Source organism: Hoplias malabaricus, chromosome 11 (genome assembly GCF_029633855.1).
Source record: "Hoplias malabaricus isolate fHopMal1 chromosome 11, fHopMal1.hap1, whole genome shotgun sequence".
NCBI classification, from domain to species: Eukaryota; Metazoa; Chordata; class Actinopteri; order Characiformes; family Erythrinidae; genus Hoplias; species Hoplias malabaricus.
In genome coordinates this window covers 10,582,927-10,727,105 of record NC_089810.1, presented here as the reverse complement: position 1 = coordinate 10,727,105, position 144,179 = coordinate 10,582,927, and the positions used below count along the sequence as shown (strand labels likewise).

Below are 144,179 nucleotides of genomic sequence, written 5' to 3'. Positions count from 1 at the left end.
CTTTGCGAAAATCCGAGCCAAAAGAGCCGGCTCCCCAAAAAGAGCCGAAATTCCCATCACTAACGTTGATAGGTGGATTGGCGACTCAAAAGTGTCTGTAGGTGTGAGTGAATGTGTGAGTGTCTGTGTTGCCCTGTGAAGGACTGACGCCCCCTCCAGGTTGTATTCCCGCCTTGCACCCAGTGACTCCAGGTAGGCTCTGGACCCACCGCGACCCTGAACTGGATAAGCACTTACAGATCATGAATGAAAGTTTTGATTTAAAGAAAATATGTTTTTAAAATATACAGCAAAATGATCAAAGTGATATTGCAAAAAAAGAAAAAAAAGTGAAACAAATGAAAATAAACTTGCATCAATTTGAGTTTTTACCTAAGGTTAGTTTTCTAAATGGTTAAATGGTCTAAATTATTATTATTTATTTATTTTTGTGAAGGGTTAATTTTGAGGTAGGGTCTTATTTCAATGTATATATCAGTATTTATGGTAAAGTATTTATAATCTCTCTAACATTTTAGGTATATTCACTCAATGCATTCTCTCCAATTAAAATATTTTTAATTTAAAGCTTATATTTCCACTCAGGTTATGTTATTTCATGTCAATTCCTCTTTAAGTCTTCTGAAGTGTTAGGGCTCCATTTAAATCCTGTTCAGTCAGCTCCTGCGTAAAAGCAATTGGATCAAATTATGTCTCACTGTATCAGTTTGAGTTCAAAAGTGTTTTCTTTCACAGACACTCAAAGAATCCACAGTCAACTGACTCCAGTGGCTCAAAATTCATGATGGTTAGCCATTTGTGCACAGCTTTCTTTTATGTGCATGGCTTTTTTAAATATAAACATTTACAGAAACATTGGCTGTAATGAAGATTTTGAAAGTGACACAGGAACACACACACACACACACACACACACACACACACACACACACAAATAAACTTCACACTCTGCAGAAAGAGAACAGACCCACTTTACAGGCCCACAGGGAGGTAAACACGGGTAATGAGTGGCTTTCCTGCACAAACTGCACCAAGCTTGAGGCTTTGAAGTGTGCTTTACATGAATAATCTGCAAAAGGTCTTCACCCACACAGCACACTTCTGCACTAAGCCTCGCAAACTGCTCTCTCACTCTAAACATTCAACCGTCTCAGAAAATAAATCTTATTTTTTAAGATATATATATATTAAAGAGTGAGACAAAACATCAACAGTGCGTATCCTCAGTTCCCAAATATAAGATTAAAATTACCTCCTTGTTTCTGCACTCATTGTGTATTTTATCAGGTCAACTTACCCCACTGGGGCAATTCGTAATTCCACAATTACAATTGCTCTGGGATGAGTGGATCAGATACAGCAACGCGTCTACCTTATTGGACCACCTTGTAGATGCAGAGTCAAAGAAAATAGATCATCTGCTGCAGCACAATTTCTGTTAGTCATCTTCCAGTTCTTCATCTTTGGTCACAGAATGTGACCCACATGATCCTGCCAAATATTCAGAAATGGGGAATATATGTGTATTATGCAACTCACATTTAAATTCCTGGGAGTTTACTGTAATTTTTTGTATTAGGAGTTTTTGTCCTCAGGGACATGTCAGCAGGGGATTGGATATTTGCTGTATTCCCATAGAGGAGCTTCTCCACAGATGGATTCTGTGATTCCACACACACACACACACACACACACACACACACACACACACACAGAGGAGTGTAACTCCCAGGTGGGTAAACACAGCTACAAATCCATGGGGATTTTACACACATACACACACACACACACACAAACACACACCACTTTCTAATGTACATTCTCTATATCATTCAGTAAAGTCAATCAAATCCAACTTTTAATAATTCAAAATCTATTTATAATATTGTGACATTGACTGTGAGATTGGGAGGGGGCTGAGACTTTTTGTGGTTTGTGTGTTTGTGTGTTCAGGCTTGGTCTGTAGTGAGATATGTTGTTGTTGGTGGCTCACCTTATGGAAGAAGTGTGTCTGCTGACGTGTGCTGCCCCTGGATCTGGCTACACAGCAAGTCCAAATACAACCTGTTCACATTGGTCTTTTTGCAAATGGAACATCATTGTTAATTGTGTAAATTCTAAGGATCACTTTTTTTTTATTTTCTCTCTCTCACACACACAGATACATGTGTGTGTGTGTATACACATGGCGATGTGTTCTACCTCAGTAAGGAAAAATAGGAAACAAGAACATGCCCTGTGGTATATTATAGCCAAAAAAAAAAAAAGATAAAGGCTGTGGCCCCTCTGTTAGCAGTTCTTTGTTGTGCACTGTTTTGAACCTGCTCTTTTTTGCATGTAGTTTTTAACTGGAAACACATTTTCCCTCACAAACAGCAGAGGGAGCAAGAACACTACTTTAATTAAGGAGGTATTTTTCCAGATTTTAAAGTCTGTATAACACTTTCTTATGTTTGCAATAAGAGCACTTCTCAATAAACTGGTGGTATAGATTTCTGCTCCTAATCATATAGTCCTTTAGTCCTCTCAAAATCAATTTATTTTCTAGATAATAATCACGAAATGTCAAAAAGTAAGCAGCTTCACTGCATTCCAACATTCTTTCTCTCAGCTACGAATGTAGTCAAGTGTAGTCAAGTAGTCAAAATACATTGCCAGTAACTATTTAGTTATAAACCTAATTATGACACTGATTAGAAATGTATACTTCAAACCTGATGTCCAGAAAGACCAACATCTGTGATTTGTCCATTCTTGTCCAAGCTGTATTTACCCTACAAAAGCATCCATCCATCCATCCATTATCTGTAACCGCTAAGCATGCAGAATAGAATTTCAATGCTAAACTAAACTAAACAAATTGTCTTTTGTAAATACTTTTATAATTTAATGTCTGCAACAGACTCCATAAAAACAGTGGGACAGAGACAGTTTACCACTGGGTTACATGACCTTTGCTTTTTATTACATTCATAATGTTTAATCATTTAGGATTTTTTTTTTGCATTCTTGACTGATATAAGACTTGAGCTGCTCCATGGTTGTCATTTGCTTGATTCTTTTCTTGCACCACAGGAGAAGGATCTGGACGCAGGTTGGTCGGGTAAGCATACACACTCAAGGTGTAGGAAACTATGTTGTTGTAACGTACAGAATGAAGTCTGGTATTGTATTGCTGAAGTAATGGACTTTGTAGCAGACGATGCCATCTTGACAGCAGCAGAGGTCTCTCTAAAAATCGACTCCTCAACACGGCTTATGCTGGTGACCCATAGGGTGGTCACTGATGCAACCACCATACCATGAGAGATGTTGGCCGTAGCACTTATAGCTTTACTGTCCTTGTAGATGAACAATACTTCAGTGCAACCATGCATTGTAAAAACTATTTTTGCTTTCAAAGTCTTTGTTGTATAATGTTTTATACCTTTTATATTCACCGGCTTATAGTGTGATGCTTCAAAGCTGTGACATTAATTTTCTAGGATTTTTAACTTTTCTTTTGCCGTTGTTCCAACTGTTTGAGAGTGTGTTGCTGCATAACAAATAAAACCCAGGGTCCATGAGGCACGTGCTTTGTTTGTGTTAACTGTAAAGTCGAATTTAAAGTCTGTGCCAGTCTCAGCCTCTATGCCAAGCTGCATGCCCTTCAAACGGAGCCAGGAAGAATGTCTTCCACACAGAGCAAGGCAGAATGCCCATCATACATCACACACAGAGCCGCTGCCCAAAGAGACACTGATCAGATCCATTCCTGGATATTTTTTGCTTGTTTTGAGTCTAAGAGAGATGTCTCCATGACACTTCCAGCGCTTCTGTTCTTTTCAGCCGTGACAGCTATTTTCTGTGCTTTACATGAGTTTTGACTGCTTCCAAGGGAGATGAGGGACAAACACACACACAGGGCTGGAAAAGACAGTGACTCTTACATGCTTCTTCACTTTGTAGCAGTGTGTGGCATTTCTCACACGTCCAACAGCACACTATCAAAAAGCTCATTCATTATACAGTTTCTCTCAGAGCAAGCATGCTTCCTCAGCTCTCCCTCCGTCTGAGTGAAAAGAAATATACCTTTCATTAGTGAGGCAGCTCTGGTTAACCCCAACACTTTGTTAATGGCGTAACCTTAGCCAAAATCCAAAATGAACATGAATGTATTATCTTACCACTGGCATATGTGAGGGGCTCAAAAAGTCACGAAACCGAAGGGCACATCCAGGGATAACACGTGATCATATTAAAATTCAATTGCCATGCATCTGGCTGGGAAACATTCATAGAAATTAGATGATAAAGTTCTTCAGTAACCAGTGACAGTACGAAAAGTATATTGGACCTGTGTGCCAGGTACATGACACAGCGCTAAATATGATTAAACACATTATATGGCAGAAAGCTTGAAGATAACCAGTCTCCAAGTGTTTTTTCTAAAATCAAACATAGCAGCAAGTAGTTCACTCCTTGCTACAGTAACAGCCACTGCTTAGTAAGTGAGCATTCTATTGCACTAAGCCACATTGTTAGTTCAGATACTGATGTTGGATTATTTGTTCTGGATCAACCAAGCCACCCAAACACATCACAAGTGTAATAGATAGAGCTTTGTCTTTCCAGCACAAGTAGGTCCCCCTCTCCATCACCCAGTGCTAGCATTTAAAGGCATTTATAGTATTCTTACCATTTACCCTAAGCTTGACACTGAGCATGATGACTGTAAGTTCACGTGGAGCTGCTCCAGTGTGTTCAGTTCTACTGATCATGTGTAATTAAAGGCTCTGTATATGGTTCCAATCGAATATAGCGTTTGTAAATTCAGCAGAAGTTTCCTCATGGTTCACTGGCATTCTGATTGGTTTGCACGCTGGAGAATAATAAAGTGTTTGCTTCTTGCCCCGGTTCTCCAAATGGGAAAAGCCAACAAAATGACTTGGACTGACAACGCAATACAAAACAATGCTTCTAAAGGAGCACTAAAGGGTTGAATGTGTTTGCCCCACTTCTGAGTTGAAATATCAAGAGTCGTTCTCAGGAATCGGCAGAATTTATATATTCAAAGCAGTTTCTACTTGTCAAATCACAATATAATGATTCATTCATTTTTTATCTGTAACCGCTTAATCCAGTTCAGGGTCACGGTGGGTTCAGAGCCTACCTGGAATCATTGGGCGCAAGGCAGGAATACACCCTAGAGGGGGTGTCAGTCCTTCAAAGGGCAACACACACTCATTCTCTCACACACTCACACCTAATGACATTTTTTGAGTCACCAATCCACCTACCAACTTGTGTTTTTGGAGCGTGGGAGGAAACCGGAGCACCCGGAGGAAACCCACGCAGACACAGGGAGAACACACCAACTCCTCACAGACAGTCACCCAGAGCGGGACTTGAACCCACCACCTCCAGGTCCCTGGAGCTGTGTGACTGCGACACTTCCTGCTGCGCCACCGTGCCACCCACACAATATAATGAACAGTAAATATTTACAATTAATTTAAAAACAAAGCACTGAACAGCTCAGCCCCCTTGAAGAGCTGTTCCTAAACACAAGTATGTGTGTGAGTTACAAGCCAGTTCCATGAGGTGCTTGGCCTATAAAACTTGGTTAAAACTTGGCTTGGTTAAAACCTAGAACCTTCTAGAAATTTCCCTGCTTAAAGGCTTAATGAGTCTACCTGGCTCACAATCGGTACAGTAAGTATGAACTCTACCCAGCCTTATGATTCACTGGTTTAATGATGTGTTGATTTCATTCTGTTGTTATCAGGCTCTTCTCTACATTCCATTACTAATAATCATGTTTCTTGTTGCAAACAGGGCTCAAGTTAATCACAGGGCGTTCCACATTGAGATATTCTCACAGCCAGCTGACCTATGGGTGTATTTGATTGTGGGTGGAAAATGACAGAAAGTGATCCGAGTGAAGGATCAAACCCAAGAACATGGAGCTGTGTGGCACGCTACATGTTGCAACACCATACCATCCATGGAGTAACCAATATATTGATAATCAAATTATTTTCAGTGCCTCAACTATCAGAACTGTATTCAGTGATTTATGACCTTTAGGCCATTCCAGGGCTCAGCTGTTACAGCCCCCACATTTAAGCAGCCCCACCTCCCACTAGCAAGCACACACACACACACACCCCACTGGCATCTTCAACACACCTGTGTCTTCCTGCCTTCTTAATCCTTTAAACTAAAGCCTTATAATTCAGGTGTTAGTCTTAAGATTGCAATGAAACTGTTTCAATTATTCAGTGAATAGAAGAGAATTCAAGAGAGAATGTGTTAACACAATCATCAAAGTGATGATTCAATATATGTCCAATAGTTTGTAAGTGCCTCTTCTAATGAGTGTTTTCTTTTAATTTTAACACGCACCCATTGTTCACACCGATATTGATTTTTCATTGACAAACACGATCACATCCTCAGGAGTTTGAAGCACGCAGTTCTGCCTAATGCCAAGCATCACCTAGAGAGGTATTTAAACCCCTAACATTGGAACTGTGTTCTCTGTGGTAATGCAATTCCATCCAATACCTTTTGGAGGAGTGATCTGTGACCTACCTGATCTAGGAAATGTTAATGTAAAGCAATCACACCCTGAGCACTGTTCCAATATCTATTGTAACGGCTTTTACTACACGAAACGGAACACCAACTCATCAGTAATACATGTTAGTTGAAACTGTGGGCTTTTAGTTATATGGTGCAGTTTTATATGCTTTAATTCAGTTGTTTGTTTAAATTGTTAGATTTATGACTTAAAACTAGACACAACTATATGCTTACAGCAGTTTACCCCATCTATTCATGTTGAAGTCATAGGAAGTGTTTTTTCATTCTTTCATTCATTATGCGTAACCCTTATTCAGTTCAGGGTCGCGGTGGGTCCAGAGCCTACCTGGAATCATTGGGCGCAAGGCAGGAATACACCCTGGAGAGGGTGCCAGTCCTTCACAGGCCAACACTCACACTCACTCACACACTCACACCTATGGACACTTGAGTCGCCAATCCACCTACCAGCATGTGTTTTTGGACCGTGGGAGGAAACCGGAGCATCCAGAGGAAACCCACGTGGACACAGAGAGAACACAATACAGTCCTCACAGACAGTCACCCGGAGGAAACCTACGCAGACACAGGGAGAACACACCAACTCCTCACAGACAGTCACACAGAGGAAACCCACGCAGACACATTGAGAACACACCACACTCCTCACAGACAGTCACCCGGAGGAAACCCACGCAGACACAGGGAGAACACACCACACTTCTCACAGACAGTCACCCGGTGGAAACCCATGCAGACACAGGGAGAACACACCACACTCCTCATAGACAGTCACCCGGAGGAAACCCACGCAGACACAGGGAGAACACACCACACTTCTCACAGACAGTCACCCGGAGGAAACCCACGCAGACACAGGGAGAACACACCACACTCCTCATAGACAGTCACCCGGAGCGGGACTCGAGCGGGACTCGAACCCACAACCTCCAAGTCCCTGGAGCTGTGTGAGTGTGACACTACATGCTGCCCCATGTTTCAGTTTTTTTTTCTCTTTTTTATTTTGTGTGTGTGTGTGTGGTGGGGGGCTTCAGTAAATGACTGCATATTAAAACAGAGGTCATATGTCAATCCAAAAAATAAATTAACAAATGACTATGTGAGGTAATGTAACAATTATTTTAACTTCATTTCAATTCCTTTAATTGGCAATTTAAAGGAATACAATGGTAAGAATTGGCTCTTTTGTCTCCTGAGCACCTCCTACCTTCAGCTGAGTGTAATTCACGTTTACAGTACGGTTGTGAAATCAAGTACTCACACACATTTCTCTCTCCCTTGCTCGCTCACTCACTCACTTAAACACAATCGGCTCTCGGGGCCTCTACTAACACACACTCTACACAGACATCCCAAGTCTCCCGGAAGATCTGGGAGACTCCTGCATATTATATGCGGCTCCCTGATGCCTGCAAGTCAGATAAAATCTCCCGGAATCTAGAAAGTGTGACCAAGAGTGCACACAAATGACACAGACATTTTTTCCTGATTGTATTGGAAAGAGAGGGAGAGAGGGAAAATGCCATGCTTGCTGTGGTAGCCTACCTTGTGGTAAAGTGCTCCCCTCATGTGCATATTCATGAAGCGCATGCAAAACAGAGAGGGTTCCAGAGAGGGCCTGTTCTCTACAAAGCGTCTGTCAGCCAGCCAATCAGTTTTTAGTATGGGCGGTTCAGTGAGTGAGAGTAAAAAGTTATGCAGAGTCCTGTATCCTGTAAAAATACATTTCTGTTATCGACCATATCCTTTGGTGTGTGCGAGTTTTTTTTTTTTAAGTGGGGGTCTGGGAGTGGGGGTCCAGGTCTGGGTGTACCCACCTGAAATGAGTTTTTGCAACTTGGGATGTCTGATTTACATCTCTCTCACACACAAACACCCACACACACACCTCTCACTCACTCACCGAGTGATGTTTACATAAGTAACAAACAGCTGATGTTGAGCTGGGGGAATGTGTGTAATCAAATAAAATAATGTTGACTACAATATATCGCTCATAATAAACGCTGGACCATGTTATTACAAACATAAAGTGTAAATCTGGTGGGAATCCAGCCGGTATAACCACAGCACCTGCAAAACAGAAAAGCACTTATTAACAGAATCAATGTCTAACGCAAAAAAGTGAGCTATTCCTGTGATTCAGATGTTGCTTAGTGCAGTAAACCAGCAGAGAACCCGGCATAGCAGCCACAGAGGCTCTATTCTCCCTATTACAGCTCAGTGGAACACCACACTCATTTAGAAGCTGTAATTTTAAGGTAGAAACACTACATAGTGTTTCTTTAAGACATCACAGTTACATAAGTGGTCTGCACGGAAGACAAAGTACAAGAAAATGTAAATATTGGCCCTTTAAATGGCATACTAAATTCTACAATGTAAAGATTAATTTTCTCCCTCCATTCTTTCTCATTCAAAAGAAACGACTGTAATTTTGACACTAAGTTACTGGTTGTATTATAGGTTTAGTACTGTACATGTCCACCTCCATATGGATATCCTACTCCATGGAGCATAAACTAAACAGGGACTAAAAGGCAGTATGATTCTTATGTGAGTTGCAGTCTTATGATAATGCTAAGTAAACGATCAATTTATAAATATCTTGCTTGCTGCATTTAAGCTTAAAATGACTTAACTGTTTTGTAAATGTGAAACATGGTGATATTCCGTCAGTGTTTTGTTGGCTGTTATGTTGTTTAGCATCCATGTGCCAGCAGTTAGATCACTAATGTGTTACCAGAGTGTAGCATAAAGACTCTTTATGTGTGTCCTCACCCATAAAGATTTCCGGAAGGGTTGAATGACCCAGTATTTCAGTAAATATAGCTGATTTGTTTATGACCTAATCAGGTCACTGGCTTTGGTCCATATATAGTCATTTATGACATACAGAAGTGGTGGTTCATTTGAGATACATTTGTTGTTTGCATGTAGTTTCCTCATTGTCTCACTGTTTAGTTCCTTTGACCTCCTATTTACTGTTCCCTGTTTTTCATTTTTGTTCTCACTGCTTTGTTTAATTTTATGGCCAAATGTTTTGAACACTAGTTCATCCAACATCTCTTTTCCAGTCAGAAAAGTAGTCGCCGTTGTCATGGAGCAAATATAGAAAAATTACCTATTAATTCATCTGAAAGGCCTTTACACAAGATGATTGAATCATTACTGTGAGGAATTGATTACATTCTGTAATGTACACACTTGTGGTATAGTAATGTCGGATGATATTTCTGGGTTCCACACACCATTCTCATTCCAAACGTGCCGTAAGGAGCTCCATATCTCTAGAGAATGATGCTTAGCATTAGACGTAGGTACCTTATGCTCATGTGCAACTACTTAAATCAATGCTTTACACATTACTACAAGTAGAGAATTAAAGCAACATGAAGCATGTCTTCATGAAGACTTCACCTTCATCAGTTTTGGAACATCAACATAAAACATTTAAGCTGTTTCTGCTGGTGTCCATGGCAACATGATATCAGGTTCCCCTTTTTAAACTCCTCAAACTTTCCCACAGAATTATTTGACGTATGTGTGAAACTTACTGAAAACCACAGTGAGCTTCAAACTTATACTGACCTTTTTAAGTATTTGACACTTCTCTTAAAACTATGAGTTTATTCATTAAATGTGTCATAAAAGCCCTCCAACACTGAGCTCTGCTGCTGTATTCTCTGAAGTGTGCGGGTCCATCCAAAATCCATGGGGTGAGTTGGAGTGGCTTTTGTGATCCAGAACTCATCATCAAGCATTAGTACTTTGATTTATTCTTTCATTCATTATCTGTAACCCTTATCCAGTTTAGGGTCGCGGTGGGTCCAGAGCCTACCTGGAATCATTGGGCGCAAGGCAGGAATACACCCTGGAAGGGGGCGCCAGTCCTTCACAGGGCAACACACACGCACTCACTCCTACGGACACTTTTGAGTCGCCAATCCACCTACCAACGTGTGTTTTTGGACCGTGGGAGAACACATCAACTCCAGGCCCCTGGAGCTGTGTGACTGCGACACTACCTGCTGTACCAATGTGCCACCCTGGTTAAAACATTTCTATAAGTACCAGTTGATTTTTGAGGGCTTGTACTATTGTCGCAGTCACACAGCTCCAGGGGCCTGGAGGTTGTGGGTTCGATTCCCGCTCCGGGTGACTGTCTGTGAGGAGTTGGTGTGTTCTCCTTGTGTCCGCATGGGTTTCCTCCGGGTGCTCTGGTTTCCTCCCACAGTCCAAAAACACATGTTGGTAGGTGGATTGGCGACTCAAATGTGTCCGTACATGTGGGTGTGTGAGTGAATGTATGTGTCTGTGTTTCCCTGTGAAGGACTGGCGCCCCCTCCAGGGTGTATTCCCGCCTTGCGCCCAATGATTCCAGGTAGGCTCTGGACCCACCGCGACCCTGAACTGGATAAGCGCTTACAGATAAAAAGTACCAAAAGGTAAAATTAACCTGAAAAAAAATTCTGAGATTGTGACCAAATGGTAAAGAGCTTCATTATAATTTAAAATTACATGAAAATAATTTATAAATAGAACTTTGTGATGATTCTCATTCAAATCTATAAATATGTGCAGCAATCTGAGACTGGAGTAAACTAAAATGTTCAGTCAGAACAGGCAACAATAGCTTAAATGTGATTAACAAAAAGGGAGAGGGCAAAAGAGAAGGGAAAGGCAAGACAAAAAAGACTAGAGAGAGAGAGAGAGAGACTTATTCTGTAGAGAAGTATGCAGAGGTCTGCCTGCTGTTGAGGGCTGGCCAAGAGGAACAGTCTGTTAATATTTCATCAGCCTCCTCTCTAAAAATAAAGAGAAAAAAAATGAATTGAAGTTTGACAGAATTTGGTTTTCAGCTCAATGTCTTGTCTCTCAAGCTTCACCAAGCCCCGGTTATAGTTTCTCTCACTCGTTTTTTTTTTCTGTCACTTCAGTCCAAGTGCTTACTCCATCTCTCTCTCTCTCTCTCTCTCTCTCTCTCTCTCTCTCTCTCTCTGTGTCTCTCTCTCTCTTTCTCTCGATCCCCTTCGTTGTCTGACTCACATGTCTTCGCCAGGCTTGCTTGTGATGCAGGAAAGGTCTCCCTGGAGGCAGTTGCTAAGCAACTGGCTGCTGTTGGATTATGGGTTAAGTTAGAGGCAAAGAAATACGGCCATGCAAGATGGTTGTGTGCATTTGTGACAAAGAAACTGACAGACGGCATGATTGTGTGCATGTGTGTTATCTGTGTGTGCATATGCATGTGCACCTATATGTTTATAAGCTTGGAAACACATCACATAAGAACTGGAGCTTATTTTACAGTACACCGTAATACAAACTGAAAATCAGTTCTGAAATCAAACTTAATTAATGGATAGTTTTTGCTTCCTTGCTAGAATAAGCGCTTCTACACTTCTAATAAGGCTTAAGACTAGACATTGCTACATTGTTCTAAAGGCATTCGGTCAAGAGTCAGGCATTTACCTCGGGGGCAGCCGTGGCCTTGATGTTAGAGAAGCAAGCTTGAGGTCGGAGAGTCACCAGTTCAATTCCCAGGACCAGCAAGAGAAAAATTTATTCACAGCTGAAGTGCCCTTGAGCAAGACACCTAACCCCCAAACTGCTTACTGGCCACCAAGGTGGTTGGCAGCCCCCTGCTAAGTTTGTGTGTGTGTGTTCACTGCTCCTAGTGTTTGTGAAGAATTTCTCACTACAGAGGGGTCAAATGCAGAGAAGGAATTTCCCTAAGGGGATCAATAAAGGTGCTTCTTCTTCTCCTTCTATAACTAGATTTGGATTGCTGTAACTTATCCCAAAGGTATTAAAGGATGATTCAGCACTTCAGAAAACACTGTTCCGGTGCCCCTTTACACTGGTGCGCCTTTACATTCCTTTGGAGTCACCAATCCACCTACCAACGTGTGTTTTTGGACCGTGGGAGGAAACCGGAGCACCCGGAGGAAACCCACGCGGACACGGGGAGAACACACTACACTCCTCACAGACAGTCACCGGGAGCGGGAATCGGACCCACAACCTCAAGGTCCCTGGAGCTGTGTGACTGCGACACCACCTGCTGCACCACCATGCCGCCCAGAAACACAATTACTCTGCAGTTTTTTAATAGATTACTAAAAATCCAAAAATCAGAGAACACATTTACAATGTGAAAATTCTAATTTAAATCTGTAAATTTAAATAATTTAAAACAAAGGAAGATATCACAAGCATAAAATAAATATTCAATATTCTGCATAATATTTTTTAGAGAGTTCTTCAAGTTTAAACAAATATGGAAGCCCTTGTGGTTTTATTTTTAGTCTTGAAGGACAGGAGTGATTAAACTGACTCATAAGAGGCTTTTGCACAATATGGGTGGGACATATTCATTACAAAGAAGTTTGTTTGTTTTTTAAATTCAGAAATAATGAAAAACAGGACATTTTCACTAGAGATTTTATTAAATATGAATGAATTAATTAAAAAAGTTCATAAAAACTGTACACCACTGGCCAGGAATTCCCATATTGTTTCATCCCTACATTAGATCTGACACATGGAGATTTATTAAAAATTATGAGCTATTCCTATATAAGCTCTAGACCTGTAGTATTAGCAAAAGCATTCTCTATGGCATTCTGCCTGGCTCTGAGAGAAGGGTGTGTTTTATTCTTTAAAAGAAGCATGGCATGGTGGTGCAGCAGGTAGTGTCGCAGTCACACAGCTCCTGGAGGTTGTGGGTTTGAGTCCCGCTCCGGGTGAACTGTCTGTGAGGAGTTTGGTGTTTTCCCCCACAGGTTTCCGTGTGTTGCTCCGGGTGCTACAGTTTCCTCCCACGGTGAATTGGTGACTAAAAAAATGTCCCTAGGTGTGAATGAATGTGTGAGTGTGTGTCACCCTGTGAAGGACTGGCACCTGAGTAAGCTCCGGACCCACCACACCCCTGAACTGGATAATTGTTTACAGACAATGAAGGAATCTATGAAACTTCATGTGCATCCATTTTAATATCTTAAAGATACCTGGCATAGGACATAACATTCTATAAAACAATAGTATATGAACATTGCATACATTGACGTTGACACCATTGGGGATGGGTGGGTACATGTCCCCCATGCATTTTGGCACCGTTAAGGCACCTGTTCAAATTTAGAGCAGCTCCAATCATCAGCTTCACTGGCCTCTGAGTCACCTCGTCAGAGTTAGTAAGTAACGGGAGCACAACCAATAAAAATGACAGTTACTTGTACATAAGTTTTAGGGTAACAGAGGAGGATCTGAGACTTAGTTAACGTTAATATTAGCCGTGTTTATGTTGTGAGAGAGCACTCTAAACATGCAGCAAGTTAATGTTAGCCTCTGGCCATGTCCCTAACTGCATACTGCTGCACTGAATAGTGTGGCACGGTGGCTTAGTGGTTATCTTGGGTTCTTATCTGGGATCTTTCTTGGGTTCAAGTCCCATCTGGGTGGAGTTTCCATGTTCTCCCCGTGTCTGCGTGGGTTTCCTCTGGGGTCTCAGGTTTCCTCCCACAGTCCAAAAAAAAAAAAAAAAAAAAATGGAGGGTAGGTCAATTGGCTTCTCTAAAAAATGTCCTGGTGTGTATGTGAATGAATGTCTGTATGTGTGTGTGCCCAGATATGGATTGGCTCTCTATTCTGGGTGAAATCCTAGTGCCCGATGCAGTCCTCCAGGTGGACGGTCGTTCCTGGTCGAGAGTACGCTGTGCGCGTTTGGCTGCCGCTTCTCACCAGTGTGTGGATTGAGTGTTCTGAGCATTCTGAGCAGTGTGGATTGTAAAGTGTCCTTGGGTATCTAGAAAGGCGCTATATAAGTGTAAAGATATATATATATATATACCACCCTTAGCAGTGCTTTCTGTAGTGTAGTATGTAAAGTTCCATATTATGTTGTTTGGGACACAGCCTCTAACATTTATGTTAATCAAATGCTGTTCCACATCATTGTAAATGCAGTTATTTTACTGCTTTAGCTATCTAATATTTTGGGTATGGGGTGGGCTTTGACTGCAAATATCAAACTCACTCCTACGCCCTTGAATACATACCAGAATCTTATTAAGATGGATGATGATGATCAAATAAAGTTATATGGACTGGATTGAAAACACACACACACACCTAACTGAATGACTGCTGAAACTGACAATCCAGCTGCTGCTAATTAGTGTACGATGTTCACAACTAGTGCATATTGTTAATAATTCTGTTCCCTCCAAATATCAGTGTAGTATACTGTACTTTAATTTATTTACATCACCCTGCAATGTGAACTGTGAGGACTCAAAACTACACAGTCTCCCCTCCCTAGCATTTGTTGTTAATTGTTACTGTGCTTGTCTTATTTTTGTTGCACATGTTTGGGCTCGAGCACTTTATGTAGACTTGTGTGAGCTGTTTCATCCGGCACCTTGACCCTGGAAGAAAGCTCTTTTATTTCACGGTGTACTTTATACATTCTATATTGTTAAAATGACAGAATCCACTTATAGTTAAACTAATAATGCTTTATTTTATTTTATAAAATCATTAAGTGTTTTACATTATACCCAGAACAATCATTATGCTAGCAACAATCTATGTATGTGCATTTTATAAATAATTATAAATAAACATATCTTTTTATGTATAACTATCATATAACACCTAATAAATACACACAATTTGCTATTTACAGTCAAATACTGTACTTTTACAGTAAAACACTTCTTAAATTACAGTATGTTGATGAAGGTTGCTGTGAACTCTGAAAGATCACATCCATTCTTTACACATTACAGTAAATTACTACTACGTAATTTCCTGTTATTTCTACTGACATGTAAGAAGGAAAACTAAGAGCACTATTTCCAGTTCCAGAATAATAAAACTATACAACTTTAAGATTACAATACTATACAATTAATTTACAATACAGTATTTTACTGTGAATTTAACAAACATTATTAATACAGGATTCATAGGAAGTGTTACCAAAAGAACAACAGCAAAAGAGAGGTTTCAGACTGTGCAGCTCCCATATGGTGGGTAGTGTAGCAGCTACGCTGTGTGCCCAGAGGGAGAGTGGCAGTTTGCCCAGCGCTGGAAGCTCAGGCCCTCTTGGTATTTCCCTGTCCACTGGAAAACCAGGACATAGACCAACCACTAGAGCTCAGACACAGAAGCTATGGCATGCAAAAATAAAAATGCCCAAAATTAGTGTCTGCTTATAGATATCCACATTGTAGAGCTGGTAGAATATACCAGTTTAAAGTGTATGATTTGAAAACCAAGCATCTATTCGTGAATCATTTTTTGATCATCACTCAAAGCATCCTATTGCAGAGCATGCTGAGGCTAAATGTGAACTACTACTCATGTCCATGTGTGTGTGTCATCTGAAGCGAGTAATGTGAATGAATTTTACTGTCAGTCTTTAACTGCCTGCTGTTCTGGGAGCTTCCACGTGGAGGAAAGAAGTGTGGGAGGGAGGGACATAGAGAGAGAGAGAGAGAGAGAGAGAGAGAGAGAGAGAGAGAAATAATGGTGAAATTGGGAGAGCAACACAGAGGTGGGAGGGAGAAGGGAAAACCGAGAAAGAGAGAGTGAGAGAGAGAGTGAGAGAGAGAGAAGAGCTGAGAGCTGTACTGAGCTAGACGATAACGGAAGTGAAGAGGAAAAAGAGAGAAGCACTTTGTCAATACCTGAAAGAATTTGATGGATTTGACACTTGGGGCCAGAGCGTAACTCCTCAAATTTGCAGAAAGAAGAGAGGAGGACCAACTACAAGTACACACAGGAGCATTGCCATTGCCATGCTGGATTAAGGGAAAACATCTGGACATTTTCAGAAACATCTGGATGTTTTCAGGGTCAGCATCACTATATTGTCTTTGCATGGTTTGGCTTCAACTGAATTGTGAACAGAAAGACAGACTTTGGAGCTTCCTGGACTTCCCCCTATTCTCCTGCAGTTTCTGATGATCTAAGGCCTTCTATTTGGACCTACAACTGCTTAACTTTCTTATTTCCCTGACCTGCTGGAAGTGCCTACAGAACTGAAACAGAAAAACCCAGAGAAATAGCCTTAAGCTTTGACCACATGAGCACCTATAAATGTCTGGACCTGTAGGGTACCATGGGACATCCTTAAGTTCACAGTGAAGACAGTGATGGTAATGAAGCCAAGGCAGCGGCATCAGGACAGAGCCCAGTCTCCTGATGAAGACAACAGGAATCAGATTCACTTAGAGTGGTTTACAATAAAAGATTCATGAAGAGAGGCATGTTGGGAGAGAAGAGATTGCACTAGCCATTACCTCCCAACACCACCAATAAAAAAAAACCATAACCAGATTCCAAATGCAAACAAGTTTCCGAAGATCCTGAAATCCTCACGAAGAATCGAGCGAGTGGTTTGCAAGTTTTCAAGAAGAGACCCTTTATCCAAACCTTTATAATCTGCTCTAATCTTGGAGTTCTTGGAGTGACAAGGCAGCTACTTATGAACTATTTCCATCTTTTTAGCTAAGGAAATACCTCAAAGACTAAGTGGTGAAGAAGAAAACTTGAGTAGGTGGGAGAGGGGGCAGAGAGCCGGAGCTGGCCTTGGCAGGACGAGGGGCAAGGGGGGAAAGGGCGCAGGAGGAATGGGGCTTCAAGGGCTTCTGTGAAGGCTTAAAGGAATGGATGCAGCACCGGAATAAAAAACAAGACGGGGAGTCTCCACAGTCCCCCTGGTACAATGTGTGGTGAGTAAAATAATGGGCTTTTGAAGCGTTAAGTGCAAGAGAGCGAATGAGAGTTAATGTGTGCTTGTGTGTGTTCAACATCTCTAGTGCTGGTGGAGGGTAACCTACAGTTTTTCTGTTCTTGTTTCAAAAAAAGCAATAAAGTGGAAAAGTGTAAAATATTTAGTGTTCTTATATGTTCATTGTTCTGCACTATATAAAGATTTCTATCCACTGAGGAATTATAGCAGTAGTAGCATTTCAAAAATGACTTCCACTTTTCACCAGATATGATTTTGCCCCATTCTCTTGAACAAGAAGCTACAACCATCATAGATTATATGGCAGGCGCTTGGTTCAGACATTGACCTAATGAAGTACAAGCTGTGTTGCTGACTGTTTGAGTGCATTGCCAACACTTTACAGACAGACATCATTCATATCGCTACATGATGCCTAATAAAAGCCTTTCCATAAACTTCAAAAGTTTACACAAGCTTTCATAAAGCCTAGGTGTCAGCTGTCATAAAGACTGATTATGTCCATTTTAAGTGTCAGTTCACTACAGCGTTATAATAAGTAGCTTGCTGGAATCTGGTTTTATAAAAGTAAATAAACGTTAATGTCAGGTTTTAATAAAGGCAACAGTCACGATTTTAATCCAAAAACACTTTTTACAAAATTCCCACCCTTTGCTAGCTGTCCACTCGGTTTGCATGCTCAAAACCATTCTAATGTGTTTATGAAGCCCCAGAAAAAAAGAATCATGGCATGGTGTCTCTAAGCCCCTGTCTCTCTCTCTCTCTCTTTCTCTGCATTTTGGAGGTTTTTAGACAATTAGTAGGCCTCCAAACACTAAGAAGCATGCACTGAGATGAGGCTATTGCTCTATTCAAGCTCTATAGGTGTGTAATATTAACTTTTTTTTTGTAAAAGGAACTGACTCTAAATTCAGGATAACACTGACTGCATGAAAGTAAACATAGACCGAAAGTGCCTCAAAACTAAACAACGAGCAACAAAAGAGTTTGTGTTGATTCAAACAGTGACTAAAAACTTACAGACAAGTTCAACTTCAGCCATGTTCAAACAGTCTGTCTATACCGCTCAAACATACCATTCCAACTTAAATAACTCTTCTGAACGTAAACAGAGAAGTGTTTCCCCACAATCATACCATTAAAGTAACATGGATCTCAACATGGATTTAGTCTATTGATATTAATTTTAAAGCCTGATTCCACTTTTAAAAAATCCCTATTTTATTTTACCTGGATCTGGGAATCCATCTGGAAGGGCCATGGTTGTCTTAATATTATTCATACCAATTAAATAGAACTCAAGCACTGTGACCATGTAGACAGCTACTAGAAGACATCCCTCAAACATGTTACTTTGTGGAAAGAGTTTTAATCACTTTTCTTGCAGGGTAAATAAACTTTGACCTATTGATTTACAAACCTTTGCTCAATTAATGACCTAAAATAAATATTAATGCTTTGACTCTATTTGATAAATCACAGATGACTCACATCTATTCAATATCGTAAGTGCTTACTTACTTCTGTCATGTATGTGACATGCATGTTTATTGTTATATAATACAACCTCCAGCTGCTCTAGTCTCAATAGACCATTCCCTTAGCCATTGAAGATGAACCCTCAGCCTGTTATCAGTCTTCTTCAGTCTAACGGAACTGAATGCTTGTGTTTAAATATTAATGCCACTGAACTGGTCTTTTGGGAACAAGAATGGAGTCTTTTGCAAACACTACAATATGTTACAGGTTGACAGTAGCTGCAACCTTTGATTAATCCCAGTGGGACATAATCATTCCACATTTAAAAGTAGCCCTGTACATGCTTGGCCCTGACTGACAAAGGCAAAATGACAAAATATAGAAGATGATAATGTGTTGCTACTTTATGTTCATGGTCCACTGTACTTGCTATGAAATGCTAACCTGAGATCTATGAAATTAACCTAATGTTTTCTCTAGTCATAAACATTTACTGTGTGTTTTCTTACTACAAAATAACATCCTTCTTCTATCGCTATCGACAATCAAATCACTTTCACTAGACAGCTTTGTTAAGAATTTGACCATTTGTAGATGTGCTTTGATTGTCTCCACTAGATTAACACAAGTCTGAGTAATTAAATTAAATGTTATAAAACATTTTGCTACATTTAAAAACATAAGATTTCATCACGGAACACATTGCTGAATGAACTGGCTCTTTCCGACGGATACATATTTGCCATTTTCTACTCATGAAAATGTATGAACGGCTAAAGGTTGGGGGCAGATTTTGCAGTCACAGAATGTTTTGCATATTCATTCATATGAAATTCAACTGCTTATTATAATTTATATGAATTTGTGACATCTGGTTGGCCCAACACAGTCGTTAAAAATTACTGTACTGTTTGTTTTTGATCCCTAAGGCCCAAACAATATGAATTCAAATACATTCATTTTTAATAAATGGGAAACTAAAACTACAACAGGAAAAGTACATATTCAGACCTCAACTGCATCTAAATATGGTACTTACAGTAATGTGCAATTGTGAGATAAACATGTTAATGTGAGTGGTCCTCATTCCCCAAAAATAACATAACTATAGCTAATAGCTTGTGATGCACCAAAATGGAAATTTAGGACAGAAAACAAATCAAATACCTTCTGCCTTAAATTGTGCAGCCATCACGTTCTAATGCCAAAGTACTAGAATCAACGGTGGAACAGAACATTCAAGAAAGACGTCCTTTAGACTTCTGTTTTTGGAATAGGATGTGGTGTTTTTATAGTGGCATCAAGCATAAAGTTTGATTTCTGTTGATTTATTCTCTTAATTTTCATTCACAAAAACCCCATTTCCAGAAAACGTGGGACATTTTGTAAAATGCATTAAAAACAAGAATGTATTGTGTTAATTATATTGAAGTTTATTGAACTGACAATGGGGCGGCACAGTGGTGCAGCAGGTAGGTGTCGCAGTCACACAGCTCCAGGGCCCTGGAGGTTGAAGGTTCGATTCCCACTCCGGGTGACTGTCTGTGAGGAGTTGGGTTTCCTCTGGGTGCTCCGGTTTCCTCTCACAGTCCAAAAACACACGTTGGTAAGTGGATTGGCGACTCAAAAGTGTGAATGTGTGTCTGTGTTGCCCTGTGAAGGACTGGCGCCCCCTCCAGGGTGTATTCCCGCCTTGTGCCCAATGAGGTAGGCTCTGGACCCACTGCGACCATGAACTGGATAAGCGCTTACAGATAATGAATGAATGAATGAACTGACAATAGCTCATTGAAAAGAAATCTAATGTTTTCACTGAGCAATCTGAAAAAAGGGCAACAAATCCTTACTGCTCCTCAGGTCAGTTTCAGTTCACTCTACTGTGTAAATTCAGTTCAGTATTAACTTTTGTATGGCCACTCATTCTCTCTCTCTCTCTCTCTCTCTCTCTCTCTCTCCCTCATCCACCTGTGAACTATGTGCCGTTAATCATTACCTATGTTTGGTGTGTTCTCCCTGTGTCTGCGTGGGTTTCCTCCAGGTGATCCGGTTTCCTCCCACGGTCCAAAAACACACATTGGTAGTCTTTCTTACACTCTCTCTCTCTCTCTCTCTCTCTCTCTCTCTCTCTCATCCACCTGTGAACTATGTGCAGTTAATAATTACCTATGTTTGGTGTGTTCTCCCTGTGTCTGCATGGGTTTCCTCCAGGTGATCTGGTTTCCACCACGGTCCAAAAACAAACATTGGTAGTCTCTCCCTCTCTCTCTCTCTCTCACTCTCTCACCTGGGAACTATGTGCTGTTAATCATTACCTATTTCTCACAAGAGTCCTCAGCCCAGTAATTCAGAAGTTGCTTAGTGCGGTAAACCAGCAGGGGACCAGGCATGCACTAGAAATACTACACAGTATTCCTTTAACTGATAACAGTTTAGTATTCCCGTATCCATGTGGCTATATTCGTCAGTTTAGCATGACAGGTAATTATGCAGTGCTTTGATAACACTTAGTTAACAGTTAACAGTGAGTTATTTTTATGCATTTATTTTTTCATCCAAAGCCGAAAGAACCATTTAGATGATTTTCAGACAAATTTACGGTTACATCTCTAACATGTACAAATAGTCCTGGTTGAAAGAGGTATGTAAATGGAGCAGCAGTCAGCGGAGGCAGAGCTGATCGTAGGGACGGCTGCTTCCCCAGCCTGGCCGGATGTGACTAAAGATGGGCAGGAGCGCAAGGGGAGCTGACAGAGCAGCCGCTGCTATGTGCCCCCCAGGGGGCCCTGGCCCTTCATTGCCGTCCAAACCCATAAAGAGCCTGGGCATGTCCCAGCATCATGAGCCTCGACTCCCTCCACCATCTCAATATGAGTCATCTGACTATGCATGCTCACGTGGGCGCTCAAGAAACACAAATGCATGTGTGAGCATGTGTATGTGTGTGTATGGGGATTAAATTACATCTAAAACTTTTGATAGTCATTAGTGTAAACCTTTGTTGTTAACTGTAGATTATGTTCTGCTGTTTATAATCATACAAGCACAGCATTACATATTAACCCCTTCCCCTTCACTACTAACCTTATATGTATTTTCTTCAGATATAAATAGTATTAATAGGGCATTTGTCTCCCTTTAATGCAGTTAGAGCTTCTGCTCTTCTATAAGCTTCCAGATTTTTGACATAGCTGTCCAGTATGACACTATAGCTGCAACTGCTAATGCACATGACTGGCCAGCTACAGTGTCATTCCAGCAAGCTATTTTAAAATCCCAGCCTGGAACGTAGGAGCAATAGTTAGGTCTGATATCGACTTTGAATGATCAGTATTGGATCACAAACGCCACTACATTTAGCTTCATCAGCTCAGGAATATGCAATTGCACTGCTCCACAGTTCAATGCTGAAGTGATTACAACTCATCAGACTCATATGTAGCATTAAGCATGGTGACCTTTGGCTCACAGCATCTGTGTTTTTCTACGGAGGTGATACAAGCTGTGAGTGCAAACCAAAACTTTCCCCCCACAAATGGTGCACCTTAAAGTTCATATCAACACCATCATCACTGTAAATGCCTTTGTTTACATCCCTGCCATTAAACTGCATTTGTTTTAAAAAGAAGTGGAATTTACACTTTAAGATTAATATTTTATAAATCCTCATTAAAAAGGGTTAATAATTTTTCTCATGTATTCGATATGCCATGCAATTTTAACAAAGACTATATGAAGTCCGCAAGCAATAAAATAATAATTAAACATATATTAGCATTGTAAATATCAACCTGAAACTCTAAGGAAGCAGTCTATACCTCATCACTGCAGACCATGAAAATGACATTGTCTCTTTATCTTGCTCGGCTCCTTTTTCTTAATCATCTTTCTTTCCCTTTTTTCCTCGTTTCTCCACTGACCCATAATAATTACATTATTTCCTTCGTTATGCAATCAGCCCCAAACTATGTGGGTACCATCTTCACCATCTACGTGTGGTGGCTGTGCTTCAGTTCTCATTCATCTTTATTGCCCCCCTCTCCCTCTTCTTATTAACCGTTTAAACACAGTGTTAATCGGCAGATACACCAAACAGGCAATACGTCCACACACCAACCTTCAATCATATTCATCATATTAATAAACTGTCATTAATTTCTTTAACAGAACAATGTTGTCTGTTCTCCACTATTGTCTATTACTTGGCTAAATCTTATCATGCAAGCATTTTTATTTTAGAACCTTACCCCTCATTTTCTGCAGTGTACTTTGTCCATTTATTATGGCACAAATATCTAAATATCTAAAGCTGGGTTAGTTTATATCACATTGGCTGATACTTGGCATAGGGCTTGATTACCCAAATCTCCAAAGCATCTCATCATTTTCTATGGAGATTAAAATGTGCATGTGTGTGTGTGTGTGTGGGAGGTGGTGTGTGTGTGGGTGTGTGGGTGAGTGTGTGGGTGAGTGTGTGGGTGTGTGTGTATGTGGGTGAGTGTGTGTGTGTATGGGTGAGTGTGTGGATGTGTGTGTGTGTGTGCGTGGGTGAGTGTGTTTGTGTGTGGGTGGGTGAGTGGGTGTGTGTGTGTGTGTGTGTGGATGTTTGTGGGTGGGTAGGTGGATGTGTGTGTGTGTGGGTTGGTGTTTGGGGGTGGATGTGTGTGTGTGGGGGGGTGGATGTGTGTGGGTGGGGGGGTGGATGTGTGTGGGTGGGTGGTTGTATGGGTGGGTGTTTGTTGGTGTGTGTGTGTGTGTGGGTGGATGGGTGTGTGTGTGGATGTGTGTGTGTGGGTGGGCTGGGTGGATGTGTGGGTGTGGGTGGGCGGATGTGTGGGTGTGGGTGAGTGGGGGTGTGTTTGTGGGTGGATGGGTGTGTGTGTGGGTGTGTGGATGGGTGGATGGGTGTGTGTGTGGATGTGTGGGTGTGTGGATGGGTGGTTGTATGGGTGGGTGTTTGTTGGTGGGTGGTTGTATGGGTGGGTGTTTGTTGGTGTGTGTGTGTGTGTGTGGGTGGATGGGTGTGTGTGTGGATGTGTGTGTGTGGGTGGGCTGGGTGGATGTGTGGGTGTGTGTGTGTGGGTGTGTGGATGGGTGGATGGGTGTGTGTGTGTGGATGTGTGGGTGTGTGGATGGGTGGTTGTATGGGTGGGTGAGTGTGTGGGTGGGTGAGTGTGTGGGTGGGTGAGTGGATGTGTGTGTGTGTGTGTGTGTGTGGGTGGGTGGGTGAGTGAAAGAGAGAGAGAATGTAATTAAGCATTAGTATCAGCAGTGTGTACCTAGGCATCTGGATAGTTACTGTGACATATAACTATATTTGAGCATACAGCTATGTTAGACTGCATATTAAGTGCATATGTTTAAGGATGGTAAGCTTGTGCAGCCATGCAGATGAACTGACATAGTCCATAACATATAGAACAATGGAGAGAAACCAAGGGGTGGAGGAAGATACTGATATATGAGAGGGAAGGAAATATAGAAAAACAGAAAAAAGAGCATACCATCCTTCTCTCTGGAGAAATCACATACATATTGATGTGTCCCTGGAGATACCAGACCTCACAAAGATAAACAGCTCACACACTGCTCCAACCACAGCTCACACACAGATAACATACAGCTTTAAATAAAAGTAAAAAAAAAAAAAAAAAAAAAATCACACACAGCTAACAGAATTTCAACCACAGTTCACACAGCTCCAAGCACAACTCACACACAGCTCTAGGAAACACAGCTATCTCAAAAAGTAAATAAATGAGTAAATAATGCAGCTTGCCCACTTAATTCAAAGCACCAAACACAACATAAAGCAGAGCTTTAAAAGCTTCAAACATATGCAGCTTCAAATTGTACTTACACACCATTCTAAACACAACTCACCCACAGCTCAAAAGGCCGCTGTGCAGCCAGAGAAGACACTTAATTGTTAACATAAATAGTTAAATACCTAGCTTGTTCAATACCCTTTACTGCATTCTGAGTTTCTGAATTAGATTGTGTCTAATTCATATGATACTGCAACTAACATCAGGTAGTTTTTTACTTCTGCCTTATTTACACAGACACAGACAAACACTACAACAATAATGAACAACAAATACTAAAGGCCACAGAGGGAGCTTATAAAGGATCACAGGGTTGGAGATACTTGATATCACATGACACTTACCTCACAGGTTTGGGGCGTGGTTAAGGGACAGGACAGGGAGGAGCACACCTGACCACATGACAGGCAAAACATGGCAAATTTAACTAAACCAGCTTTATCTGAAAAAACAATCTGTCAAAGTTTGGGTGCACCAGTTTCCTCCCACAATTCAAAAACACACTTTGGTAGGTGGATTGGCTATGCAAAAGTGTCCATAGCTGTGAGTGTGTCTCCCTTCCAGGGTGTGCTCCTATGTACACCATGGCTCCAGACCCGCCGGTTACAAATAGTGGATGAATGTCCCAAAGCTGTCCCTCTCATCAGTGCCTCTGTCAAAAGAAATGTAGTTAGTGTAGAGGAGTCAACTTCCAAAGAATAATTTCTTTAAGCGTCATTGCACTGAAAACAAGATATGGAGCATTTTCCTGTTTTAATTTCCTTGTAATTTTCTATTTTCAAATCAGATTTACGGATTATTTTTAATTAGGTCTCATCTAGTTTTCATTGTGAAAAATAAGTCATCAGTGAATATATTTTGTTGTAGTTTTCATTAATTAATTTAACACTGGTGGAGTTAGCTTTAACCTTTTTCATTTTTGCTAGTGCCAAGTGTTGGCAATAGAGCTATACAGCACCACAATATTAGTTCTAGGACTATGAAATTGCATTCTACTGAAGGAGCTCTATCCGATACCTATGGAATGAGTTCAGCTGGAGAAGTAATCATCAGTGCATCTTCAGGTTCTTGTGGTACAATAATTTCATCACAGCACTGTTCCCAAATCTGACCTGTGACCCTCTATGCCCTCCACTATCAGCAGTATGAAGTATCTGAGTTGAATTCATAAGTACAGTCTGGCTAACTAATGAGCACATTCCCAGATTCAGTTTCCACTTCAATGAGCCAGCAAGGAACGCTGTTCTGTAGAGTGTGCACTAAGCATTTTTCTGAAACTCATTATTATTTAAAGATAAGAGACAATGCAAGTATGAGGAGATGAAATATGGAGTGAACAATAAATCAAAGATGTTATGCATACCCTTAATGCACTCCTGGAGGGCCTGCTTTGATGTTCTGTGAATACAGAATTTAATGTTGATCACATGCAGTTGCTTTCTCTCTCAGAACATACACATGAAATGTCAATGTTTCTGTTAACACACAAAAGAACACAATTCGACAGCTGTCTTTGTTATGGTCAGGTATGATGCTGTTTTGACTTACACTGAATGTCAAGATCTTGGACACATTCTTCTTTTGACATTTGTTGACACATTTATTGACACTGTCAACTAAGGTTTTACATTCGATGATAGAAATTTCTGTGAGGTTTTGATGGCATTCAGCCACAGCGAGCACTGACACTGAATAGTTTGCTCTGAATTTCTCATTCCAAAACATAGTAGTCAGTTTTCCATAAACCCAGAGAACACAGGTCCACTGCACCACATGCTAATTTTAGGGGATTAATCCCACTCGAGTCTGCTTTTCTGTAGAGATTTCTGTAAGCTTTTGCACCAGTGAACCTCTGCATCCACAACGGGTGAAACTTAAATTAGCTGAAATTGTTCATTAAAAAGAGTGCCTTCAAAGCATTGGACATATACTCTACGTTTTCATTACAAGCCTCATTAATCAATTAATTCCAACCCCATTACCAAGATAAAGTGACTCAAGTCTGGTTTTTTGCCTTAAAGGGAATGTCAACAATTGCAACCAAAAACACTTTTTATAAAATTCAGAAGATGTTTCCTCACCATTTGCTGCTCATCAGTCTGCGTGCTGGAAACCCGTCTAATGTGTTTGCAATGCTAGAGCAAATGAGAAATAAAAAATAGTGGCTTGATCAGGCATATTTTCTCTCTCTCTTTCTCTCACTCCCTTCATGCCACAGAAACATAAAGGTGCTCTCCAAACACTGAAAAGAATGAAAAGAGACGAGGATATTGCATAGGTTGGTAATATAGACTTATTTTTTATGTTTAAGTTTATTCAGGAACCCATTCTAAATGTGGGAGTGTGATAACTGCATGAAAGCAAAAAAAAAAAAAAAAACGTATCAACATGAGTTAGAAATGAGTTTATATGGTAATGCAAACAGTGAATAAAAACTTACAGAGAAGTTAAATTTAAGCTACATGCAAACAACATTGTTTTAATCCTCATACATACCATTCCACCTTAAAAGATGCATATCTTCTAATTATAAACAAACCAGAGAGAACTGAATTGTCCCACAACCATAACGTTACCTTTTAATGTGGCACAGATCTGATTTTTTCAGGGTTGTATGAATGGGATTTTTTCTAAATCAGGTTTGAGTCACTGTCATATATGGTCCTAAATCAGATATGTTGCTATTTTGTGGGCATGCAGTATGAAGGTTAGCAGTCAGCTTGGATTTCAGGCTAACACTACTATACCAAGACAATGCAACAGTTTGACACAAGATGAAATGCCTCTACTCGATAATAAACGATTTTATATTTTGACATAAAACACACTACGTGAGTGCAGAAACGGTTATTTTATGACCTACATTGTGCAATACATACCATGGAAGGAGACTCAGATGATCTCTTGACACAGTAATAAAAGCAATGCCATCCTAATTCTGTACAGTGGACAAGCTGTATTTTTGAATGTGAATAGTATAGATAGTAAAATCAGACCTCAGCAAAACATATGAATTTATTAATGTAATGTGAATGTATACTTAGTGACCTGCATCTGTCAGTAATGTGAACAAATATGTCCCTGAAACATTGTTTATCAATACGTTTATGCTGCCCCGTTCCAAATGAGTCCCTAAGCCCTGGGTAATGCACACTGTAAATCTTTATATAACAGATTCTACACACAAGCACTGTGCAATACATCTAATCCAAATTTAATTAATGTTCTAACATTTAGTGAATAATTCTGGTGCAGATGGCATAGTTCCATCATCCACACAGTGCACTATGTAAGAAGCACAGAGTCAGTTAAGACACAGCCTGCATGTTGCTGCCAGTGCTGGCGGATGATGACAGCACTTAGGATGTATGAAGTCTAACTGTTCACATTCACTGTGCATATGAATCGCAAATGTGATTTTTATTTTTTATTTTTTTGCCTTAAAGTGACACAGATTTGATGTTTTCAGGGCTGTGTGGGCATGTCCATTTTTTCACACAGCAAGTAAAATGACCCAAATCTGATCTGATTCTTAATGTGACACAGGTGTGTCTTTTGTGTGTCTGTGTGAACAACAAAAATCATATTGACATGAATCCATGCCATGGACATTCAGAATGATCCATTCATTCATTATCTGTAAGCGCTTATCCAGTTCAGGGTCGCGGTGGGTCCAGAGTCTACCTGGAATCATTGGGCGCAAGGCAGGAATACACCCTGGAGGGGGCGCCAGTCCTTCACAGGGCAACACAGACACACACACATTCACTCACACCTACGGACACTTTCGATTCGCCAATCCACCTACCAACGTGTGTTTGGGACATGTGGGAGGAAACCGGAGCACCTGGAGGAAAACCACACGGACACGGGGAGAACACACCACACAGACAGTCACCCGGAGGAAACCTACGCGGACACAGAGAGAACACACCACACTCCTCACAGACAGTCACCCAGAGCAGGAATCAAACCCACAACTTCTAGGTCCCTGGAGCTGTGTGACTGCGACACTACCTGCTGCACCACCGTGCTGCCAGAATGATCCAAACTTTTTTTTATATTTTGTGATAATTTAATGTGCTTAGAACATGAAAACCACATGGTAAAAGCATTTCCATTTTGTAAAAAATATTGGGAAACTGTGTGCGAAACATTTAATCCAGGTTCATGTCACACATTTATTAGAAAATAAAACTCATAGAAATTGGTACCGTCCTTTTATAAACCAGAGAAAATGACCGTTTTGCGATACAGAGCTGCACAGTAAAACCCCTTAACCTTTTACAAATGTTCCTAGTCCTATTCCTTCATGTATAATTAGGTTAAACACTGAGCATTATTTGAAAGGTGTCTTCTTTGATGTTAAGAGTATGTTTTAGTGAAATAATATGCCAACTTGCTTTCTCAAATAGCTGTTTCGATCACACCAATGAGCCTAGAATTTGAGTATTTTGAAAGGCTAGATGTATGCTTTGCAGTCTATATAGGTGGCTCCCTACAAGGAGAGCTGAAGTGTGTTTTTGAGTCAAGTTTCTAGCTCCTTCTGGCCTTCCATGACTGAGGTGACTTTGCAGGTAGACAGAACTGGGCTGCAGACTCTCCATTAGGGAACACACATGCTATTTTCAGTCTTCACTGGCTGAGAGGGCTCTGTCCCAGACTAATGGGTTTTAGTGAGGTATGCTGCACAATCCTAAACGGATCACACAGTAGCATATCAAACCTTTCAGTCTTCATTTACTGGACTAACTTGTTATTAAGACTGTCTCTCTAACAGATCATAAGTTTAAAAGTAATAAAATAAGTTTACATTATTAAAACTGCAGACTGTTTGCACCCACAAAGAGGTCATCATGAATGTTCAAGTTTGACCTATGCTAGAAGCCCTTCTGCAAGATGCCAGAGGCAGGAGCTCTGTGTATTCACAGTTCTCCCTCTGACTTAATCTCATTGCTGAGCTATTTCGATCCCATCGTTGTAAACTGATACAATCTCTGGGTGCTGTGCTTGATAATTAGTTCTCTTCAGTGTGAATGGATCTGAGGGGATTTTGTCTGGAGAGAAGTTTAACTCCAGTAATTAGTTTGATTGATTAATGTGCCAATTAGAGTCTGAGAGAGCTCTGCACAGCTCTTTGATTCATGGTGACCTGAAATGTTCTGACTGTACAACCTCAGTTCAACTGAAGAATTGTAGGGGTAAAATTACTTTTTGTAGTACATTACCTCTGAAATATTTCAAATACTCAAACTTAAAAATAGCTCTATGGCGTATATAAATGCTTAGTTTGTCATTTGCTGCTATGGAACAGTGACACAGCAGGTAGTGTCGCAGTCACACAGCTCCAGGGGCCTGGAGGTTGTGGGTTCAATTCCTGCTCTGGGTGACTGTAAGGAGTGTGGTGTGTTCTCCCTGTGTCTGTGTGGGTTTCCTCCGAGTGCTCTGGTTTCCTCCCACAGTCCAAAAACACACGTTGGTAGATGGATTGGCGACTCAAAAGTGTAGGTGTGAGTGAATGTGTGTGTGTCTGTGTTGCCCTGTGAAGGACTGGCGCCCCCTCCAGGGTGTATTCCCACCTTGCGCCCAATGATTCCAGGTAGGCTCTGGACCCACTGCGACCCTGAACTGGATAAGGGTTACAGATAATGAATGAATGAATGAATGCTATAGCAGCTTCTAATGTTAGAAAATTAGGATTAGCTCTGGATCACATAAGCTACTCTAACTCATCCCATATATAGTGAAGACTCATCACGGCAGAGAACACAGTTTCTCTACTCTTCAGTCCAGTGCTGCAGAGGTGTATTTTCCTCTAGCACAAGAATTATGTTGTTTTTTTTTATTATTAAAAAAAATTTTGTACAGTTCAGTGTTCTTTTCAAATATTTGGAGCATATTTCCTTTAATAAAAAAAATCATCTATTTCTCGCACACACACTCCCTTACACACACACACACACTTAACTCAAGGCAGATACATGGTGGTTGGTATATCTGGGCGCTCATTAAGTCAGGGCAAGGTGAGTGTTGTAATGGTATTAGTCTTTATCAGCATACTGAGGACTCAGCAAAATCCTCAGCTCAAACCCAGACATGACCTCAACTCTGTCCAGTAACTTAAATCCTCTCTATCAGGAGCAAGGGCATGAGTTAACTCAGGGGGAAACTACAGTGGAGATTGATATCATGTAGCAATAGAAATTGGAAAGGAGAGTAACATGAAACTTTTGTCATCGCAGGAATGAGTGTGAATATTTGATAAATTAGGGTGACCAGATCTGGTGAAAAAGAGGACACGTCTCTGAGGCAGGGGGGGGGGGGATGTGGACGACTACTGACGTGCAGACTAACCAATTAAATGTTTACAGAGAAGGTTATCGACCAATAACAGTAGCTCTACAGTCAGACCATCCAATCAGAAGATTTTAGGCTACTTCACCACGCCCCCTTCTCACTCAAGCGAACCAATCGGAGTAGAGGAGGGCGGGACTAGTTTGTGAACAAAACTTCTCGAAGTTCTATGTAAGCTCTAGAAAAACAAAATCCTGGACGTTTGTGAAATTCCGCCCGGACATTTTTTTAAGTCTAAAAAAGAGGACATGTCCGGGTAAAAGAGGACGTCTGGTCACCCTAGATAAATTTTCTTATTGGGCTCAACTGGTTATTTCAAGTGGTTTTACATCAGTTGTCTTATGTTAGAGTTTTGTTTTCATTATCTCAATTAAAACATCTAGTCAGCAATCATCAAAATGCAAAATCTAGCAAACCCATTCCCTGAATTCCCTGAAGATGATTGAGACTAAACACTAGATATTGAATACTGCAGGGAGGAAAACCTGAAATTTTAAGAGAGGGGATGATTTACTCATTAGGAAAATTTGGACATGGACATGGGAAACCAGTGGAGAGTAAGGGGAAACAAGCCACACAACAGTGGTCACAGCCAGACAGATATCACTGGTCTTCTCTCGTCTCTCTTAAGTCAAAATTCATGTGAATTCCCTTCCTTCTAAAATTCTACGGCTGTCATTTCGATTAGGACCACTTGTAAACCATGCTGTACTTATGAGGGGAGTGCACATTCTACTACGGCGCTTAAGCACATGCTTGTGTCATATCTCTGGCAGCGGCCAAATTTAGCTTCTGCGAACATACACTCTGCTTCTTCGAGCTCCCTTACGATATTAATGTTGCAGTGGGTGCTCATGTACTGTTGGTTAAGCCAGTAGGGCATCTCTAATGCATGCTTTGTGGATAGACTGAATTGTGTACCATCAGGCTTTCATTCAATATTAACTCCATTTTCAGAGGCCTTTTCGCTCCCTTGCTGTGTGCGACGATTTCTGAGATCTTCAAAAGCTTTCTCTGATCACTTTAGGATCTGACGGGTCATGGAGCAGTTCTCAGCTCAGCAAGATATTCATGGATTATCTCATGAACACCATGCAGTTATTCTCCACTAGAAGTGCTGATATATATAAATCATATCATCTCGTGAGATAGCATATCATCTAGTGAGATATATGGAAGTGTTTCCTGTTAAGATAGGGCCAGCATTCTGAGAGCGGATCATCCGAAACGGCTCTCTGATGTTAGGAGGCAATGGCGCAGAGCAGATAGGAGATAAACAGACTGAGAGGATATGTCACCCACGGCTAGCATGGCAGCGCCTTCTCACAATTATATTTCGGATTCAAAATTCATGAGATTCCCCCAAGGGGTGAAGAGCATACTCGTGTGGGTGGAATTACTCTAACTCACTGAGCTGACTTCATATTTCATGAACAGTTGAATGGATAGCTGGGATTGGAATGATTCAACGGCAATGTGGATGGATTAGCATAGCATCCACTAAAGTATACGCAGCATAAGCTCCCTTCTTATTTTATGCTATTTGTCGCCCTTCTATTCTAATCTGCTCTTTTAGCTGAGGTTCCTGGTCCACATTGCTGCACTAGATGTTGTGAAGATGGTGAAGTCATTTTTTTTCTCATATGATGTTATCTCTCTGACATTGGTTTTAGGCTATTGGGCTTACACACTGTGAGTCAGAGGCCTATGTCGCTCTTCTTTCTCTTTCTCTCTCTCACTCTCTCGATCTCTTGTCCTCCTGACTCACAGCACACATCGTACCCAGCATGCTTCCATTCCATCCACATGTGTTCACACATCGGAAAATGTTCATTTTCCGAGGCTGTTCGAGACCTGTTGTGTGTGTGTGTGTTTTTTTTTTTTTTGTCTCTACCCCCACTCGCCAAACATTTGGCCCATAACGTAGTGGTGTTGTAACTCCCTCTGAGGCACTCGGCCCATGTGCAAGCGTCTTTCTGACTGGGCCTAGAGCAAGGAGGTGCCGCGTGTATTTCTCCCTAATTGGGTTGGAACTAATCACGTTTCACTGCTGAATGGCTAAGCCACAGTGGAGCAGAAGCAGGGTGACAGGCGTGTCTCCATGGGTCTCCTGGGTCCTTATGCTGCAACAACAGCTGCTTACTTCCACTGTGTTTACCCCTTACCGTCTCCCACATCCAGTGAATCAAATTGCTAACACGGAGCCCTCAACCACGGGGCCCAAAGACTTCCACAAACAACATGAAAAACTCCCAAAGTCCAGCCATTGTCTCATGCTCTCCTTAAGTTCCTTAATGAAGAGACAGCTCCAAAATGACCAGCCCTATGAAGTGGCCAAGTTCACATTATAAAATATTTACTCCGACATGTATATCATTTCACATTACGGCTGAGAGAATCAGACACAAGGAATAGTCATTAGAGCTGCTTCTCTAGGAGACTGTATTCAGCACGATTCACTCCAATAGCTCCTTAATGTATCTGAATATAGGATGTTAATTTGCATGTTCAAAAGTGTCCATGCTCCAGCAATATTCTCTCATAATGTATCCCGTAAAGAAACATTTTAAAAAGAGATTTGCTGCTAAAAGAAAATGCATCCTCAAGAAGGAAGGAATTTTGTTGGAAAGCTGGTGCTGTTTAGGAAATGTTAAGAAATGCACTTGCAACATATTTCTCACTTTCTTTCACTAAACGTAATTCTGTGTCTTGATCAATTTTAATATATCAATTTCCGATCTACATTGTTCTTTCCAACACATTCCCACATTGTGTAATTATATTTTTAAGAATCCCTTCACATCAAGGTTGCCATTAAGAAGCCATGTGTTCACAGTGATACACTCTCAGAAAAAAGTTCCATACAGGTACATTGTTGTTACTAAAGGTACAAACAGTGTAAATGCAGGTTCAAAGGTACAACTGTGGTTTATAAGTTCAGCTGTGTTCCCTAAAGGTATATGATACTCTCCTCTTCGGAAGCATTCATTATAGAATTTTGTAAATATCTAAATATCAGCACGAGTTTATATAAATATAAAATTATTAAACCATTCGACACAAACATGTTTTTAGTGTATCTAGTGTGTACTTTGTTTGGCTTCAGCTTCTGGTAAAGAATTTTAAAAATTGTATTCTGTAACTATACATTGTTTTAACAAAATAAATACCCAGTTTGCATACAATAAAAATTATATAGGTCTAAAAAATTAAGCATTTGAAAGTATTTCATTGCTCTCAGATCAAATTAGTCTTCTATAATAACAATATAGCCTTTCCATTTGAGGTTCCCTGCAGGGGCATCAAGTCAAAGAGAACACAGCACAAACAAACAAGCCATCAAATTAATTAAAATACATTTCTGAGAAGATAAGTTTGTACCAAACACTTACATTTTTTATCTTTCTCTTTTTCTTTCTGTAGCAGGCGTGGCGCCCCCTGGAGGTGGGAATCAGTGATGCTCAACATGCTCCCCCATGGCCATCAGCACACGTGCAGGGCCATTACGGACGAGCCGGAGAATGACAGGGAGGAGAGAATACTAGCTATTTTGGGAATCATTGGGACCGTGTTAAACCTGTTAGTGGTCATTTTCGTCTACATTTACACAACTATCTGAAAACTGGACCATAACTGTAATGCCTGCATGGCCTGTGACCCACATATCGAAGACAAAAGTGGCTTCATTTGGAGGACGAATGAGAAAAAACAAATTGATGTGTATTTTTTTTGCCAAGAAACAAAACATCAAGCTGTGCCTGGTGACACTACCATGTCACAAAATATGTAAAATATAAGTTCTTCAGAGTATTATCTCATCCACCTTTATTTGAAAAGTGTAAATAAAACATGCCCTTGAGTTTTCAGTAACATATTATGACCTATCAGTGAATTTCCCCACCTGTTTCTGTTGTAAATACTTGACCACCAGCGCATGATAAGTCTATTATACTCATGTAACATTTGTTATCTATTTTAGATCATGTTAATTGCACCAGCTATTGAAGAGTTTTAGTGTTTTCAGCTATATCTATAATCCTTGAAGCATAAAGCACAGCAGACGATGGAGGCATGTTCTCAGGAGACAACGGCAGTGCCTACAGGACGTCCAACATTGTGCAAATCCAGTGAACTAGAGGACACTTGCTTAAAATATGCAAACAGGACAACAGTGTTCATCTGCTGTTGTTGTATCTACAAAACAAGAAGGATCAGCCTCAACATACACTTCATAACCAATGTACTTTTTACAACCAACAAACTCAAACCTGAGAAGACATGATGCTGAAATTCTAATTGTAATTTAAATCTAATCTGTGGTTTGGTATTTGGTTTGTAATCAGTCTTTGGTTCTGACAAAATGTAGCATATACAATAGATTTCTTGGTAACACTTTACTGCATGTGATCTTTCAACTGATACATTCATTCATTCATTATCTGTAACCCTTATCCAGTTCAGGGTCGCGATGGGTCCAGAGCCTACCTGGAATCATTGGGCGCAAGGCAGGAATACCTCCTGGAGGGGGCGCCAGTCCTTCACAGGGCAACACAGATACACACACACATTCACTCACACCTACGGACACTTTTTGAGTCACCAATCCACCTACTAACGTGTGTTTTTGGACTGTGGGAGGAAACCGGAGCACCCGTAGGAAACCCACGCAGACACAGGGAGAACACACCAACTCCTCACAAACAGTCACCCGGAGCGGGAATCAAACCCACAATCTCTAGGCCCCTGGAGCTGTGTGAGTGCGACACTACCTGCTGCGCCACCGTGCTGCCCCAACTGATACAACAAATATATATTAATAACTCATATATATATATATATTTTACATGCACACACACAGACAAGTTATAAAAATGACTGTCACTTTCATTCTAGAAAGTGTTATGACAGCTGATGCTTACTGGAACACTCATTATAGATATTTATTTAAACAATGATCTACAGTAAAGTGTTACCAAGTCTCTTCAAAGCACTATCTGTAGCAGTGTGGGACATATTCTGTATCTGCAAGGGGGAAAATGGGGAGAAAAATATTTTGGATGTTGTGCCGCACATGGGCTTTTATATCCGCTCTTTAAAAATAAAGGTCCATACCTGGTTCTTTGCTGTGATACATGGTTTTAGGAAAAGTTTTTAGAACTTTAACATAATGTAGATGTCCTTTAAGCTTTAGAACAATTATTTTCACTTGCATATCACTTACAGGAAATGTGATTAAAGAGCAATCCATTAGAAAGTACTTTTGGAAACCTCAATTGGTTTGGCACCCCACCAAAGAATCTTTTATAACACCTTTATATTTTAAGAGTGCATTTCTTCCAGACTGTTGAACTAGGCTGATGTTTGGCACCAACTGTATGTTTCAAAGGTAAAAGGAAAATGGACGAAAATGGAATAAAGTTAACAAACTTGATGCTTGAAGCAGTTTACTGCTTGTGTGAATATGGTGCATTTTCAGGGTCTATTTACAACGTTGCATCAGTTATGACCACAAGCAGAAGCCACACTCAGGGCCTTTGAGGCCTTCAGAGAAGGCCTAATGATTTCTGTGAACTTACAAAATACATGTGTGATTTTTATTTAATAGCTGTCATGCTTATGCTTGCTCAGTATAAAATATTAAAGCATTGTGTTATAGTATTGTTTTGTTTAGATACTGGATTTGCACCGGTGAAAGTACAGATTATGTGTAATCTAATGATGTGAAATCAACCATGATTGATTTACAATGCCAAACATGCTCAAATACTCACTCTAAGAATTCTGGGAGTTCATGATAGTTTCCTAATTTTTGCCTTTTTCCAGTCACTTTTTAGAAGACAGCTCTGCTACAAACTTCACATGAAACATACAAAATGTCTTTTACAGACTTTGAATGTCTGTAACACTTATGGTCAAGTTCTGTTGCATTTAACCCTAGAAAGCCCAGGCTTCCAAAACTACTAGAATGGCCTTAGCGGTATTTTGACTGTTTGAAATGTGCATGCTTATTTATCATTTAATACAAAATAACAATACAAGAATGCATTTCTCATGAAAAAATATTTTATAAATTTTGAAGAACAATAATCCGTCATTCATTCATTCATTATCTGTAAGCGCTTATCCAGTTCAGGGTCACGGTGGGTCCAGAGCCTACCTGGAATCATTGGGCGCAAGGCGGGAATACACCCTGGAGGGGGCGCCAGTCCTTCACAGGGCAACACAGACACACTCTCACCTATGGACACTTTTGAGTCGCCAATCCACCTACCAACTTGTGTTTTTGGACTGTGGGACAGTCCGGGTGATTGTCTGTGAGGAGTTTGGTGTGTTCTCCCAGTGTCCGCGTGGGTTTCCTCCGGGTGCTCGGGTTTCCTCCCATAGTCTGGAAACACACGTTGGTAGGTGGATTGGCGACTCAGACGTGTCCATAGGTGTGTGTGTATGTGTGAGTGTGTTCCCGCCTTGCATCCAATGCTTCCGGGTAGCCTCCGGACCCACCGTGACCCTGAAATGGATAAGAGGTTACAGACAATGAATGAATAGTTATTTATTTACTGATCAAATGCAGCATGCAGTACTCTTTCATCAAGATATACAATTACAATATATAGGTTTTATATCCAAATGTGATTTTCTGTAAATGAAAACAATTACAATATTAAAAATATTAAATTAGAAATTAAATAATATTAATATTATTATATAAATCTAAATAATAATAAATATAACATAGATGTATAGACGTGTGTATTGTGTCAAGGCTGACATCTCAAAATTTCAAGATGTTCAAAATGACTGACTCAGTTGTTCTAGACATGTGGACTGAAAAACTGTAACGCACAAAATATACACTACATTATCAGTTAAATATTACTTCAACATAAACAGCATCTGCACTTGACTTATAGAATACAGAATTTTTTTATTGGCTTCTCACATTATCTTAGCACTAGGAGCTACAAGAAAAGGTAGTATAGATGTGTTTTCCTATGTTTGATATTCATGGCGTCGTTATAATGATCAAGGCTTGACTAATGCCTGCAGATTTTGCTGAAAAGCAGATGAGATTTTCATTCTGACCTGAGCTGAAAAAATTCAGCTTTTTCAATTCTTTTTCTCACTGAAAAAGAAGATAAATAAATGAATCCAACAATTGTGCCTGTATTGAAGGAATTTAAGCCTTCCATCCACAAAGCATGTAGGTCAGCTTCTCTGCATATTTTGCTCTCTTACTGCCTTCCACTTGCAAAGAAAACACTGCACAACCAAGATGCCAAATGAAAGAATGAGAGCAGACCAAACACAATTTCCCCTCCCTTTTTCGTCTGCTTGCTTGGAAAGGAGGATGATGGGGGAGGAATGCCAGGAATGAAAGAGAGAGAGAGAGAGAGAAAGAGAGAAAGAGAGAGAGAGAGAGAGAGAGAGAGAGAGAGAGAGAGAGAGAGAGAGAGAGGGCACCAAAGGGAACAGGAGGGCCTGCAGCGAACACGATGCCATCTGCTCTCCACATAGACGGTGGCAACACACACATGCACACCTACTGACACTTACACAGTATGTCTACACCATACATATGTCAATCTACAGTATTCCCTTTTTCCTTTGTATATTCCTATTGACTATTAATAATTATAATTAATAATTTTTTGACAAAAAACAGTAAGCTCAAAAGTAATAAATTGAATTCTCCAATAAACAATGAACAATCACTGAATTAGGAAAACGTTTGCTAATAACAGGTTGGTCCACCTTTTCGAGTAATTACAGCATGTAAACATTGGGTACATCCTCTATACACGGTTTGATCCATGCCCTGCTCTAGCAGCTCCATTAGCCTTTGGATATTTTGTTGGTCACTGTTATATCCTAGTCGATGCAGGGTACATTGCATGGTCATGGCTGATTTTGGGAGCATTTACCTACTGTTGTACTGGAGAATGAGCTGCTCCACTGTGTCATAGCAATGCAGTAATACCTGTAATGACATGCAATGCTTGCTTCTTGGATCAACCACACGTGGCCAGCCTCTGTGTGACATTTGGCTGGATGTTTATTGATGGATCCTCTTGGTACACCCCTGATACTGTGGTATGAGAACAGCCCACAAGTCCAGCTGTTGCTGAAATACTGTCACCACACCTCCAGGCTCTAATATCTGTCTGTAGACAAAGATACTCAAGTCGCCTATGGTCAACACCTCATATGAGGGCCAATTATGACCTAACCACCAATTGGAGCCATTTATTATTGATCATATGCCAAAAGCCAGGTTCCTTATTCAGTGAGTGTTCCTTATTCAGTGAATGAATACAGCCCATGTCTTAACGCGTAATTACCAGGCACTTACAGTGTATCTTCACGTGTTTTATGGTGTACTTTCCCGTGTTTTAAAGTGTATTTACCCAGTGCTTACAATGTTTAGTATTATAGAAAAATACTTACTTACCAGCCCACGTTTTTATGAGTACTTCCCAGACACTTACAATGCATCTTCACGCATTTTAAAGTATATTTACCTGGTATTAACAGTGTACCTTCCCATAACCTCAGTACATCTAAAATACTTACCAGCATGCATTTTTACATGTACTTCCCCGACAATTACAGTGAATATTCTCAGCATTTTAAATGGATAATTACCTGGTACACACAGTGCACCTTCCCATAACATAGTGATTAGGATTTATATGAACCAGTACATATTAATTACTTAACAATTGGGGAGTGTAATTTAAGGTATTTATGGTATTAAAATGTATGATGGAATGAAATTCATTTTTTTAAGTTTTGCTCTCTCCTTCTTACTCAGGGAATCAACAGGAAGCAGGTTGGATTATGTAGTGTTATGACCCAGTCCAGTGTTGAGCTGTAACAAAACGATGGCTGTGTTATGATTGACATGTTGGAAATGAATAACTGTAACAGGGGTGAGAATGTGGATGAAAATATAAGGAAGGACACAACCGGAAACAAAGAAAGGACAATGGATAGAATATATTGTATATACAAACTGACCCACAGAAAGCTCTAACTTTCCTAATAGAAACAAAAAGGAAAAAAAAAAAGACAACCTCTTCCCTCACTCCCTAAGTATACACGAAAACACACACACACACACACAAATTGATTCATTGATTAATGTTGTGTAGTCGATCGGATTTCTTTTCTGTTAGTGTCCCTCACTGAGCTCCAAATCAGGAGATAAAAGAGGTCTTGGAGGCCCAGTGAAACAACAGGGAGCTGGCTGGATTATGTAGTTTCCCAGAGTTCTCTCTTTCTTACTCTGTAACTACAGTTAAAACACAGGGAGCTGGCTGGATTATGTAGTTTCACAATGCAACTCAACATACCTGCAAAAAGTGCACAAAAGGCAGTTATACCAAATATTGTAGTATCAATTTAAGCTAATTATATTCAAAAAAGAACATAAAACAATGTTGTATGAAACATCAATACCTGTAATCTCACTTCATAATTTACATTCCACCTTAAATCACCTCGTGCTCAATTCTGAGTAAGAGAAAACATCCTTTAAACACATAAAACAATGTTTTAATTGATTACAGTGTTTTATGTTGACACTTAGAACATATAATACATTTTCAGACCAAACCATACCTCTCAACATGGTGCTTTCCTAAAATAACGCAAGGTGAGGAAACTACTTTCGACATGGAAAGGCTATTGAAACACCACCCCTTTTGACAGCTTTCTCTAATAAGCTCATTTATTTATTTACTTACTTACTTTTATTGCCCATAAATCATAGTAAAAAACACTAAAATAAAACAAACAAACAAAAAACATGTAAACAAATATGACTGCTTCTGACTGATCCCAGTGGTTTACTTGTGTAATTAACCCTTAATGACTTCAAAATAAAAGTACTTAATAGCACAGTGTAACCATGTTTCATTGTCACACTTACATAGGAAATTTTCTTTACTCACACAGGAGAACAGCACTTGTCTTCTTTGTGTAATTATTGAATAAAATTATTTTTTATAAATCCCTACATGCCTCATTATATTGTGATTAAAAATAGAATTGTAACTTAATTCAGTTACACGCTGAGTACCAGGAAAATACACTGTTAAATGTTGGAAAGTACATTTTAAAATACTGGAAATTACACAGTAAGTACCAGGAAAGAACACTCTTAAATGTGGGAAGATACACTGTAAGTTGTTACCAAGAGACAGAACTGGATTGAAAGCTGAACCTTGGTGAATGCTCAGTTTATACCTTCTATATTCACCTGTGTTATAGTGTCTTCCTTTAAAACGATGTAACATGAATTTTATTTTATTAAATTGTCTTATCTTATTAAATTCCTTTGAACTGCACCAAGCACTCAGCAAAATCTGTGCACCTGGTCAAGCTATCTGTCAAGCTATTGCCTAGAATCCAGAACAGGATCTGTGTGGTTATTCATATTCAGAGCACACTAATCTGGGACATACTCCCTAACAAGCTACTTAGAGGAACAACAGACTGACTGTTTAAAAAATGAGTGAGAGTTGTCTTCTCCTAGAATATAATCTATATTATTTAAATGCTTCTAGGTGTGGATACTAGGAAACATCTTCGTGTCATAAATCGATGCAAAATAATACATGTTGTAAACTAAGTACAGCAATGTTCATCTCAAAGATTCTGATCAGAGTTTAACTGAATTCAAGCTGCCATACAGTTATAACTTAAGGCATCTGTGTGTAAAACATACAAACCCTTTTCCAGGGCGCTGATGAGGAGGCTGGGCAGTTCTGAAATCAGTTGGGGCATAATCAATAAACTACCTTCAGTCTGAACATAGATCTAAAATTCATTTTATACTTTCATTAGGAGGGTTACAGGTCACAATGCTGAAATATTCCATTTTTCCAATATTCCGTCACACGGTTAGCTTCTGCATATGCTGAAGTCTTGCTCAATCAGTGAGCATTGCCTTTTTTTTTGTTTTCGCAAAGCCCAATTTCCTGAGAAGGCCAAGGCCAGGAAAGGACACAGATAAATATTTTAAACACGAACACGTCAAGCTTGTTATTTTCAGTTAACATTCCATTTTGTCCTAGATACCCACTCCCAAAACCTCCACTCAAACTTGACCTTGTTAAAGAGATGGCTACAAAGGCTATTCCTTATTAGCCAGAGACCCCAGCCCTGGGGGACTCTTTTTTTTCTGTTTTTCTCATCAGTGTGCTTGGCCCTCTGAGGCCGACTGAGACAGACACAGCCACCCATAAACGTCCACAAATCGGCCCTCCATCACACACACACACACACTACACACACTTTACAACTTCAGCCGATGGAGTGTAGAAATCTTGTTGTGTTTACTGCACTCCTGGAGGAAGCTGCTTCTAAATTATTGATTTCTCCACTCAGTTCGATGCCCCGGTTCTAAAGGACACTTTAAGAATTTATACAGCTTCATACCATCCAGCTGTTAAATATAGCTTCCTGAATCAAAGTGTCAACAAGATAGTACGTAAATGTTAATAACCCGTCTTAATTCACAAATCAAACAATGAATAACATTTTTAAAATTATATTTCAGTGGAAAGTATTTTATACTGTGAATTCAACAGAAAAACTACAGTATCTAGGTAGAAACACTCAAGTGAGTTCTAAAGTTTAAGCCTTTTTCCTGTCAGAAGGGGCCAAGTATGAGTGAGGTATATTTAACAAGCAATATTTATGTTTAATCTAGAATGGCCAAATAATATTCATTTATAGTTGCAAAAGCAGCAACTAGCATTGTCATGGAGGAATATTTTAACGATGTATGTATCTCCATTTTAAATGTATCACCTGATGATAAATAATAACACCACAAGCAGCATTAGGCAAGAATGGCACTATATATATATATATATATATATATATACACGCCTAATGCCTCTCTAGCTCAATACTCACCCTGTGTCTCTTTCTTACACTTGGGCTGGCATCAGCTTCAACACATACACACACACAAGACACATACCTCACAGTATTCACAGTTGCATGCATATTCACATAATTCTACTTGTGTCCACCTTGCTGCACAGGAATATTTTTATTCATATCACAAACTCACACACTTGACTCACAATATTGAACAGCCCCCTAAACCCTGCCTCTGATTTGGAGGCAGTAATTCCCCTGAAGCCAAATAGATGAGCATCGTCTCTTCATGGCAGGCCTATAAAAAGCACATTGAGGAAAAAAGGGAAGGAGGTGGAAGGAGGAGGGTGAACGAGCGGAGAGTAAATAAACCATTCACTTGGAATTGAATTGGTGCACACTATGGCAAGCTATTTTAACATTAATTTGTCTAAGCAGACTTACATCACAGATATCTGTAATTCATTTATGCCTAGACGTATTACTGAATTAAATTATTTTGAAGAATGTATTGAGCAGGTGAAATGCCAGCTTATATATCTATTTACATTGCGACTAGTGGAAATTGCAAATAAAGATATCTACAATGACATTTTGACATGTCAAAATGCCTTTTAAGATATTTTAAATGGAGTCACAGGATTCTTCACTTCATGCTTCACAAATCTGGAAATATTATTAAGGATATATAATAAACAGGGGTTGGACGATGAAAGTGAAACACCTGGTTTTAGACCACAATAATTTATTAGTATGGTGTAGGGCCTCCTTTTGCGGCCAATACAGCGTCAGTTCGTCTTAGGAATGACATATACAAGTCCTGCACAGTGGTCAGAGGGATTTGAAGCCATTCTTCTTGCAGGATAGTGGCCAGGTCTCTACGTGATGCTGGTGGAGGAAAACGTTTCCTGACTCGCTCCTCCAAAACACCCCAAAGTGGCTCAATAATATTTAGATCTGGTGACTGTGCAGGCCATGGGAGATGTTCAACTTCACGTCTCAAACAATAAAAATGTAACCTCTTATCAAGTTCAGGATCATGGCAGGTCTGGAGCCTACCCATAATCACTGGGTGCAAGTCGGGAACTAAGTAACAAGTAAAATTTAAGGTATCTGAACAATCTAGCCACATAAGACATAGTATATGCACAAAAACCTTCAATCACTGAGTCTGGTTGTTTCTTTTAGTCCCATTGCCACAGATGTTTAATATCAGTCACCAAGCCTTGTAGTCTGTCTTTACAAACATTTGTGAAAAAAATGGATCATTCTAAAGAGCAGCCGCATGCAAAACTTACTTCACCAAGCACTGTGCCGAGCATCAGAAGAAGTGGTGTAAAGCGTGACATCACAGGACTGAGGAGCAGTGGAAATGTTTTCCATGGAGTTATGAATCATGCTTCTCTATCTGGAACTCTGATAGATCAGTCTGGGTGTGACAAATGCTAGGAGAATGTTACATCCTTGAGTTCATGGTGCCAATTGTGAAATTAGGTGAAGGGGAGTTAATGCTATGGGGTTGTTTAGCAGGGGTTAGTTCCAAGGAAAGGGAAACCAAGAGTTAACTTAAAAGCTGAAAGTGAAAAGAGAACTAACAACATTAAAGGCTGCAGATTTCATACCAGTGGCTTAACCAGAAATTTAACACTAAAGCACTAAACAAAGAACAGATAACTCTGGCTGCTGATTGCCTAAATAAAAGTGATGACCAATGAGAAGTGCATTCTCTGTCGCACCATGGAGTATTTGGGAATGTGCATTTGTGACGACCAGTCAGAAAGGAGAGTGTGTCTGAGCCTTGGTCCAATTTGGGTAGGCCCAGGCCCACCCGTGGCTACGCCCATTAAATACCAATGCCTTTCGGCACATAGGTCTTTATCAGGGCTAAAAGACAAATGACACCATCCCCATTTAAATATACGATGCAACAGAGAGAACAGTCACTGAGAACACACGTTTTATCCAATTGCAAACAAGACAGAGAACCAATCAATAAGAGGCTGTCACATGTTAAATGTGCACTATCCAAAAATGTAACCATTAATATAGCAGCAAATGACTCATTCTAATGTAAAGGTGTAGTGGAATTAAGACGTCATGAGCAGAGAAAGAACCCACATGCTGCTCTGTTTTGCTGCTCTCAAGGCCTTGTTTTCACCCTCAGTTCCTCCCTGTGGAAACTTGGGCCTTCCCCAACAACACTCAATTTGGGGCAACAATAATAGCGTTAGAAGCATCAATCTGAGTGTTGCTAATCAGAGTCCATTTCTACTTTAGTGTAATTGATGGTGGTGGGTAATGGTGAGTGGTCTGAGGCTGGCAGCAGTTGCTGGAAGGTGAGCAGCTGGTCTGGTGTGGAATGCAGAAGAACCCAGTAAACGCTCAATTGAACAAGTGGGTTTAGAGCCTAGACTTAAACATAGATACTGTCCCTGCTTCCCAAACACTAGCTGGAAGATTTTGTAGGAGAAGGCTTTGTAGGAGAAAGCTTCCCCAACTCCACTGGCGCATCCTAACCATAGCAGATTGCAGTAATCTATTCTTGAAACAATTAAAGCATGTACATATTTTTCTGTGTCTCGCAGGGATAAGGTATTTCTCATCTTACTGAAGTTACAAATTTATAGGAAACCTGTTTTTGTAATATTACCTATATGCTGATCAAATGATAGACACCCAGATTTTGAGCTGATGAGCTAGGAAGGACAGGGAAATCAGCAAAATGTAGCATTTAGTCTGATACCTTATTTATAGCAGGATTTGGACCTAGAAGGAAAACCTCTATTTTGCTGTTGTTTAGTAGAAGGACGTTTACACAGTCCACTATTTAATTTAGTCTTGTTTTAAGAACTCTATTATAAGAAGTGATTTAACAAAGCCTGTAGCTAGATATTTAATGGAAAATGGCCAGCCTATATTTTCTTTTTCCTATTTGGGTATCGAACATATTTAACTCACAATCGATCATATAATAAAAAGATGGAAGCTTGTTGGTTTGCTTTATTTTAAAGGATTTATCCTGGAGATTTGAACAGTTGATTAGATCTGATTGTAATCTGATGTTATAATTAAATGCATTCCATTTTAAACTCCTATTATGTAAAGCAAAGGAAAAATAGGAATGAATTTTTCTTTTTAATGCTTTGTCATTGTAATTTTTTTGTATAAATAAATATATATATAATTGGGCACAAGGCAGGGTGTGTTACATTGTGACCCTGAACTGTACAGGTGGTTACAGACAATGAACTAATAAATATATACATTAACGGAACACTATGTAATATTTACCTTAATTGCCTTGTAAATTTTACCTTAAATTTACAGTTTCAAAATCATTGTACTGCTTCACTGACCTGTAATAGGGAGAACAGAGCCTCTGTTGATGCTACTCTGGGCTCAGCACTGCAGAAACTGCACTATGTATCTTTTGGAGAAGGGTGGGTAACTTCCCAACCTCCTTCCCCTCCCTATGAGTTTCAGTAGAGTGCTGTAAAAATGAATTACTCTAGGGGGAGCCCCAGGAGCAAAAACCCAAATCTTACCTAGTGTTCCTTGGTTTACTTTTGAAAATCACTGTTTGTAACTGTGCCAAATGCACATTTCACATCGACTCTGATCTTAGCACAGGGCCATCGTCTCATCCCTGAAAAAGTAAAAAGGTTCCTCAGTACTTTTTACTACTAGTGCCCTGAGCTTCCTACTAATGTAATGAGGATACATTTGTACCCCAGTGATCACTTATTAGAAATAATGCCAATACTAGCAATGGTTTGTACAAAATTTCACTCTTAAACGTGACATGTATTTAAAAAAACACTTTTTTAAAATAAATTTCTGAGGATATTTCCTCCACATTTGCTAACATTGTTTGTGTGCTCAAAACTCATCTTATGTGTTTACGACACCACAGTGGGTAAAAAAATCCAGAGTGCCTCAGTCAGGTATGCTAGGCTTCCTTTCTTTGCTCACATCACAAAAAGCATTTTAGAGGATTTTAGAAAATGAAAAGACTGCCAAAAATTGAAAAGCATAAAGTGACATCTATTTCTGCTCCATAGGTGGGTAATATTGACATATTTGTGCTGTAGATGGAATTGACTCTAAATTTGGGATAACACTAACTGCATGGAAGTAATGTAAATTTCTACAAAACTAAACACATGGTAATAATTAAAATAGTGAATAAATGCGCACAGACACGCTAAACTTCAGCAATGTACAAATAACCATCATTTCCCATCAGACATTCAGTTACACCTTGAGCTTCTGAACATAAACAAACCCAAGAACAGCGTTTCCCCACAATCATAGACGTCCCCTTTGACCCATGTATGAATGTAAGAGCCAATATATATTTTTAGCGTTCAATAGTCTAGTAGTCAAGGTTCACTAATGTGATATATGATATAATGTTATCTACAAAGATGACAAGTTTAAATCATGTAAATGGTCAGTTGTTACACACACCTTCAAGCCTCAAATCTGACTGAAATATATGTAAATTATTATTTTCACTATAATGTTATGTTAAATGTGTGTTTTTCTTTCTGACAGTATAAAAGGATGAGCATGTATCTGCAGAACCACAGATTTTGCAAGAGCAAGCCTTCCTAATATTCCCTGAACTATATGGTAAACCCAATCCCTCATGGGACTGATTTGATTGCAGATGGGTTACAATGTCAGCAGCTGTGTGTCAGCTCATCATTTAGCCTACTTACCTGCCCCTAATATCTGTCCCAAACAAACTACGATGAACAGTTCATGAATTTATAACCAAACCACCAGATGAGGCCACTACATTCTTACATTCTTAGAAAACCACAAAGTGAAACATGAGATGAATGATTTGGTTTCAGTTAAAGCAGAGTTACAAGCAAAAGGTTGTGGTAAAAAAAACAAATCTCTGAAGAAGCCATGGCATAAGGTCTTATAAACGGTGAGGCATAGTTCAAACACAACACATAACATTTTAAAACACATTTTATGCTAAATGTCAGAAAAAAACAACATAATATATTCAAACTGAACATTCATCAACATGACTGCAAATATTTATTATGAGACAATCAACTACACAATTTCTCCATTATGCTTATATTTCAGCTGTTTGAAGAAAGTTGGGACCAGCTTGATATCATTTTTCATTATTGAAGTATATTCATCAAACATTTCCACAATTTGGTGCCACAATAGCATTCAACACGCCTTTCTGCACTGTTTGAAGTGGAACAGAACAAAAAGGCTAGTGAAAAAGATGTCAACTTCAGTTCTCTAGGTGTAAGCCTAGCTTTAAAAGTATTTAATATGGCGTTTGGTTCTAAAGTTGAGAGCATGCGCTGGTTTCACTGTTCTACCTCCTCACTGTGATATGTCTGTGGTTGAGCCACTGCTGCCATCTAGTGGTGGGACTAAAGCATTAAAAATGATTTTATGAAGTAAGCCACATAGGAGTATTATATTTGCCAGAAGAGCAACATGGAAATTAATAAAGTGAATACGTTTTCTTTAAAATGGTATATATTCAGACTAATTAAAACAAAATGGAATAGTTAAATAAAGTATGAAAATGACTGTCCCTCAAGGCTAGGCCACGTGTAGTCTGCCTCTGACTGTACATCATCTGTGTTATGGACATTAGTTCCACCACCTCAGTCTCACAGTGCATTTATTCTTGATTCTCTTGTATGTAACTGCCTCATGAGCCCTCTGTGTTTTCAAAGCAAAAATAGAAGAACAAAAAAAAATAATAAATTAGTAGCCAAGTGTGAAGCAGCCGGTATGTGGATCAGCACATCCAAGTCTGGTTATCTCCTGGAAACAGATGGTATCTTCAGGTAGGGGGTGAGAACCTACCCCAAGTGCAGGACTTCAAGTGATGGGAAAAGGGATTGTTAGTTTGTGGTTTAGGTGCTGCTTCTGCAGTAATGGAGTCACTGTACCGGACCGAGCCATCAAGTAAAGCTCTCAGTTTATAAATTAATCTGTGTACCCATGGTTATGAGCGCTGGGTAATGTCAGAAAGAGTCCCCAGGAGGAGCTGGTGGAAGTTGCCGGGGACCGAGATGACTGGACTTCTTTGCTTGCCCTGATACCACCATGACTGTGGAATGGATTAAGAGGAAAAGAAAATGATAATGATGGCCCTAGTAATGATTTTTTTTATTTATTTAAAATGAAATGGATATGGGGCGGCACGGTGGCGCAGCAGGTAGTATCGCAGTCACACAGCTCCAGGGACCTGGAGGTTCTGGGTTCGATTCCTGCTCCGGGTGACTGTCTGTGAGGAGTGTGGTGTGTTCTCCCTGTGTCCGTGTGGGTTTCCTCCGGGTGCTCCGGTTTCCTCCCACAGTCCAAAAACACACGTTGGTAGGTGGATTGGCGACTCAAAAGTGTCAGTAGGTGTGAGTGAATGTGTGAGTGTGTGTGTTGCCCTGTGAAGGACTGGCGCCTCCTCCAGGGTGTATTCCCGCCTTGCGCCCAATGATTCCAGGTAGGCTCTGGACCCACCGCGACCCTGAATTGGAAAAGCGCTTACAGATAATGGATGGATGGATGGATATTCTTTTAAATATATTATTGCTGTTTTCCCCCATCTCTGCTTGGGCTAGGGTTTCAAAACTGGGGCATTCACTGATTTTTTTATTTGAGAATTTTAAGAAATAAACATTAATTGTACATAAATATATTTGAAAGTTTCAGGTGGCGTTTGGACATGTGTCTTGTAAATGTTTGCACGGAAGTTTTACACAAATGTATGTTTAAAAAGGTTTTCAGAGAAGGGAGGAAATGTCCAGGCAAAAATGCTTACGTTCAGTTTTTCTTTTGTTTTTTGTTTTTTAAGTCTGAGCACAGTTCCTGAATGCAGAATTCACATTTCCTTTCTTTAATTTCATGCTCAATACTTTGCTCCAAAATATATGCAAAGTTTGTTCTAAAGGTTTGTATCTTGTCCTAAAGGAAGTGAATGGGCACAGTCACTTCAGAAGCTTTATTCCGTGGTTAGTGAACTATTTGTGTGTGTTTGTTTTGCATTCTTGTCTTGCTGGGAGATCTATCCTTGACCCAACCTTAATCTTTTGGCAGAGACATGTTGTACAATCTCATTTGGTATTTTAGTTGATGTATTCGAACATAATTTATAGGGACAACAGAATCAAAACAATCACATATTCTCTATGGTAAAGTATGGGGGGCAATGTATGATCACTTTGATTCTATTTCTGTCTAATCTCAACATAGACATGTTGAGGAGTAGGACTAAACCCAAACTTCTCCCCGCAGCCCGATATATACCCTGTGAACTCGCATCACTTCCACCCAGTCTCCACCCCTGTTTTAAGGGAAAAATATTTCATTTCAAGAAATTTGGGAGCATTTCTATTGGTCCATTCTTTATGAAATTTTCACACAATGTAAAGCTCAGCTGCTGTGTTCAAATGATGTCATAAGCTAAAAATGCACAAAATGTAGATACATTTAATAGGAAAGTGACTAAATGTGGAACCTTTAATTTGTGTTTTGTTTGGATTAGATTAAGGAACATGGGGTTGTGTGACAGTGACATTACCCGTTGCTCGCCTGTGCGGCACTTTACTCCCTAAATATCTATATTTTTTCAAGAAATATGAAAAATGTATTTTATTCATAGAACAAGCCCTGTACAAGCTACTATGGTCTGCTTAAGTATGTGGAGACAAGACAAGTTTATAGTAGCACTTGGATTCAGCAGTACACATAAATTGCTCACAAATATAACAAACTTGATCAAATACTTCTGTTCATTACATGTTTTTATTATAAATGTCTCCCTTTTTTACTCATTAGAGAAGACTTGATATTTGTTTGTGAGAATACATGGACCACTATTTTCGGAATTGGCATTAAAACCATGCAAATATATGTAAAATATTACATGCAAAACACTTATAAACCATAGAAAAAAAAACATATAATAGGGCCAGTGAAAGCACTGTATTTCTTGCAATTGGTCACAAAAAACCCTCTATGCTGTAAAATGAAGGTTCCTGGACTTAATGAAAACAATTTTTTAAAATAGCAATTTTGTTCCTGCAGTAACAGATCTAAATATTTGTAGAATGATATCTAAAGCACCCCTCTAGACATTGATTTAACCCCTAAAAACCAGCAATGCCTAAAATTAACTGCTAATTTTGCTCAAGACATATATCCTAGCATATAGAAAATATCACATGTTAACATAAGGGCATTTAACAAAGTAAAATACAAAATTTTGACTGGAAGCAATTTTAAAGTGTCAGTACAGGGGGTCCTCGACTTACGACGTTGATCCGTTCCTACGTCGCGTCGTAAACCGATTTTCGGAACATACGTACATACTGTACGTAAATAACATACTGTAAGCACTTATCCTATCCTATCACCTATCCTCTTCGGTCCCGAGCCGTGTAACCGTGTTTTCTTCCGCCGCGCACACCAAACACGAAGTTCGCGTTACGACGTTTACGACGCAAAACCACTTAAGTCGAAACAAGGATTATACAGTAAATGGGAGATGTGTCGTAACTACGAAACATCGTAACTCGGGACTGACGTAACCCGAGGACCTCCTGTATATGTATCTGTGTAAAAGGAGTTATTGCCGTGCTTTTATAATCATGAGCAAATGTAGAGAAAAGGAAGAATCATTGCTAAATCATTGATCAGCAAACTAACAAAAGCAAGAACAAAATGGTAAAGTTTTTAAAATGGTCGAATGAACAAATATTAATAAACTATTTTATTTAGATCATTATTTTTATTATTTATTTATTTTTGTGGTGTGTATTTTTCTGTTTCGATGAGGCGAGTGTATGTTACAGCAAAAATACAAAACATAAGCCTTAGTAGTCAAAATAAAAGCAAGGGCAAAGTGAAAGTGCAGTACAGTGATGTGGTACTGGTGGTGTTTTTGGGATTTTTACACATGTCAGTGTCACTGCTATATTCAGGGAGGTCACCCATCCAAAAATATCCAAACAACAGCAGCTCTGTGGTCAGAAACAGATGAAAAGCTAGAGGAGGAAAAACACAGACTGCATCAACAGATGGATTACTTTATCTAACTCCATTCCAGCTTGTCAGATATAAATTATACTTGCCAAAAAATTCCTAGAGATATTCAGAGGTTTAAAACTTTAAAAAAAATTTTAGAGTTTGAAAGATTTAAAAACGATGGATTTCTTCCATTGTACACATAAAATTCACCAAAGAATCTAAGAGAGAGGACAAGGCTATATGCTCTTGTAACACAGGCGCACTATGACCACTCCTTCCTGTGTTATGCAATAAGATGGGAAGTGAGTTGCATACTGAAGTTACTGTAAGGTTGCATAGAAAAAGAGGACCTGAAAATGATACAAACTTGTAACCAAGGTAACAGGTCACTGCGAAGTCTGACCAAACTCTCCAAAACATCAAGTTTAAACAAAACAAAACAAAACAAATCAAAAAATTAATTAATGAATTCAAGCAAAAATAAAAATCTTCGTAATCTGCAAAATGAACTGGTGACCTCACATGAAGCGACTAACACTCATGGTCCTACGTCCTAATCCTAACGCATGCTGTATGTCATAGGCTTGTTCTAATTCCTTAATTAATTTTTTTTTTTCAGGAAAGCTGACTGAGCAATAGGAAGTTAGAAGTCTGGTTAGCAGCACATGCAAATTGATAGATAGACCAAACAGGGTTGTTATTTTTACCAAAGCTGTTGCAAATGTTAGCTGGGTTATTCTGCTGAAGTTTGTCCATTGTGGCCAAGACAGGGCAAGAGGGGTATTGAGGCCTCAGTATTGTTCCCTGCCATAATGCCTAATCCTAGGGGGTTATAGCCCACTGGTAATTTCTTTGTATTGAGCATGGTGACTTATATCTGAATGTCCCATTCTATTCTATACTTGAAGACTGTACAAACATTTAAACTCTTCAAATAAAAAATAGTCTATTCACAGTAGCAAAACTTATAAGAAGTGTCTAAAAAATAGCAAAACAGATGTTTCCCCATTAAAGTAAAATTGTTTTGTATTAACTAATGTTTCATATACACTGTGTCGTATCTTTTTGATGGTTTATTGTTTGTCTACCTGACTTGAAAGGGAAAGATATGGATATTTTAAAATATGTACCTTTTATAAAGGAACTATTAGCTCTGAAAGATAATTAGATAAAATACTTGTCAGTGTATTCCTCCTGTTTTAAAGATGAACACACCATCGCAGAAAACAGAACCACCCTCAGAAAACGAAAATAAAAGCCACATTTTACTGAGAATTGACATGCGGGGCATCATTCAGTGGAGAAGGCAGTTGATGCATTACCCAGCCCCCTTCCCCTCCTGAACCGGCCTGGCTTAGCATCCCACCTGTGTGTGAACACAAACACGAACACACACACACACACACAAACACACACACACACACACACACACACACTCACTCAGACAGGGGCACAGGTTCCCACAGCATTCACGTGCACGGCAACACCAGTCTTTCCTATCAGCTCCTGGGAACAAGGATGCCTTTCAGCTGCTCATCCAGCTGCACATGCTCCACACACACTGGCTCACTGTTAGGGACAGGGACAGGGAAATGGTGATAGAAAAAGGCCTAAAAAAGAGGAAAGGTGGATTGAAAGAGAGGAGAAAGCAAAGGTCTGTGAGATCCAGGAGAGAAAGCAATAACACAGCAAGTAGAGGCAGGCCACAGTTGCTCAACATTGTTAAAGTAGGCCCTGAGGCTCAGTTCCTCTGCTGCAGTCCTCAAGGCTCGTGGTCAAAAAAAGACAGAGTTTGGTTAAAAGTCAGATTCACATAATTTTCTCCTTTAGCTCAAATGTGTTCAGTCAGCCAAGACATGCCTTGTGGTGTCTGAAGCTTTTTTTTTTTGTAGTAAGTAAAAGTCTATATATGCTAATTAGCATTGTGCAAGTCACCTGCCCAAACATCACTGCCGTTTTCTCAAACCACACTGAGTTAAGTAACTTTTAGTAGACATGCTCATGTGGTTTTTGACACTGCAGGCCATGCTCATATTTACAAAGTGGTCAGAAGTACCTAGCATAGCTGGAATCAATAGTACCTATGTTTAAAGTTAATTTTTGTATGTATTTTTGTCCATATTTAGAGATATCAGTATCTTCTACAATTTCAGAAAACACAAAGTCTTTTAGAGCTTGGCAACTTGGCACAAGTGTGAGGCATTTTGATGCTAAACTTTGACAGTTGGCTTCCGTTACTGATTAGCTTTGTATCTGGAACATCAGACACCAAACATGACTTCAATGACTGACACCTTTCATTATTAAATGCAATGGTTTTATATATTAAATCGTGACCACTTAAAGAACCATGAAGATGCTTAAAATAGTATTACAAAGTTCAGTCTTAGAAGTTTTTCATTAGGAGATATTGAGACCTGGGCTCTGAGTTTACCAAACCATTTTTCTGAAAACAGAAACAGATATTTTTTTAGCGTTTATTTAGCATTGAGCTGTTTTCTCACAGTAAATCTGAAGTGAGAGTATAGCTTGGTATTTTATCCCTTAAAGCTCCTGAAAAATAAAATCTAATGAGGACAGATTAGGTAGTCAACCAAGTCTTGCATGGCTGTTATGAGTTCCGTTTTCTGTGTGTGGGGGGTAATGTTTTTGTAATTTTTCCCCTTCCATATGAAAGTTTATGCTGTTCAGGGTCCAGATCCTACCCAGAATCACTGGGCGCAAGGCAGGAACACACATTGGAGGGGAGACAGTCCTTCACAGGGTAACACACACCCACACATTCACTCACACATCTACCTATGGACGCTTTTGTGTCGCCAATCCACCTACCAACATGTGTTTTTGGACTGTGGGAGGAAACCGGAGCACCCGGAGGAAACCCACGCAGACACAGGGAGAACACACCACACTCCTCACAGAAAGTCACCCGGAGGAAACCCACGCAGACACAGGGAGAACACACCACACTCCTCACAGACTGTCACCCGGAGGAAACCCACGCGGACACAGGGAGAACACACCACACTCCTCACAGACTATCAGTCACCTGGAGGAAACCCACGCAGACACAGGGAGAACACACCACACTCCTCACAAACAGTCACCTGGTGGAAACCCACGCAGACACAGGGAGAACACACCACACTACTCACAGACAGTCACCCGGAGAAAACCCACGCAGACACAGGGAGAACACACCACACTCCTCACAGACAGTCACCCGGAGGAAACCCACACAGATACAGGGAGAACACACCACACTCCTCACAGACAGTCACCTGGAGCGGGACTCGAACCCACAACCTCCAGGTCCCTGGAGTTGTGTGTTTGCGACACCTACCTGCTGCACCACATTTGTTAAGGTGAATTGTGCGTTGACACTCCTCTCTTGATAGACCTCTGTGCAGAACTAATCCTGATCCTGAAAATAAATGTATACAATTGTACAAGTGATCAGCAAACAGTTGAACCCATGTCTGTATTGGGACTGTAAACGTGAACAAGTGTCTCTCGCCCTTGTAATGCACTTCTGATTGTGTTTTTCAATGATGTTTAATTTGTATTGCTCACTCTCACGCTGCATTTCACAACAGCCCGCTCTCTCGTCCGCTCCCTTTGTCTGTCATAGTCATGCCCTCCCTTTTTCACACACATACACACAAACACCCTACCACACACACTCACACACACAAACACACACACACACACACACACACACAAATGACAGTTCCCCTATCTCTCAGAGCCAGTGTCTCTGTTTCTAATAGGGACTTGTTTGTCTTGACTGCTTTTAGCTCTGACGCTTCCCTTCCAAACACTTTTGGCATTTACTTTTTTTCACTTTTTGTAGCCGGTCACTTTTTTTGAGTGGGAGTTCTTCTTCTGTTTCTTGGTCTCTTCTCGTGGTGGTTAGGTTTGTTTTTGCGCTGCTTGTTTACTCAATCAGGTGGAGGTGTGGTGGTAGAGTGAGAAACACAGAGCGAGGGAGAGAGTGAGAGAGAAAGAGAGCGTGTGTGTGTGTGTGTGTGTGTGTGTGTGTGTGTGTGTGTGTGTGTGTGTGTGTGTGTGACTGAGAGAGAGAAAAAGAGAGAGGCTCAGCTGTCGCTCTACAGCACTCTTCTAGGCTGTTTTTGGCAGCTAACACAGCAGATCCTCTCAGGCAGAGAGAGAGAGAGGCTGCCTCTGCTCTGGGCGCCTCTTTTGTGAGGCATAGAGTACTGTTAGATACCCGCTCTACACCTAAACTCCTCCAGCCAGTGGAGCACCTATGGGAAAGTAGGGCTACAGGACTTCCTCACAGATGCCCCTACGGATCCAACGGGTCAGCGGAGGGAGTCAGAAAGAGGACCGGGCTTACACCATGATGCGGAAAGAGACTAAGAGGTACAAACATTGTCATAAGGGACTTCATAATGCACTCTTGTAAATATATGAAATTGGGCATCTCTGTATCTCTGTATCTCTGTATACATAGTCTGCTGTGAACTTATACATGCCATTTATTCTGTTGGTTATTCTCTTTAGCATATTGGAAAGAGTAGTAAACTTTGCCATAACTTTTCCACAAGAGACATTTTTCTTTACTCCACAACATGTAAAAGCCAGCAAATATTGAAGGACATGGATTGAATTTGACTTGTACAAAATGTCGTTCAGACCAAGGGCACCAAAACCTCTGCATGACACCTACACCAGCACTGATGACACTGCTCTTACAATCATACTAGCTTTAAGAGAGATTGTCTATAACTGCGTACAACAAGCACATGTTTCCGCGTGTTCATGATGTCCGTTAGGGCTTGTGCGAATTTGTCAGTGCAGAGCAATGCATAAAAAAACGAAAGAAAAAAATGACGCACGATAATTGTGGTTACCTGACAAGGCTGTGGTTTCCCTTCATGTTCTTTAGAATTTTCTGCTTGGGTTTCAATTGCCTGCACGCAAGGCAGCATAGCAGAAGGCTTTTTAGACTGGTAATGAGACACGAATCACAAGAGTTAAACGCTTTGAAAAAGCTCTGGACTGTTGTTTTGGGAGAGTGTTGTACTTTTTATTGGCATGGAGGACACGTGTTAAGGTTCTTTTTTATGATTTGAATCATCAGCTTTACTGTCTTTTGATCTCATTGAGGGGATTTCTCGTCGCTCTTTCTGACCTTAATATTTTTTGCTGCTGTCGTCGGCTGTGGAGGAAAGAACGACCTAAAGAGGGCAAAAGAGAGTGAGAGAGGTGATACAGACAAAATGTCATTTCGTGAGGACCTTCACAAAGCAAGGAAAAAAGCCTCTCGCTACATCTCAAGTCGCACACATTCTACTCTCGAGCGGAACACCACCAGCACATCCTTCTGCCAGTGAGTGATGTACATTTGTTTCAGGGGCCCAACTAATTTTCTTAGAAATTCCACCTAGGGAGCAGTGGGAGAGGGGAGCGAGGCAATTAATAATAATAGTTAGTTATGAGATGAGGTTTGTGGGTCTTGTGTCTTATTTATGCTGATCTCTGAGGTGATATCTGATTGCTGGGAAATGACAGGCAGCAGTGCTGCTATGAGCTGATAGCATCAGCTTCAGCCCCAGAGACAAGGCTGACAGCAGCTTTTAAGAAGAACTGTCACACTGGGTGCAACATTTAGAGTTATATCTAGAAATGAGTATATACCTCTTGTAAATACATCATTAGAATTATGCTACATCAATGTTAACAGTTTGTATATTATTCATAAACTAAGTATGACATGTGAAACATATGAGCTCAATGCCATGTGTCAGGTAGAGGATTGTAAACCTCCCTAGGTTTCCACAGCATTCTCCAGAATGATGGAGCCCAGACTTCTGGGACTGGAGTTTGCATTCCAGAGCAAATCACCCAACATCAGTACCAGACGTTAGTGATGAATACCATCAAGTAGGGTTCCAATATCAAACGTAAAGCCCTAGCCCCATGCAAATATTCTGTTCAGCTGTTCACATTGACTTCTAATGACACATTTATGAACTTAACGAACTTATGGAATCATTCTTTCAAAAGAAACCTTTTTTCCTTATATTTTGTTAAAAGAACATTTTCATTCATTTAAAAATGTCCCTCATTTACAGCCTTAGCAGAACTTTGTTGTCATCCAATAGTTTAAACACATGTATTCTTACACTTTGTAATACATTTATCCAGAGATAGTGGAAGGACTCTGAGGAATCTTATTGCTTTTTATTTTCTTCTGTAAAGAAGCATTAAGTGAAAATGTCTTTAGAGTCGATGACTAGGGAAATACATAATGACGTGATGTAATATTTAAATACTGTGTATAACACACAATAATACTATTCCTAAAAGTGACATCACTGAGAGCAGGAGATTGGAATGCATTTAGGAGATGGGAACTTCAGGTAGATAATTCTTTTAAAGTATCATCTATTAAAAGGCTCTTTTATTGGTGAGAAGTCTATATTTTATAAAATATTGCAGTGTTATAGGTTTACAAACATTTATCATTAAAAGAACACTGAAATTTCGATATATATTTTAAAATCAATAATTTTGATTATATAATCAAGTTCAGTTTGATATAGTGTTTTTTATGATGTGGTATTTGTTTTAAACTAATAACATTGAAATATTATAGTATATAGACTGCTTTTCTCACATTTAAAAGAACCTTTGAATGGGTGATACTTTAAAAGAATGATCTAAATGAAATGTGAGTGTGGAGAACCCTTTTATTGTTTAATGCCACATGATTACCATAAAAAGATTTTTCCTAGGATTCCTCATTCAGGACTAGAACTTTCATGGGTATGTGAGCAGAGGGTGTTCACACATTGGCTGTGTCCTATGTTTAGACCTTTTTTTCACAGATAAGACTTCTCTGCTTCTTGCTTTCCTGTGCTTTGGGTCCTTTTTCGTACATAAACAAACATTTTGATATTCCAGTTTGTCCAGTTTTAATAACAAGGTTGCTGCGCTTAATCCTGGTATTTGTAGTGTTGCTGAGGGTCATCGTTGTTGCTGTAAGCAGACTGTTTTGGAGGTCCCTAAAAGTTTTGCTTGTTGGGTATCATCAGTCATGACAAATCACTGTATGAGAAACTTAAATAGTTACCAGTGAATGGTCAGTTCTACAGATCCATTCATACTAATATCCACATGATATACACAGCTGCTGGCATTTCAGAGTAAATCACACACACAAAACAATTCACAATATTAGAATATTTACATATGAAACACAAAATGGGTTATGTGTGACGGGACTGAGTGTTCCGGGGCAAAAACAAGGCAGTCAAACAATTCTGGCATCAATTAATCAATTAACAAGAGAAAGACAGGAATTTGCATGTCTCTTCTGTTTGTGCATTTGTGTGGCCATGTATTTAATTCTATGTAGGGACCCAATGTTCCCACAGTGAGAGAAAGCATGGACGTTTTGGCATGGTGGGGACTTCTAGCTGGTCTCTATGATACAGGAAAACCTGTTTCATAACAAATCAACCATGAAAATGTATGATCCAAAAGAAGTCATGCTGAGGTTTAGACTTAAACTTAAACCTTCCTAAACTTAATGGATAATTCAAATGAAATTGCAGTTTTTGTTAGGATTTAGCAAAACTGATTCTGCAAAACTGAGAGTTGTTTGATATGAAGTGGTTCCTTGTATTTAAGGCATTTACCAATGTTAATTTCCTCACTTCTGTGCTGACAGGAACCAGTGGTCACAATGTATACAACACAAACACGGCCTTTTTAATTTACGCACCCTGACCCTGGACATGTCCAATACGAGGGTGAATTAATGTTTCAGGCAACAAGAAAAATGCTTAAACTTTTTATACAATAGGTCTAAACTCAGATGTCACATTCCTATCACTAGTATCATGAATTTAGTTTTCCCTCCTCTTTAGAACAGAGCATTTTTACAACAAATAACTCAATGCAAATGAGTTTGTTTACATCTTAACTATTGAATAATGCAGCAATTTAAAAGTTCTGTGGAATTCCCCTTCAACGTTAGGATTGAAATTTTCCTTCAAAGAAAGGAATACAAAATATTGTGTGTGTGTGTGTGTGTGTGTGTGTGTGTATTTGTGTAAAGGAAGAGGAGGGTCAATGGGGGATCTAACTGGAGAAGGAGCCAGGAACTGGGAGTAAAATACTGGCTACTGTGGCAGTGAGGGGAAGGGGAACGGAGGGGGGATTTCCAAAGAAAATGGAGAAGTTGTTTTCTGAATGACCTGAATAGAGCAGGGGTGCCGGAGGAGAGGAAGAGAAAGTGAGTGAGAACGAATAGCTCCTGTTTAAACCAGGAACACAAACATACTCCAATAAGTAAATCATTTCCATAATTGATACTGAAATATATATAAACTACAATATAGTGTCAGATAATTAAGCTCATTGCATGACTCCAAATGATTTTAAATGACTACTTACAACACATTAAGAAGATTGAACAAAAACTAGACAAATCAAATTGACCAATATTAGGGTTATTGATGAGATGTAAACTGACTTCACTCGACAAGACATCGTTTTTTCTTTTGCAGAGCAATGCACCGCACACCCATAGATACAAACACATGCAGAGACACAGACACACACATCCAGTCTCAAAAAGTAATGGCATTCCCTGTTCATACCCATCCATAACTTACACTGTGAAAGAGATACTGAATAATCCTACAGCATTTACATTTGCATGAGCATATTTACTAACACATTTACATTTTCAGCTTTCCTTTTTCTCTGACTTTACCTCCTCTAATGTGAGCTGTGTTTTATGCAATGCAGTATGTTGATGCAAATAAGGGACAGAGAGATGTGAGAGAGTATTTGCATATCATTCAATTCATTCATTTGCTGATAGAGAAGGAGACAAGGAGAACAGGTGAGAGAGAGAGGGACAGAGTAGTGGAGTGTGTGTGTGTGTGTGGGGGGGGGGGGGGGTCTGGTGGGAGAGATTAAAATACAGGGAGATGGAGAAAGGGAGTGGGATGTAGAGAAAGATGGAGAGTGAGAGTATAGTGTATGCCCTGTATTTTGTACACACACACACACACACACACATACATATATGAAAGAGAGAGAGTGAGCAAAATTGTGGACACCAGGTGACCTGGCTTTTTTTCTAATATGATGGTTTTCAATAGTGGGTGTTTGTCCCTATATTGCTGGAGGAGCAGCATCTATTTTATTTATTTATTTATTTTTTTTTTGGAAGGCTTAAACCAGTTATAAGAACATTGTTTAGGTCAGGTACTGCCGCTGGATGATTCGTTCTGAATCATAAAATCAATGCGACTCATGCCAAATAATTGGATTGTACTTAATTACTCCAGATCATACCTGTTCCAATGCTTCAGCTCAACTTTTGGGATGTGAGAGTGCTTTGGTCTAAACTGTGAGTACAGGAGAATTGAAAATGCATACGTTCTACTGGACAGCATAGACAGAGAGAGAGGCAGACAGAGTGAGAGAGAGAGACAGAGACTGAGAGAGAAGGGTTGGTCATTCTAAGAACTTGTCACCACTTCTCTGAAGACACAGCAAGTGTTTCCTGTTCATGTCATCACTTTGGCCATGTTCACACACACACACGCACGCACACACACTGCTCAGACTTTCAGAGCAGATTTATCAGTCTGAATAAACACAGGTTTCAACGTGTTTTACTGTTATAGTTTCAGAGCAACTTGGTACTTCTCTGGAAAAACTAAATTGAAAAACCTTATTTCCAAAGATCTGAAGACCATTCCAATAAAACTCTCTTGAATGACGTGAGAGAGAGAGAGAGAGAGAGAGAGAGAGAGAGAGAGAGAGAATCTGCTGGTTCTTTTTCCTGTGACATTGGTAGCATTGTCCTGTGACATTCATTTCTAACAAGCGTTAAACAGAGAAGTGAACTGTGTGCTGTGCAGACATCAGGCAGGTAATGGGACATGAACAGCAACAACAAACAGAGCGGTGCTGTGGCCAAAACAGAGGATACAATCAAACACGAGACCCTCCCCAGCCCATAAACATCAACACACATGCTATACCGGTACACTCTCTGGAACATGCACACACACGTTTACAGATTACGCCTTAAACACCTAGCCTGTTTCACTCCTGTTCAGTTAAGTCGACTTTATCTTCCCATGCTCTGCCCACAAAATTTCTTTGTGGCACATGTTAATTTGGACAAGATTTATAGGCAACATTTTACAATAGGGGTACATTACTTCATGATACTTAAGACAGTAATAAGCATTATTAAATGGTTAGGTGATGTCACAGTTAATCCTTAAGTAATGACAATAAACAAGAACTAGCATTAACTAGCATTCTTTATAGGATTTTATAAAATCAATAAATAATGCTATTTTTTGTTTCTATCTTGCGTAATGATCAACGGTGATGTTACGTAATCATTTAGTAATGCTAATTACTGTCTTCTTTACTTAATACTGTCTTAAGTACTGTTCATTAACTTTTACCCTACTGTAAAATGTTACTGATTTACTTAACACTCACAAATATCTCATTAATCTCATATCTCATTCGATCAAATTCCTACATTTATGTGTGTGTTTTATCAACATTAACCAGCTGGTTGTACAGCTTAGTGGATAACACTGCTATCTCCATTGCACCCAATGTTTGATTCCTGACTCAAGCACACTAAAGTTAAAGCATCCTCGGGCAAGACTCCTAACCCCTCGGCTACATGGCTAAAATTGCACGGTGTGCTGAATAAGCATCTGCCAAATGCCATAAACGTAAATATAAATTAATAGACATTAAAGAATGGTTCACACACCTCACAGTCATTCACTATTTTTTCCAAACAATCATTTATTGATTTAAATGAAGGAAAACCTCTGCCATATCTGCAGTAAGAATGGTAATTGGAATTAAGTTGAAGAAAACCTAGTGCACTCATCAAAGTGTGGATGGTTTTGTTTTTATTTCTTTCCTGAAGATAAAAAAAATGTGAAAGATCACATTTAAAGTTGAAAATTAAAAAGCTAAACTCATCTGATTTTGTCCTGCTGAGCATGCTTTCATACCATGCTTTAATTTTTCTGAGGCCATTTCTGCCTGCTCTGATTTTAGCAGAGGTGTTGGTCAGCAGGATGACTTTAAACCACATGCTGAAATTATTTTACACGTTATATGCAGAGGACTACCTTCCACAGCAATAACTGCTATTATGTTGCATGGCCAAGGTAAAGAATGAGTTTTGTCTTTTAGGAATGTGAGATTTTGATGTGAAAATGGCTTGTTTCAACTCTATTTGTATCTTAAAAAGAAAAACATATACTTTCCAATAATCGTGTGCCATGTTCACATATGTTGCTGTGAAAAACCTAAAATTATTATTCAAAGACATCCTGCAAAAAAATAATAATAATAATAATAAATAAATAAAAAGCATCACTGTTTAGTGATGAGGAGGATTCTTTGACTTCAAAGTGTTAAGGTTGCATCTTTGCCAATGTTTCTGAGTCTTGAAATTTTTGGAATTGCCTAAGACTTGTTTGCAAGTACAAGTGCTTCCCATTCAATTAGAATATGAAGAAAAAGTTAATTTATTGCAGTAATTCAGTTCAAAAAGTCACCGCGACCCTGAAATGGAAAAGCGGAAAATGATGATGATGATGAGTTCAAAAAGTGAAACTCATGTATTTTATCGATTCATTACAAACAAAGCGATCTATTTTAAGTGTTTATTTCTTTTAATGTTTCTGATTATAGCTTACAACTAGTGAAAACCCAAAAGTCATTATCTCAGAAAATTAGAATACAATAAAAGGTATATAGTAAACCAAGTATTGGTACTTTTGGCAGTGTGGACAGGTGCCAAATCCTGCTGGAAAATGTAATCCGCATCTCCATAAAGGTTGTCAGCAGAGGGAAGCATGAAGTGCTCTAATATTTCCTGGTAGACAGCTATGCTGACTTTGGATTTGATATAACACAGTGGACCAACACCAGCAGATGACATGGCTCCCCAAACCTTCACTGATTGTGGAAACTTCACACTAGACCTCAAGCAGCTTGGATTATGTGCCTCTCCACTCATCCTCCAGACTCTGGGACCTTGGTTTTCAAATGAAATGCCAAATTTACTTTAATCTGAAAACAAGACTTTGGACCACTAAGCAACAGTCCCGTCCTCTTTCTCATTGGCCCAGGGAAGATGCTTCTGGCAGCGTCTCTGGGTCATGAGTGGCTTGACAAAAGGAATGCGACATTTTTGGGCCATGTCTTGGATGTGTCTGTGTGTGGTGGCTCTTGAAGCACTGACTCCAGCAGCAGTCCACTCTGTGAATCTCACCCAAATTTTGAATAGCCTTTTCTTGACAATCCTTTCATGGCTGTGGTTTTCCCTGTTGCTTTTGCATCTCTTTCTACCACACTTTTCCCTTCCACTCAACTTTCCATTAATATGTTTGGATACAGTAGGAGGGTGTCAATGACTGCCTTCTGGACATCTGTCGAGTCAGCAGTCTTCTCCCATGACTGTGTTGTCTAGTGAACCAGACTAAGGAACCATTTTAAAGGCTGAGGAAACCTTTGCAGGTTTTTTTTGTTGACTATTTTAATTTTCTGAGATAATGACTTTTGGGTTTTCATTGGCTATAAGTCATAATCATCAACATTAAAAGAAATAAAAACATGCAATAAATCACTATGTTTGAAATGCATCTATATAATATATGAGATTCACTTTTAGAATTTAATTACTGATTAACAGTGATAAATGAACATTTTGAAGATATTCTAATTTATTGAGATGCACCTGTACATTCTTTGGCCTATGCCTTAGACAGACAGAACATGGAATAATTTACATATTTATCTTATATCACTTCTGTATCATCAGTTAAAAGTTGATAAATCATGTGCAAAACTGTTTAATCCTGAGTTTATCCATTGATCTATGTTTCTGGAGCTGTTCTGATCACAACGGTGTGGATTCAGTTTAAAAAACTGGTTAAAAAATGAGAAGTGGAGGAATCAGATTTGACTTTACTTGACAGAAGCCTTACGTGGTATAACTTTGCGATTTCGTTTAGATTTTTCAATTCTGTTGAGTCATTTCCCTTTTTATTTTCTTAATTAAAACTAAAATATAAAAAAAGCCTTACATAAAAAACATTAAAAAGCCTTAATTGTGCAAAAACATGCAAACACAACGATAGAAACTGAACACTGAAGGGCATGTTAACTCTCCTGGAACATACTCAGGTCATACAAAATGTCAGACTCAGGAAGGGACTAACACAGGGAGGAAAGTAACCCGGTAACCCTGGCTTATTAAAGCTCCCAGGTGGAGCAATGACTAGGGTGGAACCTGTGAGGGATACAGGAGGAAACAGAAACCAAATTCTTAATGTTGAATGGAAATAAAGTGAGACATGGACAGAGTATGACAGAGCTTTCTACCTTTGATGTCACTCCTGAGGTCTAGAAACAAATCTGCCTTGAGAACATGACTAGAGCGGATGCCAGGAGACTGAACAGGAAACTGGAAATCAGGCTGGACGATATACTGGACACAGAACAGGGGATTGCGTGGTAGACTGGGTAGCTATAGGGTCTGAGACAAGGACCAGAACATTTAACAGAGACGTAAACACAGAGTGTGATTGGAATCAGGACAGGGACCATCACAAATGTATGTATTCAAGGAGTTGGTGCTGGAGCAGCCTCACTGGGAGCAGGTGTTGGATTGGCCTTACTGGAAGCCAGACCCCTAAGACCCCTGTTATAATTTTGGCTGCTATAGAGTAGATCTCCTGAGGTTGATTGAACCGCCTCGCTGTATCCTCAAATGCATCTGATATTATGTCACACTAAGCAGGCAAGGAGGTTGGATACATGTGTGAGGGTGGTTTATTATAAACAGATCAGAACAACCAAGAGAAATATCAGAAGAATAAACAATACCTAGGAAACAGAACACTTCAGCTTTAAAATTTAAACTAACTAGAAAACAGGAAGTATAACTTTAATGTTAAGATAAAAACACAACACAGAACCCCACCATAGCTCTCACAGATCATACAGAGAACATACAAAATGTCAGACTGTGTAAGACACTAAAGCACAGAGCTTTTAAACAAGCGGAAATAGACAAGGAACACCTGAGAGCAACTGGTAACTGCCATAGGTGAAGCAAATGGCTAGAAGTAGACAGGAGTAGACAGAAACTGAAACAAAAACACAGACAGGGAAGCATGTGGAATGTGGAAGCAAGACAGGGTCAGAACATAACAGGTTTCACTGTTTCTGCTAATGTATAAAAGACATTATGGGGTGGTTTTCCAGACAAGGATTAAGCCTAGTCCTGAACTACACAGCATTTTGTATTGTGATTTTCCACTGAAAGGAGAATATAGTCTAGACTCCAGGACTAAGCTTAAATTCCCGGTCTGGGAAACCAGCCCAATATATTATAATATATATTTGCTGACTTTATCAGTTAGCTGAGGGATTGTTTGGAAACTGGGCAGCATGGGGGCACAGCAGGTATTGTCACAGTCACACAGCTCCAGGGTCCTAGAGGTTGTGGGTTCAAGTCCCGCTCCGGGTGACTGTCTGTGAGGCGTTTGGTGTGTTCTCCCTGTGTCTGCGTGGGTTTCCTCTGGGTAACTGTCTGTGAGGAGTGTGGTGTGTTCTCCCTGTGTCTGCGTGGGTTTCCTCCGTGTGCTCCGGTTTCCTCCCACAGTCCAAAAACATGCTGGTAGGTGGATTGGCGACTCAAAAGTGTCCATAGGTGTAAGTGTGTGTCACCCTATGAAGGATTGGTGCCCTTTCCAGGGTTTTTTCCTTCTTGTTCCTCCCTGTCATTCTGGGTAGGCTCTGCACCCACCGTGACCCTGAACTGGATAAGCGGTTACAGACAACGAATGGATGAATAGTTTGGAAAATAGTTTGAAAAAAAAACAGACTCTACATTTGTCATTAATAGAACTCTGTGTTAAAATGAACATTCATGCTTGTCATCACATCTTTTGTGTATCTAAAGCATTTAAAAATGGCTCAGACTTTACCTTTGCTCTCTCTGCCTTTAATGTTAGCTTCAGTGTTAGCAGTAGCATTTGCTCATCTGAATGGATAGCTTATGTAACTCAGTCCTTCTCCTTATCAGATACCTTTCACTTGTCTTTAGTTATCTTAGTGAATAAAATGGAGAAGTACATGAAACATTTTGGACACAAAGCCTTTAACTTCAGAGTTCAAATGAGGGCCACATTCAATTCCTCGCTCTCATAATTGCAATGTCCTGCAATACATTCTCTATGCGCTCTCTATTGTTCTCTCTCTTTCTCTCTCTCTCTCTCTCTTTTCGTCACACACACACACACACACACACTGTACCCATTTAAGAGTTTGACTTTCCTCACTATTTTCTTTTTCTTTGCTTTCCACATTTCTCTTTCTTACTTTTTCTCTTTTCCCTCTCTACCTCATTCTCTTTTCTCTTTCTACCACTACCTATCTCTCTTTCTCTCTTATGCTCTCTCTTTCTCACGCTGTCTGTCATACGTGCACACATACACACATGACCTCACTGAGAGCTCAGAGCAGAGATCAGAAAGCCAACCCACAATTATCTGATAGATGAGGTCTGTAATGTTCCATTTGTGCAATCAGGTTTTTTAGCCCTCTGCCTTAACTCAAACATCACATGCACACTAACATATGTGCCATGTGCTTTATACATCTTTCTGTCCCCAAACCCCTGACTCAGTAGTAATAGTTCATCACATGAATAAATAAATGCCTATTTTCCACTCATCCCAAAGGTAGCCGAGGTGTGCTTGTTTTCTGTCCATATGTACATTTCAGTATGAATGAGACCTTATTATGTTCTTAAATGTAGCAAGTGTTACCATCTTCTGTTGCTCTGATATCTTTCCTGTGAAAAAAAAGCATGTAGGTGTTTCCTTTTGATTTCCTTTTGATTTCGATGTCAGTAAGATCTCACACTGGGCTCAGATTTGCAGGAAAAAAAAACTGTGTGTAGTTCTGCACCTGAACTAAAGACAGGAACTGTCTTTGATGCTCTTGATAGGTCTTAGGTCAGAAGTGTCTTGTGTCTCCTTATTTGTACTGTTACTCACTCTTAAGGTTTCTGAGCAATTAACAAGTACATTGTGGGAAATAAAATTTCCTTCTGGGTGAAGTTTGCTCCCATAGGAAAAAAAAACATATTTCTGTAGGGTTACGAGACCCTCCTGAGAAAAAGAGCCCTGGAATCTTACATGTCTCCGCTTGAATTTTAGTGCAAAGTCTCACACATGGGCTCAGATTTACTAAGATAATACTGTCCTACAACCTTATTATTTCTGTTCTATGCTACAGACTTGCTCAGCTTTGATACTGGGAATAACAACTGTTCTGAGTAACTAGTCAAAAGTGTCTGCTTTTTGTCTGATGCTATTTCTACTCTGAAATTTAAGAGAATAGAGGGAGTCATAAACAAGAATGTTTTGGGCAATAAATTTCAACATTTATATTTGGTTTCAAGTGGAAAGAAAATCAAGAAAAAAATAAGGGCTGTAATTGAACTGACACTGTGCTGGAAGGACAAAAAGAGAGCTTTATTTGAGGTTTCAAAGTGTCACACTGCGCTCACATTTACTGATAACACTCATGCAACTGAGATATTAGTCACAACCTATCTGAAGCTTGTGACGCTTCTTTAGTTTTCGATTGGAGCTGTGTAGCTATTGTTGCTACCTAGTAATGGAAATTTTTTGCTGTATTGCAGCAAGGTTAGCTGTGAGGTTGTTCAAACTGAATGTCTGAATCATTACAATACTCACCTCAAACCACATTGCGTGGTTTCTGACACTGTAGGACAAACTGCATCTATAAAACAGGCAATGATATAGGACAAATTTAAGACAGATGGTTCTACAGTTTTAGGTAAATAAATACCTTCCATGTACCTTCATTAGCTTTCATAGATACAGTGTTTAATGCAGGATCTGAAACCACAGAAACAAGTCAATTTCAGTCACATTTTGAGACAAATACATAGTGCAGATTTGTAATGCATAAGAACACTGTCAGCGAATGATGATCATCTCTTTTTTTTCCTTTTTAATGTTTATTCCATTTCTAAGAGATATTTTGTGAAGTAGCACTGCAGTTTTATTTTAAATGTTGGTTGCTATGGATACCTTTTATCTGTTTGTCAGATGACAATGATAAGTATGTTAAACCTGAATGTCCATCAGCTTTTTTCATTACCGCTATTTAATCTCTGAATATTTTTCTGACTTAGTGACTAAGATTTTCTCCTTTAAATCCTTTGAGAAAGATGTAATATTTTGTCTTTTTCTCTCTCCCTCTCTCTCAGTAGAAAGTCTCGTCAAGAAGGGGGCAGTATGATGAAGAATAGACGGGCAGTTCAAAGGAGAATGACCTGTCCAAGTCCTCAGGAGATCAGCTGGGCACTGCAGAGTCCCTCCGCTCCATCCGTCACTCGTTCGGCCAGTCTGGACGAGCTCATCCAGCGCTGCCTACACTGCTTCGGTCTGTCTGACACACGCAGTGTAACCTTTTCTTTCTCTCACTTTCTCTCTCTCTCTCTCTCTCTCTCTCTCTCTTGAAGAGTGTTTTATCCAGAACATTCAGACTAGTTAGTGTGGGGTAGCTATCACATAGAGAAACATTATGAATGCCAGGTTTTTTAAAAAAAATGTGATATAATTATGTATTATATGGTATTAAATTCATATTTTGGGACACAGGGTGTTACAACTAAGTCTTGGCCGGTTTAAAATTGAGCGTTTGATCTTTATTGACGCCTCAGCTCATTTTAAATGAGCACAATTGGTTAGTTTGTGTGGACAAAATGGCCTTCCATCTCTCCCAGTCACTTAGCATGATGCTACATCTGTTAGCTAGCATCACAACAGTAGTGAGTTAGAGTTCTGCAAGTGCATCAAGCAATTGTGTGTTTGCTTCAGCTTAAAAAGTCGCCATGACACGGTTCATATTCATCTAGTAGCAAGCATGTGTATTTCCTCACCCACAATGCTTAGTAGTAACTTCTGACTGGGTAGACCCTCCTACCAAAGAGTCTGTTGCCCCTTTGACAATTAGCATTGGTCATGATGAACTTAGGTTCATGTCATCATTTTGTTTAAAGCTTTTCTATTAGGATCATGCAAATTCTGTTAGCACAATTGAAGTGCACCCTAAAGAAACTGAATTCATGAATTATAAGCAGTGTTGACTGTTGGACACTTGTCTGTGAACTTTTGTTCCATTGTGGGTATTTAGGTACTGTGACAGAGAGAAAATGAAAGAAGTGTGTGTGTGTGTGTGTGTGTGTGTGTGTGTGTTTGTGTGTGTGTTGTTGTTGTTGTTGTTGTGTTAGAAATTTTCTTGCCTAATTTTGTGTTCAGACCCTGTCTCTGGCCTCCTCCGCACCATTAGCTTGTGGGTCTGTCTTATGCCAGCCAGATTATGTAAGCTTATAGAAAGGATGGATGAGATGGAGGAATGTAGTGTGTGTGTGTGTGTGTGTGTGTGTGTGTGTGTGTGTGTGTGTTTGAGAAAGAAAGAAAGAAAGAAAGAAAAGAAGAAACAAAAGAAAGAGAGAAAACTCTTTTTGTTTACTGCTTTTCAGGCCCTGGGAGTTTATTTGTCCTTTTAATGACACAAAGCCTGCTTGTGTTTGTGTGGCCTTCTCTCTCTCTCTCTCTCTCTCTCTCTCTCTCTCTCTCTCTCTGTCTGTCTCTGTCTCTCTCTCTCTCTCTCTCTCTCTCTCTCTCTCTCTCTCTCTCTCTCACACACATCTACATCGCTCTTTCACAGATGCTCTCGCTCTCTGTATATTTCAGTTTCTTTTTCTCACTGTCTTGCTGTCTGTCTCTGTCTCTTTTTCCATTCATTTGTAAACCCAGGTAATTGTATTTTCTCTATATTTTTCTGTGTCTGTGTTTTCAGACTCCGAAGGGAAGTTGATCAGAGGGACTCAGATGGTCAGTATGACCCTGATGATGCACAACTGGATTGTTCCATCACATGTCTTCGCCCATAAGCTGCTTTCTCTATATCCTCCACTCACTTTATTATTCTGCACCAGATGTAATGTAATGTGAATGACTGGATTAGAAAATAGTGGTTAAGGACATTGTGCAAATGTTGTTACTTAATTATCTGATTATTGTGTGCACTGATTATAATGTAATGTGATTATCAAAGGTGGGTAAAGTAGTGTGACCCTGTTTTCGATTAAATAGAATAATGAGATGTTAGTATTGAAATAACAACAAAGGTATTTGTAAACATAACCGAGCTAAACACACAAACAGACAAATAAATAAATAACACTACAATGACAACTATAATATAAATTAATTATATTCAAAAAGGAATGAGAAATTAAGTCAAATACATATGTACTACATCAAACCCAAAACGTTAATAATGTATTTTTAACATAATATGGCTTATTAACCACCTGCTACATTGTAAATGAAGCTAGTTGCTGCAATGCAAGACATTCCTCCACTGAATTTACCATATGGTGTAAGAGCTGCAAAGATTTTAGAATGGCAAAACGTGCCCAGAGGCTTCAGATAAAAGCTCAGGATTCAGACAGAGCTACTAACATCATCACATGGTCCATAATCCCCATAACAACCAAGCCTTGTTTTGGCCCAGGATCTTTGTAAGCGTATGTGTGTTGGCAATGGTGTTTAGCTTTCAGCCTAAAGAATTACTCATCCTTAACTTGGATTCACCTATAAGGACTGCCCTGTGGATAAGAGGGCACAGAGAAGGCCACAAATCTGTCACTTTATCAGGTCAGTCCAGAGATATCATTTTGAATGACTTGGTAGGTTTGGGCAACTTTTACAGTGAAGATTTAAAACAGCTGTTGTTTACATTGTGTCAGATTTGCATAATGAACAGACAAATAGAAATCCTTCAAAATGATTTAGAATATATCATTGCTATGCTGACTTCTGTTTAACGTTAAGCTACTGTTTTGAAGATACATTGTTGTGTTCCCACAATGAAGATTTGCTCTGTTTTCTCTCAGGCACTGGATAGCTCAGTTTCCCCTGGTGTTCGAGACTGACCCTCTGCTGGAGGAGGTCATGGGTGATCTTTGGGCACTGGTTAGAGTAGAGAAGGACTCCCACTGCCACTTAATCGACACACCTTATCTGTGAGTTAAAGACATGCCTTTACAGGTCATTTCCTGCACTGTGTAAGTGTATGGGTATGCAGTCCTTAAGGAAGTGACGGGTTGTTTTGGTCTGGGATCTCACAGTCCCACGTTAAATGAGTCAAATGCCAACAGGGAGTTCCCTCTCTGCGCTCAGCATGACCTAAGTTTAGCATTTTTGAACATGGTATATTATTTGCAGTGTATATAATTGGTAGGCAATTTTAGCACATTCCTGGAGTCAAGTGTCCTGAGATCCAGACTGTTATCACAGTAACATAATGAAGGTGTAGTAGATCAAATCTTCACCCAGCATTAACTACAAAAATAAAGCTGTACGTGTTGAAACATGGAATGAGCTTCAGAGTTCTGAATCACATGCACATGTTCTGGCAGTTCTTGAAATGGTAAAAGACTTAAAAGCACGTTTGTTTATTTTATTATTAATATTATGTAAATACTTATTTGTACATTGAATATTTTAGAATGTTTCAACTTAACATTTCTACCTCTGTCAAGTTAATAATTTTTTGCTATAAAGCAGTTTGACATTCGTTTTCCTCATAAGTTTTATTATTATTATTATTATTATTATTATTATTATTATTATTATTATTATTGTATTTGTGAAAATATATATGTATACATATAATTTGAGAATAAAACCCAGGCAGGAATTATTGGTTTGTCAGTGAAATTTCATGAGCAAAAAGCGAATTTATTTCAATGGACTTTGCAGTTCTGCTTAGGTTCATGTTGCAGATGCCTAAAGTGAATACATTTTCGCAATAAAACCAGAAATTCAACTTACTGGGTGTAAATTGCCTGCAACCTCCTTGCTACCCCAGCAAGTGGAGGATGTTTGTTTTAGGTGTTATTTACGTACTACATAATGAGGACTTTGTGTTTAATTAATGGATATTTCTTAGATAAAGATAGTGTTAGATGGAGATTCTGCACGCAAGAGAAAGTTGTACGCCCAAGGGGCAGTAGTGGTGAATTCTGGTGAATAATTGAATTCACTAATTATAAGGGGTGGTTGTAAACCCCTGAATAGTGTATAGTGATCTAAAAAAAAGTCTACACACCCCTGTTAATATTCCTGGTGTTTGTAAATATATTTAACATAGTAGTCAGTACACACATGCCGTTAATTCAAATGACTTTGTTTAAACACATGTTTAATTCAGCTCTTCTAGCAGAATTTTCCTGACATGTATCTTACAGCAAAAGCCATGGTCCATAAAGAGCTAATAACGTATCTGTGGGATCTCATTGTTGTTAGGTGTCAGGAGAATGGTACAAATAAATGTCAAATAAACCAAAAGAACACCATACCCACAGTGTAGCTTTGTATACTGGGATTATGCTGTGGGGCTTTAATGAATGTGGAGGGAGTTATCAACCGACTTAAATAACAATGTTGTTTCCACTGGTTTTGTTCTCATATGTTATTTGTCTTTCTACCTTTAATTTGTGGAAGCAGCAATGCTCAAGTGAACGTGTCCCAGGCTCCATCACCGTTGGTGAAGAAGAGGAAGGTATCTCTGCTCTTCGACCACATGGAGGCAGATGAGATGGCTGAACACCTCAGTTATCTGGAGTTCAAAAACTTCTGCAGCATTTCAGTGAGTCAGCTGACCTCAAACACCTGCCACACCCGCTCACACACCTCACATCTTACACATCTCATGCAGACACAGTCTGCTGCCACAGGCCACTCAGTAAACAAGAATTTCTTCATGGATCTAACATTATCAGCTCTCTCATCAGTTACTCACCGTTTAAATCCAGTTACTGATATATAATAATATGTCTGTGTACACACCATACCTGACTAGTCAAAAGTTTGCACTCACTAGGATAGGTGTATGTTTCTGTTAACTGTTGTGGCATTGAGAGGCATAAGGAATGATTATGAAATGCTTGAAAATATGTAAAAGATTTTTTAAAAATATTTTAAATAAAGTTTTTCATTAAAAACATGTAAGTTGTTTTCAGCTACTAGTAAGATGTAAACATGTATAGACTAAAAACCCCTTAAACGTTTTGAAACAGACCATCTGAAGTAGAAGATACAATAATAGACACAGATTAAATAGTTGCCCTGTTTCCTCTTGAAGTTGTAAAAGTAATAACACATGCTTTTCTATTAGTAGGTGTGAGCAAACATTTGACTGATTCTTTATATAGCAGATTTGCTGAGACAAGGGTAAATTGAAAGTAACATTGTCCTGGTCTGGGTTAGTCTCCTCTGGTAGGGAAATGACTGTGACATTTCAGCCGGTAATGAACTCGGGAGCTGTGTGTGGTATAATATAAGCTGATTTACTGATTGTAAGGTGAGTCTGTTTTTGCCATGTTAGTTCCTGGACTACCGCAGTTATGTGGTTCATGGATCAGTGAGGAATAACCCAGCTCTGGAGCGCTCAGTCATGCTCTGCAATGGAGTGTCCCAGTGGGTACAGCTCATGATTCTCAACAGACACACTCCACAGCAGAGAGCCGAGGTTTTCACCAAATTCATACAAGTAGCACAGGTAAATCACCCCTGCGCACATACACAAACACACACACACACACACACACACACACACACACTGCTGCTGTATTGTCTATATTAATCTTTACTTGTGAGTGCCTTTGGGATTTTGAAAAGTGCTATATAAATGTAATATATTATAATTGTTACACACACACACACACACACACACACACACACACACATTTTCTTTCTTGTTTGCTTTTTTTCTTGGAAATATACAGAAACAAACACACATATATACCCACAGTGTTCTATAACATAACTATGACAAAGTGTTGAAAGGTTTTTCAAACATGTTTACACCAGAAGAATAAATTGTGACATATTTCATCAAGGCCCCGAGGCCGTAGATTCTTTCCTGGACTAATTTCACAGTCATGTCAGATGTTCTGAAAATGACGCATGGATTATATTATCATTTTTGCAATGAATAATTTCTGATATTTTGGAAATGAGTCGTGAATCATTTCTACCTCAGAAGCTAACGCCCATTAGATCAACACACACCTGTGGATTGGTGCTGAGTGTTGTTGCCTGAGGTACAGGAAGTGATGTGATGTCATCGTGTAAACTCAGTGCCTTTGAGCATTGGCTGTGCCTTTTTTTTCGTCACTGCAGCAGCTTTAGCATGCAAACTTGAGAACACATATAGGAAATGAGCTGATCTGTCTTGTGATATGAGCAGTTACTAAGGATTTAACTCTGTCATTGGCAGCTTTTGTTCCTGTGTTAGGAAATGCCCTGGTAGGACACTTACATAACTTTCCTAACTATTTCAAGAGCAGACTTTACAAGAAACAAGAGGGCAGTGCTGCCTGGTAGCATAGCCCACATTTACACAATCTTAGAAAATTAAATCTATAGAAAATACCTAATATTTCTTTGTATGTGTTTGCAATGCAATGAACTTAAAGGTATCTGTTAGTAAAAGAAAACACTTCTTTAGATAAATCTCTGCAGTTTTCTTGAAATGGGTTGAACAGTCTTATATTCTTGGATGCTTTATATATAAAGATATATTTTTCACTCTTACAGAGTAAACAGAGAATGAATGCACATACTGTGACTTGAAGAGTGACAGAAATATGGAACTGTAACTTCTGAGCTGTTGTCTTTCTCACATCTTCCCCTTTTTTCTGGCCCTGTGTGCCTGTGTGTGTGTGTATATGTGTGTGTAAGCAGAAGTTGAGAGCTCTGCAAAACTTCAACACATTAATGGCGGTGATTGGAGGCCTCTGTCATAGCTCTATCTCCAGGCTAAAAGACACAGCCAGCCTGCTCTCCTCTGACATCACCAAGGTTAGTGTAACTTACAAAAATACATAATATCTCCCAATACTGGAGCTCCCCAGACAAACACGCACACACACAGAGCTTCTGCCTAGCCAGACTAGAATTGTCACGTCAGTCAGCCATTCATTTGTACTTCCTATTTACTGTTCTTTATTCACTGGAATTATTTATTAGGGATGTTTGATTATTCTATATTCTTTGTTTTTAGGCGGTAAATGAAGGTCTCACAAAGATTATTGTTGCCTTATTGTTATAACCATGTCATTATGGTGTATCCAAATATAAAATAAATTTATAAACAAATAAAAAAAATAAACAATTCAAAATCATGGGCTTTTAGGGCTTCATTTTTTCCCCCTTTTTTAAAAGTACTGAGAGATGATTCCTAGTGCTGGATGTCTCCTCTCTGCAGAGCTTGAGTGAGCTGACCGAGCTGCTGTCCTCCTACAGTAACTATTCTAACTACAGACGCATCTACAGTGAGAGTACTGGATTCAAAGTTCCCATCCTGGGCGTCCACCTCAAAGACCTTATCTCCCTGAATGAGGCTCTGCCAGACTACCTGGAGGATGACAAAATCAACCTGGGCAAGCTGCAGCATATCTACAGCAACATCAGTGACCTGCTGGCCATCCACAAGTGCAAACCGCCCTTCGAGGCCAACAAAGACCTGCTGCACCTGCTGACAGTGAGAAATTCTCAAAGTCTCTCCGCTTTGCTTTAGGGCTGTAAACGTAAAGCTGTTGGTTAACAACGTATGAAACACAGAATAGTGATTTCATAAAGAGAAACATCTGCAGTTAATAACTAAAATACACATAGCTACTTTCATCAAAACCAATAGCCCATTTGTGTATTTAATAAGATAAATATTCTGTTACTGCAGGCCTTAACAATGTGCTTATAAGTGGATATTTCAACCAGTGAGCTGTGTCCTCTGCTTCTATATAATGTGTAATGGCTCTTTGTGAGGGTCAAAAGAGGAGCAAGTTAGACAGGGCTGTTTCACTTGAAACGTCTCTTCGTGGAACTATTTGTGTCAAGTCACGCTCTGAGTGCCTGTGTTGTTATAAATACATCTCTTGTTTGATGCAGTTATACACAAAATATTAATAGAAAAACATGAACATTTCTATGTGTGTACACTTGACTGCTGTGTTGACACAACAACATTAGCACTTACTTTGAACATGCATTAGTATTTCACAACTATGTTTATGCGGTTATTGATAACCTTTTTCTTTCCTTGCTGCACTGGTCTGCAGCTCCGCTCTGTTTTATTTATACATGTCAGATTCTTAGATTGATGTGCTTTAGGGAAAAGGCTTTATGCTGCTTTATTTAGAACAAGCTGAGTAAGACTGCTTTATTAACTGGGCAGATTACTACATATTGTTTGTCTGTACACTACCACGATTTAATCTCATCAGCTAATTACAGTCTGTATAGGTATGGGCAGGTATCTAGTGCTTCTTAATGTGGTCAGCAAATACCAACATTCCATTTATCTAAAATTAGTAAAGCTTTTGGATTAGGTGAGGTTGCAGTGGTGCTTTGCCAGCCAAGAATCAAAATTAGATTACCCAAAAAGAAAAAAAAATTAAATCTGTTTTCTGTGTAGCATGTTTTTACTAGCCCCAGCCCCTCAGCACACAGGCTGGCCATCAATATATCACTTTCTGGAATGCCAAAAGTGTCAAAATGTTCTACTAGATAGCACAGAGACTGTGGACAGCAAGTTACAACAATGTTGCACTCAACAAAAAAAAAGACAGCTTAATTCAGCTTAAAACACCAGCCTTGTGTCAGCCTTGCTTTTTGGGCAGGTTTAAAACTGACATATTATGGAAAAAGACAATCCCTTTTTGAATGCATTAGTGCATTTGGGGTTTCAGAGCTATTACCACCACACAAAAAGTGAAATAACACAACACAGTGAGTTTTTGTTATCGGCCCAAGTCTGAAAACACAGAACAAAGTAAAACATATGCAGACCTCAGGGCCAGAGACAACGCAAAATTAAATGTGAATGAAGTGATGATTTGTGTGTGTTTCTGCTCTCTTCAACACAGCTGTCTCTGGACCTGTACTACACAGAGGATGAGATTTATGAGCTGTCTTATGCTAAGGAGCCCAAAAACCCCAAAATTCAGGTAAATAAATTTGAGCAATGAACTGGTAAAACATTCTTGTAATGAGGGTGTCCCACACAATTGGCACAATTTGTGGATTAGCTATTTAAAAATTTCTATTGATGTGAATGTGTGAGTGTGTGTCGCCCTGCGAAGGACTGGCGCCCCCTCCAGGGTGTGTTCCTGCCTTGCACCCAGTGATTCTGGGTAGGATCCTGGGTAGTTAGACCCTGATATGGATAAGCAGTTACAGACAATAAATGAATGAATATGCCTGAGGATTTCCCTCCATAGTTCCAGAGGTCACTCTCTCCCCAATCCTGAAAGGATTTCACATCAAACCTGCAAATGCAACTAATCTCTGGTGTTTAAAGGGGTTTTAAATAGGCCCCTAGTTAGTGTCTTTTTGTGAAGTCTTGTGTGTGTGCAGTGCAATATGTTTGTATGCTTAATTTTTTCTTTAAACCTGTTCTTGGGTCCATGCTGCAAAGATAAGTCATTCTAAGTCAAATGTTACATGAAAAATATCAAATATGGATATTTAATACAAAAATAAAGTAGCAAGACATTCAGTTTGACCAGGGGGCTGCCATTAGACTGCAGTTATTATTGATGTACATAATATATCAGTACATAATGATACATGTCCACAATTTACCTATGTTGAAAATGCATAATTAATTTAATTTAATTGAATATGTACATTGTTCCTGTATGAACATAGCATGCTAGTTCACATAAAGTGTATTTAAGTTTACTTACAGTAATTGTATTTTGATATATGCATTTAATTCGAGGGAAAATAGTGACATACACTTCTTGTAGAAGATATTCTAGACATCATTGTACAATGATGACCTCACTGACCCAAAGGGAACAATCGAAATGAACTTTTCAAGCTGAAAATATACCCTTGCCTGATTTAGAATGCAAGTGACAAGCAACAAACAAATGCACTACAGTGAGTTGCAAGCAGCAAGATTTCCTGTTTTAAGCCACTGCAGTAATTGCTGTGACCACTGACAAACAAGAAGATAAAAGCAGGTTTAGAGTTAAAAACAATGCACTTTTAACTGGGTCATTGCGGATTAAAGTATCATATTGATACACAGTTAGATCTTTATCATGTTTGCAGCATCATCCAATACAATCTTCCAGGTCATCTGTTTTATATATAATATAATCACAAACTATCTACCAATACATAGCACAAACAAAGGATGACCTGATAAACTTTGACCTCGGTTATATTTTTGTGTGTTTTTATTTGGAATATTCAAAATATGTTATACCTTATGTGAACTGACCTTGTGACCTGTTTCTGCATAGGGAGTATCCCTCCATGCTGTGTGTATGTGTACAAGGAGCAGTATGCTGTCTGTGTGCATACACACTTCAAAGAAAACCACAAAAAAGCGCCTGTTCTGTTACAGGAGGCTGATTGTTATCTGTTTAACTTGGAGCGTGGGCATTAATACACACAAAGGTTCTTCTATCACCCTCTCAGCGTGCCCGTCTGTGTTTAATATGTAAACGCACTCCACTTGTTGAGGTTTTTCTTTTTTTATTTGAACTTTGCAGCTTTCGGAAGTCATTGATTTTCTGAGAGAGATTTAAAGTTGCTAAGTGGATCTCTCTGAACATTTTTTCCTTCCAAAAAATTTCCATAACATTTCACACAACAGTAGTGTCTTACAATGAAGAAAGTAAATCATGGATTTTACTTATTTTATTCAAAGTAATTATTTTGTCTGTAATTATTTTATTCAGTGACCAGACATGCATTTTTTCATAGGACAGTCATGTTCCTGAATCACGTTTTTCATGGACATTCAGCCAGAAATGGTTTTCATTCATTCAAAATGCGCATAAATAATATTTTACAAAATAAACATTCACAGACATTGATTTTGATATGGAAAAATGAGCTTGTTCTTTGAACAACTAAGTTTAAAAGGAATATAGCTTCTTCAGGTAGGCTAAATCAGAGAGTTTAATATGCCAAATATGCAGCAAAATAATAAAAAAAAAACTTGTCAAGACCACTGGCTGCTATGAAGTACAACCCAGTGCTAATAGCTAACTGAGTAGAAGTCAGCTGGGCTATTTGAATATCTGCAATTTATATATTTTACCTGTAAAATGTGTTATGTAGAATTTGTCACAACTCTCACCCACTTCCCTTCCCCTATGGCCCTGTATTCTAGCATTAAATCTGATTACGCTACTCACATGTATACATCATTTGCCCATGAATAAAATATATAAACACAATTACTGGTACAAGTCAAAAGAAAGACATAACTGTGGTGTAATATAGTTTCCTAATGCTGAAATTCTATACCAATTGAAGGTGATTTGCCAACTCAAAAGTGTCCGTAGGTGTGAGTGAATGTGTGTGTTGCCCTGTGAAAGACTGGTGCCCTTCCAGGGTGTGTTCCAACTTTGTGCCCAATGAATCCAGGTAGGCTCCAGACCCAACACGACCCTGAACTGGATAAGCGGTCACAAACAATGAATGAATGAATGAATGGCTGCAGCAATGCTGTTGGAGATACCATTGCTTCAACTTAGCATGTCTCCTTAATTTCTGAAGACTCATCCTGGTCATTTAATGATTTAGTTCACTACATATTTCACATATTGTTCATCTTATATAAGGTATACTCTCTGCCATCCCTTAATGAATGGTTTGAATCAAATCAAACATTTTATCAAATGTTACATTCCTAAGAGATACCACTATTTGCTAATCTGCCGAATAAACCTACAAATATTGTCACATAGTAATGCAGTTATTGCAGAAAAAATAATATTTAACTCAACAAAATTCAAACAGTAGCTTCCTTGGCTGGCTTCTCCCTTTTCTCTAAACATGGTTGCGTAGTTGCCTTTGACCACACTTCAAGTGTGAAAGCCTCTAAACCTCGGTTTTCAGGGGGAGTATGTGTTTTAAACTTTTTTTTCTCTCTCTCTCCAGGAAATTTCAAGACTCCCAATATTTTTGGGATTAAAAGATATCTAAACTTTCTCTGTATTCTCTCTCTCTCTCTCTCTAGCCTGTGACCCCTGTGAAGCCACCCGTGGTTGCAGAGTGGGGGTCTGGCGTGGCTCCTCGAGTTGACCCAGACACTATCTCCAAACATGTCAAACAGATGGTGGATGTAAGTAAGAAATATTGTCTCAGTCACACAGCAGCATCCAGTTCCTGCCAATACTCTTTCACTTCCTTAATGCACTGAATTCAAAGCTCTTCACACCATAATGGAACAAACCATCGAGAGGAAATCTCTTGACCATCTCACACACCCACAAACACACATAAACACATGCACACACACATAATACACACATATACTCTCTGTCTCCCTCTGCAGTCCATCATGAAAAACTATGACCTGGACATGGATGGATACATCTCTCTAGAGGACTTTGAAAAGATAGCTGCAAACTTCCCCTTCTCCTTCTGTACACATGACAGTGACAGGTGAGAAAAAAATCTTTAGCAATTATTTCACAGTATCCACAGGACAGACATATTTTTACAGAATCACTCTATATATCACACTTGCCACAACAATTCTTGGTTTCTCTGAAATGGTAACTTCAGTTGCAGGGTAATATAAAAGTTATTTTTTAACTTTTTTATTGATCTATCTTTTGTAACTTCTATATTCATTGACCTTTTTATATATACACTATAGGCCTGAATGTTTTAGTTAAATCAGATACTTTGAGGTGATTGGTTGTGGATAGGGCGGCACGGTGGTGCAGCAGGTAACGTCGTAGTCACACAGCTCCAGGGACCTGGAGGTTGTGGGTTCGATTCCCACTTCGGATGACTGTCTGTGAGGAGTTGGTGTGTTCTCCCTGTGTCTGCATGGGTTTCCTCTGGGTGCTCCTCCCACAGTTCAAAAACACATGTTGGTAGGTGGATTGGCGACTCAAAGTATATGCCTTGCCCTATGAAGGACTGGCCTCCAGGGTGTATTCCTGCCTTGCGCCCAATGATTCCAGGTAGGCTCTGTACCCACTGCGACCCTGAACTGGATAAGTGGTTACAGATAATGAATGAATGTTTGTGGATACATAGCTTGCAGAATTTTATATTTTTAAAAAAGTTACTATGTAAAGGCAGCACAGTGGCATAACAGGTAGTTTCACATTTACACAGCTCCAGGGTCCCGCTCCGGGTGACTGTCTGTGAGGACTTTGGTGTGTTCTCCCTGTGTCCGAATGGGTTTCCTCTGGGCACTCCGATTTCCTCCCATGGTGTTTTGTGTTTCAAAAACACACAGTTGTAGGTGCACTGGCTACTCAAAAGTATCCATAGGTGTGAGTGCGTGAATGAATGTGTGTCGCCCTGCGAAGGGCCTGCGAGTTCCTGCTTTGTGCACAACGATTCAGAGTGGGCTTCAGACCCACCATGACCCTAAACTGGATAAGCAGTTACGGAATGAAAGAATGAATAATAACATAAAAATATATCCTGTACTACATATAAGATTATCACGTATATTAATAATATATGTTGTGTTGTTCCTCCTTTCTCTCAGGGAAGGCGAAATCAGTAGGGAGGAGATTACATCTTATTTCATGAGAGGGATGTCAGTGTGTGCTAAGCTTGGCTATAACCTCCACAACCTGCACAACTTCCATGAAACTACATACAAGAGGCCTACCTTCTGTGACACTTGTGGGGGCTTTGTGAGTCTTTTTATAACTCAACTCATAGACAAGTCAGTACGTCTTTGTTCACACAGCAGGGCAAAAGTGATTTTTTACCATATTTGACTTGATCAAGACAAGTAGTTTTAGTAGTCTGAAGGACAGAAAGCCCAATAGGATTAGAGCCACTTTTGTAGGTGGTTTCAAATATAGTGCAGCTCAGTTTGACACGGCAAAACAGATTTTTTTTATATATTTTTTTGGGAAAACAAGAAAATTGCTCACATTGTCTGCAACAAAAACATGGCATATGCCACCTCCTCCTTTCCTTTTCTGTTCCAGTTGTCTGTAATTAAACATTTCAGAACCATGACTGGAAATTACACTCAAATAAAAACATAATCAACAGAGTTATTCATAGCCAACATCTCTATGTCAATCTCGGTGTCAAAACAACTAAAGTTGCCCTGCAGTGTGAACAAAGCATAAGTGACATTAAATACAACTTATATCTTCAGGGATTTTTGTTACTAGACAAAAATTGGTCACATGCATCCTTTCTTTCTCTTTCCCCTGTCCCCCTGTCTTACAACAGCATCAGTTCTGTAAGGAACAGGAGTTCCTGACCATCTTGCTAACCGCTTTTTCTAACTTGATGTAAATTTCAGCTAGTACTTTTCTAATTTTTTTAATTTCTAAAAACCTGCTCTGCCTAATGAAAGTTGGGATTGAGTTCAAAATGTCCCTGCATTCCATTGTATCATCATCAGCCTGTGGAATTAGTCTCATACAAACACCCTACAGCTGACATCCTAGAATGTGGGAGTTTTGTGTTCAGACTTTCACAAGTTATTGAAAGAGATATAAACCTGAACATCTTTAAACACGGCTGTAATCCTTAACAGACATGAGGGACACTGTCAGTAAGATAATTATATATGAAAATATTAGAAAATTATATTATGTTTTTTGTTCTGGAGCTATTATTTAGGTTCTAATGTTCAATGTGATGGGCGGCACGGTGGTGCAGCAGGTAGAGTTGCAGTCACACAGCTCCAGGGACCTGGAGGTTGTTGGTTCGATTCCCACTCCGGGTGACTGTCTGTGAGGAGTGTGGTGTGTTCTCCCTCTGTCTGCGTGGGTTTCCTCCGGGTGACTGTCTGTGAGGAGTGTGGTGTGTTCTCCCTGTGTCTGCGTGGGTTTCCTCCGGGTGACTGTCTGTGAGGAGTGTGGTGTGTTCTCCCTGTGTCTGCATGGGTTTCCTCCGGGTGCTCTGGTTTCCAAAAAACACACATTGGTAGGTGGATTGGCGACTCAAAAGTGTCCGTAGGTGTGAGTGTGTGAGTGAATGTGTGAGTGTGTGTGTTGCCCTGTGAAGGACTGGCGCCCCCTCCAGGGTGTATTCCCGCCTTGCGCCCAATGATTCCAGGTAGGCTCTGGTCCCACCGCGACTCTGAACTGGATAAACGGTTACAGATAATGAATGAGCTAATTAAACTTGCAGAAATAATAGATTGACAAAACAAGGAAACAAGGTTTATGGCAGCTCAGAAACTAACCTCTCCATGTTAAAGCATCAATTAATTTTATAATGCATATGAATATATTGGTGGCTTGGTGTTTACCTTTCTTTGCTCATTCTCTTTTCTGTTATGCCCATTTTCTATCAGCTGTGGGGAGTCATAAAGCAAGGATACCACTGCAAAGGTGAGTGAGACCATAAAAACCTTCTATCTAAGGAGATACTAGAAATAATAATTTAATAATAGTATAATATAACACAAAAAATATTCAGTATTATAAGTGAAACATTTTGACCATTACATAAATCCCTAATTTTTAAACGAAGGGCATTGTTATTGTGTTTATCGACTGGATCTGATTTCTTAAATAGTCTTTCAAAGTTTGCTTGAAAATGATGCAGAACCAAAAATGTATGTTAACTAATCATTATCGTAATTTAAATAAGCTGAAGATTTCAGTTCATTTCTCTTTCTCTCAGACTGTGGGGTGAATTGTCATAAGCACTGTAAGGACCAGGTGGCAATGGAATGTTTGAAGAGGTTCCAAGTTTCTGGAGGATCTTGCCCCTGTACTCCAGGCCCAGGATCAGGCCTCAGGCCAAAAGGCAACAGCTGGAGTGAGTGTCCTCATATTAGTTGTGTAAAGAAGGTGGCCATCAACGGTGTTAGTTAAAAAAAAAAAAAAGTCTTTTGTCCTTACTTCAATTCGCATCAGACAACACTGTAACGTGAATAGTCATACAAACAAAGGAAATTAGAAAAATCAGGAGTATCTTTCATAAGACAAGCCCAGTCTCAGATCCATATAATTTACATAAAATACAGCGTAAAATTTAGTATATTAGTACAATAAAATAATTAATATGCTTATGAGCCAGTTGTTGTCTTCATATGTCTAGCTTGAGGTCAAGCATTAAGTGTCTAGTGTCTAGACTAAACTGCGGTGCCAAAGTTTAGGCTTAATATTTATCTGTGAATCTAGCCCATTGACCAACTTAAAATGAAGCTGTCTGTGTGTTTAGAGTGAGCTAACTCAGTTGATAGTGGTCTCGTCCTTAGTCTCCTTTGTTCTGCTCAACAAGGTTCTGAGGAAGAGACATTTGTGTTTCCTCATGGAAATGGATCAGACAGCACCAAAAGTCACACCAGCACAGACTGTGATGCCGAAGGGGCTATACTATCGGACCGCTCCACTCAGACAGACCCTGGTGTGTGGACGCCAGAAGTAGCACATCGCAAACCACATTCCCCTGTAGAACGGGTAAGAAAAGTAAGAAAATTTTCAGAGTGTGGAGATCCACATTATTGATTATGATGCAGCGTACTAAGAATGATTTACAATTAAAATAAAATAATATAGCTATAAATATATTAATGCTGTCCAAAAAAAACATGTATCTACTTTTTTGTCAATTGCTAATTTACTGGATTATTTGAACACAGCAGCTGTCACACTTTGTGTGAACATTTCATGACGATTGGACTAATAGAAATGCTCAAAATTATTTGGAATAAAATCTCTTTACATACACTTCCATTAAAACTTAAGGTTTTTTTCCTTCTCTGAAATTACTATTTTGAAGATACATGTTATTGTTTGGACAGTGATGACATTTATGGCTGAAGTGCCCTTGAGCAAGGCACCTAACCTTTAAACTGCTCTAGCCCTTGCCCTGGAGCAAGGCACCTAACCCTCAAATTGCAAGTACTCCTCACCGCAGAACCAGAAATACACTTGGTGGAGTCGGATCACATCCAGCTCCAGCCACATCCAACTCCTTCTTCATGGGAGATTAGGGTTAGGGTAAGGGTTAGGTTGTACTGGGAGGAGCCAGTTTTAGTCTAATCCAATGAAAACACAATGAGGGAGGAGCTGGATCACATCCAACTGCTCCCTATGGATTTCTGGTTCTGCAGAGCCAGCCTTCCCTCAAATTGCTTCCACCAGGTGCTTAGCCCCCAGCTCCAGTTGTGTAGGTGTTCACTGCCCCTAGTGTGTGTGAAGTTTTGCTCACTAGTGTGTGTTTGTGTGTTCACTGCCACTGATGGGTCAAATGCAGGGAAGCAATTTCCCAAAGGGGTTAATAAAGGTGTTTCCTAAAAGATGAGCCAAATAAGAGAAAATCTTATAGTACACTTCCTGGTTGATTATGGTTTACTTGATGCCCTTAATACTTTATCTGCTAGAGGTCCTTTCTTGCCATTGTTTGATGCAGGTTCCACCTCATGTTTCTTGTTCTTGCCTTCTTAAGTTTCCAAGAGAAATGGCCACTGACCAGATCCTTTTTGAGATAATCCAATAACACATTTATTTTGCTCTCAAAACGTGACTGGTGTGTGTTACTCTGAGATTTTGTCTTTTCAGTTTTTCCTCAGTTAGCAGTCTGAATATGTTTCAGCAAGGAATTAGAGCAATTGTTTTTAACTGCTTTAAAGTTTCAACCCTGCAGACAGTAGCAAATGCCAGGTTGTCCGTTAATTTGAACTATGTTTATAGTATAAACATACATTTGCAACACTACATTAGAAAATGACAACAAGAAGTTAACAATTTATTTGCCCTATATTTGTTATTATTATTAGCCTGCCTAGTTGGCCTGTGAAAATGACAATGGAATCTGCTTGGTTTGCAATTTCACAAACATTCTGCCACAGAATGAGTGCAGTGGGGGTGATAATGTAAATAAAAAGTGAAGTGGCGCTATTTCCCTTTTAACATTGGAATTTTGCCACCTTTCTAGTGCAGTGGTGAATAAAATATTATATTTCAAATGCATTTTCACTGAGTGCAAATACAATTTGTGGATACATTTTTAAATTATTTTGACACAGTTGCATAATTACATGAAACGTGTACATTCAAATTGTTAAATACATTTTCATTTAAATAAAGATACTCAAAGCATTCAAATCTCAGAGTACAGGGGGTCCTCGACTAACAACGTTGATCCGTTCCTACGTCGTGTCGTAAACCGATTTTCGGTGTAAGTCGGAACATACGTACATACTGTATGTAAATAACATACTGTAAGCACTTATCCTATCCTAACACCTATCCTCTTCGATCCCGAGCCACGTAACCGTGTATTCTTCCGCCGCGCACACCAACCACGAAGTTCACGTTACGAAGTTTACGACGCAAAACCACTTAAGTCGAAACAAGGCTTTATACAGTAAATGGGAGATGTCGTAACCACGAAACATCGTTTCTCGGGACTGACGTAACCCGAAGACCTCCTGTATATGAAAGATCAACAGAAGTTCTTTCAAAATGCAAATGTAAATGCAATTATTAAATTTGAATAAAAATTTTGAACTCAAATTTGCATGTCTAAATGGGATATTTAACTTTAAATTTTGGATTACACTTCTATTTGCATATTGCTTTTTCATTCTAATTTTGTCTTCATTAAAATAGTTTTGTGAAATATATTCATTTCAGTGAATGTAGGAAAGCTAAAATAAGTGATTTTGTATTGTGTATGTATGTTGTCTAGTATTTTTTATATTGTCTAGCATATTTTACATGTGGTGCCAGTCAGGAAAGAAACCAATACAACCATAGCATTTTGCTTTCCTGAGTCTCTGCTCCTTGCAATTAGTTTATTTCAGAGGCAAATGTGATCATACCTTAAGTTCTTCACCTCTGCCTACATTCTATGACGTCCAAACCAGTGATTGTAACAGAGCAAGCAGCCAGGAGTGAGGTGCCAGAGCCTTCATATTCAAATATCCACCTACCTCATGTCTCATTCATATGTAGGAAAACAGTAAAACAACAACACACACTGGCCCATCTGGATTGCCATCTGGCTTCTTCCAGGCTTTTTATGCTAGAAGTCTCTACTTTTATCTTAGTTGTGTATTTAGTTTTTGTTTTTCAGTTGTTTTTGTTGCAACATTCAGTGAAAATATCCATGTGCAGACTATTTGCTCTTCTGTTGTTATCTGCTGTGACTGTTAATGCAAGGAGCATGTTTTCTTTGTTGCTACTTGGGAGGGTAGTTGCCTCCTGTCACAAATGCTGTGGGATGGCATCTCATTCTTCAACCAGCATTTGTTGCAAATCAGTCAACGTGGTTGTGTTGGTCACTCTGGCACAAATAGAAGAATGGGATGCCAGTGTGACCAGGCTGGTGAATAAGTTGTAAAATTTCCAGTACGTCTTGTTTCTTCAGACTTCAAACATCTAGTCCACCAAACACCAAATGAGTCAATGGCAGAATAAGCTGTTTGGCGTTGGCAGAGAGGATTTGGCCCATTTTTCATGGGCACAAGCCACATACTCAGCTCTGCTGCTCATCCCACAAATGCATTATCCTTACAAATGTGTCACCATTGAAAAGGGAAATTGACAGGCTTTCCAACGGTATAAGATTTATTGCCATGAAGCATTGTTACAACAAAGAAATAATCTAGAAACACAAATTTTCATACTTTTTGTACTATGCTTAGTTTCACCACTGCTATAGGTGTTATAGTGTATTTTTGATTGCTGATGTTCTTTGTACTACATTTGTAAGGGATTTCAGTTCTTGAGGAATGCTAAATAAAGGCAAATGTATTTTTATTTATTATATTATTATTATTGCATTTTTTACCAAAATATTTAGTCAGGTAAATTAAATTGCAATATATTTCTCTCTTTTTCTATTGAAATATATGCATTATTTCTTCTATTCCTTTTGTGTTAAATGTTTTACTCTTTGCTGCGTCTGTCCTAAGCTGTTGTTAAACTGATAAAAATGTATTATGAAATGATATCAATAATATGAGAGTCAGTAACTAAAGTTTTGAAATATTTTTGTAGAGTGCCACGTTGCCAGCAAGAATGAGGGGCTCCTCAGCCCCTAGCTCGTTTCTCCAAGAGAAGATGGAGGAGCTACAACTACACAAAGACAAACGCCGAGAACCGGACTGAACCTAGTGTGGCACGTCACTTCAACGGCACCTAATAAAGGGAAAAAAAGACACTCTATCTACGTTTGGTATTTGGGAACAGACTACTTAAAACACACTGGAAACAAATGAACTTACACTGTACAGAGAACTCTCATCTGAACATTGTCCATGAGATGATCCTTTGCATGCATTAATGACAGACTGAGTGGGAAAGTTCCTTGAAAGTAGCACAGCATAACTTTAACCAGCCTACGCATTCAGAGCCATACTGGACCAAGAGTATTAGGTCTCTAATCACCAGCACCCACTGCCAATGAACTATACATATCAAACATATCAAAAACAAGAGACATCCACAAGCATCCAAAGGCAGACTACCACTACTTCTCACCCCAAACTCATGGAGGGGTATTTTATTATTATTTTTTTTTTTGAAGGCATTTAACATGACTTCACTTTGAAAGGAAAGGTGCTTAATGTGTTTGTCACTGTTAAAAAAAACAAGTGTGTTTGTGTGTGTGTGAAAATATATATATATATATATATATATATATTACAGGGGTTAGACAATGAAACTGAAACACCTGTCATTGTAGTGTGGGAGGTTTCATGGCTAAACTGGAGCAGCCTGGTGGACAATCTTCATTAATTGCACATTGCACCATTAAGACCATGTGCATCCCATGGTTCAAACACTGTGTCCTGAAGGCGGGGCCGTGTATCAGGACGACAATGCACCAATACACACAGCAAGACTGATTGGTTTGATGAACATGAAAGTGAAGTTGAACATCTCCCATGGCCTGCACAGTCACCAGATCTAAATATTATGGAGACACTTTGGGGTGTTTTGGAGGAGCGAGTCAGGAAACGTTTTCCTCCACCAGCATCACGTAGAGACCTGGCCACTATCCTGCAAGAAGAATGGCTTAAAATCCCTCTGACCACTGTGCAGGACTTGTATATGTCATTCCCAAGACGAACTGACGCTGTATTGGTCACAAAAGGAGGCCCTACACCATACTAATAAATTATTGTGGCCTAAAACCAGGTGTTTCAGTTTCATTGTCCAACCCCTGTATATATATATATATATATATATATATATATATATATATATATATATATATATATATATATATATATATATATATAAAACGTGTGTTCACACTGATTCCAACTGTACTGTGAATTCCACTGTAAGATTTGCAAGGATGTCCACTGTCTCCTGGGCTTTTTGTGTCATAGGAATGAAACAGAAATGAATGTATGAGCTCTGGATTGTTAGAGGCCTTGCTGTCTGGTGCTGGACTCCTCACCTGAAGGAATCAATAATCCTGTGATGCATCACTGTGCCTTATGCAATGAACAGTTCACTCAGAGCAAGGAAGAAGAGTAGTGAATACACTGAATGAGATAGTGGTACAAAAATAAACACTGTGGGACTGTATGTTTTATTATTACTATTGTTATTATTATTGTTATTATTGTTCCTCTAACAAAATTCCTCCCATGTATTTGTTTCTGTCTTGAATGTCTTACTAAATTCGGAATTTAGGCTGTAGATTTTTTATTTTTTTTTTTAATTTATTGAACATTCACAAATCTACAGTATTGTCCATCTGCCTTAAGACCATGATGTTATTCATTAAAAAATCTCTTACAAAAGAATGCATTAAATGCTGAATGTTAATATAAACTGTGCTATCCTAATGATTTGTGATGATAAATATGTCCTATAGTGAAATGGGTTGGGAGAGCGATGACAGAGAACATTACAAACGTTATTTGTTAAATATGAAGTTCTATGAAGGGTTAAGGTTTTCATCTTTAAAATACAATGTTCTTTACCTTATGGTTAATGTTATTTAGAATAATATGAATTTATTAATGTGGAACATGGCTTCACTTACTTTTGGCAGCATTAGGAGGAAACTGTTTTACTACAGGCATACAGTCACACAATAGACTGTATAACAACCTACTGGACACAGCCAGAATCCAGATAGATTTTACAGATCCCATGGAACATTAAACACTTGTTTGATTGAGATCAAAAACAGAAACCATTGCACTACAGAAGCTCACATTCAGCACCACACGTTTAGATTATGAGAATTTATTCTCCGACTGGAAAAATGATCCAACAAGATGATACAAACACAATCAACAAAGTACTTTTGCCAATTAAATAAAGAAAAAAAAACAACATAAATCATTCTGAAGTCAGGATTATCAACATTCATAAAAACATTTTTGATACATATTAAATCAGCAGCAGAATTAAAACCTTCCTCATGGCTTTTTATATGGCTTCCAAATAACCTCTCTCTCAGGTTGTGTACCTGATTGTAATAAAACTGAACTATGAGTTAAGGAAATCCATGCTTTGATTTTGGCTGCACATTTTTATAAAAGCTGTCCTAATCATTAGCCACAATGATGTGGCTAAATTAATAATTTTGTACCAAGAATTGAAAATGTAATGAATTGGTATATTGTTCTACACTGTGCCATCAGCACCTGGACGCATAATGCACATCTCTTATTGTGATCGCAGCTATTCTGTGACATATAGTTCAAAAAGCAAAAATTACAAGACATCTGAAACTGGAATATACCTTCAGTGGTTCCTGTGGATCTACAAAGCAGTATAAAAATGCAATATGAGCACTGCTTGGCAAGTAGGAACATCTTCTTGGCTGAACAGAATAAAGACATCGAGTTCCAGAAAGAAAGTGTAATAACACACCGTGCATGCTTTTAAGTGTGTAATTACATGGAGGGCTGTGAGCTGCAATAAGAATCACAAAAAAAAAACCAAAAAAAAAAAAAAAACACACAACTCACTGAGAGCCCTGAGATCCCTGACTGCCTTGTGGCCCATAGTTTCCATATTGGCTGTAGTACTGGTTCCACTGGCTCTGATTCTGGTAGTACTCCTGCCACTGCTGGGCATACTGGTGAAAGAAAGCATGTTAATTACAACACTTATGTCACAATCCCTTTATTTCCTATTCCACTACCAATGAAGATACTAAAAGGTTGAGATTAAACCAATCAGGGTTTTCTTTCAAAACTACCTAGCTAAAATATTACACCTTTTTAAAGAAGGCATAAGATAAAGCCTTGCTCATGATTTTTACGTGTCATTGCCTTTTTACTTAAAATTTGCATGATTTAACAAAATGATTCTAAAATAATGACTAAAATGTATATAGAGAAACAAGAAATAACTAATGTCTAAACTGAATGTTTTAAACACAATTACACATTATTGAGAACATATGCAATTTATTGTGAAATAAGTGTTTTGAAAGAAATTATCAGTTATGCCCTTTAAAGGGCTGTAGGTGACAACAGCGTGGCGCTTGGAGCAGGTGCTCACAGCGGCTGTTGCTTGAAGGTCAAGGAGGCGTGTCGTTCCACTGTAAACGTTTGTTTTAGGATGAAGATTGGCAACATTGCTTTACTTCATCTGAGCGTTTTCTATGGAATCAGATATGTGCCAAAAAGTATCACATAAGAAGCACAAAAATTCATCTCAAATGTAAAACTTATAACTTGCAAACAAGTTTGTGATCAGTGTTACTTACCTCTTAGTAAGGAAAGTAGCCATTGGCTGTCGCTAAATGATGTCATCACCTAATTGTATAATTAGCCATTTGACTGTTGAAGTGAGGAATAATGTCATGGGACATTAAATATGTTTAGAAATACAAATTAACTTTCTTCTGTTGATTCTTGGTTAGTTTGGGGGTTTTTTTTGCCATCACTTCTCAAAATAAATTCATGATTTTAAAGATTTATTTAGACCCACGTTATAAAACCAATTCTGTCCTGTATTGCTAAATTGCAAAAGGAACCCAGAGCTCATGCACAAAAGTCATGGAGCACAAACCACAAAGCTGGACATTTTACTTGCACATTGTAAGCTTTATGTTTGAGATTAATTTGTTTCTCTCCATCTTTGCCCCAGGAGCTTGTCTTTCTGGGCTCCACAGTATTTCACGGGCTTGGTTTTGGTGTGTTTTCCTCACTTCCGCTTTGCCCTTTTTTTAATATTGGCCAATTTGCGCATATCTGAGTTCAGCCTTTGTTTACGGTCAGTAAGCAGCTGAAACTCGGCTTTCTTTTACAGGGATTTTGCAAAATACGAGGCAATCAGGTTTTCTCCCTTGAAGGACGAAGGGGTCACTGCCCCACACCTACCCTTACGGATGTAATGAACTACAGTTTATGCGTAGCCCATGTTGTATTTTTTTAAACAAATTTTATTAAAGCCTAATTAGGAAAACAGAAAATTATATAATTTACACATAAAAACTTTGAATTTTCAGATATTAATTAATTATTTTATTACGTAGTATGTCTACCCTCTCTTTCTGCTTCAAGTACCAACAGTGGTACGCTTACAAGAACCACTCCAATACAGTTCAGTACCTACAATACTGATCCACATACTCTTAATGAGTATTAGACTAGTGCCATGTCAAATAGCAAACTACCTGCTGATACTGTTGATTGTAGCTCTGTTGCTGGTTGTATGAATGTCCTGAGCCTTCGGCATCACTGTAGCTTTGCCCATACCCTGGGTATTGGCTGTAGTTGCCGTAGTTGTAGCTTTGGTTATAGTTGCCCTGGTTGTAGCCTTGGTTATATCCCTGGTTGTACCCCTACAAATGAACATACAGATTACAATGAAATTTACTGAATTTACTGCAGTGAAGTTTACTGAAAGAGACTTAAATGGGGATTTCTTGCTCCTGTGGCTCTCACTAGTGTAATTCTCCATGGGACAGGGGATGGCAGGGTCGATTCCTACACTCTTCCAAAAGATACATAGTGAATTTCTGCAGTGCTGAGCCCAGAGTAGCAATAACAGTGGCTCTACTCTCCTTATAACATGTCAATGAAGCATCAAATATTACATAGTATTCCTTTAAAAGCATAATATTAAGTATAAGTTAAATTGCTGGAAGACATAACCTGGTTGTATCCATCTTTGTCATAGGAACTTTGACGGCTGCCATCGTATCCTCCTCCAGAACGGTAGTTACGGTTGTATCCACCTCTGGAGCCGTTATCTCTGTAATTCCCACCCCAGCGATTCTGGTTGTAGCTGCCGACACCACCACCGCCACCGCCACCGCGATTATAACCTGGTGATTAAAGATGTAAGCTCTATTTGCTGGGATCTTGGCAAGTAAACACACACACAATATATATATATATTTATTAATTATATATTAATTTGCCTTCTATTGAAGACAAGGCAGATAATGCTGATTTTTAAAGCCAGGATATAAGATTTCATTCTGAGAACAACAGTATATTCTTATGGCTTTAAGAGCATATCATTTTGAAGAGCATTTAAAGCACATCAAGACCTCCTCTGTATCCTCCTCCTCCTCCTGAGTTACTCCGGTTCTGATACCCCCATCCTCCTCCTCCTCCTCGCTGACTTCCACGGCTGTCATATCTCTGGAAACTGCCACCATTTCCACCACCACTGCTCCCACCGTGGCTCCGAAAGCCCATTTGCCGGTTATCATAGCGTTTCTCGGGTGGGGGTCCAGCCTTGCGGCCCTCTTCGTTGTATTTTTTCACCAGTTTCTCTGCCTCGTCTTTCTTCAGCTCAATGAATATCACTTCGTCCAGGAAGTCTCCAGGCTCCGGCAGAACAAAGTTGGCTTCAAGAGGACATCATGCCAGAAAGAGAGATATCCATGGAGAGAGAATGAGAAAGAGAAAGGAAGAGAAAGGAACAAAAAGAAGAAGAAATAATAAATAAAAAGAGAAGGACCACAAGGGGACAAAAGAAGAAACTCAAATTACTTATTGGATTTTGCATACAAAAAGAACACAAAAATATGACCTATATAATGACCGTGAAATGGCCGACATAAACCAATAAAACTGGGAGCAAACCTGTCTGCCCTAATGGCAGGAATTAGATATTTAGTCTAGTTTATTTTAAACAGGCAAGACACAATAGAAGAAAACACCTGAATTATCCAAACAGGCAGAAAGGTTGTTTTAAAAAATGAGAGGAAATAACTGGGCCCTTGCAAACGAAGTTCACTGCTCAGAGGAAACATCTTAAGTCTATGTAAACTAAGCTATGTCAATTGTTTGATTACAAAAAATAAATAAATAAAAATAGTTGAACACAGATCTTAAATTTGTTTTAATTAAAAGTGGTTTTCTTTTATCCACAGCATTCCTACCTTTCATTTCTAAAACAGCATGATCAGGCACATCCTTTCCTTCCACATCAGTTTGCTTTAACGCTCGCTCTTTCAAATCCTCCTCCGTGGGACAAATTACAATAGCCTTGCGTTGAAACCCTTCAAAAGGACGCATTTTTCGTCTCTGGGCTGATCCATATACATTTGTCTAGCAATGGTGACAAGAAAGAAGTAGAAGCTGTCTGTTATTGTAACTTTTTGTTCTGATTTGGACTTAAACCCTGCAATAATGACATGAGAGATGTTTCACAATCTGAACTACTGACAGATCCTCACAACCCTGCTTTGCTTACCTTCAACACCAGTGTTCCACCTTAAACAAAAAAAGGTTAGTGGGGACCCTTTCACAGTGCCAAGGCATAGCTTCAAACAGACACTAATATTTATATAACGACAAACTGAATTTAAAAGTATAGCTTTAAAGATTCTTCTTACAACAGAATACAAAAGGGCAGCAATACATCCATCAACAGTGTTAGACCTTAAAGAATAATACATTTCAAATGTATTTAATGAACCTTAATGAAAATGTAACCATGGTATTTACAATCAAAAATGACCAATGTGCCTTCATGCTTTAATTTTTTCACTCTAAAATGAACACTGGTAAAAAAGTAAAAAAAAAAAAAGAAAAAGTTATATTTGGGCAAATTTCTGTTTTTCCTAAGATTGTGACCTAGAAATCAGGTAGATTGTATTTACTGCTAACTCTAACTATCATGCAGCTAAACAGTGATTTTCCAACAGCATTTAACATTTTCAGCATTTTGCCAAATACGTCTGTTAGCGAATTAATTCATCAGAAGAGCCTCTGTTTCTGAGTCAGAGGAATAGCTTTTAAATGAGTAAATGTTTATTTTTAAAAAACACAATGAAAATTCCTCTTTAAATGTGATTTGGTGAATAGAAATCACAGCAACCCTTCAAAACTATAACATTAACATCCAAGTGTGTAAATAATATCACTATAAACTGTTACTTCAGTTACAGTTACCATAGCAACAACAGTTATTTTCTTACTCACCAGGCAGAGTTTACTTTACTCTCAAATTCTTAACATTGTATCACTACTTGTACATGTAAACTGGAGATAAATGCTCAAGATGCAGATGACAATAGTAGAGATAAGCACTTTTCCTGTCATTTTACAAAATAGTAGCATGTATTTACAATACAGCACAACAAAACTCAAGAGAGGCTGACATTTATTCTACTCTTCTATTCTTCTATTCTATTCTACTATAATATTTTGGCTCCCTGAAAGATAAGTAATTAAAGAGATAGGACACGAGAGGTCATTTACACTTGTGTCTTTGCATAGGATTACGGACTTTTAGGGAGTACCTGGTCCAGAATGAAGTTGCGTTTCTTGCGAGCAGCGATTTGGATGAGCCGGTTCAGACACTGAGTGGCCTGCTGAATTAGGATATCCCAGCGACCACCGTAGTTCCTCTGACGTCGCAGACCCATAACCTGCAACCATTCAAAGGGTTTTGCCATATTGGACATGTTTAAATGTACAAAGTTACACATAGAATATTACAATATTGCTTTTAATTTGGATACACCAATCATTGGCAGATTCTTTAAACCAAATTAACTTTAATGAAACCAATTAAAGACACATCATGTGAATGCCAAATTCACCAACACATTAAGATTATTTGCCTAAGAGGTGTTTTAAAACATGAATCAAATAAGATGATTCAATAAAAGTAAGAGGCACGGTGACTCCAGTAAAATTGTCATGATATTTTGGTAAAGGTGAACATCTGCATTAAGAAAAGAAAATTTAAAGTGCAATAACCTCACATTAATTACCATAAAACTGAAAAACAGATTAGCCAAAATCAAAATCATCTGGTCAGTTGGCATCATGTATTCTTACTTTAAAGTCACAAGACGTGTCACAGTACTGGATAAATTTGTAGTCCTTTAAATAGACTGCATTTCTCAAAGATTGGCAGTAGAAGCTATAATTTTTTCCAAGTGGAATTCATTGATACTAATTTTATAATTGGTCAGGTTTATGTGCAATATAGCCTGACAGGGACATCCCAAGAGTTGTTTTTCCATCTAAAATGTGCTACAAAATAAACAGTGCAAGTTTTAATTTAATTTTACACACTCATAAAATGATAAGATTTGTTTTGGTCTCAGTTTGCTGTAAACGGCTGAATTTTAAGACACTGATAATCAACAATCTATACACAAATCAATTATTGCATACAAGAAAGGTGCATTAACAAAATCATATTTACCTTTTTTCTTGCATAATTAAAGAACATTAAATCGTAATAAAAATACAATAAAAGTTGTGTGGTAGTGACTAATTCTTAAACAAGTGTCTGAGGTAAATAATAAAAAGAAGAAATTCTTCCATAAAATCAACCAGATGGACTCATTTAATGCCTCAGTTTGTATGATTTAAAACACATTTTTAAAAACACTTCCAGGATTATCACCAAATTATATGCCATCGATCATGATGAACCTGTGTAGGCTGTAAAGAATGCTGTAAGAATGTAACAGTCTACTCAAAAACAACATATAATAAAACTGTAAACATACTTATATAAAATTTTAACATAATAATAATAATAATAATAAAAAACTAATAGTACTATAACAATGAATGATAGTCAAAACAGTACCTTATTTATTTGAATACGGAATGGGAACTATTGATTTTCGCCGCATCCTTAAACACTCATTAACACGCTCTTTCACAGCCTTTTTATCTGCATTAGTCATGTCCGGAAATCTCTCTTTTACTCTCCTTGTTACAAAATCTCGGACATTACGGGGCACTCCCCATTTTCCCCGGGAACCATCCCAGTTAGTGTGCATTACCCACTGCTCATAAAGTTCTTGAGAAATGATGCTTCTGAAAACCAGGGCTCCATAGCGGTCTGGTCTGTTTTTGCTCATCCGCAACAAGATTTTATCATTGATGGCAGTGATCTCTCTTAAAGTCACATCAGGGAGGAAAGACCCCTCACTCCAACAGTGATCCATGAAGAAAGAGTCAGGAAAGTCCAAATGTGGGTATTTGAAGCCTTTACTGTTTTCAGAAGTGGATGGGTTTGGCTCTTCATGGTGATTTGTGATAACTGAAAAAGGAACATCAGTTTGAACTCTTGAAGATGATGATGCGTGATGTTCTGATTGGACAACATCCCAAAGACGGTAGAGCTCTTCTTTCAACCACTGGCACTCAGCTTCCTTTTCCTCCAGCTGGACCTTAAGCTCTTCTATCTCAGTCTGCCGCTCTTTCAGCTGAGCTTTCAACACATGCTTTTCCACCTCCCACTGCGGAAGGTCATTTTCAGATATATCAGGGGGCTGAAATGCAAACAACATGTAATAACTAAAGTGCTGACGAAGAGGTAATGTTGTGAATGCTGCTTCGCATAGCATGCAGTCCTCATTTATGCAATTTATCAAGATTTTACCTCTTCTTTAATCTCAGTGCTGGGTTTTGGTCCCGGTTGTTGCAAACACTGAAAATTAAATTTAACATATTAATTTGTCATTATGTGTGAAACAGAAAATGTAAGAAATTAACTGCAATCCGTATTCAGATTCAAAGACATATTTGGTCTCTCCGAAAACATCATCATCACCATCCTCACCTTGTACACCAAAAAATGTTTCATGATCAAGAAATCCAAAAAGGAACTAAAACGATGAAGTCACACATAACAAACATCCTAAGTGCAAATATAAGAACACCTTTAAACTCTCAAATATTAATTTACATCAATATAAGTAAGCATCCCAAGATCCAGCCTTGCTTAAACTAAAGTCTTCTTCATCCTCTTCACTCTTCAGGTAGATCTCATTTGCTTCAGTGTCCCATTACAGTAAGAGTAATTATACTGGGTGCAAAGCTTGATATGTCATTTATATATTTGAATTCGCATTTTAGTCAGAATTAAGTGGAAGTAAGCAACACACAACCAAAATTAAATGAGCCCATCTGTTTGCCATAATATATACAGCTTTTTACATTTTATTTACAACCGTCAGCAGTAAAGACAGTCCAGGCACTGCGACATTGTGAGGTTTACCTTCATTTTGTCCATGATGGCATTGGTTCCCAGGATGTTGTATTTCTTCTCAGGGTTCATCTCAGAATGCTTTTTGGCCCATGTGGTTTTGCCACAAGCAGGAAGACCAACCATCATCAAGATCTAAGATAAATGGACAGCAGTGATGACAATAAATGTAATTAAATCTTCTAAAATAATATTTATTTAGTACTTCTATAACAAGCATGTAAACAATCATAACACACATATAAAAACAAGTGTATATGCATACAAGTTTGTGTTTGTTTATATTTACACTTAATATTAAAAATATATTTCATATACAGGGGGTCCTCGGGTTACGTCAGTCCTGAGTTACGATGTTTTGTGGTTACGACACATCTCCCATTTACAGTATAAAGACTTGTTTCAACTTAAGTGGTTTTGCGTTGTAAACGTCGTAACGCGAACTTCGTGTTTGGTGTGCGCGGCGCGGCGGAAGGATACATGGTTACGCGGCTTGGGACCGAGGAGGATAGGTGTTAGGACAGAATAAGTGCTTACAGTATGTTATTTACGTACAGTATGTATGCATGTTCCGACTTACACCGAAAATCGGTTTACGACGCGATGTAGGAAGGGATCACGTCGTTAGTCGAGGACCCCCTGTGTGTGTATATATATATATAGATCTTTTCAAATTCCTGAACAAAAGAACACATTGTCTTCACTCGAAAATTATAATTTATCAATAAAATTCATCATCATCAGAAAATCTCTTTCCACTTAAATCTAAGGCTAAGCACAGCCTTTAAGATTGTAATTTCTTGGAATCCACAGTCATACACACATTGTTCAAATATATTTATGTATACACACAAACACAGACACACACACACACACACATTAAAAAATTAGCAGCAACAAAAATGGAGTAAGGAATGACAACAATATTTACCTCACAATCAGCTTTGTTCTCAGGTCCCACAGTTGCTCTTGTCCTGTCCTCGATCATAACAGCCTGCATGAACGTGTATCCCTCAGGTGAAGGGAAGAAAGGCTCCTCCTTCTGGCCAAAGTTAAACTCCACAGCACAGTTCTTGACCAAAACATGAGGAAACAGAGCCCGACCAGCCAGCTCCTCCTTATTCACATGGAAGGCCACATCCAACCATTTCCCATTCTTGGAGAATGCAATTTTCACCTCCTCACTGCTGTCAAAGTCCTGAAAAGACAAATATACAAAACCATGTCACAATCAGCCAAGACTGTGAAGAATAAGATTTGGATTGTAGTCATGAGTTTAACATTAGAAAGGCAAGCTGTGCTTACAATGTAGCATCCAATAATATCATTTTCACCAAATTTCTCTCCATAATCTTCAAATTTACAGTTGACTGATTTCTTGCCTGTTCCACCATATCCATAAGAAAAAGGCTCTTCTCCTAAAGTGAAAAAGACAGGGTTTAAAAAAATTACACTTAGAAAAATATAAAGAACACTGAACACAACTATAACCTAAATATTAACTGCATATTCATTCATTGTCAGGGTCGCAGTGGGTCCAGATCCTACCCGGAATAAGAATAGGGCACAAGGCAGGAATACAGCCTGAAAGGGGTACTAGTCCTTCACAGGGCAACACACACACACACATACACACACACACATATATCAAAGGATGCTTTTTTTGAGTCGCCAATCCACCTACCAACATGTGTTTTTGGACTGTGGGAAACCGGAGCACCCGGAGGAAACCCACGCAGACACAGGGAGAACACACCACTCTCCTCACAGACAGTCACCCAGAGCAAACCCACACAGACACAGGGAGAACACACCAAACCACTCACAGACAGTCACCCAGAGGAAACCCACGCAGACACAGGGAGAACACACCACACTCCTCACAGACAGTCACCCGGAGGAAACCCACACAGACACAGGGAGAACACAACACTCCTCACAGACAGTCACCCGGAGGAAACCCACGCAGACACAGGGAGAACACACCACACTCCTCACAGACAGTCACCCGGAGGAAACCCACGCAGACACAGGGAGAACACACCAACTCCTCACAGACAGTCACCCAGAGCAGGACTTGAATCCACAACCTCCAGGCCCCTGGAGCTGTGTGACTGCGACACTACCTGCTGCACCACCATGCAAAGTTTTTGAGGAATTAATCAATATTTTGAGATGCAAAGACCAGTGATAAATGTGCAATTGTCATAGTTCAATAATTGTACAATATATTACCAAATATATGTTCTGTACCGCGACCCTGAAATGGATCTGTGTCAGTGAGGGCATTTAAGTCGTGGATGTTGAGGGAGGAAATGTACCTTCACTACTCCCACGCTCAATTTAATGCTGGCTGTGGGGATCAAGCCAGTAACTTTTTTTTTTTTTTTTTTTTGCGTCTATACCTATTAGGTCATGGCTCCCCCTTATGTGAAAAAATTCTCACCTCTCATCATGCCCTTTTATTTTTAACATAAGCTATAAAATAGTGCACTTCAAGAAAAAGAGACAAGATATTGTGTAATGAATTTGAGCCTGAAAAACTATAACATGCCTGTGCATATATATAAACAGTGTGTGTAATTTGTACATATAGGAGGGTGTATGTGCATGCATTTTTTTTCCCTCACCAAGCAGTGTGCTGCATAAATCCAGAGACCAGCCCACTCGCACCACATGAGGGTCAGGCTCACTAGTAGGCAGATGCTTGACTGAGATCTCTTCAGTTATCTGTCAGCAAACCCAAAAACAAACATTTTGTGTTTTTGAGCCAAACAAAACAGTTTCTGTTCTCTGCTGTGTAAACAAGCATAAACTATCAACATTAAAGCATCTTTCATTCATTCATTCATTATCTGTAACCGCTTATCCAATTCAGTGTCACGGTGGGTCCAGAGCCTACCTGGAATCATTGGGCGCAAGGCAGGAATACACCTTGGAGGAATACACCTTCACAGCGCAACAAACACACATTCACACCTACGGACTCTTTGGAGTCGCCAATCCACCTACCAACGTGTGTTTTTGGACTGTGGGAGGTCCCTGGATCTGTGTGACTGCGACACTACCTGCTGCGCCACCGTGCCGCCCCATTAAAGCATCTTGGGGCCACATAAAATAAATGTTCAACTACAGTAGAGCAGGGGTCCCAGTGATTTCTTTACCGAGCACACACTGCAAACTTGTCTGCTTTTCCTACTGTAAAACATCTGACCAAAAATACAAAGTGCTTACTAATAAAGTTACTAAGCTGAGTTAGGTATGCTAGACTAAGAATAAAAACATAGCTATCAGGGATGCTAAATTAATCTGAGGAAGATGCATTATTAACAGTAAAATGTTATCATTTTTCAGACCCATTTCATGAACCCTATGTCTACATTGTTTTACTTTATTTCAAGAAAGAAATAAGTACCTTAATCTCAAAGCAGACGCGCCCTTTGCTCACACCATAGGTGGCACGTGCTCCAGACCAGAGATAAGCAAAGCCTTCAATAGTCAGTGGGTAGCCACTGTACCTGTTCCTTGACACTTTGAAGTGCAGGTCACAGTTATCTGCAAAAGTGTAAAGAATATCTATTTAAACTGGTTTATGCTTGTGATGAACATACAGGGTTGATTTGCACAAGAAACTGTGATATGAATTAAGCCTAGACTAAGCTAAATATTTACCTTTAAAGGAGGACATATACCCATATTCCAAATGTTAATAAAGCTTCCTGGGGCTTAAAGAATTGTCTTTGACATGCTTTGGTGAAAATACTGACTTGAACAATCTGAAAAAACACTGACTGGGTTTTCTTATTTCATATTCATATAAAGTTTTTTCTTTATAATGTTTTCATTTTAAAAGAGAATCTCTAGTTAGAATGCTTTACAGCATGGGACTAGGCTTAATCCATAATATCACTAACATGAATGCATGAAACTGTTATTGCACTTTGGTAAAGAATATATTACTAACATGTGTCAATGACCACTAGTGTGTCATCAAAATCTTCCTCCTCTTCTTCTGCTGGGAGTTGAGGTGAGCGGGACCTAAAAAAAAAAACATACAGTTTTCAGACTATTAATTAAAACTCACCAGAAACACACTTTTCAACCCTGATTTTGTCAATACGTAATGTAATGCAACCATAAGTCGACAAATTAAATTAGTCCAACTTTTCATTCCTCTACACATCAAAATAAATACAGGGGGTCCTCGACTTCTGTTCCTACGTCGTGTCGTAAACCGATTTTCAGTGTAAGTTGAAACATACGTACATACTGTACGTAAATAATATACTGTAAGCACTTATCCTATCCTAACACCTATCCTCCTCGGTCCCGAGCCGTGTAATCTTCCGCCGCGGACACCAAACACGAAGTTCGCGTTACGACGTTTACGATGCAAAACCACTTAAGTCAAAACAAGGCTTTATACAGTAAATGGGAGATGTGTCGTAACCATGAAACATCGTAACTCAGGACTGACGTAACCCGAGGACCTCCAGTTGTTGTACACACTAAACTTTGAAAAATCAAAGAAAGTATTAAAATTTGAGAAGTAAATTACTCATTACAATTATAGAACCAACTGCTTAGTTGTTTGATTTGACCGTGTTAAAATACTAAAGACCCTCTTTATTGGCAGAGTCAGGTGTGCAAAACCTCGAGCCAGGATGGGGAAGCACTACTGTAAAAATCTGCTACAAAACCCACTGCCATTACCTCTTGTCTTCCCGATGCTCATAGTAGCCATAACCATGGCTCTCCTCGTAGTGCCTCTTGCGGCCATAGTGACCACTGCTGTACTGCTGGGATTTATTTGGAGTGTCTTCCCATCTTTTGCCTTCTTTAGCCTCTTGCTGCTCTTCTAACAGTTGTTCATCCTCTATCTTCACATCCACTGGTTGTTGTTCTTGTTCTGAAGAGGACAGCATATTTTAAAGGGAATGTCTACAATAGTGGGCAATCACAGTTCTCTCAGGTTGTTTACATTCCAAAGCTAAGCATCTTTTAATGTGGTATGAATTACCACAGAAACTCATTTGTAACTCAAGATGTTTAATTTTGTAGCACTTCACTGATGCTGTTAGCCATCTCCCGAATTTGAAGACATTTCCACCTGACCCAAAACGGCAAAAATTAGTAAACATTACACACCTATGGAGTAGTCATATGAGAGAGAGAGAGAGAGAGAGAGAGAGAGAGAGAGAGAGAGAGAGAGAGAGAGAGAGAGAGAAAGACACTTTTCCCACTCTGGCTTGATTTCAGGTGCTTAACAGCTCTGGAAAACTGTTACAGTGTTTTCTGTTTCATAATAGACCAATTGTTTTGCAATGTGTAATAGATCTGAATTATTTGAGCACCCAGATACTTTTACTGAGGAGCCATGCTGTTGTAATACATGCAGACTCAGTATGGACCTTGTTATACTGAGATACGCAAGGCCTTCCCAGAAAAAGACTTGTCCGGATTGCAACATGTTCGTCCAACATGTTCCTCAGCAGTCATGTGCACTAATAAAACCACCATGCCATCATGGATTTTGGCTTTTGAACTGTGCACTTAAAAAAAGCTGGATAGTCCCCTTCCTTTTTAGCCCAGGGGAGACAGTAGTCACACTTTCCAAAAATAATTTAAAATTTTGATTTGTCGGACCACAGGACAGTTTTCCATTTGATTTCATTTCATCTTAAATGAGCTTGGGCACAAAAAAGGTGGCAACGTTTCTGGATCCTGTTTATATATGGTTTCTACATTGCATTACTGAGTTTAACTTGAATTTGTGGGTTCATAGACAGTGGTGTAGGGTTTACATGATGGGATTGCACATGATTTTATTGCATATTGCATTTTATTGTTTTTGCATCCTCAATAAAATGTATAAATTAAAACTATATTTGGAGTAATATAAACAGAGCAATAACTTTTCTTTCAGTAAAGTTATAAATGAAGCTTCGCCAAATTATTATACTCGTGTGAAGTACAATAAACATATCCATATTTCTAGCAGAAAATCAGTGCTCTCTTCATACTGAACAGGGTCTGACCTTCCTTGTAGACAGGCTGTGCTTCTGTGTCTGGTTTAGTTTCAGGTTCCTCCACCATCTCTGTTTCATTCATCTTGACATCCACAGGGAGTTCAGGTTCACTGTGTTCCTCAGGGGATAATTTTGAATCATGTTCCTCAGTCTGGGTGTTCTCATCCTCCTGCTGTTCCTGGGGACAGCTCTTTTCACACACATCCTCCTTGTCAACACCTGCCATTGCACACATGTCAGTTAAGTAAAGACCACATACTGATGTACAAACCATTTCAAGAAACCTTTAAACCTTGTGTGGAATTTCACAAACATTCCTCAGTAACATGGAAATGTTTGAATCTGTTTTATATATATGTAAATGTTATCTCATATAATGCAATACTTACATAAATCTGCTTACTGAGCCTACAGTAGTTTAGCCCAGCCATTCACAATTGATTTTAACTGGTGATTTTGGCTGCACAACAGAGATCATTTGGTCTATGATAACAGAAATAATAAGACACCAAGTCTGCTACCTGCTTGAGTCTCCTGTCCATCACCAGCTGTTGCTTCAGCTTCCAAAGCCAACTTTAGTCTCTCTACCAGGTCAGCTTTGAGTCCACGGGTGTCCAGCCCCCTCTTCTGGAGTTCTTCTTTCAATTCATTTACTTTCAGTTTCTTCACATCAATATCCATTGTGGGTCAAAGTACAGGCTCTGTTCCTTATTTTCTGACCTGTCAAAGTATCACAGATTTTGTTGTGCTCAATAATAGATTAATAACCCCAGTATAATGGAATTTGTGTCACAACATGGCACTGAAAGGTCCTTACAAACACTACAAGAATGTTTATATATTTTATAGAAAAGACCAATTTATCAAAAAGAGATTTGCTTTTAGATATTTACAGTTTGTTTTTCCTGCAGTTCACCTGTTTAATGCATGTCTCTGGCAGATTTTAAAGGGCTCATATACTAAATTATTCTTGTAAATATATTTTCTCCTTGAGCAACACTTATTTAATTGTTGTGGCTTTGGCACAAACAACACAATTTTATTACTGCAGTCGTCAAAGTTAAACATAAAATATTTTATCGGTCTTTTAAATATCTTTCGCATTCGTAAAAGCCTCTTTAGCGGTAAACAGCAGCACAGTCACTCCCACGTCTTTAGAGATTCTCTGAGTGGATTCATCAGGTCTGACTCTTGTGAATGAAGCTGAATTTATGGTGCAAGGAAATTAAAATAAGAAACTTTCAAATAATTTTTGTCTTATTCCTTTTGACTAAGGTTAACAAGTTTAATTAACTACGGTTAATCAATTGTTCCCCATGGTCATCAACAAAGGATACATTTAAACCTATATTACTTTTAAAATATGAGTTTATTTTTACACAGATAAACCGACAACAGGGGAAATGAATTGAGAGTAACACCGGCCCTTCTCCGGTCCTGTTTACAGTTGCAGCACAGCAGCGGGAAGCTAATGCTAAAGCACACATTTTTATACAAAACCTGCGGTTAAAGAAATGTTCACACTAAAACAACAATGAAATCAAACATTGCAAGAGCACCTACTTTATGCACAGTTCCCAAATGGACGAAGGTTTGACCCTAACAGGGCAAAAAATATCTAGTTCTTGAGCAGCCACCTGCTAACAGTTAGCAAACGCAGTGACACTGACACCCACTGCTGCCCCCAGCGGATTCACGAGTTCATAAACCTCAGATTTCTACAGTCACTTGCCTGTTCTAAGTCATTTAACCTAGTAACAACCCTTTCGTCTTTAACATTGTTTTTGCTAGTTTAAGCAAAAAGATATTGGGTAATGGTTAAACCAGTGGTTCAAATTTTTTGACCAATTACAACCCGTTGTCAAGTCTAAACCACTGTCATAAGTTATAGCACACACTCAGTAGTCAAACAAATGCATCACCTCTTACAATTTTAGTGAATGGTCTGCCATGCAGTGGAAGGGACTAGGTCACTGAGCTTTAAACACAAATCTAGGTCAGCATCCATATTTTGTTACAGTAATGGGTCTTGGTCTTGTCATCTTTGGACATGTGGTTAAAAATGTAGCACTGTAAATTGTTTTTTGGGATTTGAAAACTAGGGTGGCAGTATTTTTAATTATTGATGTGTACTACTTTAAACCTGATATTTTTCCTTTATTTTTTAAGCAATCACAAATTAATTTTAGTTCAACATAATTATGAAAACTAGGATAGATTGTGTAATAATTTACATGAGATGTGTAGTTTACACATGAAAACTTACTGAAAGTTATTCAATATGTAGTACATTTTCAGATATCATCTGGCATGCCACTTAAAGACACTTTGGGTACCACCAAAGATACACATATCACTGGGTTAAACCATTAGATGTCAAAGAATATCACATCCGCAATTTTGATCAAGCCCAAGTAATAATAAGAAAATAAATACACTACAGGGGGCTGTATACTACCCAAGCCTACACTTGCCATTTAGCTTTGTGGCCTTAGACTCATGTGTTGCTCCAGTTTCCCATTTTTTCATGCAGTTTTATGATTACATAAGCTGTGCGTGCATTTTTAAACACCTGTGTCTACAATGGACAGATGTTTTATAGTAGCAACATAAACCACACAATGCAGGTTTTTACAATATTTAAAAAAATCAAAATACAGAATCAAAATATTGCATTTTTATTTTATGTTTATTTTACAATAATCAATATACCCCTTTATGCACATGCCATTTTAGAAGTCTTTCAAGGTGAACAGGATCAGTGCACAGCTGTGGACTTTGGGAACCTGCAAGATTAATGTTTGTGATGTTGATGATGTACATGCAGGGTAAAGGCGCATTTCCAAGACTAGATCTCATCAAATCTAGTCTTGGAAATGCGCCTTTACCCTGCATTTAACAGTGTAAAGCTCTGTAACACTCCCTCTCTAACTAATATAATTATGAAATTATGTGGAGGAAAAGCAAGAAATGGTACCAGAGGATCCGACTTGTCTTGTCAAAAAGCTTTAAACAAAAATATTGTGATTTAATTAAATTATGACTTCAAATGTGAATCCAGTTAAATGCTAGGTTGAGTATATGTATTTATATGAAGGTCCACATTTCCAGCATTTAAGAGGTCAACTCGGCAACATTAGGGGACCAGTGTTATAAATAACATATTTACTCTCATAAAGCACTTCATTCAGCCAAATAAAAAAGGAAGAAAAATCACTGGTTATTCTCTTATGCTTATCACTCTCTTCTGGAGCATTTTTTACTTAGTCCCAGGACCAAAATACAGAGAATTCTAGGACATGGCTGTGCGCTGATTTATACACTGCAATATTCCTCTGTACTGAAGCACAATTTACCTACATACTCAGTCCCTTAGGTTCACACAAGATGGCCATTATTGCAGTTATTTGTTGCTGGGAGCTGAGGGGAGGGACAGTAGAAGCCGGTTGACCTCTCTGAGCTGAGCATCTAAAGTCTCTGTAGTCAGGGCGAGTTCTCCTAACTGTGTCTGGAGGCTGCTGATAGTCTGGTTCAGTTCCTCTTCTTTTCTCCTAGAGTTGGCGGCCTGTCGGCTGTACTCCAGAACCATGCAACCACCTCCAATGAGGAAGATGATGGCCTCCCCGAGCAGCTCGGCCCCAAGCTCTGCTGCTGCGTCCTCGTTCAGGGGCTTGATAGTAGAGCCTCGAAAGCCCATGATTCTCATCTTCGTTCTCATCTCCACCCAGTGGTACACTGTGTTGAAAGAAAGAGATTAAGGATTACATCTATGAAATATCTATAGCTGCAGGGACAGGAATTTTACTTTCAAAAACTCACAAGCTGAAGAACCAGCCCAGTGACTTATATTAGAAAGAGGTCGACGTTTACTTGAACCTACTCAGAATCACTGGGCGCAAGGCAGGAACATACCCCAGAGAGGCGCCACTTTCACAGGGTGACACACACTCACGCATTCACTCACACTCTCACACCTAGGGACACTTTTTAGTCGTCAATCCTGGAGGAAACCCACACGAACACAGGGAGAACACACCAACTCTTAACAGACAGTCACCCAGAGTGGGACCTGAACCTACAACCTTAAGGTACCTGGCGCTGTGCAACTGCAACACTACCTTCTGCTTAAGTTAAACTGCTAAAATAAAATAATAATAATAATTAATTAAGAAAGGGTTAATATGAGAAAAATTCAAATAAGAACAAGATTTCTCCTGAGAGTAAAAGACTGTTGGAATATTCTGACCACTGAATGAGAGAATATAACACTTGTAAAGTGTTTTAAATATACCAAAAGCTCCCATATTTTCTTGATTTTAACAGCATAGGTCATTCAAGGTGTTAAGCATTAGAAACATGTATCATGTCCATTTGATAACATATTAATAGTGTGTAAATTTATAGTACTGATTCTGTTTAGTCACAATATATAATGTAAAGTTGTGATAAACATTTTTTAAAAATTCGTTTCTGGATATACAGTTTGTGGTCCTTGGTTCAGTATTAACGTTGCACCTTAGTCCCTTAAGACAAAACATTGGGGACACACCTCATTGTGTATTATTAACAAAATAGTTAATAATTTGCAACCGTTAATCTTTAGACATAAAGATACAGAACAACGCTCTCATGATACGCTGACTATACGCTGACTATAACACAGTGCTTACAAAATAGTAATACTGCTATCTAGAAATGCAAAATACGTTATTCAGAGAAGGAAAAAAATATTTTGGTAAAAGGCACTTTCAAGTGCTCAATGACAGCAAGTGACCAGAATCCCCCTGGTGCCTACAGCCTCTCATTGTCATGTATTGGTCTGTTTTTGAAGCTCAAACACGCCCCTTCTTGTTGTTTATTGGTCTGGAGGCAAGTCCATTATTATGAAAGTCTAGATACCGTAGTATCAGCTCCGTTGATTGGTTATAGACTGAGCTGTGTCAAAAATGATTGGCTGTGTTTACCCTTAACATCTCGTTATTTTACACACACAATTTTACTTAACTCTCTCACACTCTCTCTCTCACCCTGAGCCGGAGGGAGGCAGATGTAGGTCTTGAAGAATTCGCTCCTCCGCGCTCCGGCTTTAATTCGGTTCGCCACCGGTTTGCTGAGCTGCCTGACGCCCAGATAAAGCAGCTTCGCGATGGGAAAAGCACCCACCACCATCTTGACGGAAGCAACTTCCGGGAAGGGGCGGGACCCTATAGAGTAGCTACGAATCACAGCAGTTTTCTGATAATGCGCCGTCCTTTCTCACTGCTCTTTCTACGTTGGACAAAAATACTGATGCAATACAACACACCGGCGCTAGAGTGCACTAATTAGACTGGAGCCCCAACTGCACATTCCTTTTCTTCGTTTTAATTTTATTTATTTAATAATAATTGCATACACAAATAATACAAACAAAAACACACATCAGCAGAAAATATTGACGTCGGATTTCTACATATTTGAGGACCAGAGGATACAGAAATAAGTAAATAATGCAGAAACAACAAAGAAAATGTAAATGCCTTTTTTAGTCATTTGGAACCACTAATGAGGAACATAGCATCACCGCCTAGCTTTGAGATTTTAAAAAAGTATATAGAGGACATGTACTGATCAAGTTCAATTTTGAAAGCAGGAAAAAATAGGTTTGTTCCCACTGAATTTGCACTTATGGATATGATATTTAGAAAGAAAGAAAATAATGTTATTTAGAAAAAAAAATAACATCCTTCATTCAGTTTTCACAGTTAAATATAACAAAAAACATATCTTTTAAGCAATATGAAAACTTATCAATAAAATAAGACTGAATAAATATCAAAAGATCAGAACAAATCTTACACTATGCATATGATGTCAAAAAAAGATGAATAATGTTCTTTTGTAGCTTTAAACAAAATTAACAATTAGTTTTAATGTCGGGCTTGTGTCTCTATAGAAAATCATTTGTTGGGTCACAGCAATAACCTTATGCCACCAGTTTTCAGGAAAGCATAGTCAGTAATAATATCCCACAGAATTTTGTATACATTTGTAAGCCATTCATACATTACCTGTAACCATCCATCCATCCATTATCTGTAACCGCTTATCCAATTTAGGGTCGCGGGGGGTCCAGAGCCTACCTGGAATCATTGGGCGCAAGGCGGGAATACACCCTGGAGGGGGCGCCAGTCCTTCACAGGGAAACACAGACACACACATTCACACCCTGCGTTCACTTTTGAGTCATCAATCCACCTGCATCGTGTGTTTTTGGACTGTGGGAGGAAACCGGAGCACCCGGAGGAAACCCACACGGACACAGGGAGAACACACCAACTCCTCACAGACAGTCACCCGGAGGAAACCCACACGGACACGGGGAGAACACACCAACTCCTCACAGACAGTCACCCGGAGCGGGAATCGAACCCACAACCTCCAGGTCCCTGGAGCTGTGTGACTTCAACACTACCTGCTGCACCACCGTGCCGCATTTGTAAGTCAGTTCATTTAAAAAGTATTAACATTCAGACCCCTGCATTGATTTGTGTTCATAACTAATGATATTTAATATAATGTGCTTTACTTTTCCAGATAAAGGGACCTGGAGGTTGTGGGTTAAAGTCCCACTCCAGGTGACTGTCTGTGAGGAGGTTGGTGTGTTCTCCCTGTGTCCGCGTGGGTTTCCTACACACGTTGGTAGGTGGATTGGTGACTCAAGTGTCCATAGCATGTGAGTGTGTGTCACCCTATGAAGGACTGCCACCCCCTCCAGGGTGTGATCCCACCATGCGCCCAGAGATTCTTGGTAGGCTCCAGATCTACTGCGCCCCTGAACTGGGTAAGCGCTTACAGACAATGAATGAATGAATGTTCATTCAGTTCAGGGTCAAGATAGGTCTGGAGTCTGGAATCGCTGGGCGCAAAGTGGGAACACACCCAGGAGGGGGCGCCAGTCCTTAGCTCATTCACATACATATACAGACATCCACCTACATCCACATGGACACAGGGAGAAAACACCAAAGTTACACAGAGCAGGGCTCAAACCCACAACCCTAGGATCCTGGAGCTGTGACAGCAACACTACCTGCAGCGCCACCACACCACCCTGGCTAATATTTTAGAATCATTATTTAGGAGAGCAACTGGACGCCAGTTCTCTAATTGTATCCTGATTTAGTTTTAGAATAATGTAGTAATGATCCCTTGGGTCACACTTGGGGGAAGGGGTACTATTTATATACCTTCTGTGAAGACATTAACCAAGAAAGGTCTTCACAGCTAACATTTTATACAACTCTGAGGTAAGACCATTACATCAAGAATGCTTGTTATTATTAATAATAGCCTTTAGAACGTTAGCTTGTGAGAGGGTAACTTCAATTTCTTAATGGAAAATGCAAGGAAAACTATGATGTGATATTTCCTTCAATGGAACTTTAGGACCACGGCATTGAAAATAATAAGAGGGGTGATAAAGGGGTAAAGATCATGAACAAACATTGAATTTGGTTTGTCAAAGTTTGTGTTGTAGGTAGTGTTGCAGTCACACAGCTCCAGGGAGCTCGAGGTTGTGGGTTCGAGTCCCACTCCGGGTGACTGTCTGTGAGGAGTGTGGTGTGTTCTCTCTGTGTCTGCGTGGGTTTTCTCTGGGTGCACCGGTTTCCTCCCACAGTCCAAAAACACACGTTGGTGGGTGGATTGGTGACGCAAAAGTGTCCATAGGTGTGTGTGTGAATGTGTGAGTGTGTGTATCTCCCTGTGAAGGACAGGGTGTATTCCTGCCTTGCGCCCAATGGCTGTGGACCCACCACAACCCTGAACTTGGTAAGTGTTACAGATAATAAATGAAAGAATGAATGAAAAGTTTGTGTTGTGTGTTTGTATGATGTGTGTGTGTAGTGCAGGGGTGGGCAATCTTATCTACAAGGGCCGGTGTGGCTGCTGGTTTTTTGTGTCAGTGTTTATAATTAATATAAATTAAAATACAATATTGCAGCGGTATGTCAACAGAAAAAAAACAACATGCTTTAATAAAATTAACAGTGAAGTTCAAAATTTTGAATGTTCATAATAAACAAACTAATTAAATAAATTCCATTTTTTTAACTGCATTTTTTTAGCGTCTTTTGTCGCGTCAAGGATGCGACCAAGAAATGCAGACCGCACAGATTTCCCGCTTCTTCAGGTGATTTCCCCCTTAATTGTTGCACGCAATTACTTTGTTAATCAAATGTCTTTTGTTCAAATCATTATTAACTTAAATTTATTATTAATCTGCACCTCCTGAGCACACATGACACTAAAATACCTATAACATAAATATTCGTTATTTTAAGCATTCATTACAACTTAAATATTCGTTGAAGAGAGCGATACAAATTAATGAAACACAAACAACTAACGATATGCTGTTTTTCTGCAGCACAAAACACGTTTGTGACACGATTTAATCGTTTCATTTAAATGAAAATGCTTATAATATTAATACTTAAGGCATAATTATTTTTTAAAGCAAGCTTTTTCATTTTTATTATTATATGAAAACATCATACAGGATTAAATTAGATAATATACTAGACTTGTTCCAGATGTGGCGCTGTAGCTCCACACCTGGGCTCAAGTTTCAGCGTGAGAGAGAGCAGTGGGTTGGGCTGAGAGAGAGAGAAAACTTTGGAGCAGTAGTTGCTGTAGTTACGGTTTTTGGCTTCTTTTACTTGATGAGACATGTAGGACAACACTACTTCAGAAGAGAATACAGAGAGAGGCGTCTGTGTATTTACCTGCATTAGCCGTGGGGTAAGCTTTAACTTTCTCTTTTCGCAAAATTTTCATACATGCCTTCGCCTCTTTGGAAACCTGAGTCTGCTTCAGCAGCTGCACCATTTAAGGTGGAACGGACAACGCTAAGGAGAGTCTGGGTTGTCTTTCTGTTGGTATGAGGTGTGTGAGGAGGAAGGAGGAGGGGGATTTGGGGGAAAGTTAATGAGAATCAGATGTATTCAGATCCGCAGACACTCTTCAGTGTTCTGCTTTCCACAAAAAGAAACAAAAGCGACTGCAATGTTGTATTTAAACCTATAGGGAACCCCTTAAGGCTCCAGACCTGTCTGTGATTGCTGGGAAATGTTCTCATGGTCTAATGCTCTCCTTTACTTTGTCAGTCTGTGCATTAAGGCTGAGCCTACTGAGATTGTCCAGCAGCAACTTACAGAGCACCTGAAGCCTGTTAGGGTCTATTCTTCTCTCTTTTGGTCTAAAAATAAAATACAATAACTCCAAAGTGCATCCAACATCCCACAAAAATAAAAGCTCAGCAAAAATTAGACCCTTAAGAGGTGTAAGTGCAATGATTTCCATATAATTCAGGGGTTGTGATGTTGATAATCTACAACCTAAACACATATATTTTTATTATTATTATTTTTAAATAGTTTTAAATGTCAGGTATTGGGCAGCATATTTGTAAACATGTTTTATATAATATTTTTGTGAGGTTGCTATACAGGCATTGCACTCTTGAGCAGTTTTTATATGTAAAGTAGATGTTAATAACATGAAGAGTGAAAAAGAAAAATGTTCAGGCCAACGCGTCATTGTAAGCATCAGCATGAAAATAGCTTTGTATTAAAATCTTCAGATATCTGTGTCTGAAGACACTTTGTTCTAAAAACAGATGTAACATCAGACCACTCTGAATGACTGTTTGCATCTCGTTGACTGAATGATGCAGCAGTCTGTTAAAGTCTTTGGAATTCCCTTTAAATCTTTACAAACGAAAACATAGGCCTTTTGTGGGCCTTGTTACAAAAAAATCTGTGTAATTTTCAGTAACAGTCAGTGGTATGCTATTTTTATTGGTGTAATGATGGTCACTAAAGTGGTTTGTCCATTTGTAATGCAGTATTTTTAAATGTACTTGTGTAAATAACTGATAAATATTTTTTACATTTGAGGGGCTCAGCTGACACCTGTCACACAAACAGCAAGATTTTCACAAAGTGCTCTCAGATCAGGTGCAAGATTTTTAGTGCTTTCAAGTATCAGATATAGTGCTAGATGCTGGTAAGTGAAAGTGCAGTAACACAGAGATTCAGGCTGAAGGTTATACCTCGTTGGAAGAATAGAAATATAATGAACTTGGCACAAATCCTAGAATTATTCTCTGGATAAAAGTCTTACTTGTTCCCTTTGTCATAGCCTATGGGTTGTATGGCATAATATATCATCGCTGTCTGAATAGCAACATGTATCTCCACACTAGTAATTTTGTAAGAGAAAGAAAAAACCTTCTTAAATTTCAATGGACGTCGATGTAAATAGATTAAATTCCAAATAATTCTGGAGCATTTCTACACACACACACACACACACACACACACTGAGGATCAGATATAAGCATTAAGTCATCATAAGAACCACAGAATGGGATTTCACAGAGACACTGAATAGTATAAAGAGAGAGGGGAAGGATTAAGGGTGTGCACAGGTAACACAGGTAAACGTTCACTCTGGATTCTCATTGAGATACTGAAATCACAGTTTAAATATTTGTTACATTACATCACAGGATGTCAGAGAGACTATATAAAATAAAAAATATATCGGAATGATAGTAACCAAAAAGTAAATCCTAAAGATTAATGTCTGTAATTTAATCATTATTTTTTAAATAATACTCTTATTTTGCTGTTAAAATTTTATTAAAAAAGCATTTTAAAGAGTCTGTTCTTAATCTAGACAGCCATAAATAATTTAAATGTAACTCTATCAGCTTAGTGCTAATATTGCACTACAGATCCCATATTTAATCTATTATTTAATATATTTTTTTAACCAACTTTGTGGGCATTTTGTTATTAGGAACTGGTCTAGCAGCAGAATTCTCTGTGTTAAAAATGAATGGCATGTTCTAAAATCATTGCTTTGGTAAATAAAAATGTAAGTTTGAAATAGTGGGGATTAGGGGGTTTATTTAACTCCTAGAAAATAAAATGAAAGGCTACAACAAACATTCAGTGCGTTGACAGCCCACATTTTAAACAATTCTGGATGGTTAATTGTTGCTGAAGGTGTGTAAAACCTCTAAAACATAGTTGAATTGTTTAAAATAAGGGAACAATACATGAAGAATCAGTTCTGCAGTATTACATCTCACCTTAATAAAAGTCTTTGCACTGCCCTCATTTTGCCTCTGCAAAATGGCAAAGCAGGTCACTGTAGTCCAGCACTGAGGCCAAAAGCTGTGAGATCCAGCTGAGCAACATTACTGAGTCTTTACACACACCTGCTCAGACATGCTCCTGTTCACAAACTCCCAAACCTGTGAGCACACACACACAAACGCACACAGGCAGATTAACCTGCAAACACACATGCGCACACACACAAAGGTTACCACACCCCAGGCTAGGTCGTGTGACAAAATACAACTTTAAACATATCAATTGATTGTGGAAAAAATGAGCTCACTGATTCCTTTGAAAATAATGAAGTTATTTTTCAACATGATGTGTATTGTATATGATAGGCATATGCTACTGCTACTCATATTTCCACTCATGAAAAAGTCACAATTAATCAAAGATGAATATCTTCGCTATCCATTTAAAAACATGTATCTCCATTGTTGTCAATTTTTTTGTTTACTGCATCATTTGAACACAGCAGGTGTCCTTCGCAATGAAAATTCAAATATTCAAAAATTCATGATGAATGAACCAATAGAAATGCTCAAAAATTACTTGGAATAAAATTTTACTTTGACTTAATTTGAAAATTAAGTGTTTAAGTAAAGTTACTATTCTTGGAGATTCGTGTTTTTTTAATCAGACGGATGATTTTTGAAATTTTGAATTTTTTGAATTTTTTCATTTTTGAAATTTGCATAAGTATAATCATAAGGGTGGTGATATATCAATTTTTAAAATAATTTTTCTGCTATCATTTCAAGTAAGAAACATGGTCTAATTACATATATTTATATTCATATTTATTTTTTACCCAAAATGTTTTTAAATATAGAGAGCATATATACAGTAGCGATAAAAACAAGGAAATTAATAAGAAAATGTAATTTTATAGAAAGAGGTTTGGAAAATGTATCAGTACCCGATTCAAAGCTGTGCAGAGCCAACTTTTGCATTAATTACAGACATCGGTCTGTTTGGATATGTCCTTGCCAGCTTTGTACATCTATAGATTGGGGGAAATTTGCTCATTCTTTCTTGCAGAATGGTTCAGGTCCAGTCAAAGTTTGTGTTCGCCAGCATTGGCCTGCTCTCTTTAAGTCCATCCAAAGATTTTCCATCAGGATTATGACTTGGAAACTGAAGGACATTCACCTTCCTATATTCAAGCGTCCTATATTAATTTGTAAAAGCATATTTCCAACCATGATACGTTTTTGTGTTACCATGCACTTATAGTAGTAGAATCCTAAAGGAGCAGCAGGTCTTATTCTAAAGTAATTAAAACCACTAGAACTAATGGGCCCACAATCCTGGTGTGTGATCTTGAAAGTGATTGGTAGTACCCGAACAAGTTTATTATTGTTATTGTAAAGAGTTAACCACTTTTCCAAACCAGGTGTTTTAATAATTAAATATTAATTATTTATTAACTTTTTCTGTGGTTATTTTCTTTATAATTATGAGGGATGAAATATAGTAGGAAAAGCACAGACTTTATTTATTTTCATTTTGGATAGGTTATGGTGATATTCTGTAGGCATTGTACTTAAGTGTGCTTTCTCAAAATAAATGAATACGACTACTCTGTACATACCTCTCTCCATTCCATGTACCATTGCTGTCTATTTAGTGAATATGAAATACTGAAAAAGGAATCAATGTTGCCTGTGCAAAAGTTATGACATTTACAAGTCAGGTTTTAATATTTTCCAATGTGCAAATTAGCAAATAAATAAATACCGTACATATAAGTGTGTATCCTGTACAGGGGGTATTAAGTAATTTTTATTTGGAAAATTAGGGTTATTTGACCAAAGGTGTACACATGTTTATTTTTTCCATTAAATTGTTGAAGAATCGATAAAAGGCATTGTTTCTTTTTTTTTCTCATTAAGAAACTTATTACAATCAAAAGAATTGATAGATCACACGTTAATGCAACTGACAGTGAGAGAGGGCAGCCAAATAAGGCCTCTAAAGGATCATTGTGGAGTTTTGTAAGTGAGTAACTCAGTGTAAATAGGGTGTGGTGGTCTTTTCAGTGCAGTATCAGTGTGTCACTTCAGAAGAAGCCTTCTAACGTCAGCACTGATTGCAGCACGTCTGTGTTCAGAAGAGAATCTCTTAAAGACACTGCAATTGTCCTGAGGTACTACATTACAGAGGGAGTTCTTTCTGTGTTATGCACATATATTTAAGACTAAAATGGGCCAATACTTTCTGCCTTTATAACTTGAAAGTCTGTATAAGGATAATATTAGAGGTGGGCAGTGGGATGATATTTTTATCCATATATAATGTTAAAGTGATTAACAGTGTTTCTTTGAGCATATTGTCAAATGCTGTCAGTGCTCAAAGACCACATTTTAGTCTTAATTTACATGAACAGAAAATTTCAAAAATAAGCCAAATAAGACGGTGTACACTGTTTAGAAGCACCGCTAGCGCTAACGGGCACTTATGGTTTAGCACACCACAGCAGATTTTTCAGCGAACTGAGGCTCAAAATATATTTAGAGGATAATATTTATATTTAGAGGATAAAGCCATATACATGTGAGCACAAGGTCGAGTGATAATTCCTTTCTCTTTTAAACCAAACACTCCACTAAACTTAAAACTGCGGTGGGGTACTGGGCTTGTGCTTTTTTCCACCTGTTTTCAGACCGTGACATCAGCAGTCATTGAGCTCACACAGCACCCCCTCCCTGTGGCCCTTTTAAATGCACAAGAACCACACACGCGTCATACGTACCGCACTCATTTTAAGATACCGTCCACATTTTTAAATACTGTGGTGTACGATATTATCGTTTTATCGGCCAACCCTTAATCACCATTAATAACAGAAGTCAAACAGTGTTTATACTCATTTTGCCCTGTGATTTTTATTTTTATTTTGCATGCATGCATCTGATCTGAGTGCATGTGAAGTGTTTCTTGTGTGTACATATGTTTGGCTCATGTATGCAGCTAAACTGATTTATGCAATATTTTTTGTTTTTGTTTTCTATACAAACTGAACATCAGTTTGGATTCTGTGTGCATGCATGTTATGTTAACTTGGGCACATCTGTTTTACCTCTTGTATCCAATGATTTTTGTCCATGTGAGAATTTGGGTTGTGCAGATGAGTTTGTTTCAAAGATTGATTCGTGTAAGTTGTTTTCATTGGTGTCTCAGCTATATTTAGCTTGTGTGGACATGTTTGATTCATGTTTATGAGTTTGCTATGTGTGAATGCGCTCGTTAAGTAGACGTGTATGTGTTTAGTTCATCCGTTGGAGTTTGTTTAATATGTCCTAGGTGCTTTCACAGCAGCGGGTAAACTTTACTTATTATTTGAACTCAAGATGTTTGTGCCACTTGGTAGCTATTAAGAGCAGATGGCTATGAGCCAATTTAGCCTAGTGTTTTTATTGGTTAAAAGGGGCACATAACAGTTATATGGGATTTAATTGTCAGCTAAAGCTTTTACTGTTACAGGCAGTGTTCTGGGTGGCTATGCAGTGTCCTAAGAAGCTGTGAGGAATGTCTGGCACTCAGTATTGTGAAGTACTGAGAGATTCCTGAATCACATGCTGTGTTTCTGAACACTCCAGTGAATGTGGAGGAATGCCAAGGTCCTGTCTTTGTACGATTTGTACAACGTGGAATACTACCAGCAAAGACAAACAACAGCGGTTAAGATTACTGATAACTGAACACTGCTTGTGTTGCAATTGCCGTATATTAATACACAACTCTACACCCCTTACTAATTTACAGTTCTGGGGACAAGTATGACAGGATTATTTTACTCTTCTATGTTATCAACATGGCGTGACTGTGAGTTTGGATCATAAATAGGGATGCTGGGTGTTGAGTGGCCTAATTGGCACATTCCACTTCCAGATAACCACACCCGTGATGACGCAATAACAGCCAATGTCTGGTCATATTGGTGTATTATGTCTGTGTGCTGGTACATGAGTATTTGTGTATGTCTACATTTTTGGAGAGTAGTCTGGTCTAACTGTCAAATGTAGTCAGTGTTCCAAATACTTCCTATATTTATGTGTTGTATTGCTGCATATGTTCTACTTGGGCACCTTTAACCCTGCCTGTGTTCATGTTATAAAACCTTTTGTTTAATTCATTTTCTTGTGACTGGTGTAAATACACCATCTGTGACTGGGTTTGAACCAAACAATTGAAACCGAGCGTGGTTCAGCTGATAAAACTCCATATTTGTTTTGGTCTGCACCCAACAAATTCAACTCCAGAGTATGTTTTAACATTAAAAGCAACTCATGGACCTGGATTGTACTCGCTGATTCATTCAATCACCTATATAGACACATGTTTAGCAAAGTGATACACAAGCGGCCATTATTCAGTGTTTAAAAACAACAACGTTGTGTCCTTGTTCTCTTCTTAAAGCAGTACGTTATTCGGACACTGGTGTCTATAAAGAAAAAACGAAGAATTTGAACTGTCGCAAGTTAGCAACATTAGCATCCTGCACGGTCAGAAAAAATATCTTTTGCTGCGTCTGTGGTGGTGTCCTCAAGGAGACATATTCTGCACCACTTGATTAAGGAACATAATTGTACCTTATCCTACATTTAACTGTAGTTTTTAATTTTGTGTTGATTTCTTACGCCTAATTTAATCTCCAGGACTTATGTTGTTTGGACTTTACAACCACTGTTGTACATATAAAGGTACATTTACACTGTTTGTACTTTTAGTGACAATAACACCTCTACCGTACATTTTTTCTGAGAGTGTAGAGAGCATAGTAAAGATAACAAAGTAAAGACACTAACATGTTTTGGCTGATCACCTAAGTTTGAGTGTAAACTGTATTTTTGGCCTTACGTTTGTAAAGGCTTTTTGTTTTTTATTCTTACATTTGTTGTTACAGTGCTTTAGTGGTTGGTTTGGAAATCTGTGTTTGTGCACGTGGGAATCTAAGCACAGTTAATTTTAGAAGCAGAGAAGTTCAAGCATGCATAACCACAGGAAGTTTTTTTTCGTTGCATTCATTCTGGGCGTGGCCTAGTGGGAAGCCTCATACACAGAAAGGACACTACAGAACTGCAGTCCAACAGTTACCCAGTGGATATTGAAATAGTTTTCTTTTGTTTTTGTTTTTGTTATCCTACCACTTCCCTGTCCCTCCACCCTCCTTCCTTTTTCTCTTTCACCTAGTGATGAAAGAGCTCTGTCCTGGTATGTCTCCAAAATGATTATACTACGTCTGATCTTTCGAAACACTGTTCTGCTCTTTGTTTTGCTTTTTTTTTTATTTTAATTTTAATTTTTATCATTTAAGGAAACTATAAGACAATATTGTGGCATTGTACTGAAACATTTAGAGCACAGTTTCTATCTATTTCTTTAACATAATCCAAAACACACAACCTGCAATATAAAATGTTTAGATCTCATTTTAGGTTTCATTGTTTTGAGTATGTTATTGTCAGCAGATGAACAATAATTTAAGATGTGCAGATGTGTTCACTTAAATAACATCATATGTCATTTAAAGCAGGATGCCTTTGCAAACAACATTTATAATCTGCTCAGACTTGTTACATCCTAAGGCTAATCATTCAATGATTACACATAGGGCTGGTGAATATTTAAAATCGTTCATTTTAGTATGTTGAACAGAATATTTGGGAATGGACATAATATAAGACAGTCTCAGTAATATTCACAGCCTGTTTAATTTTATACACAATTTGATGTAGTTTGTAATCAGTTCATGTTCAAAAAACTGTCAGTATTTTTCTCATTGTTTTTGTGACGTCATAAAACTAATGCATTTACATATATCTCCTTTTTCAGCCTGACACTATGTGAGACTGCCCATTCACACTGAAGCTGTGGTTCAGCCTGGACTGCTTTTTGCAACACACAATACACCACAGCAAGGGAAAAAAGGTATATTAAATAGCTCTTTCAAAACTGTACATGTGCAGATGTGCTGTGGCTCAGGTCCAGGATCTTTAACCTCAGTTCCAGGAACAGTGACATGACTACTGTAGTTAAGTGGAATTTTGCCCTTCTAAAACTAATCCATTGAATGGCTTTAAACTAGAATGTGTCTTTGGGCAAACCTGTCAAAATGGATCAATCAATCAAATTTTATTTAACACATAGCATGGATTGAGAAACACAAACTTATTCCACAGAATCAAATCATAATCTTTCGAAATCGAATACTGTAATGATGGCTCTTTTACACCGTAACACTTCCTGCTTTTACTCAAAAAATTTAGTGACTAATGGAATCAAATTTTTCTTATTCCTTCACTATTTAGTCTTTAGACCTGGATTCTTAACCAATGGTTCGTGTATTCCTTGAGCTTTTCTATGTGATCCTGTTTGATGCCGTGATGCATTTATCCTGTACCGACCCACCGACCAATCATCTTTCCTTAATAAACTCACCATTTACTTATTAATTTAGCAGTCAGAGACAGAAAGATATGTCAGGGAAAAAAACAGACATGGTCAATTGGGAGGAAAATAAAACTACAGAGGACCCCACCCCCAAGCCACCAGCTTTTTTACTATTTTATTATAAGGATTCATCATGAAATGACAGCTCTGGATTAAATTTGCTCCACTTTTATGTGTGGATGGTAAAAACATTGTGCACTGCAAATGAATACTGGATTACAATTGTACAGTTAGCCAAACCACACACACACTACAGATTCATACTAAAGTTAAATCACTCCAGAGTTATTGCTATCAAACTGGAAAACCTAGATATGTTATGAATATAAAATGAATTCAAATCATGCAGCCAATCAGGTTCGTACTGTATTAAAGTCATTTCAGTCACTTATTACTGTAAGACTGTGCAAATTACAAAGACTGCAGGTCCATACTGTATTGGAATCACCTACAAATATATTTGTTTATGTATATTTTATTGAATTGAAGACTGTAAAATACAACATAAAATGCAGATTCATACTGGATGGAATTAATGTTGGTTTACAGTTTAGTTATTTGCAACTTGTCTGGCTATGATTCATGCGTATAATATCTGATATTGTTTTAAAACATGTTCACTTTAATAATGGCAAGATGTTAAATGGATTTTGAAGATTTCTGTATTGTTTGGTGGGATAATGAGGTGAGTTTAAGATACCAGCTTTACTTGAATATTGTCCAAAGAAAGCAAGTGTTGAGGTTGAGAACTGTACCTGAGAAATAGTTTTTGGATAAACAACTGACTTCTCAGGAAACACTATGTTCGTGCAGTTAGGTGGGAGTGAGAAATGCTGAGTGACTAAATAATAGTTTATTGAATAGCTGCTGTCACACCCTGACAGCATTGTCTTAATCATTTGATCCTCCCTGACTTCCTGAATATAACAGCTCACTTTAACTGAGTTTAATGAAGCTGTGATTACAGTTCTGTTGATGCACGGTTTGTGCTTTCCTTGTAGAGAGTCCCATTACGAGGCCGAAATAGCAGAAATACAGCAAATAATTAATCAGGTTAAATGAGCTTAATAATGACATAAATGTAATCGTTTTTTTATAACCTTGATATCAGTCGGTGAGTTGATCATATTGTTTTTATTACCTCATATTTGACCCTACCGTATACTTATTAAAAAAGATGGATACCTTTTTTTTATCTTTAGATATGAAATCACTGATGGCTGGTAATTCATCCACAATGAATTTGATTTGAATTTGAACGAATGTTATCTATCATCAGTTGAAAGTCAATAAAACAGACTTTTTGCTGTTGGAAATTATTTTGGAATAATGCCCTTCCAGTGTAGAGCATTGTGTAACAAATATGTATCCGTTTTTTAAATAAAGTCAATACTGGATCCTATCTAGTCCAGACTCTAGGACCAGTGCACAATTAGATGTTTAGATTGTATTTTTGCATTTGCTAGAACAGCATGGAAAAAACACATTATTAAATAATTTTATTTAGGATGTACCAGTATGTATGTACATGTTTCTTGGTTGTATTATATGTTTATGTATTGATAATATACAAACTGGATTCCAAAAAAGTTGGGACACTAAACAAATTGTGAATAAAAACTGAATACAATGATGTGGAGATGGCAAATGTCAATATTTTATTCGTAATAGAACATAGATGACAGATCAAAAGTTTAATCTGAGTAAATGTAACATTTTAAAGGAAAAATATGTTGATTCAAAATTTCACAGTGTCAACAAATCCCCAAAAAGGCAATTTTTTACCATTGTGTGCCATCCCCCCTTCTTTTTACAACACTCAACAGACGTCTGGGGACAGAGGAGACCAGTTTCTCAAGTTTAGAAATAGGAATGCTCTCCCATTTATGTCTAATACAGGCCTCTAACTGTTCAATCGTCTTGGGCCTTCTTTGTCACACCTTCCTCTTTATGATGCGCCAAATGTTCTCTATAGGTGAAAAATCTGGACTGCAGACTGGCCATTTCAGTACCAGTGATGCAGGCTTCTGAACAGAGCGTTGATAACAACTTGGGTTATCCTTGTCCTCTCTGGTCCGAATGACATGGTGTCCCAGTGTTCCATAAAGAACTTCAAATCGGGACTCATCTGACCACAGAACAGTCTTCCATTTTGCCACACTCCATTTTAAAAGACCCCTGGCCCAGTGCAAACGTCTGAGCTTGTGGAGCTTGCTTAGAAATGGCTTCCTCTTTGCACTGCAGAGTTTCAGCTGGCAACGGCGGATGGCGTGGTGGATTGTGTTCACTGACAATGCTTTCTGGAAGTATTCCTGAGCCCATTCTGTAATTTCCTTGACAGTGGCATTCCTGTTTGAGGTGCAGTGACGTTGACACTGACACTTTGAGAAGCTCTTTTTATACCCAATCATGTTGTCAATTGACCTAATTAGTGTTAATTGGTCTTCCAGCTGTTCATTATATGCTCAATTTCCTTTTTCCAGCCACTTATTGCTATTTGTCCCAACTTTTTTGGGATTTGTTGACACTGGGAAATTAGGAATCAACATATTTTTCCTTTAAAATGTTACATTTACTCAGATTAAACTTTTGATCTGTCATCTATGTTCTGTTACGAATAAAATATTGACATTTGCCATCTCCACATCATTGCATTCAGTTTTTATTCACAATTTGTTTAGTGTCCCAACTTTTTTGGAATCCCGTTTGTAATATCATCTGGAGGGGAAACATTAGTAAAGAAAGGATGTTACTGTGACTGCCAAAACATCCAGGTGAGAAAGACCCAAGATAATGGCCCTTTCATAGACCATAGTTTCATAAACTTTCATAGAAGCCAACACATATTTCAAGACCTGCAATGACAGCCTCCTGATTTATGAAACTCTCATTTGACATTTACGTAAGAAGTGATCTGAGCCCAGCTGATAATGAATAGAAGTGATAGAAATGTATGATTTTTTCTAAAGGTCAGTGCCACAACTAGACAGAGTGGTTGACTATTCAAAAATATCTAGCCAAGAGCACATCTATGATAATCTGCAGTCAGGGGTGGAAATATAGTACAAACTATCCATCAATACTAATGTAATTAATTCAGCTAGTTAGAGCTAAGTGTGCCTTCCACATGGCAGATTTGTTTCAGTTCCAGATTAGAGGAACTATGTGCTGAACTCCAGTGAATTATAGCCTTTATAATTGGGTAATGTGCTGCATTCACATACTCGAGTAACATGATAAAAAGTGTCTGGCAAGTTCACAAATTTAAATGTGTATTGAAGTGGCCATGAAGTGTCTGTGTACGATTCCAACAATAAAGTCTGAATTCTGAGAATAATCTCAGAATAATTCTGAGAATAATCTTGGAATAATAGAGTAAAAAAGGTCTGTATAATTCCAAGAGTATAGTCAGTATATTTAGAGAAACACTGTTTGGTTATTATTTGTTATAAAGTGTAGACAGACAGACTCACAGTCTGTGCGCCATGAGTGAGATGTGAAAGAAGCTGTCAGTGAAGTGAACAAAATTGTTTATTAAATGCATCCATACGATGCATAGTTTATTGTGCGAGTCCGAGCCGTAACGTGATGGAGCCTCGTGGGCACGCCGGAGCTCCCTCTCAATACATCTTTTTATGACCATTAATTGTATCCTGTGAAACTACATCCCCTCTTCTGAATAAACAGGTTCTTACACTGATTCAGGGTTTAAATTATAATCACAATATTGTGCTGATGTGGAAGAGAATTAAGTATTTATTCCTGAAATCTGTATGACTTCAGCAACACACTGCATTCCTCAATTACACTGTGGTTGTATCTGCCCCATACGTGTAGTGAATAATTCCGAGAGTTTTCTCAGAATTCTGACTTTATTCTCTGAATTTTTTTTTTCTCTCTATGCCGTGGCCCTAAAACTCTATCGTAGTCTGTGTCACATTTTGTCATAACCGCTGAAAACAGTTGTATATGAGCGTATAGCTGATTCACTCACTGATCTGTAAAATGGTTTGAGTCTAACAGATGGTGTTTCAAACTGCTGAATGACGTTTATGACTGCATTGGCTGTATTTGCAGATGTTGAAGATTTTTTTTCTCTACTTGTACCAGAGGAATTGGTTTGAACTTGTCCAGTACGTCACCTGGCCAGTAAAACAGGACTCACTGCAATAGAGAAAAGCGGATCTGTCAGTCAGGACATGAGGCGGGCATTTTTATATTTGCTGCTCTTTAAATGTGTTTCTCACAGCATGGAAGGCTGGAGTGATGTCATGGCAATGTTTTCCAGCACCATGTGTTTTTGTGTACATCTGTGTGTGTGTGTGTTTCGGGAAATACGTGGTTGAAACTCGCCATTGAAACATAGGCCTGTTTAAACTCGAACACATTTCTGTTTCTGAAACCACAAAATGAGTGGATGCATGAGCTGGCTTTAGAAAGTGGAGTAATGCATTGGGTGAGGCAGAGAGAGAGAGAGAGAGAGATGGGGAAGAGAAATGAGAGACAAGGATAAAGGAAAGAAAATAGAGGGAGGGAGAGAAAATGAGAGAGAAACAAAGAGCAAGAAGCAGAGTGAATAAGGCAGATTTGGGTAAAGATTAATTGGTGATGAATAGAATCTCTTCTATTGGGGAGAGGAAAAAAAGTGCAGGCGAGAACAGACAAAGGAAAGAAGAAATGAGAGACGAGGAGCAGGATACAAAGAAAGGAAAATAGTGGCACAGAACAGGAGACACAGAGTGAGAGAGAGAGAGAGCCAGAGAGAATGAGTGAGTGTGGGTGAGAGAGAGACCTTTTAATGCTGAATAAAAAGAGCTGTAATTCACAGCTAGGTTGTACAAAAGCACCCTGACGAGAGGATTCCAGATACTGGAAAAGTGCCAGCAAACAGAAACAAGCTGAACCTGCCAAGACTTAAGTTGGGAGTAATAAAACAGTTGGGACTTAAATGCCACACAGAAAAGCCTGCTTTATCTAATCTATATGGTATGGTATGTTATCTTGAAGTTTAGCCTTTATTTGATGACAATAGGTCGCCTAACTTTACTGCACTTATGTAATTTGAAAACCGTGTCACTGGAAGATCTGGTATTGTAAATGCCAGAGAAGAATAGTGATATTGTTACATATATATTACTGGTAGGGTGTGTCATTCCAACATTTTTTGGGTTATTAGTGTCGTTATATACCCTTCATGTAATAATTTAATATATTCAAAATGTTATGTATTTAAAGAGATGAAATGACAATATAATTTACAGAACACCAGTGAAAATGAGCCCCTACCGATATTACAAAATAGCTTAAAGTAATATGTTTCGAGTCGCCCTGTGGGGAATGGCCCTGTGTGTTCCTGCCTTGCGCCTGGTGATTCCGTTTGGGCTCCGGACCCACCGCAACCCTGAATTACATAAGCGGTTACAGGCAATGAATGAATATGTTTTGAGTCAGAATTTGTGAAACCCTTTGTGCAAACATTATTCTCTGACATTTGACCTCAGGTGTTTAGGAATGTGAAAAGAATAGCACTGAGTTTTAACTGAACTTTAAATAATCCAGGAGTCTACAATTTACATTTGCAGATATTTTCTCAGACCTTTGTTTGGATATTTTTTAAAAACAAATCTGTATCAATGTTTAATTTATATATTTTATATATTGTCTGGCACCTACACCAATGCCTACATGTCAGCATGCATACTGAAGGTGGGTGTGGCTGCCTCCAGCTGGAAAGCTGAAAGGTTTATAAGGCTATCATAGTTTTCTCTGAAGACAGTAATAGCAGGGGGCAGTCAACAGTCTCTCACCACAGTCCAGTGTTCAGAACATGGCCTGACAGTAATAAAGAGGCCGAGGATTTAGAGGAACTGTTTGATGTGCAGTAGTTAGTGCTACCAAACTTTACATGTAGTCAGAGATGAATGAGACATTTCATATAATACACTCTCAAAACAAAACAAAAAAAAAAGGTAGATTAGTGTCACTAAAAGTACAAACAGTGTAAATTTACATTTAAAGGTACAACATGGATCTTAAAGTCTACTTTTAAAGTTCTTTAAAGGTACATTACATTCTCTTCAGAATGTGAATTGGCTTTGTCTTATTGGAAAAAAACAAGGTCTTTCAAGAAAATACATTCTCTGGATGGTAGCATGTTGCTCCAAATCCCTTATATACGGTTTAAGACTGGAATGGGAACGCAGATTTTGTATCATAGTCTATTTTATCATATCCACTGATCATACAGGAGTTCTACAAATACAGACGTAATCCAGCTGTTTCTCTGCATACTTCCTTATCCCTATTCCACTCTGTTGTTCAATGGTCAGGACCACTACAGAGCAGGTATTATTTGGGTGATGCATGATTCTCAGCACTGCAGTGACACTGAGCGTCATGTCACACATGTGTTGATAATTAAAATATCTGTTTTTTGTGTAGCATTGGTGTGTTCTCCCTGTGTCTGCGTGGGTTTCCTCCGGGTGCTCCAGTTTCCTCCCACAGTCCAAAAACACCCATTGGTAGATGTTTTGGCGACTCGAAAGTGTCTGTAGGTGTGAGTTTGTGAGTGAATGTTGTGTGTATGTGTGTGTTGCCCTGTGAAAGACTGGCGCCCCCTCCAGGGTGTATTCCCACCTTGCGTGACCCTGAACTGGATAAGCGCTTACAGATAATGAATGCATGTCATGGTTTTAGCTTCTGATACACATATGAGTTAATTGAAAGTGAACTTTCAAGGCCTGCTTGCCTCTTTGCCTAACATGGGAAGATCAAAAGAGATCACCAAGCACCAGAGAAGAATTGTGGACCTCTCCTTGGGAGCAGTATCCATGTAGATACCATGTTATTGCATGTTATATCATAGGCAAGTTTGAACATCTTGGGACCATGCAGCCTTTATCCATTACAGGATGGAGATGTGTTCTGTCTTTGGTGTAAAAAATACAAACCAATCCAAGAACAACAGCAAAAGATCTTGTAAAGATGCTGGAAGAAATTTGTACAACAGTAAATATATAAACAATAAAACGTGCCTCTTGGTGATGACCCATAAGGCTGTTCAGCAATGAAGAAGCCACTGCTGCAAGCCACCTTAAAAAAGCAAGGTTACAGGTTGTAATTGTACATGGGAGTACATTTGTTATCGGTTGGGTTGAGAGTGTGAGGGTAAAACAGAATTCCAAAGTATTATTAAAGTTGCTACTGAAGTCGTTGATAATGAAGGTGATATATTTAAATGATGATGTGGACAGTTTCTTATAAAAGTCAAATGCAATTAAGGGTGGTCCCATTTAAACAAGAAGAAGCACCACCTCTTTTTTAATATAATTGTTATTATGCTCACAGCAGGGAGTTAAACTGCTCTGCCTGCTACTGCAAGCTGATTAAACCCCATCAAGCCTCAGTTTAATGCACCTAATTGTAAAAATGTGTGGTTAACTATTAAAAGCTGTAAATTCAGCCACTTTAAAGTGCACCTATTGAATGAACCAAACCATTAAAAAAATTACACAAAGTGTGTACAGGATTGCAGCTGCTAGCTGCACTGGGAAGAGTATATACTCGTAAGGACCTGTGTGTTGCAAGCTGTCACTGCTGCAAAGTAAGATAAATAACCAATTAATACCCAGAGCATGCATGTACAGGTTTTTTGTAATGTTGTAAATGTTTTTGTATCATCTTCCAGGAAGTGTGCTAAATAACACAAAAGCTCTACAGTACGTGTCCAAGTGTAAAAACCAGTCAACATGAGCTCCCAAGGTTCCTTTGGCAGCAGCATGCTGTGTGAGTATCACCCAATCTGAAGTCCATATTTGCCCTTATTCCAGGCAGAATAAACATGTTGCAGCGAGTTTAATTGTGTCATGCCAGAGACTTTTTTGATGTTGAATTAGGTGGAAGTCACGTGGTTACATACCAGTCCTGGGCTGTAATGGCCTTATTTTCTGTTAAAAGCTTTATTACTCTTTACATTTGTGCTCTTGTGTGTTTATCTGTCTGTTTATCTGTTTACAGTTCAGACCATGAATGATGACTTAAATGCATCCTTAGCCACAGCAGATGAACTTTCTCGTGAGTTTAGTTCTCTCCTGCAGGAGATGAACTCCGCTCCCCAGAGTTCTACAAAACAGGTAGCAGACATACAACCATTTTTTTGTTATTATTTTTGGCTTATTTTAACATGCATTTAATACAGACGTGTGACTTATGTCCAAATATTTTTAGACACTTCTGATTAGCGAATGCAACTACTTTAATGTGCACTCATTGCTGATCAACACTAAACTGTGCACTTTTAAAATCTTCATTGACCAATAGAAAGGTTTGCTGGGTTGGAACTATGTTGATGGGGCACCATCAATTACATTTTTGATGAAGTAACATCACTTTTATGAGCAGAACTAATCACCCAACATCAGTATGCAGTAACATAAGTAATGCAGCAATGTTCTCATACATACTCCCAGAAGAATAGAGGCTGTTATTACAGATAAGTGGGGATCAATTACTTTAAACTGCCTTTTAATTTGAAAAAAGTTGATCAACAAGTGTCTATAAATATATGGCAATGTAGTGTTTAGTGTTGTGTGTAACCAAATTTTTGTTTACATATGGTAGGACTCCAGCTCCACATCCAAGGCCAACACCAGAAGTGCACCTAGTGGCGGCAGCAGCAGCAAAAATGGGGTTGGCATTAGTGGCACTAGTGTTGGGGGCAGTGTGTCAAGCTCCTCTGGCACTATGAGCAGCAAAGCCACAATGTCCCTCCCCCAAACCTCAACCACCTTTGTGTTTACAGAGCCTAGCACTCATTCAGTGGACTTCACCAGCAGCAGAAACCAATCCTATTCCTCTGGATCTCCCCAGAGTCCCCAGCCCAACTCATACACCACTCCCCAGGCCCGCAGAATCCAGGGTCATCTGACTCCCCCAAACCTGTCCCCACACACCCAGCGGCGAGCCTCCCCCACTCCCATGAGGTCACACGAGAGAAGCCTGAGCGGGTCGTTCACCTACCCAGAGCTGCTCAGCCCTGTGCCCAGTCACAAACATGACCTCCATTCAGCTCCAAGCATGCTGCAATACACAACCAATCCCATGGCTATGTATGATTCATCTGCTTCTGGACGCAGGTCTCCAAGGTTTGACCGTGTCCCCTCTCCCAGTCCTTTAAGCCAACCAGCTGCAAGCACACTGCCAAGGACCTTCGCACCATTCAAAGGTTCAGGTGAGTGTGCAAAATAATTTTAGTTTGAATGTTAGAAAAAGTTATATGAAATAGAACATAAAATTAAAGTTCCTTTACCTCTCTTCTTCAGTCCCTTATTAAATCTCTCTCTCTCTCTCTCTCTCTCTCTCTCTCTCTCAGATGAGAGCATTCAGAAACAGAGGAGTCATGCTAAGTGGAATGAAACAGATCTTGATGTCTCATACGAGAAAAAACCACACCACACTTATGACAGTGAGTTCATAGCAACACATGATACATAATCCTCCTTGCACTGTACTGTAATATATATATCAACAAAACATGACCATCCCCTCAGTGCTGGATCATTCTCAGTGCTGATATCAAAATGTTGGTGGTGTGTTAGTGTGTGTTGTGCTCGTACAAGTGTATCAGGCAATGCAGTACTGCTGGAGTATTAAAAAGACTCAAAGTTTGGTCCACCAACCGAAAATATCCAGCCAATAGCTTCTATTGACCACTGATGATGTACTAGAGCAAGACCAACACAAACTGATAAGCTACTGTCTCTTACAACAAGATATGTATGTCTAACAGAGTGGACAGTGGACTCCAGCAGCACTTCTGTGTTCAATCCCCTGAGATTTTATTGCCATTACAATTCAGCACACCAAACACGAATATGGAAATGAGCTGTGCCTACTTTTGGAGGGGGACCATCATATTGTTTATCTATGACACGGTTGTATTCACATAAAACAGATGATGACAGCTGATCAAGATTAGTTATGATTGGTGGCTCACTGTGCACATAGATACTGGATGTATCTCATTAGCAACACAACTCTGTGTATTAAATCACCCTTAAATTGGAGTAATTTATGTGATATCAGAGAGATTTTTCTTTTGATATCATGCAGCAAGAATGTTGAACCATGGCGTGTTTAATTGAATTAGCCCTACTCGACATTACACATTCTTTGTCTATTGCACAAGCGTATATCACCATGATGTTGCTCCAGCAGAGTGCTGTACTACTCTTGACCCAGTCTGAGATAAACTGAGCCTAAGATAAGCTCTGACTCACCAAGGTCAACAACAGGCCAGCAGAGCGTACACTCACTCTTCACTCTCCCTTCCTCCCATTCCAGAGAATGAGTGGATCCGGCCTTCTATACCCAACAGCAACTGGAGAGAGTCCAACCTGGACTCACCCGGTACATCCAGAAAGGTTTGTTTGTGTGTGTGTGTGTGTGTGTGTGTGTGTGTGTGTGTGTGTGTGTGTGTGTGTGTGTGTGTGTGTGTGTGTGTGTGTGTGTGTGTGTGTGTGTGTGTGTGTGTGTGTGTGTGTGTGTGTGTGTGTGTGTGTGTGTGTGTGTGTGTGTGTGTGTGTGTGTGTGTGTGTGTGTGTGTGTGTGCCTTTGTACATATTTGGTTAAGCTCCAGCAGAATAATACAATGGCATGTTTTATTCTGCTTTTCGTTCAGATTTCAAAATTGGATAACATTTACTTGGAACCTAGGGTCTTAATAACAAATGCATAAGCATTGAAAATATATGTAAATTCAAACTTGGAAAAACTTGAGAAATTTATATATATAGCTTCCAAAAAAGTATTAACAACTATTTTTTGACATGTAGTTACCATAAGTTTTAAGGGTTCGCAATAGAAAACAGGTCTGATGACCATAACTAGACACAATTTTCAAGGATTTAATATCACAATAAAATTATTATTTAAATTAATGTAAACCATTTAATTGAGATTTGAGTCTAAATGTATAAAATTACTTCATTTGGGAGTGTGTAAAATTTACACCAAATGTAAGAGTCATTTTAAGGTTTAGTTGTGAACCTAGCAGAGAGAATTTAGATACTTGTTATAACTGAATTTTTCTTTATCCTTATCTTTTTTAGGAACCCCTTGTCCATAATCTCCAACCAGCTCATGGCTCATTGTCTAGAACTGCCCGCATCTCCATACCCCCTGACCAACTCTCACCCACGCAGTCTCCCTATTCACCTCAGCCCATAATTTCTCGCATCTCCATCCCTCCCTCCTCCTCTGGGCTCCGGCAGCACAGACCCATCCCTCTCTCGGTCATTATGAGGCTGCAGAACCCCTATTATGCTGCGGCTACTCGTTATCCTCAGGGCCTCCTGGAGGGAGAACAGGACCCCAGCCAGTATCACCAACCTGCACCACCACCACCACCACCACCACTGCCCAGAGAGTATCTTTACCAGTTTCAGGCCCAGGGTCCAGAACAGAGACAAAGTCCTTACTCTGGAGAAGGTATTGAACACAGCAATTATAGCTAGTAATTATTCACGTATCAAAAATCTAAATATGTGCATACATGAATAGGGTACTGAAAATCTCAAATTAATTAATTATAATAGTAAAAATAATTGATCAAGTGCTCTTTTAAATTGATCATTTTTAGAACTTCATCTAAAAATCTAAATATATAAACTACTTATAAATATGTATATAATTATTGTACAGTAACATGGTTTTCTCTCTCTCTCTCTCTCAGTTCTCAGCTCATCTGATGTGGACGCAGAGGTGGAGAGAATAATCACAATGAAGCTTCCTGCCATCCAGGAAGTCTCAGTGCCATCTGCAGGGCAAAGCAAAGAGCCAAAGTTGGAGGTCAGCACAGAAGACCCTGAGCCTCCACGGCCCCTCAGCCCCACACGCCTGCAGCCTGTGGTGGCCCCTGAGGTCCCGGTGGTTCCTAACATGGAGGAGTTACTCCGGCTACGAGCGGAAATTCCCAGAGCTCTGAAGAAGCGTGGCTCTGTGGACCAGGCTCTGACACTGAAGAAGCTGCCCATCAGACAGCCCAACCAGTACAAACAGATGATCAAAAAATTATTCGGCAGGAAGGGCCCTCAGCTAAAGGGAGAGATTGAGAGTGAGAACAGCTCCTCTGAGGGAGAAGAAAGCATTACACCCCTCACACCAATCCCAGCACCAATAACTAACACCGGCACAGCTCAGCAGAAGGTAGGAGCACTGTGAGTCATATTTAAAGAAGGAATTGGGAGATTCTTCCAAATTTCTGCACAATTCAGTGGTTTAGAGGTCAAGTCATGACATGTTCGGCTCTGTAGAAGCGTACACTGTTGGGATTGTTTACTGTGGTGGTCTCGATTAAGGAATGAATGAATGAAAATCAAAATGTCTATTCAGATCATTTGTATTGGTCCATGCATCGTGGCATGTTAATGAACCACAAATGGGTTCTCAGTTACTGTTTATTCAAATTGTGCAGTGACATAAAGAATCAAAAAATGGAGATAGTGGTTATTATTTTGTTTTTTTATTTCATGTATTTTTTTAGAGAACTTGCTATGTGTGTGTTGTGTGTGCCAGGGTCTTCATTCTATCCTGCGGAAGTCCAGGGTGGCTGGAATTAAGGCTGCAATCCATAGAGCGCGTCTAAGTCCCTTGGTGCTGCTACTGGATGGAGCACTGGTCGGAGAGCTGGAGACAGTGCAAAAGGCAGTGCAAGAGGTCCGTCACAAACCTGCCACTGTAATGCAGAACAGTTGTGCTTAAAATGTATGGTATTCATATGTAATATATGATCTTTCTCAATAGATGAGTGACCCAAGTCAGCCAAACGACGAAGGCATCACTGCCCTCCATAATGCTATATGTGGTGGGCACTATGCCGTAGTGGAGTTCCTTGTGAGGGTCGGTGCTAACGTCAGTGCCCCAGACAGCCACGGCTGGTCAGTCTCACACCTTCACTCTTTGCATGTGGGTGTATTTAGAAGTAGAGTCTGAGTGTACATCTGACTTCACTGTCTCGGTGGCTGTGTGTAGGACCCCTTTGCACTGTGCTGCTAGCTGTAACGACCGCGCCCTGTGTGAGTTTCTGGTTCGTAATGGAGCTGCTGTGATGGCAGTGACGGAGAGTGATGGAGCCACTGCAGCACAGAAGTGTGACCCATTCGCTGTTGGCTACGAGGAGTGTGAGAGTTTCCTCAGAGGTGAGAGGTTAGGGCTTTACCTCAGCACGTAAACAGGTCAAAATCCTAAGGAAAAGAGTCACAAACTGGCCACATGTGAACAGAGAAGCCAATGTTTATTTTTCACATAGACAGTAAAGTGATTTGCAAAAAACCCATCATACTCCCGTCTACCAAGCAAGCACTTTATCTGATGAAGCCACACTGCTTCCCTCTCTGAGCAGACTTCACCCGCGCCAACACTTATTGACTCACCCATATTTATGTGTGTTATCCCATGCCTGTCTGGCATGTGTGTTTGTACGTGTAAAGATTTAACACTCGTCGACACTCTCAGTGTTAATGCAACAATAATGGTGCTTTAATATTAATACATTTATCTGTATGTGTGTTTTGCATCAGGAGTGGAGGAGGCAATGGGGGTGGAGAACAGTGGAGTTCTCTATGCTCTGTGGAGTTACTCAGCGCAGGCTCAGGATGAGCTGAGCTTTAAAGAGGGAGACATGGTCACCATTCTCCAGAAACCTGAGGGAGTGGACTGGTGGTGGGCGTCACTCTGTGGGAGAGAGGGCTTTGTCCCAAACAACTACTTTGGGGTTAGTGGACTTAAATCAGTGCTTTAGCTTTATTTAGAAATACCTTTCTGTAACATTTTTATCATTTAGTTAGTGAACACACATGATTTTTAATGCAGCTGTGGTAGTGGATTTATCAGTTAACAAAGAATTAATAATAGATTAGTATAGTTTATAATGATAATGATGAGATAAAATGTAGAGTTTATGATACATATTGATCAATAAGCCACTTAATATCACAAGGTATTTTCTCAATATTTATGCACAACAGTATTTTTATTTCTTTTAAAATTTGGGAAAAAGACTAAAAATGAAAATGTTCCCCGACCTGATAATATACCGTTAGAGTAGCTACATTTAAATATGACAAAGTATGATCTGATTCTAATGAAAAAGTTCAGTGTTGTCAGAAATTTACAGTGATACCTCAACCCTGCACTATAGATAAAATGTATCATTTTAACTGGAAAATTCACTGGACGTAGTGTAAGAGTTTTTTATATTGCCATATAACTCAGGCTTAAATGTGTCTAATTTTTATTTTGGAGCTTACGTCTTAATAATGGCACTGGCAAGGACTGTGTTGGCCATATGTCATGAACCAGGCTTAACTTGGGTTATGGCAGGTGTTGTATGGGCCATGTCTGTTTGGCTCAGATTTGTTGTATAACACACCTGACATCTGGAACATATAATGTAAACCTGTGGCCATAAGAGAACTGCAGATGTGCCACATTTGGGCCAAACATTCATTGCTATCTGGGTTGTATATGTGTCGCAGTCACACAGCTCCAGGGACCTGGAGGTTGTAGGTTCGAACCCCGCTCCGGGTGACTGTCTGTGAGGAGTGTGTTCTCCCTGTGTCAGCATGGGTTTCCTCCAGGTGCTCTGGTTTCCTCCCACGGTCCAGCAACACACGTAGCTAGGTGGATTGGCTCCTTTAAAAAGTGTCCCTAGGTGTGTGTGTGACTGGCGCCTCCTCCAGGGTGTGTCCCTGCCTTGTGCCCAACGATTCAGGGTAGGCTCTGGACTCACCGCGATCGTGACCTGGATAAGCGTTTACAGACAATGAATGAATGTATCATTCATTAATGCCTGACAGAAAAAATGGAACATCACTGGTACATTTTTACAAGCTTACAGCTGACATTTACTTTTTATGGGTGGGGAAAAAATGTACTAAAGTTGCATAGCTGTCTTTCACCCTGTAGTTAAAAACGGGACTCGAGGAATCAAGTTTGACAGCATCTGTGCTTTGGAGTGTTTAGTTGAAAAGCAGCGTGTTGAGGCAAACGCTGTCTTATGGAGATATTTAAAAGACATGTTTTCAAAGTGTTTAATTTTATCCATTTGTCTCCTTTAGCTTTTCCCAAAGGTGCGGCCCAGGACTCTCTGCTAAAGGACAGCTCTCCCCCACAGGAAGATCCCTTCTATTACAACTTAACAACATTTAACCTGTTAAATAACTAACAGGTAAACGACTCTGACCAGTGTGTGGATAACCTAAGGACTTTTCTAATGATGTTAAATAGATACCAATGTAAAAAAAAAAAAGAGAGAGAGAGAGAGAGAGATCATGTACTGAATGTTATGTGTTTTTGTATTATTTTGGCTGTAGGACACTGTAGTTGCATTTATATGGTAACTCACTTTGATTGTAATGGTAATATTAGCATTTGTCTTTCTTTTATGAACCCCTCACTTCCGTGTTCGTGCGACTCATTGATTATCAGGAATGCCTAATTTATTTGTAATCAGCAAATGTGGTTTTGAAGTAATGAATTAAGCACAATAATCACTTATTTACATTTAAAGACACTATAAAAACATGGGACGGTATGTGGAAATGCATGGGTGAAATATTAAAAAATAGTGTTTTGTCCTCGTTCTAACTGACGTATAAATTATTTAAGCAAATCTAATGCTTATATCATTGTGTCTCACTGTTCTAACTGAGGGTTCACTGTCCTGGCAGCCAAATTCACAGTATTGCTTATGTGCCAGATTTGTCTGAATTGGTTTTATTTTTGTATATGTTTTATATGACAATTCCAAAATGTCCTCATAACGAAACCATAAAGACTAGCTTGATTGAAAAATGCTTCGTCCCACAGAGGAAAGTCACGGTTGTTTTTAGTGGTGGTAAAACCAGACATCCAAAAAAAAATGGAAGTCATGAAGAGTTACATAGGAAATATGGTGCATTATTAATTATAGATATTAGATGTTTACCTTGGGTTTACCTTGGGTTTTTTTTTTGTCACTCTAAAATATTTGAACAATTTAACTGCACATAAATCATTTTTAGTATTTACGTTTAATGACTTACGTGACATTACCTGTCTCTGTTTGTTCATGAGTGTGTTATTCTTTCATCTCGCACTCAACCATTCACGTTAACTCTAGTCTGGATTTTGGAAGAATGACTGTTGTGATTTAAAGCTGATTATTATGTGTCTATTAATATATAATAAGACTGCCGTGTGATGTATGTTCAAGGTATTCCAGACCGTTTGTGTGTGTGTTGGGGTGTGTGGGTTTGTTCATGGAGCTGACTTAGACTCTTACAAAAATGTGTGTTCTCGCTTGTTAACAGGATATTAATTGAATGTGTTAATTGTGCTGTTGTGCAATACTAAACTACAGATATAAACGAGTCAATCACTTGTGATATATTTCTATGCATGCATCTTTGGGAATCCATGTAGTTTTATTACAGACTGAGGTGTGCCTGTACAATTGCAGGAATGTTCTTTTCAAGTCAAAGGACAATAAAGAAAATGAAACCAAAGAACAGCAACAAGAAATTAATAAAGCACACTTTGTGAACAGCAAAGCAAATAAAGGATTATATATCGGGTATTAGTGAGTCCAAAGAATAAGCTGTAGATGAGTGAGCGGAGCTAAGAGAAGCTGAAACTGGGAATCAGTTTGTGTTTATTTAACAGTAGATTAGCATTTCTTGAAGGAAATACAGTGTGTGAGAAACTGTGAGTGTCATTGCGTTTGCACCCAAACATGAACGCTTATTACAGCAGAGACACATACTTCAGACATGGAAAAGCAGAAGCACACTGTTCAGACATAGGGTCCATGATGCTGCCAAGTTTGTGAGTCTGTGTCTATTGTCTGAGAGTGAATGTGTGGAAGAAGCAGCTTGTGGCAGTTCAATTTGAATGTGTTTAATATTTTTGCTAGTGAGGTGTAATAATCTCTTTTAAATGAATGGGGAATTCCCTGTTCCATTAAATTTTCCTCATTACAAACGCTCAAAACTTGGACAGTAATCTAATGACATTATCTGTGTAGGGCGGCACGGTGGCGTAGCAGGAAGTGACCTGGAGGTGGTGGGTTCGATTCCCGTTCCGGGTGACTGTCTGTGAGGGATTTGGCATGTTCTCCCGTGTCTGCTTGGTTTTCCTCCCACAGTTCAGAAACACGTTGGTAGTTGGATTGGTGACTCAAAAGTGTCCATAGGTGTGAATGATTGTGTCACCCTGTGAAGGACTGGCGCCCCCTCCAGGGTGTGTTCCTGCCTTGCGCCCAGTGATTCCTGGTAGGCTTCAGACCCACTGCGACCATGAACTGGATAAGGATTAACAGATTTTTATGTAAAAACTGCAGATTAAACTAGATCCTAAAACATAGGAACGTTTTGGAAAGGCTGCTCACGCCAATTACACTGAGCTCTGGATTCAAAAATACTAGAGCAGTCTGAAATTTTGGCTAAACGTTTATGGATACATTTCAATGCATTCCTATGGGAGTGTTTTTTATCAATTAATGCATTTTAAAACTAATTTATTTAAAACAACAATTACAGTCAGGCGGCACAGTGGTGCAGCAGGTAGTGTCGCTGTCACACAGCTCCAGGGACCTGGAGGTTGTGGGTTTGAGTCCTGCTCTGGGTGAATGTCTGTGAGGAGTTTGGTCTGTTTTCCCTGTGTCCGCGTGGGTTTCCTCCCACGGTCCAACAACACACATTGGTAGGTGGATTGGCTACTGTGTGTGTGTGTTGCCCTGTGAAGGACTGGCGCCCCCTCCTTCATTGCACCCAATGATTCCAGGTAGGCTCTGGACCCACTGTGACCCTGAACTGAACATAATGAATGAATGAATGAAAAATTACAGTCACCTCTGAAAATATATAACACTTCTCCTTGCTGAATCCTTTGAAATACAGTTTAAAATAAGCAGCTTTGTATGTATATTCATCCTTTCAGAAAACTGGAGACATTTAATAATTTGAGGGGAAGGGAAAGAATGAAAAGTGGGAGGGAGAGAAAGTGAATGGTAAAGAGAAGAGTGAGGAGTCAGACAAGAAATGTCAGGCTCAGAAGATTGAGAAGGGAGAGGGAGAGGTAAGTGTGACAGGGCAAGAATGAAGAGGGAGAGGTCCCCCTGAGGGCAAAGGGTGAGGCGAAGTGGGGGAGGACAATTTTAAAGCAGAGTAGGAGGGAGAGGAAAGAGTGAAGGATGAGGAATGAGGGAGAGATTAAGTTAGAGAGGGAAATAAAATGAGGTTTGACAGTTAGAGAGAAGATGGGTAGTGTGTGGGCTGTGACACTTTATGACCTATTGATGGCAGTTAGAATAAATCCCTAAACATTCTGCCATTTACTTTTTTGATGATTTTTCGTGTTTAAATATAAATGTATTAAAAATTACAAATCCAGTTTTTACTTTGTGGTTTAGCCTGTACTAATTATACTAATAAAAAAACGAAGAATAAGAATAAGATATTAAAAGAAGTATGAGTAATAATGGTGATTTTTAAGCGATGTAATGATAACTTATATGATGTACATTTTACTGTAAACTACACATTTAATAACCGGATGCTTTTTCAAAAATTTCCCGCAGATGGCAGCACTGCCTCATTTCCTCTTGCCTTTTACCCCGGTTCCTCAGCCCTTGGATTTTAGTAATTAAAATTACATTTTCAGTCTAAAAAAAAGAGATGAATTTACTTAATTTTACTGATCCCAAAGTGGGCCCAGAAGATGATTATAAATCTAATATTCATTTTTATGTTTTTGACTCATGACTTTCTGTAAGCTGTTTACTGTTGTGTGGAGGAACACATGATTTTATCCATATTTAATTCATCAATTACCCTGCTTCATTTTGCATGTGTGTGTGTGTGTGTAATAAAAGCAATTGCAAGCTTGTTGTAATATTTTTTTAATGAACTTGCTGTGGACCTGTTTGATCTGCAAACGGTGTCTTTCCAGCTGCTGGAGAACAGGAAAGTCTTTACCTCGACATAGTTCCTTCTGTTTAGCAACATACACATGCACTCTTTTTTACATTCTATACTGCACACTAATGATGGGAATTTCGGCTCTTTTTGGGGAGTCGGCTCTTTTGGCTCGGCTCTTCCGGCTCCTAAATGGCTCTTTGTTTTACCACTTATTTCCACTGGCACATAACAATATTACCTACATTTTACATGACTATATGGACAAAATATTATTGTTCAATATTAAAAATAATAAATAGTGTTGCAATGGCCAATTGTTTTTATATCTTGTAATAACTCACTGATTGCACTCACACATTCAATTGTATAAATAACTGGATTTTTATTTAAACACGTTAATAAAAAATCACTTGTAAACTCTGAAATACAGCCAATGGAACCCAAAAGGTAGGTATTACAAAATAGCTTTTTAAATTAAATAATCATCCATTTCTGGGTAATAAAATAAACAAATACTCTGCAAAGTGCAAAACAGCAGCATTCAACGGTAGTGATTAAAACAACCGCAACTGTCAACAAACACTTAACTGATTTAACATTTTCTTCCACTATTGTTTGGAAGGCAGATTGGCATTCAGGAAATCCAAGTGTCTCAGCTTAGAGGGTTGGAGCTTGCTTGTTGTTCTCTGATTGGTTGAATGACAAGCCTTGGCTCGGTCTTAGACGGGAACCGGCTCTCATCGTTCACTTACAAGAGCCGGCTCTTTGAACCGGTTCGTTCGCGACCGACACATCACTACTGCACACACTTTGACAGCAAGCTCAGTCACACACACTTGTCTGCATTTTAATTTTTTGGTTTAATTAGCTTGACAAGACCAGCTAACTTGGCCAAAGGTTAACAGGTTTAAAAGGTTAACTTAACTCAGTTTTATTCCCCACATTGGATAACTCTCTCAGAGGGGTATTGTTGTGTTCTCCTCTTTTTATCTCAGAATATATGCTGGCAGGCAGCTTGACTGTGTAAAAAGTAAGTTGATGGACTGGCACCCTGTCCTGCCTTGCCCCAGTCCCATGAAGCCTGGAGGGGTAAAAGAAAAAAATCTGATGGTTCCCCTGCTGATCAAAACAGATGTAACCTGCGAAGTGTGACCCACCCAGTAAACATTTAGCCCTTGATTCAACGTTGAAATAACCTAATGACTGCCGTCTAATCAACATTCTCTTAAGGTTGAAAAGATGTCCAAACACAGACATTGAAAAGACGACGTATTTTGGACGTCAATTGACATTATTAATAGGTCCCGAAATAAATTACTTGTGTAAAACGCATTTTGGACATACACTGACGTTATTGATTGGTCACCACTTAACTAACTTATTAAGATGGAAATTGGACGTCCATTGACGTTTAAAATATGTCATTTTTAATACGGACAGACTACTTTTAGACCTATTTTGAACGTCCAGGGACGTTCCTTGTTTACTGGGCAATTATTGTTTTTGTATATGTTACCCTTCTGGCTCACCTCACTAGTAGAAAATTTGAGAGCAAAGATTGTTCGAGTGATGCTACAAATATTTTTTTCAACTGTTTTTGCTGTGTTATACAGGTTGGAAAAAAATAATGGGGAACTTTGTCTCAGTAATGAACTTTCAACATTTTTCATCTTACCCTTCAGGACTTCCGTATCAGAACCCTATATGCACTTATATATTCCATTTGATGTTTTTGATAGAGCTATGTTCCAGATACTTGCTGAAGTTTATGGTCTGTGGGATGGCTTGGGGCTAGAGATGAAAATTATTTGATGGTCCTATTTTTACACTTAGCTTTGCCAGTTTCTGCTCCTTCACTCTAATAGTTTTAGACATTACCCAAATTACACCCAACACCTGACATGTCAAATAAGATAAGATTTTTAGCACCTGTATTCTATGAACATTTTAATCAACATAAAGCAATTTGGACAGTGCTAAAACTTGCAGGACAGCACTTAGAGTGCAGTTCTGTTATATCATGCATTGGCTAGCATTAAAGCCATCATAGACTACAAAAAAAAATATTGCCTTTATA

The 144,179-nt window shown here is 39.0% G+C and overlaps 4 protein-coding genes across 14 annotated transcripts; 2 read left to right on the top strand and 2 right to left on the bottom strand.

Annotated features, from left to right (window-relative positions):
• Positions 1-56,010: 56,010 nt before the first annotated feature.
• Positions 56,011-90,245, top strand: rasgrp4 (RAS guanyl releasing protein 4). Of its 5 annotated transcripts, none has more exons than XM_066684744.1 (17): positions 56,011-56,307; positions 69,284-69,456; positions 70,879-70,984; positions 71,679-71,741; positions 71,981-72,109; positions 73,596-73,737; positions 74,476-74,649; positions 75,837-75,953; positions 76,360-76,635; positions 78,020-78,100; positions 81,139-81,243; positions 81,457-81,566; positions 82,636-82,786; positions 84,418-84,454; positions 84,750-84,887; positions 85,353-85,540; positions 89,081-90,245. In XM_066684744.1, exons 1-17 carry the CDS (start codon positions 56,225-56,227, stop codon positions 89,189-89,191), a joined length of 2,184 nt encoding a protein of 727 aa, XP_066540841.1. In that variant the 5' UTR covers positions 56,011-56,224; the 3' UTR covers positions 89,192-90,245. The 5 variants fall into 5 exon arrangements, with proteins under 5 accessions (XP_066540841.1, XP_066540840.1, XP_066540838.1 ...); XM_066684743.1 differs by having other exon boundaries at positions 69,281-69,456; XM_066684741.1 differs by lacking the exon at positions 56,011-56,307 and adding an exon at positions 56,925-57,277.
• A 1,007-nt stretch (positions 90,246-91,252) lies between these two features.
• On the bottom strand, positions 91,253-107,211 carry hnrnpul1 (heterogeneous nuclear ribonucleoprotein U-like 1). 2 transcript variants are annotated; one of them, XM_066685200.1, is made up of 16 exons: positions 107,077-107,211; positions 106,035-106,233; positions 105,523-105,732; positions 104,198-104,393; positions 103,449-103,522; positions 102,900-103,039; positions 102,115-102,214; positions 100,790-100,902; positions 100,416-100,682; positions 99,497-99,619; positions 96,768-96,896; positions 95,403-95,571; positions 94,563-94,865; positions 94,162-94,334; positions 93,681-93,848; positions 91,253-92,132 (listed from the first exon to the last, which is right to left on the bottom strand). In XM_066685200.1, the coding sequence occupies exons 2-16, from the start codon at positions 106,192-106,194 to the stop codon at positions 92,019-92,021; spliced, it is 2,439 nt and encodes an 812-aa protein (XP_066541297.1). In that variant the 5' UTR covers positions 106,195-106,233; positions 107,077-107,211; the 3' UTR covers positions 91,253-92,018. The 2 variants fall into 2 exon arrangements, with proteins under 2 accessions (XP_066541297.1, XP_066541298.1); XM_066685201.1 differs by lacking the exons at positions 91,253-92,132; positions 93,681-93,848; positions 94,162-94,334; ... (1 more) ...; positions 95,403-95,571; positions 96,768-96,896 and adding exons at positions 97,019-98,768; positions 98,879-98,926.
• A 502-nt stretch (positions 107,212-107,713) lies between these two features.
• Positions 107,714-114,519, bottom strand: opa3 (outer mitochondrial membrane lipid metabolism regulator OPA3). 5 transcript variants are annotated; one of them, XM_066684902.1, is made up of 3 exons: positions 114,282-114,519; positions 111,564-111,686; positions 107,714-109,248 (listed from the first exon to the last, which is right to left on the bottom strand). In XM_066684902.1, the coding sequence occupies exons 1-3, from the start codon at positions 114,382-114,384 to the stop codon at positions 108,917-108,919; spliced, it is 558 nt and encodes a 185-aa protein (XP_066540999.1). In that variant the 5' UTR covers positions 114,385-114,519; the 3' UTR covers positions 107,714-108,916. The 5 variants fall into 5 exon arrangements, with proteins under 5 accessions (XP_066540999.1, XP_066541004.1, XP_066541001.1 ...); XM_066684904.1 differs by lacking the exon at positions 111,564-111,686 and adding an exon at positions 110,541-110,781 and having other exon boundaries at positions 107,722-109,248; positions 114,282-114,420; XM_066684906.1 differs by lacking the exon at positions 111,564-111,686 and adding an exon at positions 110,541-110,728 and having other exon boundaries at positions 107,722-109,248; positions 114,282-114,407.
• On the top strand, positions 114,159-142,071 carry ppp1r13l (protein phosphatase 1, regulatory subunit 13 like). 2 transcript variants are annotated; one of them, XM_066684900.1, is made up of 14 exons: positions 114,171-114,297; positions 122,529-122,624; positions 130,834-130,931; positions 131,163-131,278; positions 131,766-132,375; positions 132,517-132,609; positions 133,488-133,567; positions 134,255-134,633; positions 134,878-135,350; positions 135,720-135,860; positions 135,948-136,081; positions 136,176-136,342; positions 136,724-136,917; positions 138,263-142,071. In XM_066684900.1, exons 3-14 carry the CDS (start codon positions 130,895-130,897, stop codon positions 138,296-138,298), a joined length of 2,460 nt encoding a protein of 819 aa, XP_066540997.1. In that variant the 5' UTR covers positions 114,171-114,297; positions 122,529-122,624; positions 130,834-130,894; the 3' UTR covers positions 138,299-142,071. The 2 variants fall into 2 exon arrangements, with proteins under 2 accessions (XP_066540998.1, XP_066540997.1); XM_066684901.1 differs by lacking the exon at positions 122,529-122,624 and having other exon boundaries at positions 114,159-114,297.
• The last annotated feature ends 2,108 nt before the right edge of the window (positions 142,072-144,179 follow it).

Excerpts from the sequence above, each read along its gene's own strand:
- rasgrp4 (XM_066684740.1), top strand. The coding sequence starts at position 57,168 with ATGTCATTTCGTGAGGACCTTCACAAAGCAAGGAAAAAAGCCTCTCGC. Across the intron at positions 69,457-70,878 it reads GCGCTGCCTACACTGCTTCG|ACTCCGAAGGGAAGTTGATC; the intron begins GTCTGTCTGACA and ends CTGTGTTTTCAG. Across the intron at positions 74,650-75,836 it reads AATTCATACAAGTAGCACAG|AAGTTGAGAGCTCTGCAAAA; the intron begins GTAAATCACCCC and ends GTGTGTAAGCAG.
- hnrnpul1 (XM_066685200.1), bottom strand. The coding sequence starts at position 106,194 with ATGGATATTGATGTGAAGAAACTGAAAGTAAATGAATTGAAAGAAGAA. Across the intron at positions 104,394-105,522 it reads ACAGCCTGTCTACAAGGAAG|AACAAGAACAACAACCAGTG; the intron begins GTCAGACCCTGT and ends TGTCCTCTTCAG. Across the intron at positions 96,897-99,496 it reads CCATCATGGACAAAATGAAG|GTTATGGGTCTGCGACGTCA; the intron begins GTAAACCTCACA and ends GAATGGTTGCAG.
- opa3 (XM_066684902.1), bottom strand. The coding sequence starts at position 114,384 with ATGGTGCAGCTGCTGAAGCAGACTCAGGTTTCCAAAGAGGCGAAGGCA. Across the intron at positions 111,687-114,281 it reads TTACCCCACGGCTAATGCAG|GACTGGCGCCCCCTCCAGGG; the intron begins GTAAATACACAG and ends TTCCCTGTGAAG. Across the intron at positions 109,249-111,563 it reads GGATGGATGGATGGTTACAG|TGTACCACTGGGTGGAGATG; the intron begins GTAATGTATGAA and ends CTTTCAACACAG.
- ppp1r13l (XM_066684901.1), top strand. The coding sequence starts at position 130,895 with ATGAGCTCCCAAGGTTCCTTTGGCAGCAGCATGCTGT. Across the intron at positions 132,376-132,516 it reads CGCACCATTCAAAGGTTCAG|ATGAGAGCATTCAGAAACAG; the intron begins GTGAGTGTGCAA and ends TCTCTCTCTCAG. Across the intron at positions 135,351-135,719 it reads CCGGCACAGCTCAGCAGAAG|GGTCTTCATTCTATCCTGCG; the intron begins GTAGGAGCACTG and ends TGTGTGTGCCAG.